General features: G+C 49.2%; 3 protein-coding genes across 4 annotated transcripts; 1 reads left to right on the forward strand and 2 right to left on the reverse strand.

The window, feature by feature from the left end:
• Positions 1 to 12,428: 12,428 nt before the first annotated feature.
• Positions 12,429 to 72,863, forward strand: CASTOR2 (cytosolic arginine sensor for mTORC1 subunit 2). Its single transcript, XM_031967907.1, has 9 exons — positions 12,429 to 12,557; positions 54,563 to 54,633; positions 66,733 to 66,926; positions 67,506 to 67,638; positions 67,803 to 67,926; positions 70,403 to 70,513; positions 71,070 to 71,152; positions 71,542 to 71,636; positions 71,721 to 72,863. The coding sequence occupies exons 1-9, from the start codon at positions 12,430 to 12,432 to the stop codon at positions 71,784 to 71,786; spliced, it is 1,005 nt and encodes a 334-aa protein (XP_031823767.1). The 5' UTR covers position 12,429; the 3' UTR covers positions 71,787 to 72,863.
• An 8,719-nt stretch (positions 72,864 to 81,582) lies between these two features.
• RCC1L (RCC1 like) lies at positions 81,583 to 97,750 on the reverse strand. Of its 2 annotated transcripts, XM_031967908.1 has the most exons (12): positions 96,319 to 97,750; positions 95,233 to 95,362; positions 94,132 to 94,260; positions 93,400 to 93,466; positions 92,905 to 92,956; positions 91,644 to 91,728; positions 90,754 to 90,935; positions 90,252 to 90,339; positions 89,415 to 89,588; positions 87,735 to 87,820; positions 84,355 to 84,476; positions 81,583 to 83,977 (listed from the first exon to the last, which is right to left on the reverse strand). In XM_031967908.1, exons 1-11 carry the CDS (start codon positions 96,682 to 96,684, stop codon positions 84,399 to 84,401), a joined length of 1,437 nt encoding a protein of 478 aa, XP_031823768.1. In that variant the 5' UTR covers positions 96,685 to 97,750; the 3' UTR covers positions 81,583 to 83,977; positions 84,355 to 84,398. The 2 variants fall into 2 exon arrangements, with proteins under 2 accessions (XP_031823768.1, XP_003770549.2); XM_003770501.4 differs by having other exon boundaries at positions 81,583 to 84,476.
• A 2,599-nt stretch (positions 97,751 to 100,349) lies between these two features.
• Positions 100,350 to 119,784, reverse strand: NCF1 (neutrophil cytosolic factor 1). Its single transcript, XM_012550185.3, has 11 exons — positions 119,626 to 119,784; positions 118,346 to 118,426; positions 115,981 to 116,056; positions 114,160 to 114,325; positions 111,570 to 111,625; positions 110,380 to 110,502; positions 108,873 to 108,980; positions 104,830 to 104,947; positions 103,856 to 103,963; positions 103,109 to 103,254; positions 100,350 to 102,086 (listed from the first exon to the last, which is right to left on the reverse strand). Exons 1-11 carry the CDS (start codon positions 119,695 to 119,697, stop codon positions 101,950 to 101,952), a joined length of 1,191 nt encoding a protein of 396 aa, XP_012405639.1. The 5' UTR covers positions 119,698 to 119,784; the 3' UTR covers positions 100,350 to 101,949.
• Between the last annotated feature and the right edge of the window lie 8,255 nt (positions 119,785 to 128,039).

A 128,039-nucleotide genomic window follows, 5' to 3' on the forward strand; every position in this document is an offset into this window, starting at 1 on the left:
ACTTGCCTAGGGTCATACAATTAGTAAGTGTCTGAGTCTGGATTTAAACTATCAGATAAATCCTGAATTCAGGCTTGGTGCTCTATCTACTGTTCCTGTAAATGGCTTTATTCATTCTTTATCATTTGTGATGGGACTTTTGTATAAATAGATAGTCTGGATAGAGTGTAAACTATCCCCCCCTTTAAGAATAACCAGAGAAGCAGGTTTGTTTGTTTGTTTGTTTGATTTGTTCCGATTTTTCTTTCACCACATGATCGATATGGAAATATGTTTAAAACAGTACATGTCTAACCTATATCAGACTGATTGCTGTTTTGGGGAGAGAGGAAGTAAGGAAAAGAAGGAGAAAAAATTTGAAACTTACAAAAATGAGTCTTGAAAATTATATTTACGTGTAATTGAAAAAATAAAATACTATTAAGAAAAAGAAGAACCAGAGAAGGAGCCTTCCTTCTGAACTCAAAGTTGTACCCTTAGATCAAAGATATTGAGGAAGCAGATAGATAGAAGAGCATGAATAAGAGAATATTCTGTAAGACGTATTTCCCCCATGGATTCAGTTACCCACACTGATGAGTTCATTAACACATTTAGAATTTTGTGGAGGATAAACTTCAAGCTCAGCAGCCCTCAGGTCGCATTTCTCATTTTACAGATGGGGAAACTGAGGATCAAAAATATTGAGTGAATTGCTCAAAGTCAGAGAGGGAATAAAGAAGCAGAGGTGACATTTGAATCCTGATCTTCAGATTCCAACTGTAAGAGAAAGACAGACTTTTGATTATAAACAAGACAAAAATGAAGTATCTTTAGAGATTTTTCCTATTTGCAATTACTCATATTTCTGTTCCCCATCAAAGTTGTGGCCAATCATGGTGAAGAGAGAAGATCACCTCCAGTTCTTTCTACAGCAGGGGCTAGAACTGGGCATTTTATAAGGCGATTCACAGAGGATCACTGAAGAACCAAAGCTATGGGAGTAACCATCGGCCATGGGACATAGACCACCTTGGCCACCCATCACTTGCATGTGTTCCTGAGTGAAATCCTAGTGACCAATGGAAATGAAGCTATTATCTAAGCTATTTGATTAACTGAACAAGGAAAAAGAAGAAAGAAGATGGGGAAATTGGACGGGCAGATCGACTGATGGAAGAAGAGAAAAGGAGACTCTGGATCCTCCCAACATCTGGATCCTCCCCAAACAGCCCAGATCTACCCGGACCTAAAAATGGGATTTGGAATCCAGATCAAGGCCTCCCCTTGCACAGGACCTAGGAGAATCCTGCCTGTATTCCATTTCCAAGCTTTCTTTCCATCTCAGCCGAGAAATGAATTTTTCCCTATCACCTTAACATATTTCCCTGCCATTTGCAGTGCTATTTGCCAAATCTATTACAACACTGAGTTACTCATCTCCGATTCCCTGAGAGCCTCTCTGAGAAATGGCTGCTCAGGAAAGGTTTGTACTCAACATGGAACAGAAGTGAAATGAACCCATTACGGACATGGATGGAGGGGATGGGGAAGGGAGGGGACCTGGATTCTGTCATAGTGGGGTTGAGATATGGAAGTTCACAGAGGAGAGAGAGAGAGAGAGAGAGAGAGAGCTCTCCCTGTATCATGTCTTTGAAGCTTATTTTTTATCTAAAAGGCATTGATTGCTTCAATCAGGAAATATTTTATTGAGCAGCTAGCTAGCATAGGCAAGCAGGTACATAAAAATTCCCTTTCCCCTAAATGGTCATAATTTAGACTGGGGTTCCCAATCTTGTATGTATTCTGGGCTCCTTTGACAATCTGGTGGAATACCTGTACCTTCTAAGAATAAGGTTTTGAGTGCATAAAGTAAGATACATAAGAACCCAAAGAAAAACAATAATATTGAAACCATTTCACGATAAAAAAAAAAAGGTAAAGAAGCACTAATCTAGAAGAAGAGAAAAAAAGGCATACATACCCGTAAGGAGATATAGTATGACCTGTGCTCTGAGAGAGGCACACAGCAGGTGTGTGCTTTGGTTACCTCAAAGGAAGCAAAGGTCATCTCCAGCTATGGAGCCCGGGGAGAGATCTGCCAAGGAGATGAAGTGGCTAGAGGGACATCTTGAAGAACAAGCAGGATTTGCAAGCAGGGAAGGCCAGGCACCATTTTTGTGCCCATCCCTTTGTGTACGCTGCTTCTGGTATCCAAAATGCCCTCCCTTATCATCTCTGGCTCATGTTACTCTCGATTCCCTTCAAAGACTCAATTCTAAAAAAAATAAAATAAAATAAAAATTTAAAAATTAAAAAAGACTCAATTTTAGCATCACTTTTTCCATCAAATCTTTCCCAATGTGCCCTCATTTACCAGATCTCTTCCCCACCAATCTGAAATAAATTTGCATTTACTTTATGTATATTTTTAATCTGTTTATTTTGTTCATGTTGTCATCCCCTCCTCCATAGTATGTGAGCTCCTTAAAGGACTCTTTTTTTTTTTTAAATTTATATCCCAACACCTAGCATAGTACCTGAAATTAATTGACTGAATTGACTGAGTTGAGCTAAATTGAGTTGAATAAACAGAAGACTACAAACAAAACCACAGAGGAATCAGTATAGAATGTGTCCAGCGAGCAGTGGACATTGGGGGGCAGAGTGGAAAGGAGTTGGGGTAGGGTAGAGGAAAGAACAGGAAAGGGAAGGTGGGACCAGATCAGGTAAGGCTAGAAGTAGGTACCATCCCCAACTTCCTGCTCCATGCAAAGCCCAGCTTAGTCCTGTGGATCTCTCTCCCAAGGAGCTCATGACTAAGCTGGGAAGAAAAGACTAGCACAGAGGAAACGTTCAGAGAAGACTACAGGACACGTATGAGCAAAATGAAGACTGCTTAATCTAGGGGCTTGCAGAAGTCAGGAGAAAGGAGCCCATTGGATACCAGAGGAATCAAGAAAGGCATCATAGTGAGCAGGCTGGTTTCAGAAAAGCCTGGAAAGATTTATAAGAACTAAAACTAAGTGAAATGAACAGAACCAAGAGAACACTGTACATAATAACAACAAGACTGTGTGATAATCAATCATGATGGAGTTAGCTCTTTTCAACAATGAGGTGATTCAGGCCAGGACCATCTCCATCCGGAGAGAGAACTATGGAGACTGACTATGCGATCAAAACTATGAGATCAAAGCATGTTGTTGTTGTTTGTTGGGTTTTTTTGTCCTTTCTCATTTTTCCCCCTTTTGATCTGATTTTTCTTGTGCAGCATGATGAATATGGAAATAGGTTTAGAAGAATTGCACATGTTTAACCTATAATGGATTGCCTGCTATCTTGGGAGGGTAGAAAGGGGAAAGAGGGGGAAAATTTTGGAATACAAGTTTTTGCAAAGTTGAGTGTTGAAAACTATCTTTGCATGCATTTAGAAAAATAAAATACTATTAAGAAAAAAAGAGAGAGAGAGAAAGAAAAGGAAGGAAGGAAGGAAGGAAGGAAGGAAGGAAGGAAGGAAGGAAGGAAGGAAGGAAGGAAGGAAGGAAGAGAAAAAGAAAGAAAGAGAAAAAGAAAGAAAGAAAAAAAGAAAGAAAGAAAGAAAGAAAGAAAGAAAGAAAGAAAGAAAGAAAGAATGAATGAATGCAGGCATCTTTCAAAGAGCTTTAACCAGGATTTTGGAAATAAAAGCAAGATTTGAATTAGTAGAGAGGAAGTCCAGTTCCAGCAATATATATTCCTGAGGGCATTGAGATCTGGAGGATCTTTTTTAAAACTAGTAAGCATTTAATTAGGCCAATGGATAGTATAGTGGTAAGAATGTAGGGTCTGGAGTCAGGAAAACCTGTATCCAGATTACTAGATGTATGACTCTGTTTGCCTCAGTTTCCCCATCTATAAAATGAAATGGAGAGGGAAATGACAAACTACTCCAGTATCTTTGCCAGGAAAACCCCAAATGGGATCATGAAGAGTCAAATACAACTGAATGTCATCATGAAGCATTTAAGTGCCTATTAAAATGCAAGGCACGGTCAGTCAATGAATGAACATTTATTAAGTGCCTATTATGTGCCAGGAATTCTGCTGGGAATAAAGAATGAAATCATTCCAGTTCTATAGATGCTTTCATTTCAATAGTAGAAATAATAAGCATGAACCTACATATGTATGGAAAAAAATAGCAAAAGAATAAATACAAATAAATGCCCGCTGCTCCTCCTGGTAATAGTCAGTGTTGCTAATAAATTCCAACCCATTCTCACCTACCATGTGTATTTCCATTGCCCTTTGTACCATCTGCTATTTGGATGCTCCCATGATCCACAGTATTCCCTGACTCACCACCATAAGATGTCACTGGGAAAATCCTGGTGTACAAAGAAATGGACCTTGGTAACAGGAACCTGCTTGTAGAAACCCAAAATGTAGTGTAACTTTTCCAATAGGATCCAACTCCCTCCACAGGATTCCAAGATTCCAGGCTTAGGTCATTGTCCACCCAGAGTATCTGTCTCAAATTTGTGAACTAATTAATTATAATTCAATGGACTTTCCACCCCCATGTTTGTCATAAGCTGGACAATGCGCATTCTTCATCAACTTGGTCTCTTTTTGCATGAGATACTAGACAGCCCTTTTTTTCTTTTAATTTGACTTATATGTAATGTTTGTTACCATGGTCTTCATCTCCACACTGTTCAGTCATTTTTCAGTTCTTTCTAATGCATTGTGACCCCATTTAAGGTTTTCTTGGTAAAGACACTGGAGTAGTCTGCCATTTCCTTCTCTTATTTCATTTTACAGATGAGGAAACTGAGGCAAACAAGGTGAAATAACTTGTCTAGACCCTCATACATATGTTTGTATGTTTAGCTCCTCCCTAATCACTGTAGGCTACTTTCTTTAGAGTGACCTCAAAGCTCACAGTATCTAGCATACAATAGGCACTTAATACAGGCTTATTCTGGTCCCTCCCCAAGAACTATTTATTAGTTCCCTGGGAGAAGGGAGGGAAGGCCAAGATAAAAATAAATAACAAGTTATATGTATATGGATTTAGATTCTTTGGATGCGATCAACCCCATTATCATTTACATAGCTGTAATCAAGCTGTGCATTGTGGTTCTGATTCCACTTTCCTTACCCTGCTAGATTTTTCACGTTTCTTTCCATTTTTCTTATCTGTCCTTTCTAATTCTGTAATATTTCATATTCTTATGCCAGCAGCTATGTAGCCCTTCCCCGATTGTTGCACACCTGGGTCGTTTCCAATTTTGCTTCCTTTTTTAGGTTTGTTTGCAATTACAAATAATGCTATCGATGGAGTACAGCTAAGCAAATTGCGGTCCATCAATCCAATGAACTGCCACTGAGCCACAAAAAACAATGAATATGAAAAATAAGACTGGTATGAACTGATGCAGAGTGAAGCAAGCAGGACCAGGAGAACAATACCCATAATAATGACAATAATGTCAAGGAAGGCTAAGTAATGATAGTGAGCATGTAATGCCAAAGTTCACTTTTAATGGGGTGACCAGTTCCTTCATTTGTCCTATTTCATAATTCTGCCTTAAGATTATGACCGTCCCCTCTTAATGGTTGAGATAAAGTTGTTATAGACATTCCTTAATGTCATTAGAATATCAGTAACCTCCAACTATGAGGTTATCCCCACCTAGGTCCTTCCATTATGTCATTGTTCTTGTTATTCCATAAAAGGCTTGCTATCCCCATACTTGGGGCTAGACTCTTTGAGATGATAAGTCTAGTCTAGCCCTGGGATCCATTGGTCCCAGTATTTCTCTCTATTTAATAAACTATTGAATTGGTCTCTAATCTCTGTCTTACTCAGTTTCTTTTGGCATTACAGACGGTAGTTTTTTAGGGGCAAAGGACTGGAAACTCAATCAAGTGTCCCTGAGCATTGTTGTTGTGCCATTTCAATCACATCTGACTCTTTGTGACCCCATTTGGGGTTTTCTTGGCAAAGATACTGCAGTGATTTGCCATGTCCTTCTCCAGCTCATTTTACAGATGAGGAAACTGAGGCCAAAGTGTCAGATTAGAACTGAAGTCTTCTTGACTCCACACCTGTGCTACTTAGCTGCCCCTTGAACAAGTTATGGTATATGAATATAATGGAATATTTGTATTACATTATGGAATACATAATGGAATATTTGTATTCCATTATACAGAATAATTGTGCTGTAAGCTAGGTAGCACAGTGGATAGAGTTCTTCATGAATAGGAATACAGCCTATAGACAGACACTTACTAGCTGTGTGATCCTAGGTAAGGTTCCCTCAGTTTTTTTTCCTCTAGAAAAGGAAATGGTAAACCATTCCAGTGTCTCTGACAAGAAAACAAGAAAATGGGATATCAAGAAGTCAGATTAAATGAAAAATAGCTGAATAACAACAAAAATGATGAAAATCAAAGTTTTGGAGAAACCTGGAAAGACATATATGAACAGATGGGATGAAGTGAACAGAATCAGGAGAACCATTTATTCAATATTCATAACAATACTGAAAGAAAAACAACTTTGAAAGACTTAAACAATCTGATCCATTTAATGACCAACCATGATCCTGAAGGGCTGGTGATCAAAAACACTACCCACCTCCAGACAAAGAGGGGATGGATTCTTGATCAAGAATGAAACATACAGCAATAAGAGAACTGTTTGGTTCTGTACACATATATTGTATCTAGGACATACTATAACATATTTAACATGTATAAGACTGCCTACCATCTGGGGAAGGGGTGGAGAGAGGGAAGGGAAAAATCGGAACAGAAATGAGTGCAAGGGATAATGTTGTAAAAAATTACCCAGGCATATGTACTGTCAATAAAAAGTTATAATTATGGAAAAAAAAAAAAAGAATGAAACATACGTTTTTGGAAAAGGTCAATATGTTTTACTTGATTATGCCCATCGTTATGAATGTTTTGTCCTTTTTTTAATTGGAGATGGGTAGAAGGGAAAGAAAACTAATGCTTATTCATTGAAAAATAAAATAGTTTTTAAACAAAGTAAAGGTTATCTAAAAAACAAAAGATTCAAACTTAATTATTTATTTTTAGTTTTCATTTCTTTTATTAACAATAATCCTCAGCCCCAAACTGTTTTCTTCATGCACACATATGTACTTATACATCCATATGTATATGGTGTTTTTTAAATTTTTTTAAATTTTAAAGCTTTTGATTTTCAAAACATATGCATGGATAATTTTTCAACATTGACCTTTGCAGAGCCTTGTGTTTCAGATTTACCCTTCCTTCTCTCCACCCTTTCCCATAGGAAAATTAAATAAATCCTAATCCTAATCACTGGGGCAGCTTTCCTATAGACGGCAAGCAATCCGATATGTGTTATACATGTTAAATCCAAAATGTGTACACATATTTATACAATTTTCTTGCTGCACAAGAAAAATCAGATCAAAAAGAAAAATAAATGAGTAAGAAAACAAAATGCAAGCAAACAAAAGAGTAAGAATATTATGTTGTGATCCACATTCAGTTCCCACAGTCCTCTCTCTGGGTGTAGATATCTGTCTTCATTACAAGATTATTGGAACTGGCCTCTCGTTGTTGAGATCATCTCATTGTTGAAAAGAGCCACATTCATCAGAATTGATCATGATGTAATCTTGCTATTGCCATGTACAATAATCTCCTGGTTCTGCTCATATTACTCAGTATCAGTTCATGTCAGTCTCTCAGGGCTCTCTAAAATCATCCTCCTGATCATTTCTTATAGAACAATAATATTCCATAATATTCATATACCATAACTTATTCAGCTATTTTCCAACTGATGGGCATTCACTCAGTTTCCACAAACTTAAGTAAAAAATAATAATGTTGCTAGGACCATAGGTATGCTTGTGTGTATATTATATTATATTTATTTATTTATTTTGCTGAGGCAATTGAGGTTAAGTGAGTTGCCCAGGGTCACACAGCCAAGAAGTGTTAAGTGTCTGAGGCTGGATTTGAACTCAGGTGCTCTTGACTTCAGAGCCCTGCTTTATCCACTGGGTCACCTAGCTGACCTTGTGCATATTATATTTAAATGTATGGCATATATCTACATACACACATATACAGAGGTCTTTTTCTCTGCCTTAGGGTATAGGTCTCATAGGAGATTGCTTGGTAATGAAGGAGGTCCTTGGTAATAATAGTTTTATGACACTCATTGTATGTCTCTATGCTGCTTTTCAAAGAAATTGTACTGTTTCATATAATAGCTAGTCTGTTTCTGCACGGTTCTGTCATCATTGCGTTTATCATTTATTATTATTGTTATTAAATTTTTTTTAATATATTAAATGTTATTATCGTAACATTTATCAAAGTGCCATTCCCACTTGTATAGATATTACATATGGTATTGAGGTTGTGGCATCGAAATATACTTTTTCCATGATTGATCATTTAATCAAAAAGCATGTATCAAGTATTTACTGTGAGCCAGGTACTGTTCTAGGTGTTAGACACACAGAGGCAAAAATGAAATAGCCTTTAGCCTCAAGAAACTTATATTTTATTGGAAAAGACAACATATACACATGGAAATTTAGAAAATAAATAAAATGTACTTTGGGAGTAAAGGCATTGGTACCTGAGGGGACTAGGAAATAATTAATGATGAGCCTCAGTCACCATAAGAACACTAGATACTATGTTCCATTTTACCTCTTCTTATTCTATTCCTTTCAGTTTCATCTTTAAATTCTCTTAAGATGACCTTGCTTTACTGGGTCTCTCAACAAGGTCTCTTCAGGCTGGTTTTCCCTACTATACTTTAACCTATTTTACAAGATGACACTGCTTACAATCCTCAGTAATTATAACCCATAATATTAGAATAGGGAAGATGTATACTGAAAATCTTATACTATAAAGGGGAGTTACAGAAGAGCCAAAGATATTGCCAGGAAAGATATTATGGGAAGTTGGAGAAAGGAAAGAGAATTTCTTTTTGGCCAGGAACCTAAGAGGTGTTTAATAAATCCTAATTTATTATAGAGTTTATTTATTTTATATATATAATAAATATATTATATAAAAATTTAGCTGGAAAAATTATGGAAAGCTGAGATGGATTCATGCATAAGGAAATAACTTCAAGAGATAGAGAGGGCGGTTCATTCTAAATAGGCATGATCCAAGGTATGGAAACAGGAGTGGTAAAGTAGAGAATGGAAGAATCATGGAATACTGAAGCAGCTAGCTAGTGATACAGTGGACAGGGTTCCAGGCCTGGGACAAGAAGACCCATCTTCCAGATTTCAAGTCAGCCTCAGTCACTTCCTATTTGTGTGACTCTGGGCAAGTCATTTAACCCTATTTATCTGTTTCTTCAACAGTAAAATGAGTTGGAGAAGGAAATGACAAACCACTCCAGCATTTGTGCCAAGAAGACCCCAAATGGGATCATGGCGAGTCAGACATGACTCAACAACTGAATAAAAAAAATTAGTGCTAAAAGGTACTTTAGAAGCACTCTAGTCCAATCTCCCATTTTACAGGTGAAGAAATTGAAACTCAGAAATTCACTGGCTTGCCCATTCACATAGCTAGCAAACTGTCTCCACAGATGGGCTAACCTGGGTGGAGTCAAACCCAAGGGTGAGTTAGAGGGATGTCTCCCCAAGAGCGTGAAGACTTCTTTGGCCATAACGGTTAGATGACAACAATTTGTTCCAGTGGCCATGAAAGCGGCTGAAGCAGATGTCAGAGGGCTCAGTCAGACATCAGATGCCAAAGTCGCCATTGCTTCCTGGGCCATCGCCAATTGACCTGACTTTTTTGTCTTTCCACTGGACTCAATGACTTTGAAATAGAGAGCTGATGACTTTGTGCAATTCTGCCCCACTGAAATTCAATTCACCCATTAGTCAAGATATCACCTTGATGCCACAGTCCTGTTCCAAAAAATGAAGGATAAAGAGCAATGTCTCACAAGTGTCTGAGGTTGGATTTGAACCCAGGGCTCCAGCTGCCACGGAGTAACATAGAACTATGTTACTCCTATGCTCAATGAGCTTCGGTGGCTCCCTATTACCCTGAGGATCAAGAATAAATTCCTTTGTTTGACCTTTAAAGCACTTCATAACTTTTCTTATACTTTATTCCTCTCCACACATTTGGGGGCCCATCCACACTGGCTTATTCCTAATTCCTCCTGTTGAACTTACACTGGCTCTGCCCTAGGACAGGAAAGCCCTCTCTCATCGCCACTTCCGCCTTCAGGTTTGTCTGACTTTTTTCAGGCCTCATCTCAACTTCAACATTCCCCTGTCTCTCATCAGCACCTGTCTTCCTCTCTGAGATCACTCGCCATCTGGTCTCTATGACCTTGCACGTACCTTTATCTGCTCCCCTTCGAAGGTAAAGTCCTAGTCAAGAGGGCCGTTTTCACCTTTTCCTCTTTCTTTTTTAGTTCCCATCCTTTAGCACAGTGTTTGGCACAAGGCAAATGTCTCGGCTGTTTTCAGGAGTTTAAATGTGAATTCACACACTTGACACTTACTAGTTGTGTGATCCTGGGCAAATCACTTAACCCTGATTTTCTGGAAAAAAAGAAAAAAGACTCAGAAGAGTTGAGTTCAAATCCTGCCTTTCTCCCTCTTCCTTAGTTTCCACTCTTATAAAGTTGTGAGGATTAAATGAAAGAATGATTCCTTATCCGTTTGCTCAACCCTTTAATTTTACAGTTGAAGAAACTGAGGTTCAGGGAGAGCTGGAAATAAGGACAGTTTCTTAACCTTCAGTCTAAATCTTTGCACTTAATCTACATCCTTATGGAAGACTTCATCTTCCACAAACAGGAAAGAGTTTTGAGGCAAAAGCTACAAACCCCAAATATGGCCAAAGGCAAAGCAAGAAAATGATTATTATTTTCATTTCTTTAGTGTGGATTTTAAGCGTACCCTGTGGTGCGAAAAACCAATACTATATGGTACTTGGCAAGCACTAAGCTTACTCCTGCCTTCCTCCTCCTGGATTGCCTTTTGTCTCAGCTGACATTTGTAGAGACTGGAGGTCACGGGATGAGACGGGAGGACCTAGATTCAAATCCGGTCTAAGACACAGACTCTCATTTTGGGCCTTCTGGGCAAGTCACTTACAAAGCTCTCTCCTTTTCTTCTGCAGGAATATGGAGGTAAGGATAGCCCTCCACCCCTGGGCTATTGTGACCATCGAATGGTCAAATGGTCAAATTACTACCTAATGCTACTGATCTTCTTATTGTCGCTATTATTATGATGTGGTGATTATAATCCAGCCTCCAGATTACAACAGTCGGGAAGAAAGTGAGAAAGAGGAGGGGTTTGAAAGGATGGAGAGGAGCCGGTAATGAGGAGGGGGAGAAGAGGAGGAGGGGGAGATGACAGGAGGAGGAGGGAGGAGGAGGGGAGATGACAGGAGGAGGAGGGGGGAGATGAGGAGGAGGGAGGGGAGGGGGAGATGAGAAGAGGAGGAGGGGGAGATGATAGGAGGAGGAGGGGGAGATGAGAAGAGGAGGAGGGGGAGATGATAGGAGGAGGAGGGAGGGGAGATGAGAAGAGGGAAGAGGGGGAGATGACAGGGAGGGAGGGGAGATGAGAAGAGGAGGAGGGGGAGATGATAGGAGGAGGAGGGGAGATGAGAAGAGGAGGAGGGGGAGATGATAGGAGGAGGAGGGAGGGGGAGATGAGAAGAGGAGGAGGGGGAGATGATAGGAGGAGGAGGGGGAGATGACAGGAGGAGGAGGGGGAGATGACAGAGGAGAGGGGAGAGAGGAGGAGGAGGAGAGAAGAAAGTGAGAAGGGAGGTGGTGAGCGGGAGAAGGAGGTGAGGAAGCAGAGGTAAGGAGGAGGAGGAAGGGGATAGGTGAGAAGGAGGTGAAGCGGGAAGGCGGAGGTGAAGAGGAGGCAGAAGAGGGGGAGGAGCGGCGGCGCAGCGGCCCGGCAGCTGCTGACATCACCTCGGTCTCCTTGTTTTCGAGGACACCAGGCAGGCCTGAGTCAATGGCTCTGCTTCCCCCGCCCCTCCCGCTCCTCTCCCGCCCCCGGCCCGGCGGGCGGCCGGACTACAAGTCCCAGCAGGCCGGCGCCGGCCGGCGCAGGCGCAGCGCGGCCCGAGTTTGAGTGGCAAGTGTTTGTTGGGACTGTCACCAGCGCTTCGTGCTCGGAGCTGCGCTGCTCCTCTGCCCGCGGCTCCTCTGCCCGCTGCTCCTCTGCCCGCGGCGGCTCCCGCGGCGGCTCCGAGCCCCGACGCGCTCCTTCTCCCGGCGGGCCCTGAGAGGCTGGGGGCGCGTCCGGGCTGCCCCTGCCTGCGGCCCCTCCGCGCCCCCAGCCCGGCAGGCGCGAGCCCTCCCTCCAGCCAGCCCTGCCGGCGGCCGGGGAAGGGGCCTGAGGGCAGGAGCTCCCGCCCCCCATGAGAAAGGGGAAAGATGGAGCTGCACATCCAGAGCACCGGCTGAGAGTGGCCAGCATAGCCAAGGAGAGCGTGCCTCTGTTTACCTACGGGCTCATCAAACTTGCCTTCTTGTCCTCCAAGACGAGAGTGCCTGGGGCCTGAACCGCGCCTCGGCGCCGACCGCGGGAGACAAAGGCTGCCGCTGAGCCCTTCCCTCACATTCCCCCTGGCAGCGAGCGGGGAGGGGGAGGGGGAGCAGGGGAGGGGGTGCGGGGAGCAGAGGGCTGGGAAAACAACTTGGTGCCTGTGGATCCCCCTCCTCCCCCGGCTGGTTCGGCCCTCCTCCTCTGAGCCTTCCTGGGGAGCTGGGGTGTTTCGGCAAAGCCGGCGCCCTCGGCTGGTCGAGTCTGCCACTTCTCTTCTCCTCCTTCCCTCTCCCCACCCTGGAGATCTGGAGAACCGGGGAGGAGGGAGGGGGAGGAGGAGGAGGAGGAGGAGGAGGAAGAGGAGGAGGAGGCTGCAGTCGCGAATGAATGAATGAATGAATGAAAAACAGGTGTGGGGAATGTGGAGGAAAAACAGTGAAAGTAAAAAAAGAGAAAGGAAAGATTCGGTTCGTTCCGGGGACAACAAAGAGCTGGGGGGGCGGAGAGCCGCGGAGGGAGGACCCTGGCCAGGGCAGTTATGGGGAGGAACTAAAAATCCGACTATGTGTTTACGTCAGGGTGTCTCTGGGAGAAATTCTGGGGGCCGGAGGGGTGGGGGAACCTCCCTGCAGCCCTCTGCCTTTTGGGGCTTTAAAAGCTCGTTATTAACCATCATTATTGTGCTTGGGAGAACAGTTTCCAAATCCGTGCGGAGGGTGGCAGTTACATCTCCAGTGTTTGGGAGGCGATGCTGCAAAGACATCCCGTCCCTCCCCCCGAGAATCTCCGAGGCCTCTGGAACTCGAGGGGCCAGAGGTGCCCGCGAGGGGCCGGCTGGGTGGGCGGGGGGCTGGATGTGTTTGTCAGGCCCCGGGCTGTGTGGATGGAGCTGGGCGAGTGTGTAAGTGTGTGAGCCAGTGTGTGTGAGGGCGAGATTCCGGCTGCAACTTAAGTGTTTTGTTTTTCCCAGTGCTTATGACTTCACTTTTCATGGGCTACCCTTTCCAATCCTGGCTTAAATGGGGAAGCTCCTGGGTAAATGGGAGTTATGGTGGCTGCTGTTTCAAAAAAAGAAAAATAAAGTTGCGGGTCAAGGTTAAAATAAAAATAACCATTTCTGCTTGACCGGTTGGAAATGGGGAGGGGGGAGCCAATCGGGAGGGTCATTGTGAAGGGGACTGGCTTAATTACTCCGGTTAACTTCTTACTTCTGTGGAAATCTCTGTATTTGTGCCTCGGTTCCCCCAGAAACCAACCCCATTGTTTGCTTAGGTCCTGTTTATTGAGTATCTTGTTGACTTTCTTAGCCTGGGCTTTTAAGATGGAAATCTCCACATGAATTTGGCTATGGCCTCCAATTTCCCAGGAATGGAGGCCAGAGGAGCCCGCCTCTATTTTTCGTTTTTTAAAAAAAAGGTGAATTATTAAACAGCAACCACTATTCTTCCCCTCAAAACTAGTCCCCCCCAAACAGAAGAGCTGGGTTTGTCATGGGATGGGGAAGGGGTCTCCGGGAGGCAGGACCTGTGGGTGCTGGTGTCCTAAAACATACCCATTCCTCCCCCCAGTAAAGGCTCTTCACACCTTTCTCTGGTCCGAATGCCCAGAATCTCCCTTAGTTCCCCACCTCAGGATTCCCAAGACAGATTAGGAAAGGTGGGGGGGGGGCAGGAATACTCAGTCACCTGTAATGGGATGGGAAAATGGAGCCCTAAGTCCTGACTGTAAAGGTCATCTCTAGCCTCTCTTTACAGAGGAAAACGACTTATCCAAAGTCCCGAGGATGGTAAAAGGCAGGTTAGAACCCACATCTTGGGACCTCAGATCCAGAATTTTCCCCCACTGCATCGAGCCAGCCTGGTTCTGCTATTTGTTTTCTTGGCCAAACCATTGAATCTTTTCAGGCCTCAGTTTCCTCCTGAGTAATATCAGGGGGTTGAGCGATGGCCTGCGAGTTCCTTTCCTACCCTATCGCTGTGATCTTCATCGACACCTTTTAGATAAAAAAAAAAATTAGTCTTGGCGATGGAAAGGTTCTGGAGGGTCTTAGGCTCTCCAGAAAATCCAGCCATATATAAGGCTTGTGGAAGGGAGAGAATGGGATTCCTTGAGGAAGTTTTCTTCTTGGATGCTTAAGAGAGGCTTGATGTTAGACCCAGCTGGTCCCGGACTGACCCGAGGGGTGGTTCCTGGGGCCTAGATCAAGATGGAGCACAAAGCCAGCCGCTATATTGGCTCTGCCACGCTCATCATCTGGGTGTTATGTGGTGCTTTGAGGTTCGCAAATACCCAGAAGCTGTTCTGTCCATTTTATGGGTGAGAAAATTGGGCCTCTTGAGTGGGTACACTCCACTTGCCCCTGAATTTGAACCTAAGTCCTTAAGCTATGTTTATTGCTTCTTCAGAAATTTAGGTCCTCCCTCTGGTAAAAAGGAAGAACCAATAGAAGAAGGGAGATGGTTAGATTTAGAATTTGTCCTTTGATTCTCTCCAGGTCTGGTCCCCTTTGCTCTAGTGTGGAGGCAGGATTCTCACCCATGACCAAAGGCAGCCTTCCCTTCAGAGTGAATAATAGGCTAGAAGTCCAATGGAGTGCCCTTGCTCCTGGTCTTGCCCTTTCTAACCTCTGGGACCCCTTGGACTGACCCTCAGTTCTCTCTGGGAGGATTCCTTCTTGGGTGGGATGAGTGGAAGAGTGGGTGCGTGGATGGATGGATGGATGGGTGAATAGATGGAAGAGTGGATAGAAATTAAGCCCTTACTTCCTTCTGAACTCCATGTGTAACAGAAACCCAACTGGTGTCTGCCCTCCAGGAGTTTACATTTGAAAGGGAGATATCTCCCGATAATGCAGGGAGTGGTGTTTGCTTTGGGAGGGATTTTTTTGTTTGGAAAGTTCATTCTTCTTGGAGCCTGAGGCTTGGGTTGACCCACCTTCTAAGGTTAAGATTTGGCTTTGCCTCTGGACCTGGGGGAGGGGAGGGTTATATGGCTGGGGTCAGCAGTGAAGGAGTCTGGGGGAACTTGGTCACCTTGAGGGCTGTGGGAGGTGGAGCGACCCTGTGTCCCTATCTGCCCCTCTCCTGGAGATGTGCCTTAAGCTTGGAACAGGGGACTCAACTGCACAGCTTCCTTAACCCAGCATTCAAGGCCTTGTACCATCTGGATCCAAGTCACCTCACCAGATTTACCCCCATGTGACTTCCTTAGCCCCTGCTTCTGAGACCAGGCTCCCTCCTCATCCTTTAGGTGCCGGTCAGATTATAGAAACATGGCTTCCAGTCTGGGTCCCGCTGTGGACTCCTTGAGTGACCTTCACTTTCTTGGCTTCCTCATTCTGTTGGATTCCCGACTCCTGCCTCCCTCCAGCCTTTCAGCCCCCCAGAAATCTGTGAATAATATTGGATTACTTTGCTCTTGCCCTCTCCCCAAGAGTTTTATTATTTCTCCTTTTACACAAGGCCCTTCCCCTCATCCCTCCAAAACTTCTTTCATCAAAACCTGCCCAAAATAATACACCCGGAGGCCTCCATTGTCTCTTTAAGAGAATTAGATGGCTTTTGTCCTTTTTCTCCTGGTCATGGCCTCCGTGGTGGTCCCCTGGCCCAGGGGCACAAGTGCGGCCCACCCCCTGAAGCATTTCCCACCTCCTGCCTTTGCTAGAGTTTGTTAACCTGAAGCACCGACTTCCTTTCTTGCCATCCTGGGGATCCTGTCCTTTGTGGAGCAGTTGATTTCCCAGAATGCCTCACTTTATCCATCCTTCAGGATCCACCTAAGAGCCTTTGCTGAGCATCAGAGAACCTGGATTCTAATCCTGGTTCTGCTGCTTAATCCCTGTGTGATCTTGGGCAGATGCCTCAGTTTCCTTATCTGCAACATGGAGGAATTGGACTAGATGGTCTCTGGAGGTCCCTTCCAGTACCAGATCAGTGTTCCTTTGGTCCTAAGGGGAAATCGCCTCACCCTTCTGTGCCTCAGTTTCCCCATCTGTAAAATAAAAAGGCTGGCCCTTCCAGCTCTCCCTAGTCATATGGTCAGAGGAAGCCACTGCAATTTCCCCATCTGTAAAATTGGGGAGGTTGGTTGGACTCCTGGTTCTCCAGCTGGGATGACCTTCCTGGAAGCTGTGGCCGACCCCTTCCCCATGGCCTGGATCCCTGGTCAGCAGCAGCCGCCCCGCTCTCATTTTTGTGGCCTGCCCCTCAGGGGTAAGACCGCCCAGGTCTCTGTGCTGCTTTCCTAAACGGATCCTTCCGGTGCCTCTGGGAGAGCAGGCGGGGTGGGTGTCGGGGGTCCCCCCTCATTCGACCACCTGGAACAGCCAGACCGGGGTGGAGAGATGTCTTAGCAACAAGAGCCCGAGACATTGAGATCGCTCTGGGTTGGAGGCTGAATAAGCGCCATGCTCCCCTGTACCTAGCTCCTCCACCCTGGGAACACCCCCAAACTCCTTATCTGGAACTCTCCTGAGCTCCGGGTTCAAACCATCCCTATTTCATCCTTTGTATTCTCTGGGCCTAAGCCCAGTATCTGACAAACAGTAGGTGCTGCATAAGTGCTTGCTGATGGACTTCCCCCCCCCCCCCCCCCCCCCCCCCCCCCCCCCCCCCCCCCCCCCCCCCCCCCCCCCCCCCCCCCCCAGATGTTCCAGCCACACTAACTGCCCGGCCTGCCCCTCACCCCACCTCCAAGTTCTTTTTCTGGCTAATGGATCACTATCTGTCTGGGAGCTGATTCTTAAAGGAGTGTAAATATGCCTGGAGATGTAGATAGGGAAGTGTGTTTGGATATAATCGGTTTCCTGGGTAATCCCAGGTATTGAGCAAGGGCCCAGATCTCCCTTGGGGCCCTCGGCCTACCTGGGCCCCTCCCTCTCGCCACCTGCCCGGGCCAATCCGGAGCCATCTTTCTCCCCACTGCCGCCATCTTGTTTCATGACTTGGGGGATGACTCCCTACCTGGGGCGTCTCCCCTCCTCCAGCCACAGAAAAAACCCCCATGTGCTGATTGGGGGACCAAGCACCTTGAGGGGGGTGGAGGCAGAGAACCCCCTTGGGGTTTGGGTAATGCTGGTAGTTCAGAGGCCCCTCTTTTGGGGAAGGCCCCTTTATTGCAGTCAGTCAGGATCTCCCTCTGGTTCCCCCGAATGCCCTCCTCAGGCCCATCTTGGGGCTCTTAACTCCAGATTACCCACCACTGCGGGTAATTCCTGACTCTAAGGGGTTGGTCCAGGCCCCATGGACCTGGGGCATGGGGAGGGGGGCATGGGGAGTTGAGCCTCAGTTTCCCTTTCTGTAAAGCGAGAGGCGGAGAGCAGGCAGATCTCTGAGGGCCCTTCTGGTCCCAGGATGCTGCATTTTCCAGACCCTACCCTCCCTCAGTGACAGCTGATAGTCCCGGGAACGGCAGGAAGGACAGGCTGAGGCTGTGAACTTTGGGGTTCCTGGGGCTCACCGGGGGGAAATTCCCCCATGTCCTGTCCATCCAGGCCCCGGGATCCTCCAACCTTTATCTGCTTGTTTATGTGAACCTGGGTCTGTAAAATGGGGAGAAGGGCTGTATGACCCCCAAGGTCCCTGCTGTGCCTGGACATGGCAGCTGGGAACCCCAACAAGGCACTGAATCAGGCCTATTTGAAATGTGTGTCGGGGTGGTTGTTTTGGGGGGGTTGGGGGACCTAGATCCCGCTAAAGCCCCTTTTGGTGTGTGTGCGTTCTTGTGTGCATTTTAAGCATTTGCGGTAGATACATATTTATATGTATTCATACGGCATATTTTCACGTGTATTGTGGAGGCGAAGGGAATATGCATTTATTAAGTTTCTACTGGATGCCAGACACCGTTAACTGTTTTTTACAGATGATATCTTATTTGATTCTCACTAAAACCTGCAAGGTAAGTGGGGGGTTGTTATTTTTAGTTTTTTAAATGGAGTTCTTCTCATTTGACAGATGGGGAAACCGAGGCACATGGGGTTAGGTGGCTTGCTCAGGGTCACGCAGCTGGGATTTGAACTCAGATCTTCCTAATTCTGATGCCTTGCTGTGTGTGCCGTGGCACCGACTCTGGGAGTTGAGGGTGTGTTTGTATGTATGTGTGTGTGTGTGTATGTGTACATATAAAACCTTATGTTTTATTATGGGGGAGTCTCACCCCCGTGAGGGAGGTGTCCTTGCCTATCTGTGTTAAGGAGGGGGTAATTTAAGCTTCACCTTGGAGCTGCATTTATTTTTTATGTTGCTGCCTCTGAGCAGAGAAAGGGAGTTCCTTTTGATCTCTGACCTTCCATCCCTAGCATTTAACAAATGGGGAAACTGAGGCTGGGGGAGGTCTCCCAGCCAGAAAGTATCCAAGATGGGGTTCTCTTGAGCCCCCTTCCTTCACATCTCTAATGAGAGGGAGGGCTCTGGAGGTTGTAGGCAGACTCCAGGATGGATTATCCCTGAAGACCCAGGCCCAGGAGTTGGGTGATTGCACCAGAATGGCTCTGAAGACCCCGGGCCCAGCGACTGGGGGATGCTGCATCTCAATTACGGACATCCTTCTGTCCTCTATATGGAAGACTGACCTCCTCATCCAGATGTAAGACATCTCAAGTTAGTGAGGTCCCCAGCGCTAGAGAATAAAAAGATGGAAATGGAAAAAAATGAAAAATAGATTCTGTATGCGAGATTTTGGATTGAAAGGGGATTTCAGAGATCTTCCACCTGGAGAATATTCAGCCCAGGAGACGATACCTGAAAACCTGTCCCCTTTCCCCGGAGAGAGCCCCCAGTCCCTCTGGGGACAAGACCTGGAAGCTCACGAAGACCTCAGAGAATGACAAGTCGCCGTCCAGAGTGGACACATATAAGGTCGCACATTTTGACCCGGAAGGAGCCTTACAGGAGGGCAGCCCTCCCCTCTTACTGGGGAGACCAAGACCCTTTGCCGGGTGCAGCCTTTTGTCCAAGTCTCACCACTGCTCTGACTCCGAATCTTTGATTGACGTCCATTTGAAAATGACAATGGGGGGAAGGGGGGTCCTGTATTCCCTGGGGAATTGAACTTCATTTTTAAATTTAAATTTTTCCCCCTGTATCCATCCCCCAGAAGCTAGCACCCACCCTGTAACAACTTGTCCAGAGCTTTATATTAAAAGCCCCCATAGCTTCATCCTTTGTTGGAAACAATATTTCTTGGCTACCTTTTGGTTCCGGTCGCTTCTCCTTTTGGAATATGACCCTCTTCCCTCCTGTCCCCCACACTTCCTTTGGTCCAGAGATTTGTAAAAAGCAATTTTAGACCAAGGAATACAAGTCTGCCCCCCGTAACCCCTCACCTCTGCAAGGAGGGGAGGAGGAGAGCCTTCTTCTCTCCTCTTAGGGAGCAAAATTAGGGAGTGTCTCTTTGGTCTTGATCTGAGACATTTCTAAAATGGTCTCCAATGACTGAGGCTCCTTTGCCAGGATGATCCACTGATCTCCCTCCTCCTTTGTTTGGAACAGTCTCTCCCTGCCCCGGCTTGGCGGTAGGACCCTGGGTAAGGCTGCAGTTCCCTGAATGCTTCTGTTTATCTATGATACGGGTATTCGTATTCCCATTAATGCCTTGATTTCTCATCAGCATCTCCCCTTCTTGGAACCAAGGGCCTGTAGGGAATCCCAAATCACTGAGCCCCAGAGAGGTGGGTTCTGATTGGCTCAGAGTCCCCACTGTAGACGATCAATAATCAGGCTGCTCCCCGATCCAGAAGCTTTACTTGGAGCCCCAGAGAAGTGGCTTCTGAGTCCTCGCTGTAGAAGGTCAGTAATCAGGCTGCTCCCTGATCCAGAAGCTTTCCTTGGGCCCCCCAGAGAAGTGGGTTCTGATTAGCCCAGAGTCCCCATTGTAGACGATCCAGAAACGTTCCTTGAATATTGTTTAGGGCGTACCTGAATTTTAAAGATTTATGCCTTTACAGACAAAAGAAAAATTCCCCTAAAGTGTATCTGTCTGTAACTTAATTTCAGAATAGGTTTCTCTTTTCTCCTCTTTGTCACAGTAAAAACCCTGGTTTTGGAACTGGGATGAGCCATGGGCCATTTTAATTCCAAATCCCCTATGGTTTTTGTCCATTAAACCCAATTTATCTCCTTTTTTCTTTCTTTTCTTTTCTTTTCTTTTCTTTTCTTTTCTTTTCTTTTCTTTTCTTTTCTCTCTTTTTTGAATGATGATTCAGATTTACATTGAACATACAGTCATAAAACCTTGTAGCTTAAAAGGTCTTCGGAAACTAATTGGTTCAAATAGCCCATTTTACAAATGGGCAGAGTGAGCCCGAGAGGCAATGATTTGTTCAGGGTGACTCGTGTCGGATCATACTCTATTTTTCTGAATCCTTCATATCTCCATCAGTGGGTGAGCTGCCTTCAGGACCAAGCTGCGGCCTTGGCAATGACTCTGTCCTGAAGCCCAACATCAGCAGAAAGCCGGGCTTTTGTCGTGTGGGCCTTTTGCTTTTCCTTATTGTAAGAGGAGGAGAGAAGGGTGGGCTTGGAACTAAAAGTGGTGGAAAAACAAGATACCAATAACAGCATTTTCTGAGAAGGAATTGTGTGTGAGGTAAAAGTTGGCCGTCCCAGAGCCATCCGAGGCGCTGGACTTTGGGACGGCTGTTTTTCCTTTTACTTCCTGCTGCTCACTCTGGACAGGCTGGGCCGCCCGGACACCGAGTTCCAGCTGGGTGACATGTTGGTCCTTCTCCAGGGACTTGGCCCGGGGCAGTCCGCAGGATGCCAGCCATGGGGGAATGGGGAAGTGTCCGCCCCAAGCTGGAAGGTGCTGGGCCCGCCCCAGGGTGCTCACTTGTCTGGCCAGAAAGGTTCACAAAGCTTCTCATGATCCTCCTGGAAGATCTGAAAGGCAGGGATTGTTGTCCCCATTTTACAGATGGGGAAACGGAGGCTTAGGAAGGGGGGGAGGATGGCTTTGGGCCTCTCGGCTCCTGGGTCCAGCATCCTTGACCCTGCTCGCCAGGACAAGCCGGGCCACAGTGGGAGGTGGGCTTAGCCTGCAGCCTGGGCAGGCAGAACATCCAGACTCTCTGCTTCCTTAGGGTCTGTGCTGCTGACCTGGATCCCCCTTCTCTGGGCGTTTCCATCCTTTCCCTTCTTGATGGTGGGGGGTCATTTTCCAGGGGCCGAGTTTGCCCCCCAAGTTCAGAAATCACTTGATGTCATTGCAGATAGTGAAATGGAGGGCAACTGGCACCATGTCTCTGCTGACAGCTCGGGATGGGGGAAGGGGAGCAATGGGCTCCAGAGGTGAGACTTGATTACGCAGGAGCTGGGAGAAGGAAGAAGGGAAGGAGCTCCCAGAACCTTGGACCCTGCCCTTGGGGCCCTGGGCTTTCTTCTCTGCCTCCTGGCCCCTGTCCGCCCCACTGGGGCCTTGGAGGGGAAGCCCCTTGGGGCAGGATCTGGCACAGGCCCCGAGGGAAGGCAAAGAGCGGGTTGTCCTGTGGTCAGAAGCCTTCAGGGCCTCCCCAATTGGACATTTGTATTTTATAACTGGGCAAGAGCTCCTTCTCTCCTGTCTCTTACCCAACCTTAATCAGCGACTGGGCGTTGCCTGTCAGACTGAGAGCTGTTAAAGACCTGAGCTTAAGAAGACCAAGGTCCCCACCGCCACCTTTACTCTCCTGATCTTCGCCCGGCCTCGGAGGACAGAGTGAGGCCGGTGACCTTACCCAGCCCTCGTTCCCTTGTCTGTCGGGCCATCAGCTCCCTGATATCACGGCCCTCTTAGGACAAAGGACACACAGCCATGCAATTAGCACCTGCCGCTGGTGTTGAGTCATTTCTCAGGCCCTTCGGACTCTGACCTTGTTTGGGGCTTTCTCCCTTCTCCAGATCATTTTACAGATGAGGAAACTGAGGCAGACAGGACAAGTGACCTGCTCAGGGTTCCCCTCTAGCAAGAATTCTGGAAGATGAGCCAGGTCCAGCACCCGACCCTCAGGCCCCCAGCTCCTAGGAGAGAAACCCGTGGGCATTTAATCAAGGCTGGAGCCATCTCTGTCTCTGTGTCTGGTCTAAGGAGCTTCACTGGGGAGAAGAAGGGCAGAGCATCGAGTGGCTTAGTGGGATCTAGAAGGCGGTTCCACTGTTCCAGTCCTCAGTGTTCTAGGATGAACATGTCGAGCCTGAAAAAGCATTCTGCTGCCCCTGCCCTCCGAGGGTCCCACCTGTCTGAGGAGGGGTCAGCCGGGAACATGGACATGTCCGGGGGAGGCTCGCCGCTGTGGAGAAGGCCCAGGAGGACAAGGCCTGGCTGGAACACAAGGATTTGAAGGGCAAACCTGTGAAACTAGGATTGGATTTGTTCTGCTCGGCCTCCAAGGATGGAACTTGGTACGGGGAGGCAGATTTTGGCTCCATATAGAGTGTTAAACTCATCCAGGAGAGCTGCCCCAAGGGGAAGGGGGGGGCTTTCTTCCCTGGGGATCCTCAAGAGGAGACCAGGCAACCACTTTTTGTAGAGGGGATGTTACTCATGGTAGAGGGTTTGACATTAATAGTCTCCTAGTTCTGCTAACTAGGTGATTATTAATAAGCTCTGAATTCGTTAAATTGAACAAGCAATTATTAAGCTCCATATTAATTGACTTGAACAAGGACTTAATAAGCATCATATTTATTAAGTTGAAAAAGCAATTAGTAAGCTCCAAATTAAAGTGAACAAGCACTTAGTAAGCTCCAAATTTGTTAAAGTGAATAAGCACTTAATAAGCACCTAATTAAATTGAACAAGCAATTATTAAGCTCCAAATTAGTCAACAAGCACTTGGTAAGCTCCAAATTTGTTAAATCGAATAAGCAATTGGTAAGCTCCAAATCACTTAAATAAGACAAGCAAATTATTAAGTTTTAAATTTCAGTGACCTCAGTAAGTCTACATAAGAGATTCTCCACTTTGAGGGGTTGGAGGTTGTTGCTCTGACTCTTAAAACTCATTAATGTGCTTCTTTTCCAAGTATATTCCATCCTTTGCCATCCAGGGAGCCCTTCTCAATAGCTTGCAAGCTCTTTGAGAGTTTTCTCTGTATCCCCAGCACTTAACAGAGTGCCTGTCACCTAGTAGGTGCTTAATGAGGACGAATTGACTATAACTGCTAATTTTAAAAATTTGATCAGTGAGAGGCTGCCATTGGGTGCACTATTCCATGCCATGGCCCCGTTCTCAGCAAGAGAGAAGGGAGCTGGACCTTCTTCAGGGACTGGGTTAAAGCAGAGCCGTTGTCTCAGAAAACTTCCTGAAAAAGTCTGGGAACTTTGGTTGTCTTGTCTTAAGATCTCGCCAGTGCTGGGAAGCCTATTGGCGAAAAGATTCTTAGCATGGAGATACTTAGGACATCTCCTTTGATAAACATTAGGGGACTAGAGTTGTTCCCCAGGTGGACACTCTTGAGAGGAACAGAGGGACTCTGGAAGGCTGAAGAGTGTTCTGAGCACAGTGAGGGCCGCCTGTCCCAGGGGTTCTTACCCTTGTAATTCTGCTCCCTTTTTCTCTCGATTCTGATTAAATCTTTTTAATTCAGCCATGTCAAGATCAAGACCTGGTTGAATAGACCCTATCTTTATTATTTGGGGGAAATTTCCCATCAACCCCACACTGGAAGGAGAAAAACCAGTAGAGTCCGACATGTCCCCCAGATGCCGGTGTTCCCAGGAAACATGGGCAGGATTTATACTCTCCAGGGAATGTCAGCCCAGCAGGGACGGAGATCCCAAGGATGAAATTCTGAAGCAATAAATGGAACCGTCTCCAACAAGTACAGGAGATGTCGGAGGAGAGCAATGTGGACGCACGGGGAACTCACCGATCCACACAGATTATAAAGAGAAAGTCGACAGAAGATGAGATCCAGATGGGATGAGAAATGGCATGGATCTGGCCCTCCAAGAATAGTCGGACGTGCTGGAGGTAAGCCGAGATGACCAAGGGAGCTTAGAGGGGTTTATCTGGAGGATATTCTTGAGGAAAAGAAGCTCCTGCTTGGGGCGAGTAAACAAAGAAAAGAAAATTGCTCAATTTCTCATTTTTATCTGCCAAGGAGAGTCTTGGGAATGAGCAAACAGGACAGAAATGATGAATAGGCAATTGGTCATGAATTCAAGTCTAGATAAAAACTAAGGGCTGACACTGCCCAAGCAAAGGGGTATTTGGGAGAATGTGGAGGTCAAGGGGCGCCGCAGGGCTAGGGAAAGGAATAGAAGGGAGGCCCCTTCAGAAATGGGATCAGAGGAAACTCGAGGTGAGGAAGTTTGAATCCTGGAAGAATTGTAGAAGGGTGGTCAGGGAGCCTCCAGAAAGGGAAGCAGCCCTCATCAGGGAGCCAACACGCCGGACTGACCCCACTTCCCTTTGGTTCACAGGGTTACTCCACATGTAGATCGGGGGGACGTCAAGTGGAGATCTCAGCGCAGTATTTGTTCAAGTGTTTTATGTTATTATAGGAAAGACTAAGAGGTCTGAGCTGGTTGGTGGATTTGGAATGGTTTGGAGAAGTTAGAAATGTCAATTATTATTAATATTAGTGACATTGATAACGTCACGAATGGAATGTCCTGAATCTAGGACCTGAGCTGGTTAATACTTTTATTAACGGCTCGGATACAAGCATGAGTGACACGCATAGTGAATCTACACGTGACCCACAACTGGAAAGGATAATTAACACATGGGATGATAGAGTGAGAATTTGGGAGTCTTGACAAGTGAGAATCTAAAAAGATGAAGTTTACTAAGTGTGAAAGGCCTTGCATTGGGGGTTAGAGAATCAGCTTTATAAGTGTAGTAGTGTTCCTGGGCAGAGAGGGAGTGTGCTATAGAGTGTAATGGTTAAAAAGCAGTTCCTATAGAAAAAGATCTGGGGGTTTCAGTAGACATCAAGCGCTTTTACCATATATGAATCAGCAGCTCTGAGATAACTGCCAAAAAAGGAAAGCTAACATGATTGGGGTTACATCAAGAGAAACTGAGCCACCAAGAATAAGGAGGTGTGCTTATCTCTGCCCTGGTCAGACCATATGGAGTTCTGGAAAGCAGTTTGCAAAATACATCAATCGATAAGCTGGACAGCGACTTGAGGACGTCCAGGTTGGCAAAGGAGTCTGGGACGAATGAAGGTCATTTGAAGGAGCTGGGAGTATTTAGGCTGGACTAGGAAAGATTCTGGAGAAACATGACGCAGGAAGAAGAAGGTTCGAGATGTTCTCTTTGACTCCAGATGGGAACAACAAAGGCAAGTTTAGATCTGACCCAAGGAAAAACTTGCTAATAATTGGAACTGTCTGGCAGTGGAACGGACTGCCTCTGGAACACGAGGCTCCCTGATGGGACTCTACCAGCTGAGGGATGGCAAGGACTCGTGTGGGGGCTGGAGTGGCGGGCCACTGACCAGGAGAGAAAAGGCGCTATATTCAAACACTTGGAGACCCACTGTCTCTCGGTTGTTTTATCTACCGTGGGGCTGCTGGGAGCAGTCAGGGCGGCAGGACTTCCTAGAAGCCCTCTAGTCCAAACTTTGTTTTGCTAAATTATATTTCTTCGGATTCTCCATCATCCCCCTGCCCAAGGAAACCATCCCTTTCCTATCTCCTCCCTTGCCACCATTATAGCTTAAAATGAGCTTTTTTTTTCTTGCAATTTGGTAGTTCCTCAGGATCGAATACTGGGCTTGGAGCGGGAGAACTGAAAACAAATCTGGACTCAACTTCTTGCCGGCGAAATGGCCCAGGGCAAGGTAATTAATTTTCAGCCTCAGTCTCCTCATCTGTAATGACATCAGTCTCCCAGGGTAGTTGTGAAGATCAAATAAGATATTTACAAAACACTTTGCATACTCTTAAGTATAATTTATAATTATTATTTATAATTATAGAATTTATAATTATTAGCTACCATTATTGTTATTCTATGTAATGATGCTTTATATTATTTATGTTTTAAAATCATGTTTATATGTTTTATAATATGTATAAACGATGTATTATGTTATATAATATTTTATATCATTAAGTGGACTGAGTGCTAGAGCTGGAATCAGTAAAGGTCTGATACTAGCTGTATGACCACAGGCTTAACCTCTCTCAGACTCAGTTTTCTCATCTTTAAAATGGGGAGATTACAGCAGCTAATTGGCACCAGCCCTGAAGTCAGGAAGACCCAAATTCAAATCCAGCCTCAGACACTTAACACTTCCTAGCTGTGTGATCCTGGGCAAGTCACTTAACTCCCAATTGCCTCAGCAAAAAATAAATGAATAAAATAAAACAGGGGGATTCCTCTCCAGAATGCCTGCTGCACAGGGCTGTCATGAGGTTCCACAGAGAGGAAGTCTTAAAAGACTTTGTCCATTACTCTTGGTAAAATCCTGTTTAAGAGTCACAGGATTTTTAGAGGAAGTCTTTCCAGGAACCCAAATTCTAGTGTTTTCTCCCAGTAAATGACCTTGTTTTTATTCATAATTTGTAGAGAATGATGTGTGTATTGGTGCCTTAGAATATCCCCAGCAATTAACCTAGTGTCTGGCACACAGTAGGTGCTTAATTCATGCTCATTAATCAGTGCTGTTATCATTGCGCTTTCACCATTTGGACATCTTTTTTTCTTGTGTATATTTAAAAAAAAAATTTAGCTGTTGAGTCTAATAGCTTTCCCTTTTCTCCTTCATTTGAATTATTGTGCTTCTATCCTCAGAAATGCATCGTTGAGGACGTGGGTTCTCTCTTGAACCGAATTGCCTGGAAAAACTAAAGACTACGGGATTTTTGTTGTGGGTTTTTTTCCCCCCCTTAATTCTTAAAATCCACTCTTGCAAAACCCAAGGTCTATGTCAAGCTTGAGCCAACTGTTCTGATTTCTCACGAACTCCTCATGAGATTGTTCCTCATTTCATTTCATAGCTCCTAACATTTCGATTTTGGCAACCGGTTCTTCCTCGGTGGTTGAAATTCGTCATAAAATAGCCCTTCTGTCATCTCCTACCTAAAGGAAGTGAAGGATTTCGCTATTCTTTCAGGTGGGGAGAGAGATATAAGGGGAACAGAAGGAAGATAAAAGAATGGGGAAGGGAAGAGGGAAGGGAGATAGATAGAGAGGAGGAGAAAGAAGAAAAAAAGAAGGAAGGAGGAAAGGGAGAGGAAGAACAGGAGAGGTGAAGGAAAAGAGTGAAAGAAGAGTCAGAAAAGAAGAAAAGGAAAAAAGAGAAAGGATGAAGGAAAAGAGAAAGAAGAGTCATAGAGAAAAGGCAAAAGGAAAAGAGACAAAGGAAAGGAAGGAAGAGACCAACAGGGAGAGGAAGAGAGACCCAATGAGAGAGGAGAGCTCCCATGGATGTTCACTGAAGTCTTCCGTCATGACCCTTTCAGTTCTTAAATTTAATCCACTTCCAGAACTCGGCATCCGTTGACTCCTTCTGATTTGGTGTCCATAGTTAGCTCCCACCATGACATCACCGCAGTTTTTCTAGTGGCCTTCCCACTCTGGTTCATGCATATCCTATTATATTTCTAGTCTTGCATTGAGGTCCTGGTTAATGGTTTCGGCCCCCACTTTCACCTCTCTGAAGCCCAATGTGTTATTTGGGCCCTTCTTCCCTCGGTGCTGTTTCCTGAGCATTCCCGGGCTTTTCTCTTTTCCTTTCCTGTTTTTGTCTCCCCGGATTTTCATTAACGGGCTCTTCCACAGCAGGCAAACTTCCCCTTCTCCCTGGTGTCACACCATGGCTTTATCTTAGCCCAGGGACACCTAAAGCCGCTCTCTGACTCTTAATCAGCTCTTTGCTTCCCAAATTTACCCAGTGGGAGAAAGGATTTTCCTCATCTAGGGCCCTCCCAGTGTGGGGGCTTGTTCTCCAGGAAGAGAAACCAGGAACTTGAGGGCAGAACGGGGAAGTGAGCCGAGGGAACGGCATGGGCCGTGGGGCCTTGGGTGTGCCCGCAGCTTTACCGGGGGTCTTTGGCCGCTTCCCTGCAGGGGCAGCCAGGTGGTCCTGGGGGATTCCGAGGAGGCCGGCTGGGGCACAGCTGCTTTCTTGTCTCCTTGGATTAATTCCTTTTTCTTTAGTTTACTTTAGGCCTCTACTTTATTTCAGGATTAGGTTTTAATTTAGGATCACAGGATTAGAAATCTAGAGTTGGGAGAGACCTCAGGAGTGTGATCTAGTGTGATTCTGACTCACCCATTTTATAGATGAGGAAACTTGAGAGACATTCCAGTTATTTGCCCAGGGTCTTCCTTCCTTACTTTGAAGGATAAAGAGAGGTTTGGCCTAAGGGAGATAAAAACAGAGACTAGTGAAGAAATGCAAAAATGGGTCAGCAAGCATGACCACCTACTGTGTGCTAGGCGCTATTTAGTGCTAGCAAAATACAAAAATGGGTCCACGCATGACTACCTACTGTGTGCCAGGCACTATTAAGTACTAGCAAAATACAAAAATGGGTCAGAGATGAATCCTGCCCTGGAGGAGCTTGCAGTCTAATTGAGATGATCAGCAAATACAGGTCAGAATGCCAGCCTGTGTAGTCAGTGGACACTCTCTGTATGACCCGGGGAGTTCGGTGATGGTCAGCATTGATCTTGGAGAACAGGCTCGGAAAGGGGGCAGCTTTCCTCGTTCTTAAGGATTGGAGTTAGGCGGACCATGGTTAAATCAGTCAAGCATTTATTGAGTGCTTACTGTGTGTGGGCACCATGGAAGAAAGGAGTGGGATTGGACTAAGGGGCCCCTGGGGCCCTTTGATCCTAAATAAGGGCACAAACAGACCCACTTGGGGTCCCTGGCAAAGACTGTAGGTGGCACTGGCTGTCGGGGACTTGACACTGGCCAATGAAGGCCACTCAAGTGGGATTCAGCCTTTGACCTCCTCGGCAGCAGCTTGCAGGGCCTGAGGATTTGGGAATCCAGAGGTTCAGAGTTCAAATTCTGACTCTCAGACGAGGGTATCAGATCCCCGGCAGGGGGCATCTCGGCCCAGGGCTGGGTCCCAGGGCAGACAAAGCGGGTTCTGTGTCGCCTCAATGGGCGGAAGCACCAAAGACCTCGAGCCAGCGGACGTGGGTTTAAATCCTGCTTCTGATCCCACTTGTATGGGCAAAGACGGCGTGTCCCCTCTTTGTGCCTCAGTTCCCTTTTTTGCAGAGTGGCTCCTAGGGTGGCCGCCATGGTCCCCCTCCAGCACTAGATCCATTGTTCTGTGAGTTGTGAGCCTGCAGTGGGTTCTTGTTCCCACTTGTGGCCTGCCTCCATTTACCCGACACCCGGGGTCCTTCTGCACCCAGTAGGTGTTTAATTATAACCTGCTGGATTGATACGAGGGCCCTGGGCCCCTTCCAAAGGATGCAGATGGGAATTAGTCAGAGCCTTCCTCTCCCTGAGGGCCCCGGAGCCTGGGGCTGCGCTCGGAGCTTCAGAAAGTCAGACATGGTGGCTGGGTTTCAGATGCCCTCAGGACTTGCACTCCATCCCCCAGCTCCTGGCAGGGACCCCCTCCCCAACATAAAGCACGTGGGTGTTTTCTCCCAGGGCCTGCAGTTTTGGCCGACCCACAGCATCCTCCCAGAGGATGTCCCTCCTGACATAGGGACTTTTCTTCTCCCTTTAGAAGCAGCCGGCACCACCAAGAGCCCCCAAAGTCAAGGGAGTTAATTATTGGGGGCCCTGGACTTTATACATAATATCTAAAAATATATTTAAAACATAACTGACATCAATGTTGGTGGAGAGGGAGGACGGGAAGGAGAAAAGGCCCAGCACCCACCACCTGCACGGGGCCAGTGATTCAGATCCGAGCCTCAGTGTTCTGATCTGCTCAATGGGACTAATCCACAGAGGAGGGGTAAGCCCCGGATCCGTTCTGCCTTTCCCGGCTTTGAGCCCCGGCACCCTGTCGGTTCTTCGGATGTTCTGATGCTTGGGTCATTTGAGGTGTTGGGCCCAACTCCGGACCTTCCAGCCCAGGCGTGTGTCCCGTGGGGCCCCTGGTCCTGTCCGGCGGGGGAGCAGCCCGGGAGCCTCTAGCAGGCAGCTTCTAGAACCATCCATTTCTCTTCCATCCTTGGGTATTACGCTTTCATTTTGTAAAACCCCGGCGTCCCTGACAGATAGGCTGCTCGGTGTTTTTCGCCTCTAACCCTAAATGGCCGATCCCGGAGTCAGTTCCCCGCCTCCTTTTTCTCATTTGCGACTTCTAATCGGGGAGAGGCAGAAGAAGCAGGTTTGTTAGAGTAAAGTAAGAGGGATTCGGCTCTGAGTGGGGGGAGAGGGGCGAGGTCCCCTTCCGGGTCCCTGAGACCAAAGCCCGCCGGAGCTTGATGCGGCGGCCCCTCCCCCCATGCCCAAGAGGAGCGGTCAGGTGACCAGTGCCTTCCTCCAGGCCGCCGGCCCGCCAGCACGCAATCCGCCCCCATCCCTGCCCCAGGGGCCAGGCAACCAGTCCTGCTGCTGCCCGCCGGCCGGGAGGCTCACTTTTGTCTCCCGCTGACATGGGTCCGCCTGGGCGGGAGGCCTTAAAGGCAGCCTGGGGCCTGGGGCCTTGGCGGGGATTTGGCCTGCTTTTAATCTGACTGTCACAACAGGAGAGGAAACAGACTTGGGGGCACCAGGTCTTAGGGATCATGTAACTCATTTCCTCGTTTTACAGACCCAGAATCGGACCCTGAGAAGGGATTTACCCAGCATTCCGCTGCTAGGCCAGGCCCAGGGCTAGAATCTGAACTCTGGACGAATGAATGTAGAAGCCCCTTGAGGGCAGCGACTGTCCCCTTTTTGCCTTGTGTAGCGTCGGACACACAGTAGGCACTTAATAAATGCTCTTCGGTAGATTCCGGTATAGTGTTTGCATTACTGCCTGGCTCAGGGCCCCCCAGTCTGGTCTCGCTCCTCCGCCTCCATTCCTACCTCTTACTCACTGGCAGTGTCCTAGGGTAGAAAGGAAAGCTCTGGGTTCGAATCCCCACCCAACCGCCACCTCCCCGGGCCTCAGTTTGCTCATCTGTGAAAGAGGAGGGTGACAAATGGCTTCCCCGGCTTTCCGGCGAGCCCCCGGTGCCGTGGGCCCTTTTCCCGAACCCCCGCGGCACCAGTCCCGCGAGTTCCCGGTCCGCCTCCCTCCGCCTGTGTTTCAGGGGCCGGAAGCTGTCGGGGATGAGGGAGCCTCGTCTGGGGAAAATGTCCTGGGACGGAAGATCCCCGGGTAGATCCGGGAGGATCCCGTCTGAACTAGCGTCCCGTTGGGATCCTGCGAGCTCAGGAAGAGCCCCTGCCTCTGTCACGCCCCCTCTCCCCACTGGCCTTCATTTCCTAATCTAGATTCTGGGGAATCTCCTTTTTTCTAAACCAAGGCGCCCTCCAGGCCCCCGGATGTACGCGGGAGTGTCCTTCCCCCGGCCCGGGGAGACGGGGGCAGGCTCGGCGGCTCTCCGGGATGCTGAGCTCGCCTGGCAACACTTTTCTGATTGGCCGCATGTCAACGGCACCGGGCCGGCTCTGACCAATCAGAGGGCAGCAGAGCCGGGCGCCCTCCGGGGATTGGCCGGGGAGGCAGCCAGGTGGGAATGAAACTGACGGGAGCCCTCGCCCCGGGGCTCAGTTTCCTGCTCTGCCCGCGGGGGCGGCGGGAGGAGCGCGGGCTACCGGGGCTCTGTGAGCGTGATGGTTTCCGGCCCTCAGGGAAGCAGAGGGAGCGTTTCAGGGGGCAGAGGCCTCGGGGATTCACGGGAACTCGGGCCCCTTCAGTTGTCCTTTGGCCCATTATCCACGGACGTTCCCGTTACACTTAGTGCACTTGGCGCACTTCCCGCCCCGCGCCATCCCACCCGGAGGGGTGCCTCGCGGCCCCGCCCACGAGCGGCTTGCCCTGTTCCCCCTAATGAAATGCATCTGTGCTGCAGCTCCCATTGAGCATCTTCCCAGTAACGGAATTATCGGGGGGCGCGTTTATTAGAGGGGTTTTTGAATTAAACCCGCAATCAAGACGCACGTTTATAAGGCGTGAAGTTTGAGAGGCGAACGGTACCTCCTTAACCACCCAGGGAGGTGAGCCCCACGCCTGCCACGGCCGACACGCACGTCTCCCTCAGGACTTGGAGGCTTAGGTTAACGTCCCCCCTCCGCGGCACAAACCCCCCTCGGTCTGGAGCCCAGCTCCTTTTGGAGCCCATCGGGAGGTTGCTTTTGGCGGCTCCGAGATCCCCCCTCCCGTCCTGCAGCACCGACCAGAGGTTTTGGCACATAGTAGGTGCTTTAACAAGTTTATATTGCTCCCTTCAAGGAGCAGGGCGTGAGTTTATTCCCAGTATTCAAACAGAAACTTTGTGGAAGATTTAAGCTCTCTGAGCCGCCCACTAAGCAACCGGGAGTCCTGTACAAGAGTAAGGAAGCAGATCCTCAGCCAGACAGGTGGCGGCCCGGGGCACAGGGAGCCATGTAGGCTTGGGCCCCTTGGAGAATGGTTCCCTTGGCTACGGGTGTTTGTTTTAAAATGGTTTGGGTTTCTGTCTGCCTTTTCCCATTCCGAACAAAAGTCAAATTGGGAAACTGGGAACTGTTTAAATCTGAAAAGCTCTTACTTCCCAATTATTCCCTGCTTCCCCAGGAAAGGAGAGAGAAGGAAGCCAAGGTGGCCATGCATTCACGTGGCCTCCGGGAGCCTCCATAGGTCACCACCTCTCAGTGCTTTCAGCAGCAGCTTGCTTGGATTTTCCTCGGAACCAGGTGGCTCTGAATCCTGCCGCCTGAAGCACGTCCTGGTTTTCACTGCCGCAGTCGCCGTACACATGTATAAAACTTCTCTCTGAGCTTCCCACTTACTTTCAGGGCGCAGTACGCTTCCGTTCTGTCACGTACCACCGTTTGTTCAGCTGTCCCCAGTTTTGTTTTGTTTGTGATTAAAAAATACTGCCCTGAATCCTTGGGGATTTATGGTTACACATACACACTTACACACATCTTTTTTTTTTTAAGGCAATTGGGGTTAAGTGACACAGCTAGGAAGTGTTAAGTGTCTGAGGCTGGTTTTGAACTCGGCCCGTCTGAATCCATGCCCCTTGTACGGATACATCCTATTCCCCCCTTTGACTCCCTTGGACCTTTCCTAGTGTCTTTACTGTTGGGTTCTATGCCGTGCAGCCCGGCGCTGGGTTTTCCTGGCAAAGAGAGTCCATCTGGCTTCCCAATTACTCCCTACTTTCCTTTGAGACGAGGAAATGTCTGAGAGGGAAAGGGTCCCCAAACAAGCCCCTTTGGGTGAGTGGGAGCGCAGCTGAAGCTCCTCAGGGAAGCTGGGTGTCCGGGTGAGGGGGTGTGGGCAGCGGGGGCCAAGGCCGGAGCTGGCAGGGGGAGGACCTCCACGGGGGCCAAGGCTGGAGCTGGCAGGGGGAGGACCTCCACGGAGACTGGGCGTCTGGCTGGAACACAGCAATCAGAAAGAGAGCCCAGAGGAGGCAGGAAGGCCCACAGGGCCTGGGCCAGGGAGAAGGAGCTTAACAAGCCCAGCAAACCAGAGGGTGTAAGTGGGGTCCGGGGAGTTCAGCCAGCAGGGGTTGGCTTGGGGGGAGCCCGGGCGAAGGCAGGCCCCCCTTCTGTGGAACAGAGGCCTAGCGAGTCGAGCCTTTTTTCAGCCCATGAAATAAGATACACAGGAATCCGGTTATATTGAAGTAGTTAACACTGCACTTGATCCCGAAGGAACAATTCATAAAGCCATGGTGACCCTGGAGAGGCGGGGCCTTGGCGGGCGGGGGGCATTCTGGCTGGGGGTCTGTGCTGGCTCTGGCTGTGGCCGAGGGTGGGAGGGCTCAGGGCTGGGCTTGGGGCGACCCTCTCAGCTTCTTGCCAGTGAGATTTTTACATATAGAGGGAGAGGGCGAGCCAGGGCCATGTAAATGATTAGTTGTCACTACTTTTTTCCTTGAACACCATTTGTCCCTGAATACCTCAAGACCTGATCTCTCCTCCTGGAGATCACCGGAGCCCGGGGTCTTATTCCTAAGGACCCCTGTGTCCCAGAACCCCCCGTAGGTTCATGCTGGGGTAAGAGAGCTGCCTCCTTTCTCTGCCGCCTTCCCTCCCCCGTTTCTTTACTCTTCTGGGTAGCAGCTCCGCCTTTGCAATGGCTCACAGGTTAGCCTAAGGATCAGGGCTGGCCAAGAGCCTTCCGTGGGGTTTCTGCAGCCTGGCCTGCCCAGGTCTCCGGCCAATGGGGAGTGGGCACCGTCCCTCGCAGCCTGTGCCCACTTTCCTTGGCTGCTCTGGGGGCTTTCCAGATGGCGAGGTTGGCACCAGCCGGGGCGGGCTGTTTGTGCCAGGACTCACTGTGAGCAGTTGCCAAGCACCAGCCGCCTTTGGGGTGGATTGGGGGCTCAGCCTGGGAAGCACAGGCGGCGGGGTAAATATTAACTGCCAGGGAGCCATTAGTGGCGATCAATGCATGGGTCCGGCAGCCTCTGTGCAAACGCCTCTCCATGGGGCCTCCCAGGAGCCCCCACCCCTGCCAGGTGGTCGGCTCTAGGCCTTGACACCAGTCTGTGTCGTCTGTATTACATGTGGGTCCTTCCCCTCCTCACTGGGGCCGCCCCCGGCAGCTGCCACCTCTGTCGAGGCATGAAAGGCACCAGAGGGTGGGACGAAATGCCCCTGAATCTGCTTTGTCAATGTGTGGGGATTGATTGGATCAAGATTGGGAGGTTCTGGATTCAGATTCTGCCTTCGCCACTTACCTGCATGAATTTCCTTTCCCTGAATTTTAGTTTCCTCTCCCATAAAAAGAACTGGACAAGGTGGGCCCAGGTCCCTCCCAGCCTCATTCTGTGATCCCAGATGCAGTAAATGCTGCAGCTCAGACTTTTCTTGGGCTCAGGAGGCCGGGTGCCTAAGAAGGGACTCCCTCCCCTCTGATTAAAGGTCCAGTTCAGCCCCTTCCTCTGCCAGAGTGGGAACTCGAGGCCCAGAGAGAGAAGCAGGTTCCCTCCTTTGGCCTAGGCCAAGGCGGGCCTGGGGAGAGTGCCACCCCCGTGGGTGCTGTCTACTGGTGCAATGAGAGGTCCTGCCTCCCTCTGGGTCTGGGAGCCTGTGAACCCCAAACCCAAACATGTGGGCTCGCCAGGCCTCTGGCCTTCAACCAAATCACAGAGCCCGTCCCCCTGACTTCAGGGCTGGAGCTTTATCCACTGCCCCACCGAACTGCCCAGGCAGGAAGGTCTTACTGCGTTCCTTCCATGCTCAGTGCTCTGTACTGTAGTAGTAGTAGTAGTAGTAGTAGTAGTACCACCACCACCACTCTGTTCCCTTTGTTGGGTGAGATAGTGACTGAGCTGGGTGTTAAACATCCCATCCCACTGTAATTTCTAACCTGGGGGGTGGGGGTGGGGGGAGGCAGGAAACTGTTCTTTAAAGTGAGCTAAGAGCCTGGAGAAGGGAAGGATGACCTAACTGGAATCATTTTTCCCAACCTTCCTTGGACTTCATTTTTATCTGTAAACCAGGGGGTAGGACCAGACCCTGGACCAAACCGAGGACATCCACTTTTTCCATTCGTGGACCCCTTAATGAGGATTCCAGATGAGCAGGACCGCATGAGTATCTTGGCGATGAGAAGTGATATGCTGCCCATTGGCAACCCCAAAACAGGAGTGTTTGACGATAAAAAACAAGTTGCCCCAAAATGACTCAAACAACTTATTCCCACAAAAGTGCCCAGTTAAAATCCAGAATGACTCATTATTGCCTATTGATCAGTGACTGAGGGATTCTGGGTATAACCAGGGCTGTGGGGCTCAGGGCAGTCTTGTTTTTCGATGGATGGCTGGGTCGGTGGTAGGTGGATGAATGATGAGATAAATGGATGGGTGAATGGAAAGAAAAATGAATGAACAGATGGATGAACGGTTAGATACATAGGTGAATGGATGGACAAATAAATGGATGGATGGATGATGGATGAATGGTTAGATAAATGGAGGGGCAATAAATGAATGGCTAGGTACATAGATGGATGGATGGATGGACGGATGACCAATGGTTAGAAAAGTGAATGGATGGATGGATGGATGAATAAATGGTTAGATAAATAGATAGATGAATGAATGGTTAGAAAGGTGGATGGCTGGTTAGACGCATAAATGGATGGATGGATGATTAGATAAATGGATAGATGAATGAATGGTTAGAAAGATGGATGGATGAATGGATAGGTAAATGGATGGATGGTTGGATGAATGAATGAATGGTTAGAAAGGTGAATGGATGGATGAATGGTTATATACATAGGTGGATGGATGGACAAATGAATGACAGGCTCATTGGGTGTTATCCTAGGATAGCCACCTGTATTTATGTCACATAACCCAGCTCCTTTGCCAGGGGAGCCAAGCCCCCCCCACTTGTCTCAGAGCAAGGTGAGTGAGAATTAGACAGTTCCTGATGAGGGCCCTGGCTGAGTCCCGCTGGTCTTTGGTTGTCAGCACTGCCCGGCCTGGGCCCTGTGGGGACAGTGGCAGCGGGGTTTCTGCCGCGCGCTGCCTCGGCTCCCAGACTCCTGTGACCCACTTGGACCTTTAGACTTAGCATTAGTGTGAGCTTGGGCGGCTGTTGAGCCTCGGGGTAGGAGGAGGGACCTGTGATTACTGAGCCCTTCCAGCCCCCGCCTCCTTCCCTCCCTCTACCTATTCTCCCCTTCAGTCCTACCACTTCCTTGAGACTCATGGTTGCCCCCATGGCCACCTTCCTCCCCCAGGGTGACCGTGCCTTCCTCCCTTTGAACCCTGCCAGCACTGGGGGCTTCATCTCTGACTGGCTCAGAGCAGGACTCCAACCCACCTGTGGTTTTTTTGACCTTTCCCACCTGTGTGCCCTCCCTGCCCTTTAGACTCTTCCTTTCCCCACTTGATTTGGTGCCTGAGGTCCCTTCTAGGGGACCTGGCCCCTGACAGTTTGTCCTGAATCTCTCCAGGATCAGAGATGGTGTCATTCTCACTTCCCTCCCCCTCCAGTGCCTAGCTAGGTGCTAACAAGAATCAGGTGTTTAATCATTGCTTTGAGGTGCTGCAGGGAATGGAGTGCTGGGCCTGAGCCAGGACGCAGCCTGCGCTCCTTCCTAGTGGTCACCTTTTTGCCTCAGTTTCCTCATCTGTAAAACAGGGATCACGGTAGTGCTGCTCACCAAGATGTGTGTACGTATATAAAAAATGTTCACGTCTGTGCGACTCTATCTCTGGAGACCATTTGGGGTTTCCTTGGCAGAAATATCCTTCTCCAGCTCATTTGACAGATAAGGAAACTGAGGCACAGGGTGAAATGACTCACCCACTGTCACCCAGCTGGGCTGGATTTGAACACAGGAACAAGAAACTTCTTACTCCCAGCCCGGCCCTCTGTCCCCCTCAGTCCCTGCCCTCAACTAGCTTACAGACTGACGGGAGAGACCACACAAAAGGGGGGACAGCGCCAGGGGGTCGGTCATCTTGCCCTGTGGATGCACAGCGGAGTCGCTTGTGGCCCTGATGTTGGGAGTTTGCGCCCTGCCCCCGGCCCAGTTGGGCGAAGTCCACGGAGGCTTTAGCTGAGATGAGAAGGGCTGAGCTGGCCCTGGGAGGGGCCCCTGGTCCTGGGCGGCAGACGCCAAGCGGAGTCATTACACAAACAGCCCAACAAGACAAGAAGCGGCTGGGCCGTGAAAGGCCGGATCATCCCCGCTCGGGCAGTCGGCCCGCTGGCCTCTTCCTGACCCAGGATGGGGTTTTCCTTGGCACGGATTTGACATTTCCTTCTCACGGATGAGAAAACAGGTAAAGTGACTTGCCCAGAGTCACCTGACAGGTAAGGAGTGTCTGGGGCTGGCCCTGAACTTGGGTCTTCCTGGCTCCGGCCCGGCAGCTGGAATCGGAGGCCCGAGTTCCAATCCATCCGTCCCCAGACACTGGCGGGGTGGCCCTGGGCTGATCATTTAACCTGCTAGTCCAGAAGGGAATGGCACAGCAGCGTCCCTGCCAGCCCCGGTCCTGTCTGCCGGCGTGGGAAGGCCCGTGGGAGCTTGGGGAAGATGCTCATTCACCGTCCTCCAAACAAGACCGAATCCCGATGGCGCCCGCCCCGGGGCGTTCTCTCTGCCGCCAACGCCCTCGCAATCCGCAGGATTCAGAGCTAGAGGGGGAGGGGCTTGGTGTAGGTCATAGGTCAAGAGCTACAAAGGCTCTCGGGCCCTGATTTTTCAGATGAGGAGGCCCAGGAAGGCCCGTTGGCGGAAAGGACTATGGGTGGGGGTGGGAGACATCTCAGAGCCTTCCGCGTGCCACATTTTACAGATGGGGAACCCAAGGCGAGCGGAGGGGAAAGTAACTGGCCCGTTTCCCGCCCAGGCCGGCGGGCTTGGCCCAGGAGGACCCGGCTCCCTTTGACACTGTTAGCGATGAGCCGTTTCCGCTTCCTGCCGGAGCGAGTCCAGCCGGGCTTCCTGCAGGAGACGGGATGAGCCTTGAGAGGGGGGCGCAGGGAGCTGGGGGGTTCCAAGAGCCCGAGATCATCCTCCCCCCCTCCCCCCACACACACACAGCGCTGGGCACGGAGGCTGCTCCTATGCTCCGTCCCGGCTCGCCCGGCGCCGCGTTTCAGAGCCAGGGCTCGGGTCCCCGGCTGGGAGAGTCACGGAGCCTTGTGCGGGGGAGGAGACGGAGGCTGCGGTCGCTTAATGTCACAAGGTGTGAGTAGCCGCATCTGGACTGGTTCACACAGGACCCAAAGGCGCATTTATTAAGCGGCCGCCGAGTCCGGGCCCTTTCCCTTCCCAGGCACCGACGGGAGGGGGAGGGGCCGGCGCCGCTCATTGGAGGAAGCCTTGCGGCTGCTGTGCCCTCATTGGCGCTTTCGAGTCATACTTTTCTCCCAGTCTGCTGCCATCTAGTGGCCAGGACTGGTTAGTGCTGTTTCTCTTGAAAAATAGGCTGCTTCGCTAGCTGTACTTCAGTGTGTAGTTGGCGCTTAATGAATGTTTGAGTGTAACTATTGAGTGCCTGCTGTGTGCTGCGGGGAAACAGAATTCTGAGTAACTGGGCGTGGGGGTGAATCCTGGTTCTTTCCTGCCTTCGTGACCTTTAACAAGCCCGCGGCCCCTTGTGGCCTTTTCTCTTCGGGGAGAGCCGGGGCAGGGAGGGAGGGAGAGAGAGCAGCAGTGATGGGAAGAGACAGGATGCGGGAGTGAAAGAAGGTGGAGCTGAGAAGGAGAGATGGGAGGCTGAGTGAATGAGAGCCAGTGTTCCACGTGTAATCCCAGCGCGGAGCACATAGTAGGCACCACGTAAATCCGCGCTTAGCAGGGACGACACATAGTAGGTGCTGTATCGATACCGGCCCCTAGTTTTTTCATTCACAGCACGTGGCGCGCAGTAGGCGCTTGATAAGTATGGACCATGGGCCTGTCCTTTTTCCCTCTGGCTCCAGATGACTCACTCACCTAGGACCAGAAAGTAGGCGCTGGACTCCATCCGTGTTGGGGACAGAAAAGAGATGGACTCTCCTGTGCTCCGGGATCCGTGAGATCCTTTTCAGGGATTCTATGAGGTCCAAACGAAGTCTTAACTTCTCTTGATTGATATGCTCCTCACCGGTGATTAGGACCTGGAACAAATAAGGTCTCACACACCCCTTTACCTTCTTAACAATTACTAAGGAACCCCAAGCGTCTTTGGTTATTTCCATCATATCTGTTATTTGCTGCGCTAGAATTTCAAAAAGTATTGATTCATTTTAAAATACTGATACACACAAGTGAATGTGACATTTTTATGAAAAACCCTATCTTTCAAAATCTAAAAAGAGTTTTTTTAAACTAGAAGAGCGTCATAACTTTATGTATTTTTGTAAATCTGATGTCTGCCTTGAGCACAGACAGCTGGGATCGCCGTGCCTGCCTCTGCATTCAGCATGTTGGGATACGTTTTCGCTGAAGTAGATGAAGAAAATCCAGCTTCACACGTGCAAAGCTGGAAAGAGAATTTAGGCAAAGAGCATCTCAGTGTTATGAAAATAGAAAGGGCCCGGGATTCCCAGGCACCTAAGAAGTGACCGTGCCTTGAAAATTGCTGGTTTTGGGTTGTTAAGATGCCCGGTTTTTTCTCCCACTCTGCCCTAAAATTTTCTAGGACACTTGACCAGGAGTTCTTTAGCTGTTTAGTACCACAGACTGACCCACTTTGACTGTCCAAATAAGTGCCCCGGTGAATAATGTTTTAAAATTATAAGATTCTAAAGCAGACCCTTTTGGGTCCATCTTGTGGACTCCCACTCAGAATAATGTTTTTAAATGCTAAAAATAAAATATGTAGGTTTACAAAGGATTAAATGCAATTTCCAGAATAGTTCTTAAAAACAAGCTCACAGATCCCAGGTTAAACCCTGGCCAGGAGTGGAAATGGACAGTCAGGTCAAGTTTCGTTTGTGCGTTTGTGCCTTCCAAGGAGCGAGCGGCCACGCCCGTGGATATTTCAGTGAGCCATTTCTGACTGGGGTGCCATTTTTCTTCCTAGTTTAGATCAGGGAGAAGATGGGTCACAACTGGTGTTCTCTGGGAAGGCAGGTCTCTTCAGAGCTAAGGATGGGGTTTGGAAAGGAAATTCCAAGGGTCAGTTGACTTTCCTGTTTACCTCTGCCCTGGTTGGCTCTTTCAAGCCAGCCTTAAGGTAGATTTCAGGGGAAGGGGTTCTTGAAGACTGGATTCCCAGTCACCCAATCCCCAATCTGGAAGGAACCTTGGAAGGCCATTAGTTGGACACATAGATCAGAGCTTCTTAAATTGTGGGTTAAAACCACCATATGCAGGGGTCACAAAATTCTTTGATTTGTGTGCCTATTTTACACACCTGTATACCCAGTGATAAATTTTTGGGCTAGAAGGGATCATGAGTGGAAAAAGTTTAAGAAGGCCTAAGGTGACTAAGAGTCACCTATCACATCCCCAGCCAATGATCAGCCAGTCTGTAACTTGGAAAAACTCCAGTGAAAGAGAATTTCCCAACTTGGGAGGCAGCCCCTCCCACCTCAGTGTTTTTAGGCTGTTGCTCCTATTATCCAGTTTAAAGTGATTTCTTCACAGCTTCCACCCATTGGTTTCAGTCCTGCCCAATAGGGCCAAGCAGAACGCTGCAGACCCCTCTTCCAAATGACTGCCTTTCAACTACCTGAAGATAGTTACTAAATCTTCTCCTCCCCCAAGGGCCCCAAAGTCTTCTGGAAAATCACTTCCAGCTAAATATTCCCAGCACCTTCAGCTGACTTCTGTCTGGGACCACCTAGATTGCTTTCCCAGACTCTTTCCAATGTATCTCAACTAACATATGGTATCTAGAACTAAAAAAGAGGCTCTTGGGGCATCAAGAGACCAGGTTCCTTCTAAGACACTGGTGCTTATTCACAAGGCTGCTTCAAATCCCATTAGTAGCTTTAACTCTCTAATCACTGAATGAATGAAGGAAGGAAGGAATGAATGAATGCATGAATGAAGGAATGAATGCATTTACTTATGGATCTTGTAGTCCCAATCAATCAATAAACATTGCTAAAGCAAAACACAATCCCTGCCCTCAAGGAGTTTACAATCTGTTGGGAGTAGGGCTTTCAAATAAGCTACATGCAGGATTAGGAGGAAATAATTTAATAGAGGGTTTGGGGAAGACTTTAGATAAAAGGTGGGATCTAGTTAGTACTTAGGGAGGTCTGTACTTAGAGCAGGAACATCCCAGGTATGGGGGCAGCCCAAGAAAATATCTATTACCAAGAGATACTTACACTTATTGAAGAGTGGATCAGAATGTGTGTAAGTGATAGGATTTGATATAAGCAAAAGCTTTCTCTGAATAATTACGATATCCCCATTCTGGGTAGTTAGGTTCTCCCCACGGGTGTGCTGGTAAACATTTAACAACCAGCTTTGGGGGAGGAGGTACGTTATACTTTTACAAGTAATTTACCATTTTTAAGTCTAGTCAGTACAGAAAATACATCAAGCCCTGATTTTTAGTGTTTGCCAGTTCCTAGGGTGAAAATGCTCACATTAAATATTTAATAATCGGCTCCCTCAAGTCAGTAAGCCTATCTCTAGCATACCTGAGTCCCCTAGTTAGATGCTTTCAAGCAGAGGCCGGACCACCACTTGTCTCGGGGGCAGCCGACGCCATGACCCCTTTCAGCTCAGAGACCGTTGCCACGCATTGGCTGGGTTGAACCTTACGCTCTCCTGGACAGATGGAAATATTCTGGATGAGAAATGGGGGACTGGTCCAAGGTCACAGGTGAGGTCTGTCCGGCGCCAACATGTGAAGGCTTTGCCCCGTTGGAGGCGTTGCAGGAGCCAGTAATTGGGGTCGGGAGAAGAAGGCCGCTGGCAGAGGGAAGGGTTCTAAGGCCAAGAACTTTTATTCGTTATTAGAGCCCGTCTGATGTTCCTTTGGAGAGAGCCTGGCAGCTGGGCACAAGCAGCGGGCAGAGCCCAGAGCCAGAGACTCGAGTTATTCTGATTCCCAGAAACCTTTTTAGAAAAGTTTCCTATTTTAAAAAGCTATCTGATCAATTGTAACCAAGCGTCAGCCAATCAGTGACAGGAATTCTTGGGGGAGACCTTAGGCTCCCAGGAGCACAGAAATCTCCCTCCCCCGGTCCTTTTCCTCAGGCTTGAGACTGAGGGTGTAAACTGGGCAACTCCGACCTTCAGTCCTGTTGGAGTTTACGGGGTGCAGGGATCCCCCAAATAGGTTGGATTCTTCAGGCAGAGTTTGAAAATGAGCCCCTCCTCTGTATTATGTCTTTGCAGACACCTCAGTTTCTCATAAAACAAATAGCCTGAGCCTTGGAGAGGGAACTCTTTGTCTTTAAAAATAGAGGGGCATCGTAGCAGCCCTTTTTGTAAAGGCAAGAACTGGAAACTGAGGGGAAGCTGGAGAATGGCTGAATAAGATCTGGTATGTGAATGTTATGGAATATGATTGTTCTGTAAGAAACAACCAGCAGGATGAATACAGAGAGGCCTGGAGAGACTGACAGGAATTGATGCTGAGTGAAGTGAGCAGAACCAGGAGAACATTATTCAGGGCAACAACCTGATTACAAAATGGCCAATTGTGATGGACGTGGCTCTTCTCAACAGTGTAGTGATTCAAGGCAATTCCAATAGATTTGGGATGGAAAATACCAATCACATTGACTGAATGTGAAATGAAACCGAATATTTTCACCTTTTTGTTTGCTTTTGTTCCCCTTATATATTTTTTTCTTTTGGTCTGATTTTTCTTGCACAACATGAGAAATATAGAAATATGTTTAAAAAGATAGCACATATTTAACCTCTGGCAAATTGATTTCTGTCTTGGGGAGGGGGAGGTAAGAGGGAGAAAGAAAAATTTAGAACACAAAGTTTTACAAAAATGAATGTTGAAAATTATCTTTTCAAGTATTTGGGAAAACAAAACATTATTTTAAAAAATAGATGAGCATTTTAAAATGTGCTGTTGAATCTCCCCTCCTTTCTGTACCTGAGGGTTAATTGTTCCTGGATTTTCCCTCAATTAATTATTTTATTTTTAAGTTATTTGGGGAGATGAGCTCAGTCCATAGATAAATGAAGATTATCAGACCTAATAGACCAATTTTAAAGATATTAAAATAATATTTTTATTATTTTTATCACTTATTTTGTGTATAGTTATTTCAAGTTGGTTCACAAAAATGCCTGGAAGAGCTTTTTGAGGAAGCTGTTTTAAATATTAACTAAATCCATTGCATCTCCAGACCCTGCATGTTACAAGTTATGGGGGGAGTGCTTCTGGAAGACTTGTTTTGATGTCAAGTAGGTTAAACATTACCTCAGTGATCATACTTGTACGCCTCATTGGTGGGGGAAAAAGCCGTATCGCAGGTCAGAAAGGCCAGGCCTGCGCAAAAATCAGGCTGATGAGGTTGTTTGGAAAGTGCTGGCCTGGACATTCCGCGTCCCAGCTCAGTGCGTCCTCCACGGCGTTACCTCACAGAATCCCAGGATCCTGCATCCCCCCGCTGCTCTACAAGTTGGGCTTCTTTGAGGCTGTAGTTTATTGTCGTTCTTTCTAACAGAATTTTGATAGGAAGTATCTAACCATTTCTGTTGGAAGGGGCCTGTGAAGTCTTACCCATACTCCAAAAACCAGAATACCGACCAGATGACAGGATGATCGTGCATCTGCTTTATGACCTCCAGAGATGGGGAACTCACTACCTTTCTCCACCTTGGATTGTTCCCCTTGTTCACTAGAACAAATCTTAACTCTCTCCCTCTTCTGTTTCTCGACGTATTAATGTCTGGTCCGGGAGCAAACAACACAGTGCTAGCTGAAGACAACTGTTCTTGTTTCTAGCTTAAAAATTCCAATTCCTTCACGTAATTCCCACGTGGGATTAGTCATGAAAGCCATCCTGGTTCCCCATCTCTGGATATATACCCCATGTTATCAGCATCCTCCAGTAAATGTTCCTTTTACAGAACAGCATCTGACCAGGGAGAGGGACCCAGCGGACAAGTAACCTCCCTTATTTCTAGAGGCCACGTCTTACAGAGTGAGTTTGAGTGAATGAGTGAGTTTGGCTTTTGGCTTTCCCAGTTTGGACAGAACCAATTAACTATCAGGCTGTGAGCCACTCAGAGATTTCTTTGAAGAGGGTCAGGGATACTTCACTGGACAGGGACCCATTTTCTGCAGTTTTCTTTTTTTTTTTTTTTTTTTTACAGGTTATATGCATGGGTAACTTTACAGCATTAACAATTGCCAAACCTCTTGTCCCAATTTTTCACCTCTTACCCCCCACCCCCTCCCCTAGATGGCAGGATGACCAGTAGATGTTAAATACATTAAAATATAAATTATGCAGTTTTCTTAAGTTGTCCTTTAGGTACAAGGGTGGTCCTTATAATTTTGCAGCATTCGTTTTCAGTTGTTTTGTGGATAATCTTCATTTACATTGTTATAGTCATTGTGCAGATTATTTTTTAGTTTGTATCAGTTCATGTAAGTCTTTTCATCCATCTCCGAATTCATGATGTGTTGTTTTTTTTAACAATTATATTTTTTAAAAAAAGTTATTAAAGCTTTTTATTTTTCAAAACATATGCATTTTTGAAAACATCAGCATTAACCCTTGCAAAACCTTAACACCATCATATTAACAAATAACACAGTTGGTTTAGCCAGCCTCCAATCAATGAGATATCTACAGTGAACTGCCACCAGAGAAGAAATATCCACCTGGTTTTCATTTTGTTGTTGTTTCTACAAATGAGAATGATCTTTAAACTGGGGGGACAGACCAAAAAGTGACCAACAGGGAATTGTTACCCGAGATCAGTCAATCAAAATATGGCTCGATCTGTATTGTTCCCGTGCTGTACCATGCTACGTGCTCGCCATTCAGGGTGAATAGTGGCCTAGGGAAAGGCCCAGCTTCCATTCAGCTTTCTTTGACCTCCAGCTGGAACCTTGGGATGGGGGAGACAGACACTCGGGGGAGCTCTTTGTCCCTAAACAGATTATTTGAAGTTTCCCAGAGCAGCTCCTGGGACAGAGATTGCCCTGGATCCTTGAAAAGAGCGCTTTGGAAGCAGTGACATTTCGGCACTTTAGCTACAAGCCACAAGGTCTAGCTCAGATTCTTAGACCCCACAAAGGCGCTTTCTGGACTCGCTGCCAAATCAACAGCTGGTCGCACAAAAGGGGGAAGGGGAGAAGTTGATTCATTTGGCTGCAAAACATCTTAACGGCTAAGCAGAGCTCATTATTTGATTCCAGCCTCTGAATCCAGTCAAAACTAGTTAGATTTAAAGTTTGGTGGTTTTGGGTTTTTTTTTCTTTTTTTTGGACAATCCTAAGGGAGCTTTCCTACCCAGAATCCTTTGGGATTAGCTGTCACTGGGTCAGGTCCAAACCTGCTGCCTTGGCCTTTACTCAGCACTATGCAATATGGCATCTGCTTTTTGGATCATGCTATAAAAAGTATTTTTAATAGACCTAGAGATGCAAGACCTATTTGGAATCCTGGCTTTGCCACTTATTTAACTGTGACCATAAATGGAAGGGACCCCTCACAGTCCATCTAGTACTTAATTTATTTAGCAGCAGTAAAGGCAAATCAGCAAGCATTTATTAAGCACTTCTTAGTGTTGTTCAGTCATGTGTATGTTTGGGGTTTTCTTAGCAAAGATCCCGCAGTGTTTGCCTTTTCCTTTTCCAGTTCATTTTATAGATGAGGAAACTGAGGCAGACAGGGTACTGAGTAAAAACCATTTTTAGCATTGATATATCTCTCTTAAATTTTGAGTTTCACTTCTCATCCCATGTTCTTCCCTCTTATTGAGAAAATAAACACTTTGATAAAGGTCATACATACATGTGTAAGCAGCTAGGTGGTAAAATGGATAAATCTCCGGGCTTGGAGTCCAGCTCCAACACTTCCCAGCTGTGTGACCTTTAACTCTGTTTACCTTGAGCTGGGGTAGGAAATGGCAAACTACTCTAGGATCTTTGCTGAGAAAACCCCAAATGAGTCAAAAAAAAAAAAAATTTGGACACGACTAAAATTACTGAACAAGCAGCACACACGTGCAATCATTCATGCAAAACATTTCTCCTTGTTAGTCATGTTGTGAAGGAAAATACAAGATTCCCCCTCTCCAAAAAAGAAAAAGAAATATAAAGCAAAAAGGAAAGCATTCAAGCTCCATCAATTATTTCTCTGGAAGTGGATAGCATTTTTCATCATAAGCCCTCCGAAACTACTCTGGATCATTGTATTGCTGAGAATAGCTAAAATTTCCACAGCTGTTCATTTCAGTATTTCTGTTATTATGTATAAGGTTCTCCTGGTTCTACTTACTTCACTTTGCATTTGTCTTCCAAAATTTTTCTGAAAGCATCCTACTTGTCATTTCTCATAGGACAATAGTATAATAGGATTCTCTCACAGTTATATACCACAAGTTGTTCAAACATTTTTCAACTGTGGGGCTCCCCTTAATTTTCAATTATTTGCCACCACAAAAAGTGCCGCTATAAATATTTTTGTACAATCAATTCCAAAAAGTTTTTCTAAAAATCTCTTTGAAAACAGACCTAGTAATGGTTTATGCTGGATCAAAGGACAACACATAGTTTTATAGCTTTTGGCAGAGCAATACTATATAGAGTTAGATAAAATAATAACAAAATTCACTAGGGGGAAAAAAAAAGCTCTAGACTATCAAGGGAAATAATGAAAATAGTTACAAATTGCATCTGTAGGCTTCAAATCAATGCTTGATTATACAGCGGATATCAACAAAACCACTTGATAATAGTTTTAAACATTGGTTTTTTAAAAAAGGCTACAATAGGGAGAATTCTTTTGAATTCAGCTCCTCCATGTTTGATAAACCTGCAATCAATTAAATAGAAAAAAACTTTTTAATAAGAACTTCTAGAAACATTGGGGAACTATTTGGCAGAAATTGGACTTAGACTAGCATCTTGCACCAAATGCATATGTGACCTGAATATCAAAGCTCATACTGTTCAAAAAAAAAAAAAAATTAGAAAGTAGATCACGTGTATTTCATAAATGTTTAGTTAAACAACAGAGATGATTGCAAAAGGTAAAATAGATCAGTTTTTTTTTAATTTCATTAAATTACAAAACTTCAGCATGAACAAAATTTATTATTTATGTATATTAATAAAAGTTATAAATACCCAAATGATATAAGCTAATTATTTCTTAAAGAAGAATTACAGACTATTAACTTTATGAAAGTATTCTCCAAATCACTAATAAGAGAAATCCAAACCAAATCAAGCCTAAGGTTTTACCTCTCATCCAACAAATTGCAGCAGTTGACAAAAGACAGGGAATTTTCTCTATCTGAAGAGCTTTGGAAATAGAGACATATAATATATAATAATACATTGTTGTTAGAGCTAGGAATTGCATGGCCATTCTGGAAAGCAATTTGGAATCTTGGAAATAAAATGATTAAACTGTTCATGGTTTTTGACTTGAAGATTCCACTGACCCCAAGGAAGGATATTGACAAAAAGTAATGTTCCATATAGACCAGAATATTTCCGGCGGCACTTCTTGTAATAGCAAAGAATTGGGAATGAAGTAGATGTCCCTTAATTGGGGGTGGCCAAACTAGCATGTAAATGTAATAGAATAATTTAGTGCTATTAGAAATTAAATGTGATGATGATTGTGGAAATATATATGGAAGGATTGCACATGTTTAACATATATTGGATTACTTGCTCATCTAAGGGACGGGGTGGGAGGAACAGAGGGAAAAAACATTTGGAACACAAGGTTTTGCAAGAATGAATATTGAGAATGATCTATTTTTTTGAAACTAAAAAGCTTTAATAAAGAAATATAGGGGAAAAAGAAACTATAACTGTGATGAATTCAAAGAAGGTTGGAAAGACTTATGAGCTGATGCAAAGTGGAGTAAACAGAACTAAGAAAATGGTTCATGACAATGGAAAAGGGGAAAAGCAATTAAAATTAAAAGTTGTAAAATTAGAACAAGAACTAACCTGCTCCCAAAGTAAGGAAATAAGTAAGGAAAGACTCATCTCCCACCTCTTTCCACAGTCAGGTCCCACAGGTGTTGATTATTATATAGAATATTTCAAAAGTCTGTTGATTTTGCTGGATTTTTTTTCCCTCAATTTTGTTTTTAAATTCTTTTTTTCTACAAAGATGTCAGCCTAGGCAGATAAGAGAAAGGACAAAATCTCTCTATGAAAATCTACTTTAATTTTTTTGGAAAGAAGAAAAAATTGATAGGGAAGAGGAGGACATTTGGAGACAGGAGTTATCATTTTCCAAAAAAAAAAAAAAAAAAAAATGGTATCCACTAAAATCCCCAGTTCCCTTTGGGGAGAGAATTGGACTGAAAAAGCCCTGATGTTTCTTAGAGCAGGATGGTTGATTGCTGTGGTACTGGGGTTGCCAACAGCATTTATTGTTGATGTGTGTTTATAATCATTCCTTCGACCCGCAGTGGTTCAGACTTCACTGGGGGCACTCACTGGACTGATTGAGCCCCCAGATGAAAAGTGAAAGCGAAGCTTTAATTCACAGGCTGCCAGCAACAAACAACATCTTCTTTTCTCAGGGCGGTAAATCCAACCCTGAAGAGACACTGAAGGGAAACGAGGCTCCCTCCCTGGGTAGTTTCCAAATCATGATGGATAGCCTGTATGTTCTCCATCTGGAGCTTGGGAGGTGCCAGTGGCCCATACCAGGGAGAATGGGACCTCTGTGATTTCAGGGAGCGGTTCTCATTTATTCAGAGCTTGCTCTGGAGGATCAGAATGGGGGCTGACCCAGGTGAAAATGGAAGGAGGCATGAACAAAAGTCATCAGTACAGGTTGATGTTCTTGATCCAGGAAAGAGGGGGAAATGCAGACCTTCAGGACACGTTAGCCAGGCTCTGGGATACAGAGACTCTGCCACCCACATTCTATTCCTGCACATGCATACATCCTAGGTCTCTCTCCCTCTCTTCCCTCCCCCTTTCCCTCCTTTTACAATAATCCAATCAATCTTGTCTTTTCTACTGGAAAGAGTTTGTCAACCAAAATACTACTGGCCACCATTTCCCTACTAATATTTTCATTCCTATCAGACTGTAAGCTCCTTGAGGGCAGGAACTATCCTTTTAGTGTTTGTATCATGGTCCCATTGTAGGCCCTGAAATGCTTTTTCTTTCATTTTAATGTTAAGAGGAAAGTTAAAACTTGCATGTTTCCATGAAATGTCAAATACCCAGAGGAAGGCTAGTGAGAGAGGCTAATGGCACGGGAAGACGGGACATTGGAGCAGGAAAATCTAGGTATGGATCTTGTCTTGATCCGGATTTGAGGCAAGTCACTTAATTTCTCTATACCTCAGTTTTCTCACCTGAAAATGAAGGGACTGGAATATCTGGTCTCTGGAGCCGCCTTTTTGCTCTGGATCCCAGATTCTCCTACATCCTGTGCTCCTAGATTCTCTATATTTAGGAGTAATAACAGTGGGTGAGGAGTCCATTTGTTAATGAGGTCATAGAATCATTGAAACCTATGCAAGTGGCCTAGCATGTTGTTGATGTCAGGGAAATGATGGAAGGGAGGGAGGTTGGGCCAGTCACCGGCCTCATGTTCTCCTCCAGAGCCATCGGGTCCAGTGGCCAGGTGCAGGTCAGGACATCTGGAGATGGATTGGATGTAGGGGAGGCCGTGGTCTTTTTAAGTGAAGGTCTTTCCCAGTGATGCCCTTGCCAACTCTCTGCAAGACTCGTTGGGAAACTGCTGTGGGATAAATGAGGAAGTCTAGTCTTTTGTACGATTTCCCCAGAAAAATGAAATCTTAAGGTCTGGACCAGAAAGGGAATTGCAGGGGCACTGAATGGGGCATCGGCTGCTATGACGCGTCCGTGTGTGTGTGTGTATGTGTTCTTGTTGTCTGCTCCATGTTTGGGAGCCAGCTCTCTTTCCGGTTACAGTCCATACGTGTTCCTGGATAACCACAGCCTCTGGCCATCTTTTCTCCCCGTGGTGGCTGTGGCCAGAGTTGGAGGAATGGGGTATGAATCTAGGGTGTTTGTTTACTTCAGAGCTTGCAGGATTTGCTCTGAATTCTTGGTCATTCCGCTCTTCTTCTGAATCATGTAGACAGCTCCCAAATTAGCACTTAATAAGGTGATAATTTGCTATTGGCCCCAAAGCAATTATAAATTTCATTTGTCTGCGTAATGGTTGCAAATTGGTTATGGAATAAACACGGAGGGTGAGATAATGAGAAGACAAAATGTCTGATGGGAAGCTGACGTGTTGGGGCTGGTAGTTGGGATACAGCATCTACGCAGAGGATCTGGGCCATTCTGAAGCTTTACCATCTTCTGGCAGACAGAAGCGTGGGCGTGACTCACTGGCTATTGGAAGGAAGAGCTGGGCTTATTGTGATTGCTGGGGCCTGGGGGTTTGCAGGGCCAGATTGTGGAAGGTTGACCCAAGTCCCTCTGAGCTTCCTTCCAGGAGCTGATGGCGTGGCCCATTATTGCCTCTGTTTCCTCAGCTGTAAAATAAGGGGAAAGGGGATGATTCCCGAGGTCTCGTCCTATGGAGTCAGAGGCCTGAGTCCTCCCCGTGTGATGTCGTTCATTTGTTTCTCGGTCATGGCCAATATTTTGTGATCCCGTTTGGAATTTTCTGGGCGGAGACTCTGGAGCGGTTGGCCATTTCCTTCTCCAGTAAATTTGACAAGTGAGCAAACCGAGGCAAGCAAGGTGAAGTGACTTGTCCAGAGTCACCCAAGTAGGAAGTGTCTGAGGTCAGATTTGAACTTGGGTCCTCCCCCCTCCAAGCCTGGCACTTCCTCCACTGCACTTGTAGCTGCCTGGCTGTCACTTGGATGTCCAAGGCTCAGATTATTCCTCCCAAATGAAGGATCTGTTTTGATGTCACTGGAAGTCCTTTCCGGCAGCCCTAGGACTGGCATCCCTCATCTCTGCATCCTTTGGACTCAGTCTGCTCATTTGTAAAATGGTGGCGCTGGACTCCCTTCCAGGTGTAGATCTCAAGCCTGGGAGGTCTGAGTGTGGTGACTTTTGTGCCCAGGGAGCTGACCGCTCACCAGCTGCACACGCTGGGCCAGAAGGTTCATTCATTTTTCATCTTTTGAGAAGGAAAGCTCGTCCTTTACTTTTTCTTGTTCACGGGAGTTTCTCCCTCAAGGGCTTCCAGTGATGGATGTATGAAGATACAGTCGGGGTTGGGAGAAGGGCAAGCTCTGATAAATGGCCTTGTTCCCAGTGTCCCCCCCACAGCCATCACTGAACCTCTCCACCCACCCCCGCCCATCCATAAGCAGGCCCACCCAGCCCTGCTCTCCCCAGCCACGGTGCTCAGACATAGGGGCAGGGGGGAGAGAGCCTCCCGGGGGCTGCTGCGGCCCGGCTGTGCTGGCTCCCAGAGGGTCTGGGCCAAAGGAAGAAAAAGACTGAGGCCTCTGCTGAGACGCACAGCTGGTTCCCTGGGGAGCCAGGCCCACTTCAGCCAATGCCGGCTCGAGCGTCTCCCTCTCCCAGCCTGATTTTCTCCATCTCTGGTGTGGCAATAACGTTTTTGCTTTCTGTTCCCTGTAGACGTGAGTTTGTGTGGGGGTTTTGAGTGGAATTCTATCGGGCAGCAGTTGGCAAGTATTTAAGTGCCTACCAGGCAGTGCAGTGGTCAGAGCTCTGGGTCTGGCTGCAGGCCTGTGGGAAAGGGTTGTTTAATAGAGTCTTGGGTTCAAATCTTGCTTCATCTGTAAAACACTGGTGTTCACTTCATGTCATTGAGCATCATTTTTTTTCCTCTGTAAAATGGGACCAATAATACCCATATCTGACAGGACCGTCATGCTATTCAATTGAAATAATGCTTGGGAAGTGCTGTGTGCAAAAGCTATTATTATTATCATTACTTAGCTTGGTCTCATTGAAGATAGTAAGAGCTCATTTTGTGTTTTTCCTATTTGGCCCTCAAAGAATTAAAAAGGGGTGCTCCTGGACAGCAGGTGGGGGAGGACCTTCCCTTCCTGGCTTTATGGGGGGGTAATCCAGCACAAGGTTGGTCTGGGTCTCCTAGACTAAGAATATGTATAACGATACTTACAATCAATTCAAATTTTACGATTTTTTTCCATAATTAATAACATCAAACATTTAGTCATTTTCTGTGAAAATTGAACTGCATTTAAATTTTGCAATTATGCTAAGAAATTACCGTATGCTTTGATCCTGCTGATAGCTGCTGATGCAGTAGAGAGAGTGCTAGATTTTATCAGAAAAACTAGAATTTAAATTCAGCCTCAGACACTGGTTATGAGTTCACCTCCATCTGCCTCCATTTCCTGAGAATCTGGGAGCAGGATTCAGGAGAGCAGCCCTTGATGTGCTCAGGTAGCACCATCTCTGACCATTTAGGCAAGGACAGCATTTGATGGAAGCCTGAAATCCCCATTGATCTCCCCCAAACTGAAGGAACTGGGGATTGCTAAGCTGGAAAGCGTAGTACACACGTGTGTATGTGCGAGCACAGGCCTAAGGGTTAGAATGGAGAGAGAGCATTTTAACCGTGTCAAGATCAAGCATCAATCCAAGGAAATTCGGTCCAACCCCTTCAAGGCCCAGCTCCAGTCCTCCAAGCTGTCCTCTCTGATTCCCCACTTGCTAATATCTCTTCCCCCTCTCCTCTCTTGTATTTTTTTTTTTAATTTTTGTTGGGGGGGTGTAGAGGAGAATATATCTTATATTTATGGCTAATAGAGAAATAGGTTTTGCATAATTTCACCGGCACAATGGATACCACTTTTTTGCCTTCTCACTGGGTAGGAGAGAGAAAATTCAGAACTTGAGACATTTAGAATCTTGCAAAATCATTTCATATATATTATATGTATATACTTATTTATCTGTATTTTTCTGAAAACATGTTAAAATCCTGGTAGTCCAGAGAATTTGATTTTGGATGGGAACTTTGGCCCGGGTTCATCCACAAAGCCAATATGAGGGCATTTTTTTTTTTCTTTTTTTGCTGAGGCAATTGCTGGATTAAGTGACTTGCCGCCCAGGACCACACAGCTAGGAAGTGTTAAGTGTCTGAGGTCAAATTTGAACTCAGGTCCTCCTGAATTCTTGCATACGTACAGTCCAAGCTCTGAAATCTCTGTGATTCTGTATGAGTTGGGGACAATAAGAAATAAATCAATTTGTAAACTCGAAAGTACAATAGAAAAGTGGGTGTTTGTAATTTCCATGTGACCCTAAAATTCGTGCCTTCTCACTCCTACATTCGTGCGTCCGTCTGTTTCTTTATGCTTGTCCTGTATGTCTGAGTGGAAGGTTGGTCCCCCAGAGGGAGCTGCAATTGTGCCCATGACTAAGGGCTTCCTTCTCTTCCCTGCCAGGTGCAAGTTCTTCAGCCTGACCGAAACCCCAGAGGATTACACCATCATTGTGGACGAAGAGGGCTTCCTGGGTAAGTGAATTGATTGTGCCAGCAATGTCCATGCTCCCTGAGACAAGGGCCACGTGTCTGAGTCACTCGGCAGTCCCAGAAAGGCCTGATGATCTCCGTGATGCTCCCTGGTGTTAATGACCTTCGCTGCTAGAAGCATCCTGAGGGTGCGTAAGAAGCAGCTCGAGCAGGTCTAGTCTTCCATGGGGGCTCTTTGGACAGGATTTATCCACAAAGCCTCCGAGGAAGGATCTTGCCCTTTGAATCATAGACTTTCAGGCCTGGAAGGTCATTTGTTACAAAGAAGGGCTCGATGGGCCCCAGTGCTGGGGAATTAAACACCGCTCTGGTTGGAAAACGAACAACTTTTTGAACTCTGTGAGCCGAAGGGCCTCCGGTTGAGAACCTTGTTTCTCTGTGTTCCTAGCCCTGGGTTAACCTCAGGGGACATGGAAGGGAACTCATCAGTCTTCCTCATCCCTCACAAACATCCACTCTGACCTTAGAGCAAAGCCTCGGTGCTGTGCCAGTGTGCCGGGCAAGCTCAGCAGGCCTGGATTTCAGGCCTGCTTTTGCCATTAACTCAGTGGCCAGACAGCCTCCACTCTGTTATTTATTTGCACATTTAGATGACTGTATATTCAATATGGGCACTCTAAATAGATCTGTAATTATATGCAGAATAAATGCTTAAATATATAATCAATATGAAATATTAATACAGTTATAATATATAATATATTATAATATATTACACACGTGTTATTATTTCCATGTAATATATCATGTATAATATAATTATATACATCTTATTATATATTCATATTTATGTATATATGTACAATTAGGCATATTATATATACACATATATAATACATATATATAATACATATATATGTACAATTAGGGATATTGTATGTATATAACACATATATATTTTTATATATAAATATGTACAAATATATGTATATATACATTATTACATATCATGATTAATGTATGAAGTATAATATGATTAGAAAAAAGGAAGGAAGGAGACAGAAAAGATGGAAAAGAGGGAGAAAAAAGGAACAAAGGAGACAAAAAGGGAGGATTAGTGAATGAAGGTTTGGAAGCCCTTGCTCTCCCAGCTATTCTGCTAAGAAATTTAAAAGGAAAAACCTGTCCCTACATTCTTTCTTCCTTGTATAGGAGTAGGGGAAGATAGCCTGTTTCCTAGAGGAATGGTGTCCTGGGAGCAATGACTTGGTTTGGGATGGAGGCTTGGAGGTGAAGGGATAGATGCTCACTTTCCAGTCGACAAGGGGACCTTGATTTTGTTCTTTTATGTGAGAGAGGGCATGCTTGGGCAGTGAGGTAAGCCTGTGTTTTCCCTAGTTTTCTGCATCCCAGGGACTCCCAGACTCCTTAGTAGCAGCTCCTGTTGGCAGGGGGGAGTTTTGGGAGGCCACTGCCAGATGCTGTTTTGCTGGCAGAGGCACGAGTCTTCCACTAGAAAGCAGGGACAGCAAACAGCCACATCACACATTCTTCTGGGTCATTTGTCCCGGCTGGGAAAATCCATTAGGAGGGGAAGTTGACTGCCTTCGGGCTGTGTACCTGTCGCACCTGAGTGCCCAGGACACAGGGAAACTGTCTCCGGCAAGATGAAAACAGGTCTGCAGGGGAGTGTGGGAGGGTGTGGGAGACCCACCGGTCCAGCTAGAAAACCTGGATTTTCTGCTCTTTTGCCCATGACGGTCCCTGTACATGCTGTACCTCAGTTCATCCAATTGTACAATAAATGAGTTGGACAAACTTAATGCAAGCCAGTTACTGGTTATGTGAAGTCTTTGTTCTTCAAACATCAAAACATGATAGCTCCCTTCTCTCCTTTCCATCCCACCCACCTCAGCTCTAGGGTTTCCCTTTATCCTTCGGACAGAAAGTGGAGGGTGCACAGGAGAAAACAGAGCCCAAGAGGCAGGCTGTCATGGTGACCACTTCGGCCCCGAGTCAGCAAAACCCAAGTTCGAATACAGTCTCAGACGTGTACCAGCTGTGAGACCTCTGGCAAGTCACTTAACCACATTCTGCCTCGGTTTCCTTATCTGTAAGATGAGAATGATAAGCACTTACTTCCTAGAGTTATGAAAATCAGATACATCTAAAGCACTTAGCCCTAGAACTAGTTTAGCTAACTCACTGAACTTAGAACTCCTACTCTTAAACCATCCACCAGCCTCACCTGGACCTCCCCATCCCAGGGATTACATGTGTGAACCCTGTGCTTGGTCTCAGTCTCCTTAAGCTCCCCTCTGCTTCTTTGATATATCAGACACCCAGGTGTTAGTCTCAAAGTACTAGCTTCATTGTCACTATTATATATGATTATATTATATTATACATTATATTATTATTATTACATATTATATTCTAAAATATAATATAGAAAACCAAGAAGGAAAAGCCAGTCAGCTAGCATCGATCAGCATCTGTGTTCAACATTGTGGGAAGCTCTGAGAATACAAAGAAACAGAACTCCTGCCCTCAGGGAGCACACAGTCTTAACAGGAAAACAGCTTGCAAACAAATATACACAAAACAAACTATCTAAATGGGAAATAATTAACGGGGGGAGGGGGAGAGAGGGGAGACTGCTCTGGAACTTATACTATCTCAATAACAACAACAGTAGTAGTAGTAATAATAGCTGACTAGCTTTGTGCTTGTTTTCTCATTTTATCTTCCCGGCAATCCTGGGAGGTATGTGCACACATCCCAGCATTCTTGATGTCTTACAGGCAATTGTATGTCAATAAAGAGGTGGGCTGCTCTAGAAAATCATTGGTGAAAGCTTTTTTTCCCACTTTATTTCCACCAGTGAGCTTTATCTAGAGCTTTCTCATAAAGGTTTCATGACGATGAGAAAGTAAGTATGTGGATTGGTAATTGTTCTCTCTTGGTCTTTTTTTTTTTTTTTTTTGGGGGGGGGAGGTAGTAAAACCATCCAATAATTATGATATAGATGATATATGATATCAATATCATCCTCTTTCCCAACTATATCAAAAACTGATGTCTTATTGCTATAGAATTTTTACCTCTGTGTGATTCATGCCTTTTCTACTTCCTCATATTACACTTCAGGGTCTAGGATATTGAGCCTAGATGTTAATGGTCCCATTGCCATCAGTAATGAAAATAGTTTGTCTTGGAAATGGTGATCTGTTTCCATTTTCATCTGCTTTTTGTCCTCTTCCCAGTTTCTTCTCTTCATGGGTCACGAGTCAAGCCATCTTATTCCACTGTATAGTTCTTCACAGTTTTGTGATGCACATTCTACCCATAACATTAATTTCTATTCTACATCTCTTTTGTTCTTGACTGCCATCTTTTGTCAATTGAAATTGAGCATTTACTGACTGAAAAGGTTTTATGTGTTTCCATTGACATCTCTTTTCTATCAGATTTCTGTAGGGATTAGTAACAGTCCACACCAGGTCTTTCCCTTGATCCATTATCCATTTTTTTCCCAGCAGGATATGAACAGGTCAAGTTGGGCCTAATATAATTACATATGCTGTTTTCTTCTTTCTTTCCTCCATTTTTATATTTTGACATTAATTAATATTAATTTTTATATCTCTGAAATAATAAACTGATATTTACCTTTGCTTTTACTAGTTGATTACATATTTTCAGCTGTTTCTGAAATCACTTCCATATGGGAACCATTCATCTCCTATGTATCAAGATATCATCCATCCTACTTTTTTTTGGTTATATGTTTGCCATTTTTGCCAAGTTTATTGCCTTCCTATTCCTAAAGAAAAGGTCTTTCAAGACTGCTTTTATCTCTTCAACCTGAGCTTATTTTCCAACATGTTGTTTCATCATCCCTCTCTTTGCCTGCCTTAGGTTTATTATTATTATATTAGCCTTAGGTTTAATGCCGCCAACTCTTCACTCTATGTTTATTTAGTTTACAGGAATTTGTCAAGTTCTCCATAGGATTTCTTTATCTTTTTGGCAAATAAGCTCCAAGTAGCTTTATGTTCTTCCTGCTTTTACCCATCATGAGCCCCGCACCAACCAAAATACTGGCGCATTAACTCGTTTCATTAACATCTGTGACGGGCTGTGAATGTCTCCATTTGGAGACCACAGTACTCTTCCCCTAATCCACTAGATGGTCTTCACAGTGTTCTTCCCTTAATCCATCGGAGGTTCTTCTCAATCAATTCCCCCATTCCTCTCTGACTTGTGGCCATGGTTTTTGCCTCTTCTTCCTCCCCTATTCTGCTTCCTTCCATCCTATCATCCACCACTCAGTTCCATTCTCTCTTCAGTCTAAGTGACAGTAAACTTTTTATGCTAATGAGCAAACAGTGAGGCCTTGTCAGAGTCTTTCCCACTAGGCCATGCTGAGTCTCCAATTCCTGCTTTAAGAGATTACTGTGAGGTGTAACTGGGCATGGATGGCCCTGGGGCCTTCAGACTCCAAGATCCTGTTACATGACCTTGCTGGCTTTATCTGCAGGCCAGTGACCCATCCCACAGCTCTCAAACATGAGTCAGCCTTCACTAACTATTCTGTCTAACGTGAACAGCTTGCTCTGCACATTGTCAGAGGAACCGGTACCGCTACCTCCTGGTCTTGATTGACACTGCCCATGTGGGCCCGAGACTGCCAACCATTTAGAGGCCGGGCTTCTGCCGCGTGCCACTTGGGACCTTTGGTGGGAAGCATCCAGTCCCAGGAGTGAGGGAGAGAGAAAGCTGTCAGCAGGGAAATTAAGCACTGTATGTTCTATGGCTGGAAGCATGGGCCTGGGGCAGCCCCGAGGTAGGAGAATGGTAAACATGCAACTATTTAGAGAAGGAAGCTTCATTTGTTAAGTGAATGGCTAATTGTAGTTAGGAAATTTTCTTTATTAACACTTGCTCTGACTAGGGACACCTTGTAAAAAGTATCAGTGGTGAGTTTGTTTACTCTTACATAAATAAACATCCATTTTTAGCCTAAGTGGCTATTTTGTGTCATGCGGCCACACCGATGGTATTCTTTAGCCATAGTAGGTCCAGTTATTGAACCTGTGTTCATTGTCCAATATGTAAGCAAATATACTCCACGCTTTGTTCCTAGAGCTTCCTTTAGAACAGGTTCCTAAGAGGGACCAACTTCTTCCTCTCCCCCCACTCCAGAACTCACTCCTAACCTTCCCACCAATGCTTCTTCCCTTTTTTCCTCCTGGACCCCATCCCCATCTCTGCCAGAGGGAACCTAGAATCTCCTCTCCTCCAACTCATAATCCCACCAGCCCCTTCTCATTAATAGGATGTACCCATCATCCCATGTTGCTGCATCCTGAGGATGCTTGGGGGTCTCCTCTTTGCCATTTGGGCCCACTATCTCTCCTTGAGCTGGAACCTGCTTATTTTTCTATCCTATCCTTAGTACTCAGGAAAAAAGTAATAATGAATGCTTTTAATTCATTAATTCATGTCTTCCCTGGAAGTAATTTGCAAAAAATCTTTTTCCCTAAAAAATAAAGGAAAAATTTAAAGGCACAGGTTCTCTGTCGCTGGTCCCACTTATTTAAAAAGACACTCATGGTGTCACGGGGTGAAAGAGCTGGAAGAAATCTTAAAAATCCAACATTTTCAGACTGTTCCATGTGTTCTGTACTCCATAAATAGGGATTATACTCTCCCCCAAAATCAACTATCACTATCTTCTTTTCAAATAATAAATAAGACGAGTGCATCAGATGGATGGATGGATGGATGGGTCAGTGGATAAATAGATATCACATATATTTAAGTGTACTGATTTTTGTATATTATAAAATGTTTCAGAATATTTTTTTGGCTTGTGCGACAATTTCCCTGGCTGGCCTTTTGTTGAGGGAGGGGTATTCCAATCTCCCATTCCCTCCTCCAAGTCCCCAACATACATACCATTTAATATATACACTCACTTATTCTGAGCCTTTGTTCTTGGTAGGAACCAAGAAGATCTGGGTTCAAGGACCACCTCGGGCACCTCTTGGCTCGGTGACCCAATCTCAATGCCCTGGGTAGCTGAAGTAGTTGGGATCTCCATTGGTGGGCGTTTCCCCAACATGACTTAGGTCAGGAAATCTTGTCTCTCACAGCCCTTCATTCCACCCTCAGTCAATTTGGGAGAGAATATATCTGGTGACTTCAAATTAGCAAAAGATCGGATTAATTTTTTTTATTTAAATTATAGTTTTTTACTTTACTTTTTTATTTAATACTTTACTTTTTACTTACTTACTTTACAAAATTCACACAAAGATAGTTTTCAACATTCACCCTGGCAAAACCTTGTGTTCCAGATTTCTCCCTCCCTTCCCCCACGTCCTTCCCTAGACCTCAAGTAATCCAATATATGTTAAGCATGTGCAGTTCTTCTATAGATATTTCCACAATTAAGATCAGATTAACTTAATCAAGATTTAAAACATTCTTGTCCCTTGCTCTCACATAATTACTAGTGCTGTCCAATGGACCTCTTAGAGAATGAATAGATAAGATTTGTTTAAGGATGAGAGTTTAGTGGTATTTCTAAAAGAGCTTGCTAATCCTGTTGGGGCCCCTCTCCCTCCCTTCCCCCCATAAAACTAAAATAATCCCTTTCATGGGACCCTTACTTAAACAGATTAATTTCTTGAGCCAAAAGTACATAAGCTTTTCTTCAGGTTAATGAGATTTGACTCCACTGCACAAAAGGTTTTTTCTTTCACGCATATGTGGACCTTCATCTAAGAAGATCCAGGGAGTTTTCTATTTTGGGGCGGCTGGCCAGAAATCATTGCTTAGAATCCCAGTATCTTCAGGTGGAAGGTCGTGCGTTTTACCCTAACCCAGCTAAAATCAGTGGCCAAGAACTTAATTGGGCCTTCACTCACGCTGATGCCATGATGAGCCGAGAACATCCTACGGGCAGAATTCGTGCTCTTTGGGCACTGAGAAGGGCGGGCTTGACTTAGAAGGATGGAGTCCGGTCCTTACTGATGGAGCTAGATCTCTCCCGTTCCCACCTTGGGACATTTGAAGAAGTAAGCAAAGCTGGAGGGGAAAGGGAGCTCTCAGAGATGGGGGGGTAATCTGTGTATTGGGGGAATGACTCAGGAGAAATGTTTCCCTGCCGTGCTCTCCCCCCACCAAAGACCACTTGTAATGGGAACCCCGCCCCCTGCCCACTCAAGGAGTTCAGAAACTCCTGACCCGGAGAAAATGGTGGCTGGCTCCTGGCCCCCATGCTTATAAATGCCGGAGAGAAATCATGTGGAACATTCAGTGACCTGAGAAATAGCCAACTCAGGTGATTCTCTCTACGCGGTTTTAATTGCATCTTCAGCATCCATCATCCCCACAAGCAGATTGCTGGGATCACCTGGAGCTGCTTTTTTGTTGAGAGTAAAGACTCTAAAGGCACGAAACCTGACCCCTGATCCAGTCTGGATCTAGACTTCTGGCCCAGCTGATTTTATAGAAACAGACCCAGACAGAGGGAAGTGAGTTGCTTAATAAGGAGAGGAGTCAGGATTTGAATTTGGGTGCATCCTCGGGGTCATGATGTGGTCCAGATTCCACATAGATTCATCAGAATTTATTAGTCTCTTGGGGCTATTTTGCCTTTAATAATGGCAATAACTAGCATTTTGGTAAATTAACTCACTCTATCTTCAAGCAGCCCTGTGAGGAGATGCTATTATTATAAATATTCCTCAGTTGAGGAAACTGAGGCAAACAGCACTTTAATGACTTGGGTCATACAGCTAGTTAGTGTCCCTGGTGGGATTTGAATTCTGTTCTTCTGGTTCTGAGTCCAACGCTGTAGCCGCTGCACCCCAGTGGCTTCCACATTTTCAGTGATGTTAATTATCCTCCTGGTTCTACGTCTGTTCAAACAAAACTTCCCAAATTTTTCTGTAGTTTTCATAATCGTTTTTATGGCACCATCATATCCCAGTACATCGGTGTTCCCTCGCAAATGTATTTGTTAGGTGGTTGTTAGTTGGTTTTTTTTTTCCCAATACATCAATAATTCTCTCAATAGAATAGGCTCCCTTTACAATCTGTATATTTCATTTTGTGGCCTTGGGGGTCACCAGGCTGCCAAGGAGATAGGGCTCCGTGACCCCCAAAACATAACAAACTCTTGCCTCAGACAGCTGGTAGCCACAGAAATTTAGTGTTTAGCCCGGACAAGCTAAGTGGCTTCTCTCTGCCTCAGTCTCCCCATTTGTAAAAGGAGCAAATCAGATTAAGTGATTGTTAAAATCCAGAGTATTTCGGCTCGAAGGGACTGCGGCTTCTGGGAGCAGAGTTGTCCCATAGGAAACGATGGGGTAGCTCCAGAATTTCATTTTCCTCCCATTAGCATGGCTGGTCCCTGTTGTTCGAGCATTTGCCTTTTGACAGACAGACTGCAGATTGGATAAATCTTAAATCTCTTCATGGGGATCACGGTGTCTGCCCTTGTCCAGAATAAGGCAGGACCCGGAGAGCAGGTTCTGTCCCCCCTGTTTCCCCATCCCCCCATTCCCCTAGCCTGCCTTAGTTGTGGCCCCTAACAAAGACTGCGGGTCTCTTGAAGTTTCCCAGGCTTGTTTTTAGGTTTCTGCTGACCCTTTAATGGTCTGACATCCCTGATTGTAATAGGAGAGGGGGTGGCCGGCTTTGGAGAAGAGAAGTCTGAACAGAAAAGCTACTGTGGAGGGCCAAGGGGAGACTGACAGACGGAAACAGTATTAAATAAGTGGGGGAACGGAGAAAAGACTTAAGGACTGAGGTGGAAAACGAGGCCAGGCTTCCTAGAGGAGAGGTTCCCTCGGAGCTGCGTCGGAGCACCCCGATGAATGGGAGTAGTTGGGACCCTGCCATCCTACTCACAGGCCGGCCCCAGCAGCTGGGGACGGGATGTGATAAAAAATAAGCCCTTTCAGCCTTGGAAGAGGTTAGATTTTCCCCTCCACAAAGCACGTGCTTGGGCCCTGCTCCCTTTGACCGTCCTTGGCAGGGAATGGGCAGGAATCACCTGACTTGGCGGGAGAGAGCCTCGGCGGCCCATCTAAGGAGACCCAAAATAGCTGAGAATCAGAAGATTCCCTTCTCCCTGGCTCCCGGACTCCAGGACAGAGCGGGCCCGGGGCACTGCCAGCAGGCTGAATGGGACCAAGCATGTCCTGTGGTCCCTTTCTCTGGGCCTCAGTTTCCCTGTCTGTAAAAGGAGGACCCCAACGGTCCAGCTCTGTTGGCCCCACCTCTGGGCTTTGTCCCAAAGACTGACCTGCGCACTGGTGGGACAGGGATCCTGCTGAATCACTAGGACTCAGTTTCCTCATTTGTAAAATGAGATCATTGCCCTTCCACCTTTATGACCCTATGAAACAGTGCTTTTTTCTTTTTAAATCTATGAAAATATTTAAAACAGACACATCCCTTCTGGCTCTGACAGGCTTTAGTTCTTACTGGGCCTCCTTTCTAATGCCTGCCCAGACCCCAGAGCCACCGTGGGCCCTTCTCCCTCCCAATGAACTTGTATTGATTTTGTGAGGGGGGCACTTGGCTAGCACTGAAAGTTAAAGAAAAGGGGCTGAAACTCCCCAGATCCGTGTGGTATCGTCTTCCCTGGCAGAACCTAAGCTCGCCGAGGGCAAGAAAGGCTCCGGCGTTTGTTCTTGGCTGCCTTCCCTAGCTTTGGGTTGGGGGCCTAGGGGATGCTGAATAATGCAACTGGACTTCCCTGGCAGGGGGGGTACTACACAATGGGGGCTCTGCACACTGGGGGGGGTTCCTCTCTCTACCATCTTAGCTCCCCTTTAACGCTGCAATAAATACAGAATGAGTTTCTATTTTGGGTCCCACAAATTCTCCCCAAGGCCAGAGTTCAGCTCCACTTGACTCGTCTGTCTGTCCCACGGGCCCATCTTATTGATTTGATTCCCTGCTCAGAGTAAAATCGGGCCTGGGCTCCCCCTCCAGCCCCCTCCCCTCCTCCCCGCAATGCACCTGCTTTCTGCCCGGCAAGGCAGGCTGGCAATTCCTTTGCTCAGCTGAACCCGAGGGGAGAAAAGCCTGGGCCCGTCACCCACTTATGTAAGGGCAGCCTAAAAATACACACACTAGATGTCTCCTCCTGGCTCCAGAGTTAACTCCTGGCTTCCTGACCTCCATGTCCTGGAGGAGCCAGCCAGGGAGGGGAAAGAGGCTGCTCCAGGGCCAGAAAGACAAGGATGGGAGTCGGGGCCTGCCTCGAGGGGCTTACGGTCTCGCACAAATCAGGAGAAGGCACTGGCTGGTGCAGCGGGCAGAGCGTGGGGCCTAGAAGTGGGGAGACCCCAAATCCAGCCTCAGATCCTTAGGTACTTCAACTGCCTCAGCTTCCTGGTGTGTAAAAGTGGGGACAATAATGGCACCCACCTGCAAGGTGGCTGGGAAGGTCGGGTGGGGCTTTGTAAAGTGCTTTGTGGAGCTGCTGGGGGTTAGTAGTAAGTAGGGTTAGTAGTCATGGGTGGGGGGCACTGGGAGGAACAAGAGGGAACTAACAGGGAACATGGGGCAGGGGACCTGTCAAAGACTTTCAGGAGGGGAGGTACTTTCTGGAAAGCCTTAAACCTTTTCATTGTTTAAAATTTGGGGAAACTATTTCTTTCTTTTTTTTTTAAAGCTTTTATTTACAAAGCATATTCATGGGTAATTTTCCCAACATGGATAGGAACTATATTTCAACATGATTACTTTCTTTAAAGTATTTTATACATTTGGGAAACTATTCTGGTTGCTACAAGCGACAAAGCACTAGGCCCGAGTTCAAATCCAGCTTCGGACACATACTGTTTCACCCTGGGCAAGTCACTTCATCCCAGTTGGCCTTGGAGTCGAGAAGGAGCCGAGTTCAAATCCAGCCTCCCACACCAATTAGCTATGTGACTCTGAACAAGTCACTTAACACCTGATTGCCCCCGAAACCAAAAATTTTCCTCTGAGAAGGCTCCGTAGGCTTCCCTGCGTTACTGCCGTAGATTGCCAGGATTCCCAAAAAAGGGAAAGAGCCCCCATTCTTGGCACTCATTTCCAAGTGTCTCATCCCCCATGACTTCAATCAGAAGCTGACTAACCTCCTCAGTGTAGCAGAGATGGGGGACTGGTCCCCAGGTCCAGGTTCTACGTACTATGATCGCCAAAGGTCTCTGTCAGCTCTGAGTCAAAAGCAACCCCCTTAAACACCCACAGGAACCTTGGGGTGTCACCTCATTGAGGGCTCCCCTTCTTGATTCTCCCCTCCCGCTAGAATATTTATATTCACGGGGCCTAGCACATAGTAGGAGCTTAACAAATATTGATAGAATGTAAGTTCCTTAAGCTCAGGAAGTGATTTTGTTTGTCAAAGGGCCTGGCACATAGTAGGAACCTATAAATATTGGTTGATGGAAAGCATCTGAGTGGTCACACATGAGGAAGAGGGGGAACGAAGGCTTCCAGTCAAGTCCTTTTTTTTTTTTTTTTTTTTTTTTTTAAGTACAAGGAGAGAATAAAGGACAGGAGGGGATACCAAGGGAGGCTTGAGGAGAAGGTCTGGAATAGCCGTAGGGGAGAGTGGGTAAATAACTCAGGGGAAGAGACAGCTGCTGGGAGTTTGAATCTCTTGATAATAGACTTTCTCCAGTCCACAACGTGCGTGTAGAGTACAGGGTGCGAATGGTGGCAGTCTGTCCCCGGCAGGGTTTGTGATGGGCATGGGACAAGGGAGTCTAAGATGGCAGAGAGCGGAGCATCCACTTGAACTATTGCACTAAAAAGTCAAGGAGTTAGGCAAGGGAAATAGCCAATGATGGGAGATAGTCTGGGAGGGAAGAAATGGGGGCCAAGGGGAGGAGGAAGCGACCTGGACTGACAACAGACTCACCTGTGGTGAATGTGGAAGGCTCAGAACCCACGGGCGATAGCACAGTCAAGGAGGGGAACGACCATCTTGGTGACCAAGGTGGAATGGAGGAGTAGGTCATGGGAGGAACGAGATCGTAGGAGACCGGCCTTGGGACGGGGTCTTGTCTCCCAGGACCAGCCCCGGACTCTTACGGTTCAATCTTCTCTTCCTTACAGAGCTGCCCTCCTCGGAACAACTTAGCGTGGCCGACGCCACATGGCTGGCCTTGAACGTGGTGTCCGGCGGGGGGAGCTTCTCCAGCTCCCAGCCCATCGGGGTGACCAAGATTGCCAAGTCCGTCATCGCCCCGCTGGCCGACCAGAACATCTCGGTCTTCATGCTTTCTACCTATCAGACTGACTTCATCTTGGTGAGACGCACATTCAGGACGTTGCAAGCCCGTCTACACTGGGCTAGGATTTGGTGATTTTTAAAAAACTGATTCCAGCTCCTTTGAGATCATTTTCCAACCTTTCTCCCCCCTGTAGACAATCCCTTCTTTTTCTGGGCCTTTTTCTGCCACCTAAAAACAATTCTCGTTTTCTGCTCCCCCTCCCTCTTTAGAGCAAAGCCAGAGCCTGGGTTGCCATTTTATTTGCGGGCTTGTTTGCAGAACAGAATCTGGATAGAAACGATACAAAGTCTGTGGAAGGCCGATTTAAGCTGGTTTCACCGCCTGCCTTCCCCCTGCCCACAGCCTGGCATTTAGGGCACAGGAGAATCCTCCGGCTTCTTCCTTCTGGACTCTCCTTGCCGGGCGCAGGGGGCTTTGGGAAGAAGCCCAGGGAGGGAGGAGCCGAGCCCTTCCCACTCTTTACTGTCTGAAATCACAAACAAGATTGTGGGGAGCAGGCGGGAAGCTGAGGGAGTGTTACACGGAGAGGGTGCTGAGTCCCCTTCCGCCGGTCCCCTGACTGTCCCCCAATCCTCCCCCCTCCATCCCCCACAGGTGCGCGAGCGGGACCTGCCCTTCGTCACACACACCTTGGCGGCCGAGTTCACCATACTTCGGGTGGTCAACGGGGAGACGGTGGCCGCCGACAACCTGGGCGTCACCAATGGCTTCGTGAAACCCAAGATGGGTAAGAGCGGGCATTGGGGGAGCAGGGGCCAGCCTTGGCCCGGTTCCGTCTCGTGCTTAGTGGGGGTCTCCCCTGCCAGGCCCTAGAGTCCTTCATGGGGGGACAAGGGGGGAGGGCTTTAATGTCCAGTTTCTCAACCTTGATATCTTTTCTGTCTGTCACAGTTCAGAGGCCAGTCATTCACCCTCTCTCCAGCCCCAGTAACATGTTCTGTGTCACCAGCCTGGACCCCGACACGCTCCCCACCGTGGCCACCCTCCTGATGGACGTCATGTTTTACTCCAATGGGTATGTTCTGTCCCTGGAGGGAGAAGGAAGGCAGCTCCTGGCTGGGGACTCTGGGAAGGGAGAATCCCACCCTCAGGGAGCCCCTCCTCTGATATGGAGATGGCCTAAGTGGTGCCGCTAGGGGGCGCCAAAGTGCACTTTGGCACTCCAGGAGGAGCCATCTTCATGAGTTCAAACCCAGCCTCAGACACTTAGCAATGGGGTGACCCTGGGCAGGCCCTCCCCCAAAGTCAGCTGGAGAGGGAAATGGCAAGAGCGCAGGGCCTCTGCCAAGAGACTCCCAAAGGGCTCCCGGAGAAACAATTCAGCTTAATAAGTTTAGATGGTACGAATCATTCTGCCGGTGGATAAAAATGCTAGCGCATAGTAGGTGCTCCTTGAGCCAAACGTAAATTTTGCGAGATTTTGCTTGTCACATTGACTTTCTTTTTGTTGTTTTATTTTAATAATTTTAGTATTGTTTTAGTATAGTTTTATGGTAGTTTTATAAATATGGTGTATATATAATATAGCATAGTGTGTGTGTATGTGTGTGTGTGTATATATATATATATATATATATAGTATATACTATAGTATGTAGTATAATTTTAATAGTATATTCATTTCCCAATTACATGTAAAGATGTTTTTCAACATTCATTTTTGTAAGATTTTGAGTTTCCATTTTTTCTCCCTCCCCTTAGTAGCAAGAAAATGGATACCATTATACGTATACATCCATTTTTAACTTTTTCACATGGGTAAAAAAAAATCAGAACAAAAGGGGTAAAAAACACAAGAAAAGAAAAAAAAAGTTGAAAAATAGTCTGCTTGGATCCAAATCCAGTCTCCATAGTTTTCTCTTTGAAATGGATGCTATTTTCCATCCAAAATTTATTGGCTTACTGAATGGCTGAGACTGGAAACTGAATGTGGATCACCGTATAATATATTTTTTTAATGTTGTTTGTTTACTTCTTTTTTTTTTCTTTCTCAATTTTTTCCCCTTTTCATCTGATTTTTCTTGCACAACATGACAAATATGGAAATATGCTTAAAAGGATGGTACATATTTAATCTATATCATTGCTTGCTGCTTGGGAGAACAGAGAGAGAAGAAAGGTTGGGAAAAAAAATTGGGAACCCAAAGTTTTGCATAAATGAATGTTGGAAACTATCTTTACATGTATTTAGAAAAATAAAATACTATTTAGAAAAAAAGATAATGGTTTGGGGACTTGTTTGGTTCTGTGGATTTGATTTTTGGTCCCAAACTGATTTCAGGATCTCCCAAGTGAGGAAATTCCCTTCACTGGGATAGCTCGGCATCTGACTTAATACTCACAGTCTTAGACAGGGATGTCAGGCCTCCATTGCACTCCAACGAGTGCCCCAAACCAAATTAAAATGTAACTGGGAAGTATTTAACAAAATAAAAAAGAACGAGACATCATGTTCTTATGTGGTTTCCCAAGTCGAAATGCAGTTCTCAAGCATCCTTTAATGGAGTCTTGTAGCGGCCCCCATTTTTACGGGGCTGAGAGTATCCTGGGAAGATTAAGTGATTTGCATGGAGTCATAGACCCATTTATGTGTCAATCCAGAATTGAAGTCAGGCAGGTTTTCCTGCTTCAGAAACTGGCTCTATCTACGGGCAAATGAAGATGATTTCCTCCTAATGAAGATGATAATTAGGATTATTATTATGAAAATATAAAAAGCTCTCAAAAGAAAAGTATCTAGCAGAGGGAAAAAAATCCAAATCAGGTGGGACTACGATGGCGGTCACCCCATTAATCCTTTCATACTGGAGTTGGTCCAAAAATTATTTCCCAGAGCCTAGAGCGGAGTGCCTTATACCAACACAGTTACAAAAATCCGTGACAAATTGATCATTAAATATACATCACATTTATATGTAATATATAATTAACATATGCACAATTGTATTAAATATTAATGTTTATGTGTTCTTATTATATGGTTATGTAGCATGATATATTATACGTTACACAATATTTTTAGATTTTATTTTCATTCCTCTGTGGTTGTCCACAGAATATTAAATCTAAGAAAATAAAAGCTAGTTTCTTGGGAGGAAGCCGTTGAGTGAAAAGAGAGTTGGTCTCAGGGCCCCAAGGGCCTGGAAGAGCCAGATTCAGGTCTTACCACTGGCTCCGTGCACCTCACACCCAGTACTTGGAACAACTTTCCAAGCTCGTGGGATGGAGAGCAGGGGCCGGCCATCAGAATTCTATCAAAATGTTGCCTGGGCATGATGATTCGCACAGATGAGGCATGTGGATAGTGTCCCCGTTTTATAGATAAGCAAATCAAGTCTAGGAGATGGGAAGTGCAGGATCTGGACCGGGGATCCAAATGCTCAGCCGGGTCTCGTTTCCTCCCTGTCACTTTTACGCTTTTGCCTTTTTATCTTGGGGAGGGTCTTTGGTGTCTGCCCCCGTCGCTCAGCCTCTCTCCGCTGTGTCCGCAGAGTGAAGGAGGCTGTGGTCAGCAGCGAGGACTGCGGCCACATCCGCTTCTTCTCCTTCTCCTTGATCGAGGGCTACATCTCCTTGGTGATGGATGTGCAGACCCAGCAGAGGTGAGGGCTCGCGCGCATCCTTATTCCTTGGGCCCGGGAGCTTCCTGGGCTGGGAGAGAGCAGGGAAACCCAGGCTGGAGCCTCAGGGCTTGGTCGGCCCGAGGGGCCTGGTTGGGCAGGAAGCAGGCCGGCCCCTTGTCCCGGGCCCTGGAGGGAAGCAGGCCAGCCAGTGTCTCTGGCAGCGCCCGGGGCCTTGCCTCTGTGCTCGGAGATCTCGCCTCCAGTCTCCTGACTGTACAGAGTAGGAACCCGAGTCCGAGAGGCCGGGGGACCCGGTCCCTGCGTCTCCTTCCACTGTGGGGCTTGGCGGGGTAGGACACAAGCCCCGACCTTCCCCCTTTTCTGTCTGGAGTTTGAATGACATCAAAGGCCGATTTGAAGCACTGAGGTCATTGAGGAAAGCAGAGATGGATGCCGGCTGTATACGGTCATGGTCCACTCTCCTTTGGGCCAAAGCCGGCGGTCTGGGGGTCAGGCAGAGGGGGGCTGGGGGAGAAGTCCCAGCCGTACGGGAGGCCATCGTGGCTAACAGAGGCCTTGCATGTCCCTTCCTAAGGTTCCCAAATAATCTGTTGTTCACGAGCGCGTCCGGAGAACTCTGGAAGATGGTGAGAATTGGAGGACAGCCCCTCGGCTTTGGTGAGCAGCTCCAAGCCTCTGTCGGGCTTCCCAAGGGCCGGTTCAGCCTAGTGTTCTCATCTGTAAAATGGGTATCATGGACAGAGGACATACTATCAGAGCTGGACCTTGAGGAGAGAGGGTTCTGGAAGGCAGGGGTGCCTTCCCAGGACAGAGGGACGGCTTAGCGGCTCTGGGACCTCTTAGACCTCGGTGTTCTTCCTCATCTCTGGATGATGCTGGTGATGCTAATCTAGCTTTTAGACAGTACTTTCCGGCCCCGAGCCTGAGCCGTGACCCCCCTGGCCAGCACACAGAGGGGGCCTGTTCGGGGGGCACTGGGCTGCCTGGCCAGGCAGGAGTGGGGGAAGGGGAGCCTGGGAGGCTCAGACGGGCTTGTGTGTTCTCAGATGAATGTGGGATCGTGGCGCAGATCTCGGAGCCCTTGGCGGCCGCCGACATCCCTGCCTACTACATCAGTACTTTTAAGTTTGACCACGCATTGGTGAGTCCCGGCGGGCGCGGAGGCCGGCAGGGCGCGGGGACGGGCGGGGCCCCAAGGCGCTCACCGGCTCCCCTGCCCCCACAGGTACCGGAAGAAAACATCAAGGGCGTCATCAATGCCTTGCAAGTCAGTCAGGCCGAGAAGCATTAGAAGCTCCCCTGCTTCCTTCCCCCTTCTCCCTCCCAGCCTCCCTGTGCACCCCTTCCCCGCCTTCCCCCCTGCCCTCCACCCCCAGCATTCTTCTGACAGTATTTCTTAAGCCAGAAAATGGTCCGGCCGCCGCCGCGGACAGAGCCGCCGAGGAGGGCCGTGAGCCGGCCTGAAGAGGAGGCTTCCGGGGTGTCTGGGGGACGCCCGCGGCCTCCGGGCCTCTGGAACTCGGGCGGGGCGGGTCCCCCTCTCCTCAGCGGAGGCCGCAGTCGCCTTCTGTGAGAGGCCGCGCTTGGCCGGGGACTAGGGGGAGGGGGGTCATTGGCTCCTGAGGCTGCTCTCGCCCAGCCCCGCTCTCGGCTTTGGGGGTCTCGGGCCGGCTCGGATCTTCTGGTCTCCTCCTCCTCTCGCCCCACCCCCATTCCTTGGACCCCTCAGGTCACTCCCAAGGCGGTCCAGCTGGCACTGGGGGGAGGGGCGCCCCATCGGCCTCCCCTGGCCTTTGGAAGGAGCCGGAGCCCCGGGGCCAGAAGGAAGCAGAGTTCTGTCTGCGCTGCAGCTTTGCCTGGGTTCTAACCCCGGAGCTTCCTTCTGAGCTCCCGGGCCGGAGTGGGGGGCGCTCAGCAAGGACCCTCCATGGGTGGGTTTAATTTTCCCCTCCCTTTCCCTTTGGCCTAAATGCGCGCTGCTGCTGCTGGGTCACGTGGGCTGAGGGTCTTCCCCGAGACCCTCCGAGAAATCCCTCCCCCCCCCCGTGTCCTGCCCCACCGCCAAAGGTACTTGGGAGTACGGGCCCAGCAGCCTCGGTCCTCCCGGAGCCATCTGTAGCCTCTCGCCAGACGGGCCTTTCTTCACGTTCAGTAGCACGGAGGCTGACCCGGGCCACGCCCCGAGGGTGTCCCCCCCCACTCCCGACCTTGGCCGGCCCCTGACAGAGGCTTTGCCTGCTTGGGAGGGGCAGAGCCCGTGGGTCCGTCGCCCGCCCTCGGCCTGCTCCCAGAAGTTCCCATATTGGACCCGGTGGCCCACCCCTCCCTTCCCTGAAGCCCCTCCCCCTTCCCCCACAGCCCCTCCCTCTCCCCCACAGCCCCTCCCCCTTCCTCCACAGCCCCTCCCTCTTCCCCCACAGCCCCTCCCCTTCTCCAGAGCACCCAAAGGACCTTCGCCTCCTGGGTACCCCTTGAGCGGCTTCCCCCTGTAAGACAGTGGCACCCCGGGTGCTGGAGGCCCGGCGGCTCTCGGGCTCTCCCCCCTCCCCCCAGAAAAGCGCTTGTCCACCTTGGGGGGTGCAAGGCAACGGCCAGCAAGTCTCCCCGGGCCTCCCGGCCCCTGGGCCTCCCACCTCGTGCCGGCCCCGGCCCGACTCCGCGCAGCCATCCAGCAGCTACTTGAACTCCGAGGCCACTCCCGCGAGCCTTAATGGAAGAGAAAAGGAGCGCTTGGTCTAGTTTCTCATTTAAGGTGTTGTTGCGCTCAGGCCGTTTCCGGGGGTGCGGCAGAGGGGCCCTTTGCAGGCTGGGGCCGGGAGGACCCGTCTCTGCCTCCGCCTTCCGGCCCCCTCGGACTCGCGCCTCCCAGTGTCCTGAGCCACGGAGGGCGGGGGCGGCTGCCGCGGGCTCCGGGACACCAAAGAGAGGCCGGGGAAGGTGGGGGGCGGGTTTCGCCGACTCGGGGCCCCCAAGCCCCCTCCTCTCGGGCGTATCCCCACGTCGGGGACGCGGACTTTGTGCTCCGGTTCCCATCCCCTGTGCCCTTGTTGCCAGGTCGGCCCAGCTCCTCGGGAACCTGGCGAGACCCGTTTCCCCTGAGTGTCCCCCGGGGGGCTTGAGGACAGAGAGGGGCCCTGAGCCGCCCCCCCCCCATTCTCTTCTGAACCTGCTGCTGTTGGCAAGGGCTGGAGAGGAGAAGGGGGGCCGGGGGAGGGGGACGCGGGCCCATGTCGGTTTGTCTTCTCTCGGAAGCCTCCCCGCCCCCTCCCAAAATTAGCGTCTCTGATTTTGCACAAAACTCTGAAATAACCAAAAGTTGTCGAGTCCTTGCTGGTCCCCCGATGCCCGGCGGCCCCCGCGCTCCCCTTGCCTCTCCCTTTGACTTTCCCCGTTTCTCCCTCGCTCCCCCCGCGTGCCCCGTCCGGCCCTCAGAACGCGTCGTGCTCCCGACGGACACGCATATAAATACCTGTGTTTTATGTCGATAGAGATATATAAATATATATATATATATGCTGTAAATAGCGTACATACCTGAGCAATATATATATATGTTAATATATACCGTGAGTGTGTGAGTGCGCACGCGCCGGGTCCCGGGGGCGGGGCCTCCGGGGGCGGGGCCTCCGGGGGCGGGGCGTCCGGCCCCGCCCCGACACCGCCTCCTGGGCCGCGCCCGCACGTGCGGCGGAACTTCGCACCCGCACAGTCACCTTCTATTTTTAATTCAGATATATGGGCAATACAACTATTTAGCTAAAGCCGTTCGGATTTTTCAAACCTGATGTCCAACAACCAGCAGCCACAGTTCGCCTGGGTCAGCGGCGGCCCGGACGCGCGCTCGGCCGCTCTGACCTTGTCTATTTTGTCTCGTAGCCCCTGGGCTCGCCGCCCCGCCCCCTCCCTCCCGGGGGTCTCCCGGTGGGTTTGTGGGGGGGCACTCGCGGGGGGTTGTAGTGACGTAGCCGCCCCCTCCCTCCCGGCCCCTGACCCCGGTGGGCCTGTGGGGGGGGGGCACTCGCAGGGGGGGGTTGTAGTGACGTAGCCGCCCCACTCCCCCCGCTGGGTTGGGGGCCCGCTTCGGCCTCCGGGAGTGTCCCCCTAGCTCTGGCGTGGAATTGGATTCTCCCTTGCGTCTGGGAAAGGGCGGGCTTTGCTTCCTTCCCCCCAAGAATCGCTCTCGGTAACGGACCTAGGGACAGCTTTTCCCCCCTTTCCTTCTTCATCTCCTTCTCGGTGTTAGACTAGCGCTTGTGGGGAGGGGCGCCCGCGGTGGCCGAGCCGGGGTCGGTGGGCGGCCTCCTGGGGTCGGGCAGGCGCTGTCCGGCCGCGGGCGCTGTCCCGCGTCCCCCCCCCCCTCGGGGGCCCAGGAGACAGCGGCGGGGGGCATGCTGCCGGCTGGGAAAAGGGGCTGTGGTTTGGGGTTGTTTTGGGGGGAGGGGGGTCGTGAGTGCGTATGAACCGTAGCTTCTAAGTAGGTTGGCCTTCTTTGGTTCTTTCAGACGAGACGCGGGTCAGTGCCCCCGCCGGCTGCCTCCTCCCCGGGGTCCCCGAGCCCAGATCCTGCAGCGCGGCGGTGACCCGAGGGGCCCGTTTCTGCTCAGTGGTCTCTCCCCTCCCCCTCCTGGCCGCCCCCCCTCCCCCCCCAGGGGACTCACTCCCCCGTGACCGGGGCAGATGCAGAGCCGGCCCAGGGAGAGGAGGGTGGGCCCGGACCGCGAGGAGAAAGCCCCCTGCGGCTCCTGCCCGGCCCAGACCGGAAGAGGGTGGGGGACGTGGACAAGGGCCTTCTTCCCCTTGCCCTCCCCACGGTCAGGGCCGGGGTCTGCCCGGCCGCCCCCATCGGCTCCGGGTGTGCGGAAGACGGGGAGACCAGGCCTGGAGGGACTGGCGGGGGGCAGCGTCCCTTGTGACGGCGGGTGGAGTCTCGCCCCCTCCCTCTGCCCCTTCCCACTCCCCCAAGCATCCCACCCCCAAAATAGCGGTCCCTTTTAGGGCCGCACACATTTCTACCTCCTCAGCTTCTCCCGTCACTGCTCCGCGGCAGCCGGTGCCCATCGGGCCGTTGTCTCTCACCAAGCCCTGCCGGGAGCCGACTTCTGGCCTCCCACAGGCGTTGGTCCCATCATTCCCCTTCCTCATCTCAGCGGGCGGAGGGGAGCGGCCCAGGCCCCAGCCCAGGCCCGGGGGCAGGATGGGAAAGGCTCCGAGCTGTGGGACCCAGGACCAGGACGGGCTGGGCTGCTGCCTCGTGCTAAGGGGACTCCTCTGGGGCCCCGAACGGTTGGCGGCTTCCTCCTGGAGCCCTGTCCTGGGGTCCCCCAAGAAGTGGATGGAACAGTCTTTAAGGGCCCCAAGGGGGGGAGGGCAGTGCCTTTCTCTCTGGGAGCTGGCAGAAGAAAAACGTCCCGGGTTAGAGGCCGAGCCAGGGCCTGGGCCCTGTTCTGGCCCTGCAGGCTCCGTCACAGCAGGTTCTGGAGAGTGGGCTAGTGCTCAGCTAGAAGAGGCTCTTGGGCCCCCAGCGGTACCCTGACCTGGCACCTTCAATTGGCTCCACCATCAAAGGTTTGTGTAGGAGGCCGGAAGGGACCGGGAGGCTGGCACAAGGCAGACCCCCCAGGAGGAAGAAGGTGACAGCCCCTGTTGTGAGACCTTAAGCTGTCTTCAAGGTCCCTCTTGCTTTTATCGAGTCTTTTATTCTCCCCTCAGTAAGTTGCCGATCCGTGTCCCTTTCCACGCAGGCCTCCTGTCACTGGGCTCCTCGGCCAGTTCTCTGAGGGCCGGACCTGAAGCCCCCGTGCACAGAGCGAGCGCCCGGGGCCTTGGGGACCCGGTGACCCTTGTCTCCCTCTCATTCTCTCCCACCTACTTTCTTTGAGGAAGGGAGAAGGTTAAAGGCCAGCTTGTGAGCGGGGCCTCCCCTCACCACCCACTTCTGTAGCTCCAGACATTTGGGCTGCCCAGGGGAGGGGAGGGGGCGGGGGCTGGGCTCAGCAAGGCCCCCAAGGCAAGGAGGTGGTGCAGCAGGTGCCCTTGTTGACCCCTTTTGTGGCCTGTTTGAGACTTAGTGCCTGGGAAAGGGCCGGCTTTACCTCGAGGTTGGAACCATTCACGGTGGGCCCCTCACAGTGTTTCTGAGTGGCCGATGGTAACCCAAAGGGGACGGGGTTGGCCGGTCAGCACCTGGTGCTTCCTGGGAGGGGATCTTCTCCGAGCTCCATGGAATTGCTGCAAGATACTAAGGCTACAAGTATTACCATTTTCAGAAAGTGTTTGGGCGCCGGCTGGGGAGCAGAAAAGAGATGGGGCTTGGGGAAGGTCCAGGATCGCCGCCCGATGGGTTTGCTTTCTGAGACGGCCGCCGTGTTGAATTGGAAGCCATCTTGCTCCAGCCCAGGATCTAGTTTGAAAGCCATTTTGAAATGTAGACCCCCCCCTTCCTCCCTCCTTCCCTCCCTCCCTCCCCCCTTCCCCGACACTGGACAGAATGGCTTCTGCGACGGGCGTTGTTTCCAAGGGAAAGAGTGATGTCTCGTGCTGTGGTTTGTGTGTGGCCGTGAGCGTTTGTCTGTGTCGTGGCGGGCTGGGCCTGCCTCTTTCCCTGCTCGACCTCAGGTCCTTCTCACGCGGAAGCGAGTCCGGATCGTCCCCGTCTCCTCCTAGTGATCCTTAAGTTAATAACAACAGACAAACTGAATGTCTCTCTCCTTCCATCTTCCCAGGGAACGTTTCTGAGGGCAGCCGTTGCCGTGGCCTTCGACCCTTTTCCTATTTATAGATATATATATATATTTGATGCAAGGCCGCAGCACGTTCTGTTGGTGCCCCCAGAATGATGTGGGGAAGGCTCTGTGAGGCCGGAGCGGGGGCTAGAAGTGTGTGTGTGTTTGGGGTGCCCTTCTCAGACATGGAGGACGGGCCCTCCGGGTCCTCTGGAGTCAGGAAGTACGGGGCAGGTGGGCTCCAGGACGAGGGTCTCCCTCTAGCCAAGTGTCCATAGTCAGAGCATGAGGTGTGATGGATGGAAAGTCCGGGGGAAAGGGGGAGGGAGGAGCGCACAGTAAACGGCAGCTTAACCCCGGCTAGGACCCCTGGGCTTCCCCACTTCCAGGAGCTGGTTTCTGGCTTCTGGGATGTTTGCCATCAGGCCGGAAGCAGTGGAAGGGGGAAGAGCTCACACCTGAGGGCCTGTACCTGGGTTCTAGGTCGAGGGTGGGGGCCAGAAACAGTGGGAGGGGGAAGAGCTCACTCTCAGGTGGGAGAACTTGGGTCCTAGGTTAAGATGGGGGGGTGGTGCTAGGGTTCCACAGGAGGGGGGTAACTCAGAAGGGTCCAGTGCTTCGTCCTCATGGGCTACCAGGAAATCCCTTGGTTGGCACATGGACTGAGAACTCCCTGGTTGAGGGCAGGAAAACCTCTTGGAAAAGGAAGAGCCAAGATTGCACCTGTTGGAGGTGGTCTCTGAGTCTTGGGCAGTTGGACAAGGGCCTCCTGTATACTTTTGCCTTGTGGGAGGGGCCAGAATGCTGATTTACTCCCGGAGGGGTGGGGGTGGGGGAAGGTACCACCTCCGTTTGGGGTCCAGAGTGAGTGGCCAGTGATGTCCCCGAGCCCTTGCCCACCCGCTGCCCCGGGATGCTCTGCACACTGTGGGTGGGTGTGTGCACCCCTTCTACCTCTGTGAAGGATGCACTTGGTTTTGTTTTTTTCCAAATAAGTACTGTAGCGGGGCCAGAAAGTCCACGTCCAAGATGGGAGAAAGGGCTGGCTGTATGTCCCTTCATCAGCCACGTTGCTCGTGTTACCTCATCCCTCTTTCAGAGGCCCCCCCACTTTTTTAAAGACTTGGGGCTGTAGTTGCTTTGAGCCCTTGGAGAAGGGGCGCTCTGTCCCCTCCTCCAGCTATGGTGCCTGTCCATCCACTTGGCCCATCCCTCCCACCCCCAGGTGGAGACCGTGACCTCTCCCATCTTCCATCCCCTTCCCCACCCCCAAACCTCCACTCCTGAGAGCTCAGTCCAACCAGGTGTTTTCCTTTTCCATCCTGTCCCTTCTCCCACCGTCCGGGTAAGAGGGCAGAGGACCAGGGGAGGACCTAATGGAGCTTCTGGTCTGGGGAAGAGGGGACGCCCTTTGTGATGTCAGTTGGATGAAGGCCGGATCGAGGGACCCGGTCGGCCTCCTTGCCTCACCTCGGACCCCCTCCCCACGACCAGGCACAATTGCTTCCATCCCTCCCTATGGAAAGCTCCAGAGCCACGCTCTGGGTATAGACCTGGCACAGGGACACAGCTGTGTCCCCAAAACAAGCCCGGCTAGGAATTGGTGTCTGAGGGGTTCCCACGCTCGCTGCCCCCAAAACGCTTTAGGGCCCTGAAGTGACAGGAGGCAGCTCCCCGTTCCCTGGCTGCTGTCCCGTCTGTCCCCTGTTCTCTTGTGTTCTGCCCCTTCCGTCCTGAAGACCTGCCAGCCCAGAGCCCTTGGCTAGGACCATCCCCAAGTCGCCCAATGGCTCTACCACCAGCATCAGCCACTCTGGAGCATCTTGGCCTTGCGGTTGGGATGGACGGGAAGGTTGGCGGGTGGACGGGTGGGGGTAGTCAGGGCTCCCCCTCCTCCTGCGTCCTCCCGTTTCTTTGGGGGTCTTGGGTAGAAAGAAACAAAAATCCTGGAGATTCACGTACTGTACAACGGAGAGAGAAAGAGGAAAAAAATACCTAATGTCCCCAAACAAATGACAGTATATTTTGTACTTTGTAAAGTGTTAATTAAAACGGAGAAAAAAAAAATTAACCAAACACTGTCTGCTTTTGTACTGATCAAACCGATGAAAATAAAGCAAAGCGTGGCAGTGTCTTTCCAAGATGCCCCGTTGCCTCTTTTCCCCCCGCCTGCTCTTGGAGCCCCCCAGATGAGGAAATGAATCCGTGGGTGCCCTGGGGGGTCTAGGAGAAGGGACTTCAGAGCCCTCAGGAAGCAGAAACTATTAGCAGCCATCAGGACCCATATCACCCCTGACCCAGCCCCCCTTCTGCCCCAATCTTGGAAGTCCCTGAGCTGTCCCTGCCCCACGTCTCATCCCACTCTTCCCTTTGGGGTTCTAGAACTAGAGAAACTTTATTAGTCAACGGATCCAACCTTCCACAAATGGGGAAACTGAGGTCCTGAATGGTTCGTCTTGAGGTCATTCAAGGATGTGGCAAAATCAGAATCTGGATTCGGGTCCTCTCAACTCTAAATAATGGCCGACTGCTTTCAACCTATGTCATTTCTGGGCGGAAGTTCAAGTTTACTTCCTAACAGGAATGGTGACATGGTGCCAGGACAGAATTAACACAGAGTCTGCAACGTGGGGCCAAGTTATTTGTCCAAGGTCACCCCGGCCGATGCGGTCGTTTATATCCTTCCAGGATGCAGGACGACCGGCCATAGACCTCGCAGCAAACCCGGAGAGTCAGCGTCCCAAATAGTATCATACATAAATGTATTTAAATATAATAAAACTTTAGGCTTAACTGTACTTCATCCAAGGCCTATTTGTATAGATAAGAAGCCGGGCTCAGGGAGCTTGTGACCAGCTCCTGGGTGCAAATTAAGCCTGGCTTTTCCCGGATCCCAAACCTGCAGCATCCCCCACAAGGGGGCCAAATTTTCCCATCCACAAGCACTGAAGTAGGTACAGGGCAGTAGTTGGGGCCGGATTTTTAAAGGCTGCGGCCGAGGAGTCCGGTCTCGGGGCAGGGGCGAGCCCTTCCTCGGGAAGGGAAGTAACATTTAAAGAACCCCCAAGGGCAGGATGGAGTAGGGAGGGAGGCCCCTGAGAATCCTGCTGATCCGGATCAGAGCAAGTGCTAATGGGAAGGTGGAAGAATCTCAACGAGCAGCCTTTGGTTGGGTCTCGACCAGTCAAGAAATCCGAGAGGGAAGGACCTGCAAAGGAGGCAGCTCTCCAAGCGATGATCTCAAAAGCTGGGTGCCTTCCTCATCCTTTCTCTTGTCCTTGTCTCTGCAGTGGCTACCCCTGAGTCAGGAGGCTCTCAGGGAGAGGCAGGATGAGGTTAAAGTGGAATGGGAGTCACCGGGAAATATTTTACAAAACACACAACAGGCCGTAGATAATGTTCGTGTGTGCTTTTCTAAGCCAGCATTCAGTCCATAGGCTTCCTTGTTCAACTGTTTAGGAAAAGGAAGGCAGAAGTGGGAGGACATGTGTGATGATTTCCGATTCTGAATCAGGGTCTTTCCCACAATACTATGCTCTTTCCCACCTCCTAAGGCCCCTGGGCAGTTGGGCCCTCGCTATTACCATTTGCAGGATTTTAAGGCGATCGAACTCCAGATCGTTAGCTCATTTGCCCCAATGGGTGCACTTTCCTGTCGCGATCAGCCATAGATTTACCCTAATGTCGTTGCAGTAATTATCACTCATTCTCACTGTCACTGGTGGGAGTGCCCTCCATGAACACACCCAGAGCCAGGTAGGACTGAGGCACCTGTTTAGGAAACACGAATCGGGACAAATTTTCCTGTCCTCAGGATTCCTTTTCCTGCGATAGTGTGTGGGTACAATCACAAAATAATCACGCCCTGGTTTATACTCTACGGTATAAATGTTAACACTCGAATTTAGCAACAGGCTGGACACATACATGCCCCTGTGTGCAGAACACGGCCCTGCCTTTGTGGGATTTTTTAAGCTAGTTACCTTCACAGTTGATGAAGAGGGAGGGATGGATTTCATACACACACAGACCAGACGAGACCCAGCCCCTTAAGGGCCTTTGCGATTTTCCAGCGACCAGATGAAATGTGTCTTGGATGTTGCCAACGTGTTAATAATAACCCTGTGACTGAATCAAACAAACGGGAGGATTTAACAGTCAACGGCAGCAGACTCCCACTAGTAGAGTCTGGCACACCATAAGTGCTTCATAAATGCTCTCTCTAGCCACAGTTGTACCACAGAATATTGAAGGTGACAGCCATAAGACACACTACCAGAAGCCAGCAAGTCTAACCCATTATTTTTTCTAAATTTTTTGACTTTATGATGGTTATTAATGGTACATTAATTTTGATACTCAGAAATCATGAGAATTCAATATAACATTAATTAACCATTATTTGTTAAAGGGGCACAGTATGGACCCTAGTTCCTCAAACTGGGTCGTGACCTAATATGGGGGGTCTCAACTGAATGTGGGGGTCACAAAATTATTTGATCAGTAAATGTTTGCTTTGTATAGCTATATTTATGCCTAAAAATCACGTCCTGGCCTAGGCAATGGGATGGCAGGTTGTGGTATTCTATACTTTTTAGATGGGGGGACAGCACCATTTAGGGGTTCCCAACCTTTGAGGGGGGTCATAGACCCCCTTTAGCTATCCAGTGAAACCAAAATGCCTCCTCAAAACGGTTTTATGTGCACAAAACAAAAGCTATTATATATAACATGTTTTTATAATTATTATATTAAGAAAAACAGTTATGGTGAGATGCGGTTGTTCCCAAGTTCCAAGCTTTCAGAATCCCTGCTAAGTGGAGGCGAAGGCTGCCGGCTCCCATGTCCTGTCCCTCCCTAAGCAGGTTCTGGGGAGGCTTCTCCAGGGGCCGGGGCCGAGGTTGCCGACTGCTCTGGGTGGTTCAGTCTCTCTTGTGAATGCACAACAGGTCATCCGAGGAGCCAGAGGGCGCTGATCAGGGCTGCATGTTATAACTGGCACGGGTGGAAACGTCCACATGATCTGAGGTATTCTGCACGTTTCATTCGGACCCTGCTCATCTCAACAGTGGGATAATCTTGTCACTTAGGGGCACACGGCTGGCTGGGGCTGCATCCCAAAAATCAACGTGGGTCAAGGTCGGCTTGCACGGAAGCAATAATGAAAAAACATCTAAGACATCTTGAAGTTGCACTTTCCAAATCAAAAAAAGGTGTTTTCTATAGTGTGATGCACCTGAGAGTCAAAGACCACAGTCAGAGCCATCAGTAAGCATTTATTAAGCACCTACTATGTGCCAGGCACCGTGCTCCATGCCGAGGATAAAGACACAAAGAGAAACAATCATAGTTCCTGCCCCCAAGAAGTTCACAATCTAATGAAAGCTAACACACAAAAGGAAACGGAAAGGGGGAGAGGTCCCAGGAAGCCCCGAGGCGAGGTGGCCGGTGGTAAATGGGGAGACTGTGGAGCCCCTGGCCCTGCCCTGCCGTCAGAATTGGAGGAAACGCCCGGGGCAAGGCTGGGCACAGGCCTGGCCTCCTCCTCTGTAAGACCAGGTACCCTCGAGGTCCCTTCTCCAAATCCTGTGATCCTGCCCAAAGGAGGCAACCCCCGAATGTCCGAGCTGCTTGGAGGGTTTAAGACACCTCTCATAAAGAACCTGATTTAAGTTCACGGGTGTCTGGAAGAGATCAGATTTCTTTACATCTCCGGTGCCCCGCACAGAGTAGGTGCTTAATAAATGCTTATGTCCTTGAGGTCAAAGGCAGTTCCCTTTTCGCCTTGCTCTACCCACTGCTCAGCATGCCTGGTACACAGTAGACACTGAATAAATGCTTGGTGATTGACAGAATAATTCCCGAGGGCAGGGACAGCAGGGCCTGGCACTCAATTACTAAAGGCTGCTGGTTAGAGCCCCGTCCCACTGGCAGTGGCTCGGAGCCTCCTGGAATCTGCTTCTATCCCTCACGGAACAAGGGGGCGGGAGGCAGTTCTCAGTGTTCCCTGGGCCAGGCCCGGCTTTGCGGTGGGACGGGGCGATGGTGGGAGACACATGGGTCAAACCAAGACGAGCAGAGCCCAGGGCCCGATGGGAGCCCCCTCCTCAGCACTATTTGCTCCCTTTCCAAAGGAGGCAGCACAGCCAGTGTGCCAGCGGGCATTTCTTCGTTTTCTGCAAGCCTCTGACAAAAGACACAGTTTGATTTATTCCAAAAGCAGGTTTTTTTTAAAGAAAGAGCCTCTCTCCAGGCGCATTCACCGAAATGCTTTGCAGAAAGTCACTTCTGGGTCGATTTTTCTTCTCCAGAGCGGGGCTGACCACACCTGAAACCCCCGGCCCAAGGGGGCTTAGCATGGGCTCCGGTCCCTGCTGCCAGCCTGGGACTGTTGTGCTGCTGCGGGCAGGAGCTCCCGGACAGCAGCTAAGTGCAGATGAAGGCCCGGCTTCCCCTGCAGGGCCCAGGCCTTTCAGTGTCCCAGGGTCACTCCCCAGAGCCAGATCCAGGCTGCCCGTACCCAGCTAGGCCAGGCTGGCCCCGGGGATGCTGGGTCAGACACAAATTAAGTCATAGGCAAGAATGGCGCGGCTCCAGCCGCCCCAAGGCTCACCGGGGGCCATGGAAACCCCAAGTCAACCATGAATCCTGCTGGGTCATCGCTGACTGATCAAACACACTCAGAAGGCTCAAAGGCGTCTCTTCCCCCATCCCTGCTCAGGTGGCCGGCGTGACGCAAAGTGCCCGGAGGAAGCTGTGGCTTTATTTGATAAGAGGTAAAAATAGGAAAGGGGTGACCGGGTGCCAGCGGGTCCGTCTCCCCCTGAATCACTGCAGGGCCGGTGCCCCACCCCAGGGAGGGCACCCAGACCCGGGCCTCTGGACCATCCACCCTCAGCAAAGGGGCTTGTGTGAATGCTCCCCTGAGAGAAAGAAAGCAGGGACTGGGGTCTTCCCCCCAACACATCCCCCTTTCCCCCGCCCCTCCCCCCCCGATCCCAGCAGCGGGGACTCCTCAGGAGGCTGGGATGGCCCTCTGTCCCCTGGTGAGGCTTCCAGTCACTGGCTGCCAACACAAATGTTCCAGGCCCCAAACCCACCGCCGAGGGTGTAGAACCGGGCCAGAGAGGGCAGAACCTGGGGCAGAACGGGGCGGACTGGTCGTCTGCAGGGCCGGGGGATTAGATGAATGACTTCGCCAGCGAAACCATGTGGTCCACACCACAGGCCACCTGCACGGGCTGTCCCGACATTGTCACCTAAACAACAAGACTCAAAGTGAGGGCGAGGCAGCCGGGAAAGCAGAGGACCCACCTACAGGCCCCCAGGGCCCCTTGCCCACTTGCCCCACCCATTTACCCAGGAAATGTCCCAAGAAGCAATTTGTCCATGAGCTCAGCCAGGTGTCTGAGCCAAAATTTGAACCCAGCTCCTCCAAGCCCACATCCAGGAGCACAGGTCCTCCTCACCTCACACCCCGGGACAGGACTGGGCCGGACAGGACCAGGCTCCAGGCCAGAAACCACATCTGCTGCCCACCCCAAAGCATGGGCTCCCCCGGCACCCAGGGTCAGTGGGGTCCCTCTCAGCCACCTCCCCACCACCACTAGAAGCCACTAGTTTCCTTCTCACAGGGAAGCCTTTGCTAAATGGGCCTGTGGGCCCGCTGCACTGACACTCGGACCGCTTCAGCCCCAAATCCAGAGTCCTGGTCCCCAGGCAGGGCCTTCACCCCTTGACCTGTGGCCACACTGCCCCCTACTTTCCCGCCCCCGGCCCCAGAAAGAAGCATCTGGAAGATGGCGCAAGCTGGGGCCTCAGGGCCACTTATCAACAGGGCGATCAGCAAGATCCCAAGATCTGGCTTGTGGAACACCTAGAAAAGGAGCGGGGAGGGTTTGGAGGAAGGAAAACCAGAGGATCTCTGCATTTGCCTCCAAAACTCAAGTGCCCAAATTTTAACTCAGTGGAGAGGTTCGTCCTGAAATCTCAGAGTCATCAGAAACACCGAAGTTTAAGAAAACAAGTCTCCTGGAGAGACTTACATGAACTATGCTGAGGGAAATGAGCAGGACCAGGAGATCATTATATACTTCAGCAACAATACTATATAATGACCAATTCTGATGGTCCTGGCCATCCTCAGCAACGAGATCAACCAAATCAGTTCCATTTGTTCAATAATGAAGAGAACCAGCTACACCCAGGGAAAGAACTCTGGGAGATGACTAAGAACCATTACATAGAATTCCCAATCCCTCTATTTTTGTCCGCCTGCACTTTGGATTTTCTTCACAGGCTAATTGTACACTATTTCAAAGTCCGATTCTTTTTGCACAGCAAAATAACGGTTTGGACATGTATACTTGTATTTAATTTATACTTTAACATATTTAACATGTATTGGTCAACCTGCCATCTAGGGGAGGGGGTAGGGAGGAGGGGAAAAATTGGAACAAAAGGTCTGGCAATTGTCAGTGCTGTAAAATTACCCATGCATATATCTTGTAAATAAAAAGTTAAAAAAAAAAAAAAACTTAAAAAGAAAGAAAAAAGAAAAAAAAGAAAAAGAAAACAGGCCTCGATATTTTTAGGCCAGATCTTCAAAGGCCTTCACTTTTCTCCCCAGAGTTCCAAGAGCATGAACTCAACGTGGATTTTGGATCAGATTTCAGTTTTTGAGAATATAATCCCATTTCACAGTTCCAAAGGGCACGGCCAACAGCTGTCTTAGGGAGAACCCGTTCCCTGATTTAATTAGTCAGTACTGCTGGATTTCAAAGCTTACGCCCAAGAAAATGAGTGAGGGGAGCTCCAAATGTCACCGTGTCGATGTGGGGGAGCCCCAAGCCTTCTGACTCCAATCCCAATTCCTTTCCCATCCTTCGTAATTAGCGAGACTTCTCTACCCATCAAGTGGGGGCAGTCCTGGCCCACCTGCCATTTCATTTCCAGCAGCATGAAGACTCAGGAAATTAAGCTACCAAGCAGTCACCAAGCCCTCTGAAAAGGTAAAAGGGGTGTGTGTGGCGGGGGGTGGGAGGGGGGAGAGATGAGGGTCTCCACCTGTCTATGTGTCTGTCCCTCCTATCTCCCTGCCTATCCACCCATCTCCCTATCTGTGTGCCTTCTTTTTTTTTTTTTTAAAGTTTACCCAATTCCTTTTTTTTTTTTTTTAATTTAATAGCCTTTTATTTACAGGACATATGCATGGGTAACTTTACAGCATTAACAATTGCCAAACCTCTTGTTCCAATTTTTCACCTCTTACCCCCTCACCCCCTCCCCTAGATGGCAGGATGACCAGTAGATGCTAAATATATTAAAATATAAATTAGATACACAATAAGTATACATGACCAAACCGTTATTTTGCTGTACAAAAAGAATCAGACTCTGATATTGTACAATTAGCTTGTGAAGGAAATCAAAAATGCAGGTGGGCATAAATATAGGGATTGGGAATTCAATGTAATGGTTTTTAGTCATCTCCCAGAGTTCTGTGTGCCTTCTATGTGCCTGCCCACTGTCTGCCTGTTTGTGTTCCTGTCCGCCTGTCCATCTATTTCCCTGCTTGTCTGTCTGCCTGTCCCCCTGTCTGTCTGCCCACCTATCTCTCTGTCTGCTTGTCTGTCCATCTGTCTGTCCACCTGCCCACCTGTCTGTCTGCCCATCTATCTCTGTGTTTATCTGTCTGTCTGCCTGTCTGCCTGTCCACCTGTCCATCTGTCTGTGTGTCTGCCTGCCTATCTTCCTATCCACCTGTCTGTCTGTCCGCCAGCCTGGCTGTCTGTCTTTAAAAGAAAAGAACCAAACCCCCAGCTTTTTTTGTTCTTTCACACTGGGAACTCCCAGAGCTTCTGACAAACGGGTCGGGCCCTGCTGGTTCCCCAGGAGGAGGAGGCTGAACACCATCCTCTTGGTCCTCCCTGGGCCTCCAGAGCTCCCTTCCTCCTCTACCTTTGCAAGTTCATTTTTGACACCCTACAAATTCGCTTTTTCCCAAGCAGTCCGGCCTCCTGGGGCAGAGGAGCCCTTCTCCCGAGCTGAAGGGAGGCCAGCCTCTGCTCCCACCCAACATGGCGGTCTCCTTGAATAACCTCACAGAGCTCCCTTCCCTCACGCCTGCCAGGCTCTGGGGCCACCCCTGTTTTCCCCCTTGAAGCTAAAGCCTTCTTTTGTTCCCTTCCAAGCTTTCTCCAGCCAGACTTTGCCCGGGCTTTGTTTGCCCTGCTCCTGGAGGAGGGACTGGGAGAATGGGACGCCTGGGTCAGGGCCATTCCTTCCCCCGAGCGCCGAGAGATCGGCCAATAAGCTGCAGGAACGAAGGACAATGGGACGGGCTGCGGTCCCAAGGCAGGAGTGGACAGCAGCAGGATCAGGCCTTGTGACCCTTCTCTCCAGCTCTGTCCCAGCTTGCCCAGGGACTCGCCCAGGACTGGACAGCCTGGAGTGACAGGCCCGGGGCTCTCGCCGTCCTCCCCCCAGCCTGCCCCCATCCCCAGGACTGGACTTACCCTCCATGGGAAGTACTGATCTTCCAGGCGGCCAATTCCCAGGCACCCTCGGATGTTCTTGCCCCACACGAACAGCTCTCCTTTGTCTGCAGGAGGAGGAAAGCGTTTGGCTCGGGCGGGCCCAGGGCTGGGGGCAGGAGGCTTTCCAGAAGCCCAGTCCAGGCCGGCTCAAGGTTCCTCGGGACAGAAGGCCCCTGAAAAGCTGGCTCTGACAGGGTGCCCATTGTTTCCTCCCACAAGGGCCTCCTTTAATGGAAAAGCCTCAGAATGCTCCTTCACACTGAGAGACCACAAAGACAAAAGCCTCTTCACGACCAGGGTTTCCATCGAGGGCCAGCAGGCGCGGGCCAGCCAAGGACCAGGTTACTTGTGTGGCCTGGGGCTGCTCGGGCCGGAGCCACGGCGGCCACCGAAATCTCCAGTGACCCCCATCCCCCAACCACTCAGGGCTCCTTGAACCCGGGAGAACCGGACTCCGCGAGGGCCGGAGGGAAGCCCACTGCTTTTTCTGGCACTCTGAGGCCCCTCTGCTGAGGGCGGGCGGGCTGCCATATTTCAGCCCTCTCTCATCCAGACCAGACTCTGTAAGAGCTGCTGGAGAAGATAGGACCTGGACCTGACCGAGAGGTCCTCCAGCCACATTCTAAGGGCTGAGACTGAGGCCATCGGTGGGAGGCAGAGGCTGCTCACGGGACCCCCGATGCCGCAGCTCTGTCTGGCCAAAACCTCACCTTGCAGCCCGGCCCAGCCAGAGGCAGGGGCTCAGGAAGGCCAGCAGCTCCCACAGGAGGAGAAACCCAGGGGCTTGACCTCGGGCCCAGCAGCCCCCTGTATTGTGCCCGGCCTGAGAGGACCCTCAGGGGCCAGCCAATCTACACTGGGCAGGACGGGACACTGAGGCCGAGTCACAACTCAAACCCCAACTTCCTAACTCCAACGGCAGCATTTCACCTTCCCTCCCAAGGAGAAGCTGCGACCCCCAAGGACCGATGCCGTCAGCTGCGCCAAGAGAAGGCCTTTGGCCGCGCTGTGTCCTGGGCCACAGGGTTTCTCCACACCCTCTCCCCCACCGAACTCCCTGACCAGCCACAGACCGAGGGGTGGTGGGCCTCGGTTTACTCGTCTGTAAAAGAGGGGCTAATAGTCATGGCTGATCTCTGGGGCTGCAGCCAGTGCTGACCCCCAGAAGCTCCGAGATCCAAGGGCTCTGTTTAAGTCTCATACACAAATGAGGATAAAGCCTTGAATTTCCAGCCTTGGCTTCTGGCCCAATACTTCTACGTGAAGGTGACAGTCCGCCTCACTGGGCCCAAAGGGCACGAGTGAACGGACGCTTTTCTTTGGGGGAATGGTCGGCCTGACTGAATCACTTCCCTACTACCCCCGTGGGGTCAGGGAACCCGCATCTGTGGGGGGCCGCGGGCCTGCGTGCAGGAGGCTCCCCACACTGGGACGCACCTAAGACGCACAAAGCCGTTTCTGCTTGAGCCCCCAACTAACGAACGACTTTTATACAGAAAAACATGTTCCAACCCAAAGCTCAGGGGCCATGATTCCCGGGGACGCCCCTGGTCAGACTTCCCACTTACTAAGGGGTCACAAGGCTGGGAGGGGGCTCTCCGGCTACATGGGATCCCAAGAAGGGCCCCCAGCCTCGTTCCACTCTGCTCCGTCACTTACTGGTAAGGGCGGCAAACTGGCTGAGTCCGCAGCAAATGTGGGAGACCCTGACGTCCGGGTTGAAGTCCGACAGGCCAAAGAGGGTGGGCGGGATCATTTCTGGGAGGGCCGTCTCCATGAGGTTTGGCCCTTTCCCAAGAATGCCGTATCCCCAGACAAAAACATTTCCTTCGTCTACATCACAATAAAAACAAGAGGGGTTAAGGTCTGCTGGGCCCTCCCTTAAGAAAATGCAGACCGTTTCACAGAAGTAGCGTGTCCACTTGGCGGGGGCACAGGGGGTTTGCCCCCTGACGCTGCCCCGCTCTCCGGCCAAGGACCAAGCTTGGGAGCATCACCCAGCTCAGGCCAGTCTGCCAAACAGCCCCCGGGCCTCAGGGAACAGCCGGAGGCTCCGGACAGAAGGAGGCTCTGGACAGTCGTCACCGCGCTCAACTACACGCCGCTCGGACAAGGCCAAAGATAGGAATGCTTACAAACGCTAGTCCTGCTCTTAAAAGATTGTTTGCTTTTAATAAAGCTGGTTCTAGAGCCCTAGCGCTGGACTCCTGATCGGGGCCGGATCCCAGCCTGCTGCCGTCCCTGCCCATCGCACTTCCTGGCACTTTGTCCCTAAGAGGGAATCAGAGCCAGAAGGGAGGGAGGGGCTCATCCTTCCCCGGAGGGATCGCCAGAGTATCAGGTCTTCCTGCCGTCACCCAGGAATCACTGGCCAGGACCCTGAGGGATCTGACAATCCCAGCTCCATCTGGACTCAGCCAGACCGGCTGCTGAGAAAGTCCAAACGGCAAGGCCTTGCCCTGGATGGACAGCGCCCGAGGCCCCCCTGACTCTCACCGTTTAACACGGCACCGCTAGTGCCGCCACAGGCCGCCTGCTTGACCTTGCCAATCCCGGAGAAGGGCAGGTGTGTGGGGATATTCACCTGTGGACGAGACAACCGGGGAAACGGCTAAAGAAGTCTGGGGAGCCTTCTGGCTTGGGTTATGGGTAACTGGGCTTTTCAGGAGAAATGGTCCATGGGTCTTTGGGCCGGAACCACTTAAGTGGCCAAGGGGCTGCTTGGGTTGGGGGTAGGGGCCTTTTCCCTGATTACATAAAGAGCAGGGGACTGAGCCAGCAGAGCTTTCTCTCCAGTGAGATCCATCTTCCCGACCACCAAGCAAGAGCTACCCTGGCCCAGAAGGGGAAATGGTGGGGTCTGCTTCCACATTTGCTCCTGGTCCCCTGGAGTGGCTGCCTCATGGCAGGCCGCGTTTTGGTAGTCACCAGGAAGCACCTCGGGGGCCCCCAGCCCCCCAAGCACACCTGCCCGTGCTTGCGGCTCCTCCCCCCGTACCTGGGTGGCCTCGGTGATGGACGCCAGCTGCAGGTACTCTGAGTTGCCCCAGCCAAAGAGGTCTCCGTCAGCAGACACGGCCAGACAGAAGTCTCCGTAGGTGGCCACCTGTACTATCCTCACCCCGCCGATGGCTCCCCCCACCTTGGTGGGTGTACTGGTGATGTTGTAGTGACCCAGACCTGCCTCAGGGCAAAGCGGGGCGTCAAAAAATCTCCAGCCCCCCCGCAGGCCCTCGGGACACTCCTGGGAGGAGGAGGTCACTGCCACAGGAACCTTCGGGGGGCCCTTCCTCTGTCTGGGGGTCCGGATCATTAAACATTTCCTGAGAAGCAGTGTTCTGTGAGCCGGCCGGTGAAGCCACAGAGTTTTGGTCCAAGGCACTAAAACATGCTTTTTTCATTAAATTCACCATGAAAAACTTTTGCAAATAAGTGGGGACCAGCACAGGCTGGGCTTGAAGGCCCTTTGGACATGGAACCAAAAAGGGGGCCTGGCAAATGAGCCGCTCACTTGCCTCTCCCATTTACCCCCTGGCTTCCATATAGACAGAATAATAACCATCTCCCTTGAGGAATTATGGGCTTTTTGGGGGAAAAAATCCAGCTCTGGCTCGATGTGCTGGAACTCCCACTTGTGGTGGGGCTCTCTATCCCAAGGTGGGGGCTGGGGAGTGGGCTAGCTCAAGCTCCAGTGAATAGCTGGTTTGGGGGCGGAAGGGGACACCAGGACCTAAGCCAGGGGTCTGGCAGGAAGGGACTATGAAGGGCCCTGGAGGTGGGGCCTAAAGGACGGGCTGCAGACTCCTTCACGTACAGACTGCTCGCCCCCCGCTGCAGGGCCCAGGTCGTCCCATCCCCACCCAACAGAAACAGCCGAAGGTAGACCACCTGTCTGTCCATCCGCTCCCCATCCACACGAGTAGACCTCGCCTTTATCCGTCAGGAACAGGCTGTGGTCTTGACCACAGACAATCTGCAGGGAGGGCAGAAGCAGGGGATCAAAATGCTGGCAGGGGCTGAAGACGCTCCGGGACCCCCAAAGGGCCCAAACTATTGATCATGGGATCTCTGGGGCCATCAGGTCCAGCCTCTGCCAGGTCTAGAACCCCCAGCACCACATCCCCAGCACACAGCTGATTATCCAGCTCGGCTCAATCCACTCCCCACCACCCCAATCCAGGCAGCACTTCTGGCAGTAAGGAGCGGGGCGAGAGCACGGGGGTCCCGAGGCAAAAGGGGAACCCCACCACGCTTAACAGAGCCCACGACAGGCTGGGGAAGCAGCACGCACGTGGGTGACCCATACAGAGTCACCTCAGAGAGGGAGGGCAGGAACGTTCAACGTCCAGGGAATCGGGAAAGACCCAGACCCGAGCCTGGGAGCTCAGGAGAGGAAGAGGAAGGCCCGGAGGCGAAGGCAGGAGGCCCAGGCAGGAGGCCCAGTAACTGCACTGGGAGCAGGGAGCGGCCGGTTTGGCCAGAACATGGGATGGGTGATGGGTGCCAGGGGAAATCAATCCTCCGGGCCCCCAACAGAGGAGTCCCTTTGATGTGGAGACCACGGGGAACCTCAAAGCTTCCTGGTCTGGAGGCTGAGGGGATGCAGGGAGCTCTGGGCAGGCCGCCCTCAGCCCCCCTGGCTGGCTGGCCACGTCTGTTTCTCCCCTCCCCCAAAGTCCAGACAAACCACTCCTCCCACCCAATCACAAAGCCGCTCTCTGTTATCGTCTCCTTCCTCTTCCATCCTTTGCAAACTTGTCCGGGCTCAAATCCTTCCCAATTCTTACCCCTGTACTAGGGGGTGTCCACACCCCATCTTCCTCACTCCCAGGTCCTCAACCAAACACGTGGTTCAAACCCCCCGAGGGCCCTCCCTCTTCCAGGTACCACCAAGCCTGGCCACGCTAAGCTTCTGTTTGCCCAGGTCACCACAGGCAGTGACCCTGGAAGACGGTCCCCCGGCCCCTCAGCCTCCTGGATCACCAGGGCCCTGCTCCCTTCTGTGGGAGCCTCTGTCAGGAAGGGTCGTCAGGACAAAGGACTCTGTATGAACGTGCTGGGGCCCTCCCCACATCTGGCTTCTCCTTCCCCAAAGCCCAGCGTGGCCATGCACAAAGGGGGCCTCTGGTTCTGGGGCTCCCGGTCCTACCTGCACCACGCGGCCGTCGAAGTCCCGCATCCGGTGAACTTGGTGACTCTCGCTGTAGGCCAGAGCAAAGGGGAGAGACTGTTGGGGAGCGCCCCCCCCCCCCACGGGCGCCCCCCTGCCCTCCCTGCATATGTCACCCCCGCCCCCCCAACCTGTGATACAGCCGTGGCCCAGCCCGGACCTGGCACCTCAGGGGAGGGAGTTCCCAGGGAAGCAAGAGGGCTGCCAGGCCAGGGAGGTCACTCGCCCGGGGCCACAGAGGGTGTCTCGGAGGTGGGGCAGTGCCCCCATGCTGCTGTACACACAGGGGACCAGACAAGGAAGAACCCTCGACCCAGACCACGGAGGGATTCCCCGTTCCCCCTTGAATCTGGTCTGAAGGAGCGGCCCCGCAGCCTGGAGCTCAGTCACTTGCTGACGCCATCCCCGCTAAGGCAGGGCCCGGGCTGCTCGTCTCTGCCTCAGCGGCGCCCAGGCCGCGTCCCGGGGACTCACCTGTAAATCTCGTTGGCGACCACGGCTCTCCCACACTGCCCGTAGGAGTTGTTCCCCATGCTGAGGACTAGAAAATGCACATCGCCCGTCAGGGAGAGCTCTTACAGCGCACACAGTAAGTGCCACATAAAGGCTTCCTGTTATTTCCTGGAATTCAGCACCCTGAGGCCTGGGGGAGGGGACTGCGCCCGGTGGTGGCGGCGGCTCGTGCCCCCAATGGGAGCCCGACCAGCCAGAGAGGAAACCCTCGTTCTGATGGATGCGCCCCCTCGGGGTGGGGAAGAGAACGGAGCCCCCTGAGGGCCTCTTTTCAAGGATCTCACAACAACCAGGGGAGGGAGTTGCTATTATTCTCCCATTTTACAGTGGAGGAAATTGAGGCAGGCACACAGCTAGTAACCACGGCCACCCCTGATCTCGGGCCTTCCCGACTCCAGGCCTGTGGCACCACCCCTGCAGAAGCTGGACAGAGCCTGGGCCCGCGGGCCACCTGGAGGAAAGCAGGCTCCCAGTCTGACCCGGATGCCCCCCGGCCCGGCCGGGTCAGCCACAGACTGGCTCACAGAAGGGCCCTGAGCCCCAGTGCCTGTGCCCACATGGCACAGGGTCGAGTGGGATCTGCCCCTCCCCCTGCCACATCTGACACTGATTTAACTTGTCAAAGGCAGGACAGCGGGTCCGGAGGCTCCTCGGGCACTGCCCACAGCCACAGCTCCCCCACAACAAGCTCACCTCCTTCCCTGTCCGTCAGGATGAGAGAATGGGCTCTCCCACAGGCCACCTGCAGAACCCGGGTCTCCTGCGGTCTGTCCAGGGGCAGCGGCACCGGCGACGGCTCCAAGACGTACTCGTACCCCCGGCCTGAAACACCGAGCCGGCAAAGGCTTGGGCCTGCTCCCGAGCCGGGCGACAGCCCCCCTCCTCCCCACGACTCCCCCTCCCCATCTCCAGATCAACGTTCGTGCTGGGAGGAGATCGGACAATCCCCTTGTTTCATGTGGGGGGGAAACCCAGCGCCCTCCATTCACTTTCTCTCAGCTTCCCCATCTGTAAAAATGAGAGGGCTGCACTGGACGGCCCCAAGGTCCCTTCCAGCTCCACAATCCTAAATAATGATAAAAAAAATCCACGAAGCTGCTCATGTGCGTCACGTGCGTCTCATGCATCAGGACCGAGGAAAGTTCCGTCCTGCCAGCTCGAGAGATCTGAAGCACCAACCCCGGGGAGGGGCCGCCGTCTACCCGGCGCTTCAAGATTCACAAAGCAGCTGCAGTCGGTGGGAGTCTCATGGGAGCCGCACGGGTGCTCCAAGCGCAGCCCCATTTTACAGACGGGCAGCAGCCTCAGAAAAGCCTCTACTGGGGTTCGAACTCAGGTTTCTCCCGACCCCAAGTCCAGAGAAACTATTAAGTACCTACTGCGTGCCAGGCCCTGAGCTAAGTGCTGAGGACACAAAGAGAGGCAAAAACCAGCCCTTGTTCCCAAGGAGCTTCCAGCCTAACGCGAGGGACGCACAGGTAAGCCAGAGAGAGACAGTGGAGAGAGGGCCCTGCGCCGGCGGGGATGGGAGGGCAGGGGGCACGGCACCCGCCCAGAGCAGGGAAGAGGTCCCCCCAGGGCGTCCACATTGCAGGAAAGAGTGGGGGCCCGCTGCTCACCGGCGAGCATCACCCCGGGCCTCCTACCTCCACGGCCACGACAGCGTGGATTACGCATGGCCGGGGTGGATCAAGTCCCCACGGACGCGGCTCGGGAACGGCGCCGCAGGCAGGGCGGCCCTGCTCGTCTACACTGGCCACGTGGGGATGCTCTGGCGGGGGCGCAGCCACTTACTCTTGTCCTTCCGGCTCCTGTGGAAGCCGAGCTGGGAATCCTTATTGAGCCCCATGCCCCAGACTTTGGTGATGTCCTGGGTCTGGGACGACAGCAGCGTGAAGCCGTAGCCGCAGGCCACGGAGGAGATCTGAAAGGCAAGCGCCATCACGAGTCACAGTCACTTATACCCTCTAGGCTTCAACAAAGCGAAGGAGGTTACAAGTCGGGCATCTGAGCTGGGCTGAAGGATGGGCAAGACTTAGGTTCGGGGGTATATGAGAAGCTTGGGGCAGAAACGCGTTAGATGGGGGTCGTTGTGGGGGCGCCGCGCGCCCGGAACCAGGATTCACACCGTCTGGTCAGAGCATAAAGAAGGTAAGGGACCGTGGGCTGGAAAAGCAGGGGCGCCAAGGGCCTCGAATGCAACTAAGTAGCAGGGACTTCGCTGAAACAGTATCAGCGGACGTGACGTCCAAGTCCGGTTCCTCTTGTTGCAGTGAAACGGCCGCCGGATGTTGGATCTAACGCACGCTTTCGCGTACTTAGCGCGTATTGGTCCCCCTGCCGTCTGGGGGAGGGAGGTTTTGGAACATTACCCAGGCACGTCTTGTAAATAAAAGATATATATTATTAAATATAGGAGGGGCTGAGGGCCTGGGGGCGGCCGTGCCGGACTCTTCCTGACCCCCCGGGGGTTTTCCCCGCAAAGAGGCGCAGAGCGCGCCCATTTCCCTCTCCAGCTCGTGTTACAGGCGGGGAAACTGAGGCAAGCGGAGTAGCGTGAGCGGCCCAAAGTCGCCCCGCTGGATTCGAGCTCAGGTGAAGGAGTATTCCCAAGCTCAAAATAAAGGCCTCCTTTAATTGGCCTTGCCTAACAGTGCCCTCGTGTATTTGTCTCTCATTGGTCCCGCCTGCTCCCGTTCCCGCCCCCCCACTGGACACGACCATCCATTTCCCCCTTCCCCGGTCCCGCCCCTCATGGTCACGCCCATCAATGCCGCCTCTCATTGGTCCTTGCCTGTTCTTGGTCCTGCTCATTGGCCCCCTCCCGCCTTCTCTACCCTCATTGGTCCTGCCCCTACCTGCCCCGCCCCCTCTCCTCACCCGGGCATCCATCTCCAGGCGGTAGGGTACCGGTTGGATGGCGCGGGGCTTGCGGCCGGCCGCGGGGCCGTCGGCGCTGGGCTGCACGAAACTAGGTATGCCCAGCGCGCCCGTGTACGAGAAGCCCCACGTGAAGATGCGGTCCGCGCGCCGCGCTCGCTCGCTCACGTACTGGTACACGGGAGCGTCGGCCTCGGCCTCAGCGGCCTCCCGTCGGCTCCGAGACTTCCCGGCCGCCGTCCAGCGCATCCTTAGCAACGCGACGGCGCTCCCTGGCAACAAGGACCTCTGTTGCCCCGGCAACAGCGGCCTCGCGCGCCGCACACCCGCGCACACGCCTCTCCATGTAGTCCCCGCCATCGCCATTCTCGGAGGCCTACCGGCTAGGACGCCGCCATCTTGGGAAGCTTTTGACCTTCTTTCCGTGGAGCTCGCCCCTTCCGTTTCCGGGGCGGAAAGTCCTGGCGGCCATGCTGGATGTGGCCGCAAGCTAGAGTGACGTCACTCTAGGCCTTCCACGCGATTACCCTATCTTCTGCTCCGACCAATCAGAGCAGACCAGCGTTGTCCTTCGCCTGCCCTGCGCAGGGCAAATAACAGAACGACTTTGAGAAAGCGCGGCTACGCCCCTTCCTTGGCGCATGCGCAGAGTCGATAATGTTAAAGGGGAGGCTGAGGGAGGTTCCGGGACTAGAGTTCGAAACCCGCCTCCGCCGCTTTGTGATGACGTAATTCATCCTCCCACCTTTGGCCCCCCCTAGTCTGGATTAGAATGCAAGATCCTCCAGGGCAGGGACTCTTCCACTTTCATCTAATCCCGGCATCGTAGGCGCTTAATAAATGTTTCTTTACTTAATGAGGGCAATAGCAAAGTGGTCAAGAGACGAGTTTGAGATCCCGGCGGGACCTGGAAGAGCTAGGGAGGAGGAATGGGGGTCAGAGTTCCGGGGAGGCGTCTCCTCTGGGAAAGGAGCGCACTAGGCCCGATCAACAGCGCTCGGTCCCTTTCCCCTCCGACGCTACAAGCGGGGCTCCATCCCTCGGGCCTGCGCTCCTCCTAACGTAGGATGAGACCGCATCAAACGGCTTGGGCAGCGCCCCCTCCCCTCCCCCCAGGGACAAGGCTGGGAGTCCCAGCCAGGGCTGCCGCGTCTCGCGCAGGGCCCTCCCCGGAGCTGGGGCAGAACCGCGCCGCTCGTGCAGCCGGTCTGACTGGAGGCGCCCTCGCGGGTCTCCTCTCTGCCCTCTCCAGAGCCGTCCGGGTGCGGGGGGCAGGTACAGATGAAGAGGATGGGGGTGGCCCCGGACGAAGTGGGGGACCTTGGCCCTCGTCAGCTCGGGTCCTTGACAGGCTCAGTGTGAAGGAGGCAGCAGCCGTTGGGAGAGCATTCGGGGTAAAGAACCCGGCGGGAGGAGCTTCTCTGCCCTGCGGGGTCCGAGGGAGGCGGGTGGGGCCGTCATTTCTCAGAGAGAAAAGCTGGCAGATGACGCTCCAGCTTAGCCGAGGCCCCGCTCTCCGAGAGGGCTCGCCTTGCCTATTTGGAGCTTGGCCATGAGGTGTCAGCAGCGAGGCAGGAGGAGGGAGGGATGCGCGTGGCCTTCTTGGTGGGGCAGGCAATGGCCCGGGTCTCCTCTGACAGAGCTTAGGGTGAGAAGGCGCAACAGGAAGCCACGTGCCCACCCCACCTCCTCTGCTTGCAGAATCACCCATCGGCTCCGGCCCGCCACTGCATCCAAGCTGTGCTTCCGCGAGGACTGGGCCGTCTCTTGCCTCTAACTCCCGGGCTTGGCATGATGCCTGGCACATAGTAAATGTTCTCTCTCTCCCTCTTTCTATCTTTCTGTCTGTCTGTCTTTCCACCAAAGAATCTTTCCGTTGTTCTATCAGTTCATATTTACACATATATGAATGTGTGTGTATCTTGTGGCCTATTTTCTATTCATTTTTAATCACTCTGCCCATCTATATTTCTATATCCCTCGATGGATCTTCCTATATCTCTATTTCTTCATTTATATCAATCAGTCTATCTCTTATCTTATAGAAGGCTACTTCAAAAGAGAAATATAGCAATATTTCTCTTTTAAAGAGGCTTCTATCTATATCTTCTATTAAAGTACTTTTCCATCTATCAGGCTTTTGATCCTTCTGTTGATCTATTCTGTTGATTAATCTGTCTGCCCCTCTAGCGATCCCCTGCAGTGGCTTACTTAATAATAATAACAATAAAGGCCTTTGACACAAAATTGTGGGGATGAGGTGGAAAATCCAGCCAGCTTGAGCAATATCCTTCTACCTAGCTGCTGGTAGCGGGGGAAGAGCCGGATGCTCCAGGCTAAAGTAGCAGGGCTTTTCTGAAGGTCGATTGTTGTAGAGGGACGACGCCGACAACGAGGCCGTAGCCTAAACAAGTGGCCCCAGTGAGCTGAGGAGGCTCCAGGCGGTGGCACTTGGAAGTCCGTCCCTCACTCCTAGGGAATACAGGAAGTCAGAGCACCAGCTCTGAGAGTGTGGGTGCAAGTCGCCAGTTTTAATATCAACCTATTGCCAGGAAGACTGAAGAAAGGGTTGAGCAAGTGGGAATAGAAAAGAGAAGAGAATGAGCATTTATTTAGCACCCACTGTGTACCAGGCACTGTACTAAGCACTTTCATAAATTTCCTCATTTGATCCTCACATCAATCCCGGAGTTGGATAGCTCCAATTCCAATGGATCTCCTATATCCAATAATCTCCATTTGACAGTTGGGGAAACCGAAGCAGGCACACATTAAGTGAGTTACCCACAGGCACATACTTTGTCCATGTCTCAGGCTGGATTTGAACTCTCTGCACCAATGCTCCTGGACTCTCAGCCCCCCTAGCTCTAATGCTGTGACTCAAGGATGAATCCTTGATCCATCAGAACTCAGCTCAGTCCCTGGCAAACTGAGGGAAATGGACTATGTGACCATTAAGGGGCCTACTAGCTCTAAAGGTTTGTCTTCTAACCCTGAGGCAAAACCCGGCCAGATTGTGCACCCCTTTGTCCAGAAAAGCTTCGCTCCTTAGGGAGACATTGGAGCTTTGGGTCCTCCTCTGCCCATTAGTGTGCATGCTCTTCAGGACCCGGAAGCAGTTCCAGCCAGACCTGGGGGGCTCTTTTATTGCTGAGCACTCGTTAATGCAGACTCTCTCCGAGCTCCTGGCTCTTCCCGGCGATAAATGACCTCTCATTGAGTGGTACTGCTCTCCAAAGGAGGCTCTCTCCCTCGGAAGTGACCCTGAGAAGGGGGTCCTGGGAGAGCCTCTCACTCGTGTGTCTGCCTGTGCCCCATAAAAAGTCCTGCCTGCTGTTTGCAGACTTGAGGAGAGAAAAATGGGGGAGACATACACTGGGGGTAAGAAGAAAAAGCCCCCAAAAACCAGCAGCTGGTGGGGGCTTTTAACATCAAGGAGTCCAACAAGCCCCGAGCACAGATGCCAAGTGTGTGCCCTGTGAGCTCTCAGGAGCGGAAAGTGTCTCGGTGCTAGTCCCGGCTCTGATTAAGTCCTTGCGTGACCAGGCGTGCAGGTCCCTGCTCCACCTCCCACCCCCGACCCCGGGGATTCACTTTCTCAGCCTGTAAAAGCAGGGGATTGGATTAGGTTTGAGCTCTCACAGTGCAGACTAATGGATGGGTGCAATCTTATTTCGACAAGCTCTGAGGGCGGCTCCTGGGAAGCTTTGTCTGGTTTCCTTCCGTTCTGAACAGCTTCTCCCCCTCCTCCTGTTTCATAGACTCCTAGAGCCAGGGCTGGTAGGGACCTTGGGGCCCATGCAATCCAGCTCCCTCATTTTAGGGAAACTGAGGCTCAGAGGGGTTATATGGCTTGCCTAGGGTCACACCTAATTTTAATAATAACAATGATAAATAATATTTTATATGGCATTTGCAGTGTGACCGGCACTGTGATAAATGCTTTACAATGATCTCATTTAGTCTTCGTGACCCTGGAATGCTATTATTACCCCCTGTTTTACATTTGAAGAAACTGAGCCAGACAAAGATTAATTATAATAAAAACAACATTTATAAACACTTACAATGGGTAGACACTGTGCTAAGGGCTTTATAATTATCTTATTTGATGTTTGCTACAATCCTGGGAGCATTGGTGCTCTAATTATTACTCCCATCTGACAGATGTGGAAACTGAGGCAAACAGAGGTCAAATGCTTTATCCAGAGTCCATAGCTAGGCCGACTTCAGGTCATCCTGCCGCCATTTAGGGCACTCTAACTACTGCCCCACCCAGCTGCCCATGTAATATGGCAAAGGAAGAAATCAGCTCTGTCACAGGGCCTTGGGAACTGGAAGAGTCTCTGAGGCAGGGGGGCACAGGCTGCTCGGTTTGTAGATGAGACAGGGAGGTCTCCCCGGAGTAGCAGGAACCCCCAATAATCGTGTCGGGGTCGGGAGGGTTCGGTGGTGGAGGAGGAAGCTAACTGCGGGTGGGCTTATCTTGGGGGAAGGAAAGGTCCTTGTGGGGATTACTCAGACAGGCCAGCTTCCTTCCGGGGAGCAGATCAGCCAGTCCCACTGAGTGCCCCGGACACACCCTTACCCAGAGCAAGCAAGGGACTGGGCTGAGGGACTGGGGGCCCCCAGAGGGCCTTCAGTGAGTTGTGGAAGGGGGAGGCTGAGCAGATTTGGGCAACACCAGGTGGGACACCTGCCCCTCCCACTGCCGTCAGCTCCAGGACCTCAGAGACCATCCCGGCCCCCGTGAGGCCGAGGGGACCGGCCCAAGTGAGAGAGCAACAGAGCTGGGATTTGAACTCAGGTCCGCAGCTCTCCCAGTGGGCACTTGCCACACTCGGGGACAGACATGTCCCCCTTCGTGCTCCGAATGTTTGGCCCATCGGTCGAACACTCAACGTTTGCACCCAGCAGGTCTCACACGAGCAGCCGGATGTGCTCTGGGAGCGTCACCAGGAGACCCGGAGCTGGACCCAGAGCGTCCAGGGCCAGAAGGGACCCCGGTGGCCGCCTGGCCTGGTCCCGGGCTTTATGGCTCAGGGGTGGGAGGGGGTGGGAGACTCCAAAGAAGGCTCTTGAGGTCAGAGTCCCGGCCTCTCTGCCTCCTCCTGGGCTTTGGAGGGAGGACGAAGACCTGCAGAAGCCGCTGGGAAGGGGAGCGAAGGGGGGAAGGCTGCCCAGACGCGGAGTCTCTGGCTAGCGCAGCTCCAGGAGGAAGGGCCCCCCTGCAGCCGGGCCCTTCCAAGCCGAGGCCTGACAAGGCTGGACACAAGTGCCCCCGCGGGCCGTGGAGGCGGGACACCGGGAGTGGCGGGCGGCCCTCGGGCCTCTTCAGCCCGGGCTTACTGAGGGCCAGCACCCAGAGACGGACCGTGCAGGGCGGGGGGCCCCCTCCGAGCAATTCCCAGGGTCTCACACGCGAGTGCGGGGCGGCACAGCGGGGCAGCGAGCTGCGGGCCCGCCAGAGGCTGGGAGGGCTTCCTGGGGCGGGGGGAGCCCAAGTGGGACCAGGACGGAGGCAGGCATGAGGTCCCGGGGGGGGGGCAGCCCGGGGCAGGGCGCGGGGAGAACAGGGCTCCGGGGACCGTGCGCCCACAGAGTCCTCCCCATCCCGGGCTGGCACGGAGCTCACGCTGAGGTCAGGAGCTTCCTCTTGGTGCTTTCACTGCAGCGGTTCAGGATGAGGTCCTGGCTGGGCCGTGGGGGCACGGCGGGCTGCGGCTTCATGGGCGACTTCAGGGACGCCTCCGGGGACTCCTCCCGGACTGAGCGTTCCAGACCCGGACACCCACGGACAGAGACAGAGAGACACCGGAAAACACAGAGACAGAGACAGAGACAGAGACAGAGACAAGAGACACAGAGACAGACAGAGACAAGAGAGACAGAGACCAGAGACAGAAACAAACACAGACAAGAAGACACAGAGATAAAGAGGCAGAGACAAACACAGAGAGAGACAGAGACAGAGAGACAGACGGGGAGATGCATCAAATGTGCTGTTGGCCTTTGTGAGCCTTTGCACAACCTTTTCTGGGTTTTCTCCCTCCCCTCCCCCCATCAGGAGGCCCAATGAGCCAAGCCCGGTTAACAGAGACATGGCGTCTCTTGGTCCTTTCTTTTCCCTTCCCTCTCCCATACTCACGACCCTCTCCCTGGGGGAGCCTCAGGCCACACGGGCTTGTTTGTTGCCAGCAGAGCCGGCCCTGCCGTCGCCCACCCAGCCCACCCCACCCAGACCTCCTTCTGCCTCCTAGTCTCTTGTCCCAGAGAACAGACTTTTTTTTTTGGCCCGGAAGAACTGCCGATCCTCGGCACATGCAGTAGGTGCTTAATAAATGCTCGTTGATTGGCTGATCACTGTTGAGGACTGGATGTGGAAGGGCTTAAAATGAGTCCCAGGAGTGACGCCATACGGCGTTGGGAAGGTCTTTGAGAACCTTCCCCTGTTCGGGCCAATGTCACCAGCCGGGCAGCCCCCCACGGGGCCACAGGGTGAGCCTGCGCCTGGCAGCAAACGTTCCCCACGCCCACAGGGAAGCAGAAGAGGGATGGGGGCAGGGGTCCCAAAAGGCAAGGGAGGAGGAAGGAGCACGGATTAGAAGGGGAAGGATGAGGAAGGGGCTGGAAATGGGGAGAAGGGGTGGCCTTTCCCACCCCTCCTCTGGGGGCTCCTGGGCCCGGGAGAGGATTTGGGCCCTCGGGGACACCCTGCCTCTGACCTCCGAGCCGTCTCCTGGCAGCAAGGGCCCCCTTCTGTGGCAGGCAGAGCCGCGGGGACACTCACCGGGCTGGCTGTCCCCTTTCTGGGCGTTGAGCTGCCTCATCTTCCTCCGCTGCTGAATGAATTTCACGCTGTTTCTCCGGTAGGAATCTTGGCTGATGCGCTTTCGGGAGGCCTTGTGCATGCTCTGAGCGTTGCGGATGGAGGACCTGGGGAGAGGGGAGAGCGCTGGGGTCAAGTCCACCTCCCCCAGGAAGCCCTCTCGGATTCAGCCCCAGCCCCTGGGGCCCTGGATTCCCTACCTTCCTCAGGGCAGGCCCCTCTTTCTTACCCCAGCGGCAGGTTCATAGCACAGGGGCACAGCGGGAAATCGTCCAGCCCCTTCACTTTACAAAAGGGGAGCCTGTCTGTCCCTGGCTTGGCCCTTGGGGCAAACCCTTCTGGGGCCCAAAGGAGCCTGGAGGTGGAGGTGGGAGCACCTCAGAGGCCATTTACTCCTCATTCAACAGATAAGGAAACTGAGGCCCATAGAAATGAGGAGGCTTTGCCCAAGGTCACACGGGAATGAAGTGGCAAGTATTTGAACCCAGGATTTCGGACTCAATGGCTCAGTGACATCTGAAAAGTTAAATCCGTGCTCCCTGGGGCCCTGAGGTATGAGGCAGTTTTGTAGGCAGTGACAGTGAGTCAGACTGAGCTCCTGTCTGCCCCCCAGGCGGGCACCGTGCCCAGGGCAGATGCCCGATTTCCTGAAAGCTCCTCAGCCTCCCACCCCGTCCCCCAAACAAAGGGGCCCCCGAGGAGTCTCACCTGCGGGGTGGAGCTCCCCGCTTCTTGATGAGGTTCTTGGCTTGTGTGTTGTCCTGCCCAGCCTTCTGCAGGTACATGGATGGGTAGTAGCCGGTGGCGTCACCTTTCCTACAGAAATACGGGCTCGGTGAGATGCCCCTGGGATGGGCAGCATCTCTAGGGAATGGAAGGTCCTCCCTTTAAATGGAGGCAGGGTCTGATTCTGCTTTTTTAATGGCTAAGAAAGCTGAGGTTCAGAGAGAGATGGAGAATTTGCCCAAAGTCACCACCATTTAGGGACAGAGCCATAGAATGGGGGAGCTGGAGGCAATCCTACCCCTAGAATTTAAGGGGCCTCAGAGGACATCTGGGCCAACCCCCTCACTCCATAAGGAAATGAATGGACTCTCCCAGGGACATACAGAGGAGAGATTCGAACTCAGGTCTTCTGAATCCAGAGCATCTATTCAATTGCTCCCTTATAGAAAGAAAGTGACTTGCTTGAGATCTCACAAGGAATTATTGGTGGAAATCAGAACCAAGGTCTCCTGACACCAAATCGGGTCCAGGTCTCTTAAATCCTCAGTGACTCGTACTGTGCCCGACACATAGTAGGCACTTTAAATAAATGCAAAATGATTGCTTCAAAGGATCCTAGATTTAGAGCTAGAAGAGGCCATTGAGTCCAGCTCCCTCATGTTAGAGAGAAGAGACTAAGTACAATGGCTTTCCCAGGATCAAACAGCCCGTGAGTAGAGGAAACAGAATTTGAACTAAGCCCTGTCTCCAAGCCAGCACTCGACCAGCTTCCTAGCCAGCTGACTGATTAATTGGTTGGCTGAGTCCGTGTTGTGCTGTTGCCTCAGTTGGTGACTCAATCTTGAGTCTTTCTCAGGCAAATAACAGCAGTCCGAGTCCCTACCAGTCTTCCCCAAAACGTGGCCCGTTCCCGGCCTCCCTCCCCATTGCTCCCCAGACTGAACCTCTTCTCTTACCTGATGACCCACCAGCCATCCAGAAGTTTGTGGATAACCTCGATGGCTTCCCCTTCCTCCAGTGTCATCTCATCCTCCTCCACAGCAGTGTAAGCTTTGATGGTGACATAAGGTTCTCCTGGGAGAGTCACATGGGAGAAAGATTCTGAGACCCATCCCTCCCTTCTGTTCCAAGAACTTCCCCCTCCCTTCCCCTGTCCCCAGGCTGACCTGGGTCTGGATGATCTGAGTGGTCTCCCTTCTTGGGAGTCCTCACTGGGTCCCCAATGACATGCTCTCCTTGTCACCTCCTTTCCCCTTTGGGAAGACTTTGTTCTAAGCCCTCTTTTCTTTCTTCCCTCCCTCTCTTAGTGAACTTAGTCAATCCCATGGCTTTATGAGAGAGACATTGCTGCTCAGTGATAGGTTACTCAACATGGAGTTGAGAAGATGGCTTCCAACCTCTGTCCAAAATGATCACTCGGGTTCTGAACAAGATGACTGCCCAGTTTTTGGTCCAAGATGGCTCCCATCTAGCAAAGCTCTATAATTCAAACCCATTCAAATTCTAAAGTTCAAAATGATCAAAAAATCCAATGAATGACTACTACCAGAATCGCCCAAAAGATCAAGTAGAAGCAATAATCACCAGGGTCACCAGTAAAGTCAGGGATCATACAGGATAGATTCCCAGTGAGGACGGAGATAACCTGAATGGATTAAAGGTATCAAGAGCTGGGAAGACCTTGAGAAAGCTCTAGGATGGGAACATTGGAAAGTCCAAAGAATTATAGCGGTTCTCTGTTGTTAAGCTCAGGTGAACATAGCCAGAGCACAGGTCTCCAAGGTCTCTGGTGCTTTTAAGATTCTAGAGATAGCCCTCAACATCCAGTGACTGAGCTTTAGAAATCCAGGAGGGTGTGCCTAGCCCCCAAATATGGGAGAAAGTAAAAGACCCAAGGGAAAGATCAGTAGGAATCAGCAGATTCCCAACTTAATTCCTAAAATCGGAGATGAATAAATCAAAGAAAATACCATTCTATGGAAAAATTATTGCAAATATAAAGACTTTCCTCAGCATGAATAACCCTATAATAACTGTGAATTCAAACTCAAAAGAAAAAATAGATTTCCCACAAGGATTACATAGATACCTTGAAGAAGTGAAGGAATAGAATTTTTTTTAAATGAATTGAAAGCTTTTGATGAAAGAATTGGAAAGTGAATTAGGTTAGAAGAGAAAGTAATAAACTGTATCCAGGAAATGCAATCTCTAAAAACCAGAAGAGACAAAATAGAAATCAGAGAAATCATGAGATAGCAAAGAAATATTAGAACAATATCATAAAATTAAAAAATAAAATAGAGATATCTAATGTCAAAATTGACCTGGAAAATAGGTCGAGAAGGGAAATATTGAGAATCATTACAATCTCTGAAAACTATAATTTAAAAAAAAAAGCCTGAACACCATATTTCAATAAATTATTTTAAAGAATCACAATTCTTTATTAGAATCGTAATGTAAGGAAATAAAGAATCTATCTCATTTCCTAAAAGGAACCCAAAAAAGAAAAGTCCCAGGAATATTATAACCAACATCCAGAATTCCCATGCAAGCATAACAAAACAAAACCTTAAAAAAAAAACAGAAAAAAAATTCTGTTCAAGTGCCAAAGAACCAGAGTCAGGATCACACAAGTCCTGACAGCTTCTACCATGAAAGAGAAGAGATCTTGTAATACAATGTTTCAAAAGATGAAAGAAAGAAGTTTATAATCACAAATAATTTATCCTGCTAAGATAAATATCATCCCATAGAGGAAGGGGGGAAATGAATCTTAATGAAATAGAGATCTTTCAAGTATTTCTGATCAAAAGACTAGAGCTTAGAAACTTTGAAATACAAACACAAGAATCTGGAGACAGCTAGAAAAGTAAGTTTGTTTGAGGAATTGAAAAATATATGACGCTAGAGTGCTAACAGTCTAATAGGAGAAAAAAAAAAGTGTCCCTTCAGAACTTTCTTCAAGAGTATTAAGGGAGTTAATTAAGAAAAAACAGAAATCCTGGAGGGAGGGAGGGAGATTAATTTTGTCCCAAGAGTTTTAAAGGGTAAAATTAGAAGGGAAAAAAAGAGAACTACTCTGATGTAGAAAGGTGGGGAGCAGAACTTAGTTATTTCTCATAATTAGGGCACAAGAGAAGATTATACAAACTGAGGGAGGAGTTGGAAGAGATGGTATCCCACTCTTATCCAAAGGAGACAAAAGTAGTTTGAATGCATACAACAGTTTGATACATATACCAAACTCAACAGGGGGAACTATAGAAATAGAGAGGGAGGGAATGGTTAGGAGAAAAAATAATACTGGGCAGAGAATAGTGACATGAAATGAATGTGTTGATCCCCCCCAAAAAAGATTAAAATGGGAGGGGGAGAAAAGGACTAAAAATCCAAGAGTGCCTTAGACAATTGGAGAATACTTGAACAAATTGTCATGTATGAATATAGCGTAATATTATATCACATTGGAAGAACTGACAAAAGCGATAATTTCAGAGAACCAGTTACTTTGAAGTGATGCAGAGTGAAGTGAGAACATAGAAAACAGTTCATTTAAAATTAGAAACACTGCAAAAATAACACTATCTTTTGAAAGACTTAAGAATGCTGATCAATTCAATGACCAACCACATCTTCAAGAGAACAGTGACATAACATGGTACCCGTTTCCTGACAAAGTGACAGAGACAAGATGCATAAAAACACATTTTTGAACTTTGCCTCTGGATGGATTTGTTTTGCTGGACTAGGCTTATTTGTCACAAGAGTTTTTTTTTTCCCTTTCTCTCTCTTGGTTCTTAATTGGAAGAGCTAGGATTAGGGGAAAGGCAAGTTAGTAATAATGATGCCTTCAAAGAGACATTGTAACGTTTTTTAAAATGTAGAGAAGCGAATAAAAGGAATTCAGAAGGAAGTTTTAAAAAAGATATAGAATGTATTAAAAAGTTAAAAAGTAGGAAATATGAAATGGAGATTCATGGTTTCATATAGATCTTTGTTCTGCTATGTATTGGGAAATATTCTAAATTTTGTTGATGATTAAGTTCAGATTTTTTTTAATTCACAGAGGGAAGGCAAAGGGAAACAGACAAGTAGGATAGCTTTGAAAGTTACATGTTATATTCTTAGGGAGAAAAACCAGCTAAATGTGATGCGAATCTTTGTTTTCATGGATAATCTCTTTCTGGTCTGTTCTGTACAGGGAAATTCTCCCTTTTTTTTCATCATTGTTGACTTTAGAATTTAATTTTTTTAAACCGAGGTTCAAATTTTTATCTCCTCTTACGTAAGCAACATTGAGGGCAGGAACCATCTTTGTCTCTTGCCCCATAGATGTCAATACTGTGGAGTTAGAAGGAACCTAAGTAATCATCTATAGATGTGGCAAGTGAGACCCAGAGAAGGGAAGTCACTTGCTCAAGATCACCCAGCTAACAAGTAGCAGAACCAGAGTAGACCATGGCTCCTGCAAGTCCAGATATAGTGTTCTTGTCACTATGACACATTGCCTCATTTCAGTTGGAACAGAATTCTAGCTAAGGGCTCAGTGATATTATTGAATGATTGGATAAATTTATGAATAGATGAATGGATGGATGGATAAGTAAATGAGTAAATGGATGGGTGGATAGATGGATGGATGAGTAAATGAGTGGATGGATGGATGGAGGGACAGAGGGATTTATGGGTAAATGAGCAGATGGATGAGTAAATGAGCGGATGGATGGATGGATAGTTTGATGGATGGATGAGTAAATGAGTGGATGGATAAATGAGTAAATGAGTAGATGGATGGGTAAATGATTGGATGGATGGACGGATGGATGGATGAATGATCCAGTCCCTCTGGAGAAAAATGACGGATTAGGAAGAAATTATTCTCCTCTCTTGAGCCTGCTGTATCCTATCTTGTTTGAACTGAGGTGGACCTTGACACAGTAGATTCTTCTTCCAAAGCAGGGGCAGGGATGAGTTTGTGAAGGGGAAGGGGAGATACCTTCATAATTGGGCTCCTGTTCTTCAGACTCATCTGGACTGTCTATGGGCTCCAGGAAAGAAGCTGGTAACCAGCCACGTTTCTCCTTGGTTTGACAAAACCACCAACCTGTGCCACAAATGCAACGTGAGGGCCATGAGTCTCCCTGGGCACCCACAGGGACATCCAAACAGACAACATGCCCCTGGAGACAGTCATTCAATTATCCAGCACGTGTTAATTGAGGGTTTCCAACAAGAGCCCGTGCTAGACACTAAGCCATAGGTCCACCATTCATTCACAAATGTATGCAGAAACACAGGAGCACAGAGACACATACGGACCCCTGAGGCACACTCGCTTCCAAGACTTTTTCTCAAAAGCACAATCCCTAAACAACTGCAAACCCGAACTCGCCCCTCCCAACATGTATGGATTGAGAGGTTATCATGGAATTGATCTTGCTGTATCAATGTAATGTAAATACATAAATATAATAAATAGAGACATGGAAAGTAAACCAATAAATAGAACAACTAGCATTTATATAGCAATTTCTAGTTTGCAAAAAGCTTTACAAATTATTTTATCCCCACCACAATCCTGGTTTGGCCTGGGAGGCAAATGCTATTATTATTCCTATTTTTCAGATGAGGAAAACTGAGGCACAGAAAGGCTAAGTGACTTGCACAGTATCACACAGCTTGTAAGCATCTAACCACTGTACCACATGGCTGCCAAATATATCATCTTCATTATCAAATAACTCATGCTTCACATATAATCTTGTGAGATAAGTTGTGCAATTCCTCATATTCCCATTTCACAGATATGGAAAGTGAAGCTAAGAAATCAAATGCCTTCATCACACAGCGAATAAGTGTCAACATAATTTGAACCCAGATCCCACTCCAGTCCAGAGTTTTGTTGGGTTTTTTACTGCCACATTTCTCTGTGTTCCTCTAAAATGGGAATCATAACAGCCACCTACCTCAAAGGGTTGTTGTGAGAATCAAATGAGATCATATTTATAAAGCTCTTACCATAATCCCTAGAACATAGTAGGTGCTTAATAAAGGCTTGTTGCTTTCTTCTCCCTTCCCTCCCAGAGACACATGGATAGACATACACGCACGTGTGTCATAGCCACAGATAGACATACACAAACATTAAGATCATCCAAGCTCTTGTTCTGCCCTCCTCCTCCTTCACCCTCAACCCCCAAAGCCTCCCAGACCAGGCCCCCATACTTCCTCAATTTGGGGGGAAACAAATAAAAGCTCATTCCTATATATCCCCATCCCAATCCCCACCATCCTTGGACCCACAACTCCAAACAAAAAATAAAAGCATTTAATGATCGATCAGATCCTTTGACGAGTCACCAAAGGACCTTGGAGAAACCAGGAAAAAGGGGGAGCTCAGATTGGTTGTCCCAGGCCGGGCTGGGGGGATGGGGAGGAGAGAGGGGGAAGGAATGAGGAAGGAAGAAGAAAGCAGAAGGAAGGAGGGGGGAGAGGGGACTGACCACTTTGCCCTTTCTCCACCACATCCACCAGCTCCCCCGACTTCAGCATCATTTCCGTATTGGAGTTCTTCTCATAATCGGCAATGGCCCTGTAGGTCTGCAAGATGATGGGGCCGGTGATGTCTGCAGGCAGTAGAGAGGAGAGCTGAGTAGGGGAAGTGAGAGGGGGGCTCTCCTGTGGTCCCTGCCTCCTTACAGCTCTCCCTCCTCTCACAGAATCAGAAAGAGGAACAGTGCAGGCAGATCTCCATGGTCCCCTTGCTCCCCCAACACATCCTCCTGCTTCTGCTGCCCGGCCCCCCTTCCTCCTTCTGTTTGGGGGGATAAGGAGGGTCTGCTCTCATGCCTTTTGCTCCCCAGATAGGGCTAGAGGCCTTTGGAGATCATCTGGGCCAGTCACTGAGCAAGCTGAGGCGCTGACACAGCTAAGATCACTGACCCCGCAGGAAGGCCCCATCAGCTCACCTAGCAGGCTTTCTTAACCTGGGGCCCCTGATCTAGTTGGGGGTTTTGTTTTTAATATTTTGGTGACTCTATTTGGTTTCCTTGGGAATCCTGGATTCTGCAAACATTATTCTGAGACGGGGGTCCGGCCACACCAAAAAGGTGAGGGGCTCGGGAGTTCTGGGCCAGCTCCCTAATTTTACTGAGGAAGAAATAGAGGTTCAGAGAGCTTTCAGAGAAGCAAATGGCAGAGGCAGGATTTGACTCCATAGTCTCTCTCTCCAGTGGTCCTTCCAGAAATGCTCCAAAGCCTTCCAGAAACTCAGACTCAACTTCAGACAAGACCTTCCGGTGGCTCAATTGCTTTCCATTTCATCCTCCATAAAACGGCAGAGGACGGAAGTGAAGGGGGGGAGGAAGGGGGTAAACTAAACACTTTCTATGGCCCCTTCCAGTCTGACATAACCACAACTCTATAATCCTCCTGAAACCTCAATTTCCTCTTGGGCAACACAAGGACAGAGGCAGGGACCTCTCTCCCTCAGAATGGATGCTCCTAAAAAGCTCTGCAGTTCATTCAGCGCATCCTTTGGGAGCTAGAACTGCATGGAACCCCAAGCCAAAGGCCCATTCCCAACAGGAGGCTCTCCCCAGCTGGAGTCCTGATGGCTTCCTCAGGGATGGGGCTTCTGAGATCCCTCCCTCTGACATTCCCAGGTCCCCCCGGAGCCGCTGGCATCTCTCACCGGAAGCATTGTTCCTGGGATCTTTGGGCATCAGGAAGGTCTCTGGCTTCTTCGCCCTGCAAGGAAGAGAAACAGTGTCCTGTCTCGTGCCCTCTTCACATGCCTACCTCCCCACATCCACCACGGCCAGAGGGAGAGCTTCCAGCTGCCCAGAGCTACTAGGACTGGAACAAGAACGTTATGGCTCTTGTGTCAGCTGAAGCCCATGGGACCCTTCTCAGAATCAAGTTTTTAAATGTGTCCAGGAAAATGCATCAGGACAGCTACATGGCCCAGTGGTTAGAGCTCTAGAGTCAGGAGGATGTGAATTCAAATACAGCTTCAGACACTTACTAGCTGTGGGATTGTGGGCAAGTCACTTAACTGATTGTAAGAATGAAAGAAAGAAAGAGAGAGAGAGAGAGAAAAGAAAGAAAAAAGAAAGAAAGAAAGAAAGAAAGAAAGAAAGAAAGAAAGAAAGAAAGAAAGAAAAAGAAAGAAAGAAAGAAAAAAGAAAGAAAGAAAGAAAGAAAGGAAGAAAGAAAGGAAGAAAGAAAGGAGAGAAAAAAGAGAGAGAGAAAGGAAGGAAGGAAAGAAAGAAGGAAGGACATGTAATTGTCATTATTCATAATTGACATTATGAAAACATGTAAAAAACAAATTCACAGATCTCAAATTAAGAACCCCATCTCTAGATTTGCTTATTGCTCCTTATGAGATATTTTTAAAATAAATGTTTATGAGAAGCTTTTGGTTTTATATCACCTATGTTTTCATGACCCCATTTGGATTTTTCCTGGCAAAGATAATGCTGTAGTTTGCCATTTCCTTTTCCAGCTCATTTTATAGATGAGAAAATGGAGGCAAACAGGATTAAATGACACATCCAGGTCACAGCTGGTAAGTATCTAAAGCTAGATTTGAATTCAGGTCTTCCAGACTCCAGGCCCATGGTGCCACTTAGCTGCCCAAAATTTCCACAGTGCTTACTATTTGCCAGACACTGTTTATCTTACTGAAAAATGAGATCTATATCCAGAGAGAGAACTGATCAACTCTAAGTTCAGACTGAAATATAATGTGTTCATTTTCTTGATTTTATCTTACTTTTTTGCAGCATGGCTAATATAAAAACATTTCTGTATGATTCCACATGTATAATTGATATCATATCATATCTTCTCAATGGGGGTGGAATCACTTGGAGGGAGGGGGAGAACTTGGAGTTCAGTTTTAAAATACGCTAACAAGTATAACTTATCAGATTATTTGCCATCTTGAGGAGCAACGAGGGCAGGAAGGGTGACAAATTTGGAACTCAAAACCACAAAAAAGGAACCTCAAAAATTATCTTTACCCGTAATTGGAAAAGACAAAATACTAGTAAAAGTTTTAAAAGAATGCTAAAAATAAATAAGTAAAAATCTTGTTTCTAAAAAAAAAAGCATTATCTCATTTGATCCTCACAATGGCCCTGGGAGGCAGGTGTTATTATAATAACCCATTTTACAGATGAGGAAACAGAGACAAAAAGAAGTTATGTGACTTGCAGTTTTGTCAGTTACTTGTCCAGAATCACATATCTTGTATGTAGAAGAGGCAGATGTTTTATCTGGTTCCCAGATCAGTTCTTTAGCCACTAAAATATACTGCTTTTCAATATAACAAGGAATTTTCCTTTATTTTGGGGAGAAGTGACTTGCCCAGGGTCACACAGCTAGTAACCATCTGAGACAGGATTTGAACTTGGGTCCTCTGACTCCAGAATCAGTGATCTATCCTTTGCACCACCTAATTGCCCTTAGCCCTGGTTTTTTCTTGTTTGTTTTTTTCTTAATAATATTTTATTTTTCCCAATTATAGGCAAATATAGTTTTCAAGATTTTTGTGAGATTTTGAATTCCAAATTTTTCTCTCTCCCTTCTTTACTCCTCCCTCCTAAGACAGTGAGCAATCTGATATAGGTTATACACATATAATCATATTAAACCTATTTCCACACTAGTCGTATTTTGAAAGAAGAATCAGAACAAAAGAGAAAAACCACGAGAAAGAAAAAACAAAAATGTGAAGATTCTATTCCACACTCGGTCCCTGCAGTCTCTCTGTGGGTGCAGATGGCTCTCTCATCCCAAAGCTATTGGGATTGCCTTGGATCACTGTAGTGCTGAGAAGAGCCATGTCCATCATATCGTATAATCTCGTTCTCTTGGTCCACTCACTTCCCTTAGCATCAGTTCATATAAGTCTCTTGGCTCAGCCTGCTCAGCCTTTCTTAGAGAACAATAATATTCCATTCTCTTCAGCCATCCCCAATTAACGGGCACCCCCTCAGTTTCCAATATTTTCCTACCACAAAGAGAGCATCTACAAACTTTTGTGTGCACAAAAGAAAAGAAAAGGCAGAGGTTCTTCAAATCTTATAAATCTTTATCTCCCAGACTCCTGGGATTCACTTCCTTCCCCCTCGTTTCTGATCTCTCTGGGACCTAACACCGGCTTTTTCATCACCAGCGGGCTTGTTGTCTTGTTTGGTGCCCCAGAATCCCACCCGGGGCTTTCATCCCTCCCCTATGGGATGCAGAAGGGATGGCGGGAGGCGGTCACTCACTGGTTGTCCGAGGGGAGCTTCAGGTCGTCGGGCCTTACTTTGAAGAACTCAAGGACGTGGGAGCAGCGGGAGATCTTGGTGGGCAGGTTCATCAGGGTGTTACAGTATTCCGTCAGAGTGCCCTGGCGGTTCTCTGTGGTCCGCTGCCCGTCGAACCATCGAGGCGCTGGGTGGCCACCAAGAACAGCAAGCAGAGAGGTCAGTGAGGGAAGATTTGAACATGAAAAGAGCCTGGGGACGGAGGACCCGGGTGCAAATCCAACCTCAGCCGATCACTGCCTGGGTGACCTTGGCTGAGGATTGTATTTTTCTGGGTGTCTGTTTGCTCATTCATAAAGTGAGAGGGTTAAATTAGATGGATTCTGGAGTGCCTTCCAGTCCTGGATTTATAAAGGGAAGGGAATGAGCATTTATATAGCGCCTACTGTGTGCCAGACACTATGCTAAGCAATTTACAAATATAACCCCATTTAATCCTCACAACAACCCTGGGAGGTAGATTCTTATTTTTTTTTTCCATTTTACAGATGAGGAAACTGGACAAAGAGAGGTCAGTGGCTTGCTGTGTGGACAGCAGCATTTGAACTTAGGACTTGCTGATTCTAGGCCCGGTGCTCTATCTAACTGCTGTGAACCTGTGCTGCTGGTGCTCCTGGGACAAGCCAGGACAGGTGGCATGAGGAAGCCCCAGGAGCCCTTGCCCTGACTTTGCTGCAAACTCAGCTAATGTCCTTCCCGCCTCAATCCTGGGCCAACAGGCGGAGAAAGTGCTTGCCAGGTTTCCTGCCCCGTGAATGCCCAACTCCCCATGGGTTTTGAGCAGCTTCTGATGCACTTTCCTCTTCCTCTTTTTGATCCTCACCCAGCCAAGCTGCCAGCTCCAGCCTGAGTGCCACAAATAACAGGTGAGACCCAAGCAGACGGAGAGACAGAGCTGTGATGGGCGATGTTGGGGGGTTGTGAGGGGTGCTATAGGAGGCCGACCAAGGAAGAACACGTATACCTAGAGCACCTACTGTGTGCCAGGCACTGTGTTAGGCCCAAAAGCCAAAGACACAAGCCGTCAAGCCCCTTCCTCTTTCCAATCATCATTGCTGCCCGGTACTGAGCTCCCTGGTTCTCTGTGCTTCTGAATTTGGTGGGAATTGAGACCTTAGGCAGCAAAGGACTGCTGGGGAAGCCCTTCTCTTCCAGCCTCCTAAGGCAGCTAGCTTCTTCCAAGGAACCCTTGCACATGTCCAAGAACGTGGCTGAAGCCCCACCAGGGGCAAAGGTTCCCAAATAGAGCAGGACACCAAAGATCAGTACCAGGAGTCCCCCAGCCCCCCTACCTACTCTACCTCCCTGTCCAAGGGCATGGACACAGCTTGCAATTGCCTCTTCCTTTTCAGGTGACTGCATGTATATCCCATGTCTTTATAATAACAGGATCATGGATTTAGAACCGAGAAGGGCTCCAAAGGGCAAGTCCAAGGCCTTCACGCTCATTTTAGCTTTGCCCAAGACCACACAATGAGTAAGAGCCTGACTCTAGATCCAGCTCCCCAACCTGCACCTGGCCAGTCCCTGCAGAATGCTGCGCGTTGTATACAACCATATCCACACACAGGATCCCATTTCATACTTACTGCAATTCAACCGCACAGACAGGACAGATAGTATTCACCCATTTTACAGAACAAGAAAGTCAGAGTTAAAGAAATGATGCTCAGGAGGCAGATACTCTCCCTCCAATAAAGAGCCTCTCAAGTTCAGCAAGGGGAGGTGAGAGAAATGCAAAGATTTGACTTCTTTCTATCCCTCGCCCCCAGTTGAGCCCACCTGGGAGATGGGGGATGATTCTGTTCTCCGAGCTGATCTGTCCAGATTCGATGGGGAACATTTCTTTTAGCAGTTTCTAAAATGAGAGAAAATAGGAAAAGTCAAGTCATTTCTCTGTTCCCCACAGGATGGAGAGAAGTCCAGCAGCTGTTTGCAGCCAGCCCTCATCCTTCTCCCATCCATCCTCACCACCTCACATCATCCTCACTCATGCTCCATCTCCCTACAAAAATCATCCCCACATGATCCTCACATGATCATCCATCAGGTGCCAAATTTGGACATTTCTCCATTTTTAGTGTCCCCCACACGCCACGTCTTCTTTCTACTCCAGAGCTCCCATGGGATTTGTAAGAAATAGTATATTTTGTAGTATTGTAGTATGCTTGATATGTAGTAAAGACGTTATAATTATTTGTCACTTGACTGTTAGGTACTTAATGAGTATTTGTCGATGGGTTGATAAATGTAAGCTCCTCGAGGGCAGGAGGGTTGTTGTTGTTGTTGTTGTTGTTGTTTTTGCTGAGGCAATTGGGGCTAAGTGACTTGCCCAAGGTCACACAGCTAGGAAGAGTTTGTTTCCTTTTTATCATTATTATCTCAGGGCCCAATCAGGTACCTGGGAACCTAGTGGGTGCTTAATAAATGCTTGTTGATTGATCATATTCCTTAGATTCCAAAAATATTTATTAAGCACCTATTATCTACAAAATATTATTCTAGAATCTGGGAGATAAAGATTTATAAGATTTGGAGAACCTCTGCCTCAAGGAGTTTATAGAGATAAGATACTTGAACAAATAACTATAATAGAAAAAAAAGAAGAAAAAAAGGAGATACAAGAGCAAAATAGATGAGCAAGATGCTCGGAGAGAATATAGGAGGAAAAAAAATCACTTTTGCTTCAGTGAGAAGTCTCCATAGAGGAGTTATAGATCAATCAATTGCATTTTGATGGAGAGAAAGGATGGGGAGGGCATTCTGGACTTAAGGAGATAAGGAAATGTACAGACGGGAAAATGGCCAGGTAGATGATGTAACTAGATGGTGCACCCAGAGTCAGAAGGATCTGAATTCAAATCCAGCCTCAAATATTTATTAGCTGTATAACCCTGGGCAACTCACGTAATCCTGTTTGCCTCATGAGAAGGAGATGACCAACCACGGCTGTATCTTTGCCAAGAAAACCCCAAATCAGGTTATGGAGAGTTGGACACAACTCAATACACACACACACACACACACACACACACACACATATATATAAATTAAAGCTTTTTATTTACAAAACATATATGCATGGGTAATTTTTTTCTTAGCATTGACCTTTGCAAAACCTTCTGTTCCAAATTTTCCCCTCCTTCCCCCCATGGGGGAAGATGGCAGGTAGTCCCATCTATGCTAAATATGTTAAAATACATCAACATATATATTGAATCATCCTTTGTCATGTTCTCAGCTCTGCTTTTAAAAGATCTTGACTTTGTCTACCCAAAAAGCAAAAAGTAAATAAATCAAATAAACACTGCTGCATAAATAAACCTTCATGAGGATAGCATCCATCCATTTAATGGCATTTATATGGCACCATAGCTACTACATGATGCTGGGCAAATAGACCTTCCTCATCTCTCTGAAGAGAAGGGAGGTACCACAGCCCTATGTCTGGTCTGCAACAGCCATAACTGGACCAGTTTTCTCCATTCCCCAGAATGCTTCTTAGATGGCTCTCCCCTGCAGTGATTCTACACATGAAAACTTGCTTTTTTTTTTTTTTTTTTTTCCGGTTTCAAGCCAAAGACCCTAATAATAGCTGACATTTACATAGGGCCTTGAGATTTGCAAGGCACTTTACGGGTACTATGTGATTTTACCATCACAACTGTTCTGGGAGGCAGGTGCGGTTACTGTCTCCATTTTACTGATGTGAAAACAAAGTTTACTCAGAAAGAGCCTGAGAATGGCTTGGAATTCGGGTTTCCTGGAATAAACTCCAAGACACTGTCCACTGGACCACCCAGGAAGGTCAGTCTGCTGACCCTCCAAAATCCACTCTGGGATTTATTTGAAAATTGCCATTATCCTGTGTTCGAGAATAATCTCCTACTATAGATTATCTGCACCAAGTTAGCACAGCGTATTTTAGGCTTTTAACAAATGTTTAACATTTGCTCATTTTTTACTCATTTATTCATGTAGAGGTGGGAACAGCCCTTGGCTGACTGGGAGCTGGCTCTGTAATGAATCCTCTCAGGCCTGTTCTTTCAGTCAGTGGTCAGACAGGGATGAAGCCTCTTAGGGTCTTTCCTCCTCCTCCTCCCTCTTTGCCCTCGCTTCCCACTGACACCCCGGGGCTCACACTCACATGGAACTCGTAGATCTCGGTGAACCGGCGGTAGATCACCTTCTCTGAGAGGTCCTGCCATTTCACCAAGAACATGTAGACCTGGAGAAGGGAGAAAGGCGCATCTCATCTTAGGGTCCGTGGGGGCCGGCCAGTCGCCAATGGAACAAAGGGTCCGCAGGCAAGTTCACGGCAGGAAGTGGGGGGAGTGGAGGGTGCCATCCAGCCCTTCCCTGTAGCTTTCTAGCTCCTTTCTGACAGGGGGACCCCAACCATAAATAGTAGGATCTGAATGTAAGGGGAGGGAGAGGGGGAAAGGAGCCAAGATCACTTTATGGGGCCTCTGGCTGCAGGGTGCTCCAGTGGGCAGAAAGATGGGGGGGAAAGAACATTTTATGCTCTCTGGGGGCATAGGAGGGGAAACAAGACTGACAGGAAGGAAAAAATAAGGAAGAAGTGGGGACCCCATTCAGGGAGGCAGAAGGGGGGATGCTGTCCAGGGAGGCAGAGGTGGGGATGCCATCCAGGGGGGCAGAGGTAGGGACGCCATCCAGGGGGACAAAGGAGGGATGCTGTTCAGGGAGACATAAGTGGGGTGTCCAGGTTTCTTTTCTCAGCGGCACCCCCCTGTCCCCTTTCTCTGTCCTCCAGACATATAACCCTACCAAGAGCCAGTGAGCTCTTGTCATTGAAGCTTCTTCTCTCACAAAGGTTGTAGATTCGTAGGATTCAAAGGTGAAGGAACCTTAAAGTCTAGTGTAGTTTTAACCCGCATTAGAAAAGGAAACTGAGGCTCAGGGATGTGAAATGTCTTCTCTTAGGTCACACAGTTAGTGATAGAGATGCATGACTGGGAATGATTAAACTATTGGCTCTCTTAGGGATTCAATATCTCAATGATTTTGCCCAATTCACTTAAAATCAAGAAATATTCATTTTAAATAATAATTTTAAAATAAAAATAATGAAGTACCTGCTGAAGGGAAATGGGAAATCTAAAGAAGCAAAGGTAGATGCAGGAGAGTGTGAGTCTGGGGCAGGGGAGCGGGATTCAAATTCAGCCTCTGATAATGATTCCTGCTGTAGGGTTGTAGAAAAGTCACCTCAAATCTCTGGGAAATGGTTAGGTCAGTGGTCCTGGGGATCCTCCCAGCGTTGGAGGGTCTGACGACCCCAGAAGGCACCAGAGGTCCTTACACTCAGGCTTCAGAGGTGAAACTTCAGCTTTGAGTGGGACGGATGATTGCGGGTCCCCCCTCACCAGACCCCGGGGCCCTCTGGGAGCCCTGGATTGTACTCACGTAATGCTGACTTGGAGAAAAACGCTTCTCAAAGCCCAGGAGGACGATGTGTCTGATGAAGGGGTCCCCCATGACAGCGGTCCCCTCCCCAGGCCGGTCGGGACTCCCTGAGGGGTGCTGGTGGCTGAGCAGTGACTGGACAGGCTCGGGGCACCCCCACAGCCTTTTATATGCTGGAAAAAGAGGAAGCCACAGGCAGAAGTGTCAGTGCTGAACCAGAGGGAAGGGGCCTGGCCCGCAGGGAGGGGCAGGTGTTGGGACGCCTGGGTTCGTTTCACTTTCTCATCATGTCTTCTAGCTCGATTGTCTCGGTTTCTCCTCGTTCTAAGAATTCTGTATACGTGCACACACACGTGTGTGTGTGTGTGAGGGAAAAAGAGAAGCGAGATGGAGAGAAAGAGAGTGAAAGAGAAAGGAGAGAGTGAACAAGAGAGAGAAGGAGGGAGAGATGGAAAGAGAGGGGGGGAAGGAGAAATGGAGAGAGAGAGACAGAGAGATAGGAAGAAAAGGGGACAGGGAAGGAGAGATAAACAAGGACTTAGAGAGAGAAAGGAAAGGAAAAATGAGGAAAGAGAAAGTGAGACAAAGAAATAGCAAGAGGTAGGTAGAGACAGAGAGACAGAAAAATAGAGAAACAGAGAGAGGGAGAAACAGAGACAGAGACACACACAGAGAGAGAGAAATCAAGAAAGAAGGAAAAATTAGGGAAAAATAGACAAAGAGAAAAAAGAGGGAAGGGAGGAAAAATAGAGAAAAGAAAAAGAGTGAGAGAAAGAGAAGGGGAAGAGAGAGGTAGAGAGGAAAAGAGAGAGAGATATAGGGAGAGACAAAAATATTGGAAAAGAGAGACAAGCATACAGAGACAGAAAGACAGAGAGAAGGTGAGAAGGGAGAGGTGGAGAAAAAGACAGAAGGAGGGAGAAATGAAAAGAGGAAAAAAGAAACAGAGGGAGGAGCAGAGAGAAAGAGGGACAGAGGAGTGATCTTCAATGTCTTTTGATGTCCCTGTGTGGCACATGGGATGGAAAGTGGCCCCTTCCTCTTCTCTATTTTTTCATTGCTCCCCACCTTGGGCTGTGAGAACATTGGTGGGCCAGAAAGCCAAGGCTGGAAGGGACCCCAGGGCGGTCTCCTGGATGAGGACCCGAGCCCTGAAGGGTGATGGGCCCAAAATCACACTGAAGGGACATTTGGACCTTGTGTGGGGCCCTCGCCAAGGGTCCTTCATAACCGGCAGATGCTGTGCGAGGGGCACTTGGATGCCGCCTTTTGGCTCCAGAGGAGTGGGAGTTTGGGAGGGGAGCCAAAGCCATTCAGAGCCCCCCCCCCTCCAGCCTCCCAAGCTCTTGGCTCCCCGGGTGGGAGTGGGGAGCTCTTGGCCTCTGAGCTCCAGCCCCACAGCGACAAAGAAGCAGGGGGCTGGAGGAGGGGGCTTGGGGCACCAGGCCGAGGGGTCCAGCTCCAGAGCCCAAGCTCCTGCCAGCCCAAGGCCCAGAGCTGCGGCCACAAGGGCCTTGATTGTACTTGGCTCAGCTTGTGAGACCTTCTTTGCCCTCAGCCCAGGCTGGCTTCCTTCTGGGACCCAAAGCTAGATGTTCACAGCCCCCAGGGAAGCAGCCGGGCTTGTGGTGAAGACACTGGGGCAATGGGGAAGCCCGCTGGGCCAGCTGGAGCCCCTGACTCTGGCCTTGCTCCATTAGCCAACCCCAAGGGGATTTCCTCATCTTACATAAGCCTCCTCCTCCCTTCCTTCCTGCTCTGCTCCATCTCTAGGCCTTCGTTAGCATATGAGCCAGATGAGGAGACCCGGCTATAACTTCAACCTCTCTTTTTAAGCCCAAGGGGTCCTGCTGGGGTCCCCCAGAGCTGCCCCTCAAAGACTGGAGGCTCTTTCCAAAAGCTTTTCTATCCTCCAACCGTGGAGCCATCTGTAAGTGTCTCAGAGAAGAGCGATCCAGCCATCCAGCCATGAAATAAGGGCAAAGCTCCTTGACAAGATCAGGCTCATTTCTTACATTGGGGTGTACGTGAAAGCTCCGGGAACTAGGTTCTCTCATGTCCCGGGTGTGTGTATGAGTCCTAGGGAGCAGCCCGGGCTTGGGCCCCACGATCCCAGCTGGCCTCAGGGGTCGCCACAGACACATGTCAGGGCACGGCGTCCCTTCCAACGGCCCCCGTGCACGCCAACCGCAGTCGGACAAATAGTCTGTCAGGCCCTTGTCATGCTGTTACCCACACGGGGATGCACAAGACACAAATTCGCTGAAAAGCATCACAGGGGGTTAGGGCCTCAATCAGTGGGTACCAGTAGGATCGCCGCCCTTGTGTTGTAGAGAGAAAAAGGCTTTGCACAATCTTTTCTATCTCAAAAATGATTGGGACGTGGGGGGTTAGAAGGAGAGACCGGTGTCTAATTATCAGACAAAGTTTCTGTAGCCGATATTTTTGCTTAATTGCTTTTTGTTATCACCAGGTAGGATTTGGCCTGAGAAATGAATTGAAGAAAAAAAGGCAGCAATAAAGTCAATTTTTAAAAAGATAAAAGGATCCTCAATATCTTCTCCCATCATTTTGGAAAACATGGTTCTAAAACATTCTAGGGTATTCTTGAATTTTTCTAAAACATCCTAAGATGAAAGGAGAGTTAGGGAAGGGGGTCAGGATGAGCCATCCTGTGGGACGGCTGAATGGCTATAACTTGTGGACTTTAACTGCTACCTTGCACACCCTGTATTCCACTCTGTCCTCCTTTGTGGTCTGGGGCTCATGGTAGGTCCTTGGCTGGTTTGGATAAGGGAGGGAGGAGGGAGGAGGACTTCCTTCTGCCAATGCAGTTTACAATCTTAGGGAAACTGAGTCTGTAAGTGATAGAGCAGAGTCCTACAGCCAGTATGTATCAGAGGTAGGACTTGAATCCAGATCTGGCTGGCCTTTCCTAAACATCCTGATAATTAAGTGTAAAGCGGGGGGCAGAGGAGCCCTGCTTCCCTCCCAGCCACTTTTGGCCAACTCCCGTTGCTTGTCACTTAAATGAAAAGGCAATGACTGAAACTTGGATTCTGAGATTCAGATTAATGAAGAATGGTGGCTTTTCTCCCTGGCACGGTGGAACCGGTGGAGAAGGACTTTCAGAATAGAAATAGATTAGTCCCCTGCTTTCTAGATGATCATATCATAGATCTAGAACTGGGAGGATCACTGCTCTAGAACTGGAATGAAGCATCTAGTTCCACACAGCATTTTACAGATAAGGAAACTGAGCTCAAGTTAGCTGTCCTTGGTCACTCAGGTGATAAGTGGAAGGGGGGGATTCCACCTGAGATTCTGGAATCTTAGGGTCAGATATCCCCTCCTTTTAAATATCTGCCCTCTCTCCTAAACCCTTCTTGCTCACCACGGCCAAAGAAACTTCTTCCAGCATGCCTGCACTGGTCTGGTGTAGCCTGCCTTATGGGAGATTGGGTTTCAAATTCTCATGACTGACAAGCCACCAGGAAATTCCCCAGGGCCAGGCAGGTGACTGTGAGGGGAGGGAGATTGTCAGCCACTTCTGAGAGCCTGAGGTCCACTTGGGGAACAGGCTTGTGAACAGGGTGGGAGAGCGGTGAGGACCCAGGGAACAGCCAAATCAGCCTTGCTTACTGTGGGAGAGGTGGGCTTAGCCTGGGCTGCCACAGAGTCCTATAGTCCCAGACCTGAGGAGCTCTCTATGGAATTAATAATGCCTCCAAGCCCTCTGCAAAGCCTTCTACCTTCCCTCTCTAAGCCTTTTCTGAATGACCCATTTGGCTAGACACGCATTTCTCTCCTACCCAGCTCCCACTACTTTTCTCTCTTTCTTTGTTTCTTTATCTCTCTCTCTTTCTTTCTCTCTCTCTCTTTCTTTCTTTCTCTCTTTCTTTCTCTTTCTCTTTCTCTCTTTCTTTTTCTTTCTTTCTCTCTTTCTTTCTTCTTTCTTCTTTCTCTTTCTTTCTCTTTCCTTATTTTTTAATTTTTAAAAATTTTGATAATAGCTTTTTGTTTTCAAAATTCATGCAAAGATAGTTTTCAACGTCCACCCTTGCAAAACCTTGTGTTTTAAATTTTTCTTCCTCCCTCCCTTCCCCCTCCATTAGATAGCAAGTAATCCAATATAGGTTAAACATGTGCAATTCTTCTAAACATATTTCCACATTTCTCATTCTGCACAGCTACTTCCTTCTTTTATTTGCCTTCTTTACATGATGCTTCAGTAGCTGCAGGGAGATGGATAAACAACATGATCCAAGCTTGCAGAGCAGGAGGAAAATGCAGCAGAGCATAGAGTTGGGGTGAATTGATATGTCCAATCAACAAGAATTTATTTATTTATTTTTATTTTATTTAATAGCCTTTTATTTACAGGTTTTATGTATGGGTAACGTTACAGCATTAACAATTGCCAAACCTCTTGTTCCAATTTTTCACCTCTTACCCCCCACCCCCTCCCCTAGATGGCAGGATGACCAGTAGATGTTAAATATATTAAAATATAAATTAGATACACAAGTATACATGACCAAACCGTTATTTTGCTGTACAAAAAGAATCAGACTCTGAAATATTGTACAATTAGCCTGTGAAGGAAATCAAAAATGCAGGTGGGCATAAATATGGGGATTGGGAATTCTATGTAGTGGTCCATAGTCATCTCCCAGAGTTCTTTCTCTGGGCGTAGCTGGTTCAGTTCATTACTGCTCCATTGGAAATTATTTGGTTGATCTCATTGCTGAGGATGGCCAGGTCCATTAGAATTGGTCATCATATAGTATTGTTGAATCAACAAGCATTTCTGAAGCACCTAACATATGCCAGACACCTCACCAGGTTTTAGAAGATTCAGAGACAAAAATGAAAAAACCCTCAGGGAGTTTGCATTCTGCCCGTGAATAGAGATGGGCATCTGGGTGGAGCAGTGGATAGAATGATGGGCTCAGCTTTGTGAGTTCAGATCTGGTCTCCGACACTTACTAGAAGCCAGGGAAGTCACTTTATTCTGTCTGCCTCAGTTTCTCCTCTGTAAAATGAGCTGGAGAAGGAGATGGCAAAATGCTCCAGTGTCTGTGCCAAGAAAACCCCAAATGGGTCAGGAAGAGTCAGACATGACTGAAAGGACTAAATAACAGCATGAATATAGATGTGAATATGGGGAGATGAGAAGATGGGGGACAAAGAGAAATGGGAGCAAGAAGGCCTTTGGGCTTAGGGCTTAAGCATAGAGGAGATAAGAAATGGGGAATTAATCCAAAGGCCACAGAGGAAGGGGCTAAGCAGATAAAGAGGGTCAAATGCTGGAAGGAGGCTCAAATCTCTCTTCAGAATGTTGGTGTCCTGGAGTCTACCCCAAGGTAAAGGCTTCTCTGCTTGACTTCCTGGGGTGGCTGGGGAAGGAAGGAAGACCCCATGGGTCTGTTGGGCATGGGTCTGTTGGATATATGGCCAACCACTCAAAGCCGCCATAAGGAAAGTGTCGCCATCTTGTTTCCATAAGTGTATTCTTATCTGCAGCCAGCCCAGGGGATGTGTGTATGCACTCGGGAGGGAGGCGGTGCTGAATAATCACCCCCACAACCCTTCTCCCCTCTTCCCCTAGTAAAATCCTTTTGGCGAGCTTCCCCAAGGGGCAAACGCTCAAGCTCTAAACCTCTGACCAAGAGAAACTCTTCATTTATCAGTTACCCGAAGGTCCTCAATAATCTTCCAAAGAGAAGCACTGGCCGGCCTCCTGCGGCCTCTCCAATTGGCCAACTCCTTTATTATTTTTACGGCATCTTCTGCTCTTACATCACTATTATTGCTCAATACCTCTCTCCCCAAGGAATCATTCCTTGTAACAAAGGACAAAAACCAAGCGAATCTTAGCAAGATGAAGTTAACATGTCTGTTGAATCTGACACTACATGCACTATCCCACACCCACAGTCCCCCGCCTCTGCAGAGATCACAGGGAAGTACATTATTTCTTTGTTTTTCAAGAATTTGCATAAGAACCCTGCAGATCATGAGTTTAGAGGCAGAAGGGATCTCAGAGGTCATTTTGTCCTTAATTTTTCTTTTGAGGAAACCATCTACAATCTTGACTTTTTTTAATCTCCAGAGCTCAGCATACATAGAGCCTGGAACACAGTAAGTACTTTATAAAAGTTTCCACCCACTCTCTCCCGTCATTTATTCTTCTTATGTTATACTAGCAACCTAATTGTAATGAGTGGTCTTAACAGAACTAAGTGGACGGTTTTTCTCTCCTTTTTCAAATTAAAGACCCTTTAGGGACACACTAGATAGACCTGGAGTCAGTTTTTTTTTTTGTCTCTGACAAGAGTTCAAGTTCAAGTTTTGTCTCTGACACTCTTAGTTGAGTGACCCTGGACAAAAGTCACTTAACCTCTGCCTCAGTTTCCTCAAATGGAAAAATGAAGACAATAAGAATACCTACTTCCTAGAGTTAAAATGAGGGTCAAATGAGAAAAAGGTGCTTTGTAAACACAAATCTTGAAGGGATATATGAATGCTGGCTATTATTATTATATATAAGTGTTACTGCAAATGTGAAGGGTGTGAATACGGCAAAGTGCTCATCCTGCCTTTATTTTAGGGCAAATCTTGGTCTTGGATGCCGTCTTCTTGATTCTTCATTTCCCTTTCTCTTCTGAATTCCTTAATGTCAGTCATCAGAGTAACGAAAATAATCACTGCTCCCCAAACTACTTCCTCTGCCTCCCATCTCCCTCAATCTTACAAATCTTAACAACGCTCCCAAGCTTCCTTCTGGTGGGAGCCTTTGTTCCAGCATGAATCACCAGATTTGTGGGTAGCGGTCAGGAGGGGCGATGCTCCTGTCTTTTCATGTCGGAAGGCCAGCAGACCGCTCTGTTTATATTGGGTCAGCCAATGGCTGCTCAGCAGTGAATCACAAACTCCCACTGTCCTGCTCATCTTCCTTCAATCATAATTTAGAAAATAGATGGCTCATTCCTAGCGGCTGTGTAGTATTGTTTATATGCTTGTGGGTATGTATGTATATATGTGTATATGTAGACATGATTTAGATTATCATTGATACATTGTGTTCTGCAGCAACTCTGTTTTTAAAAAAAATCTCTTTCCCCCTTCTTCCCTTTCCTCCCCAGGGAATCATCTCTTAGAATAATTTTAAAAAGAGAAGAGAGGCAATTCAGCAAACAGACAAGTCTGAGAATATACTTACTGCTTTTCATCCAGAGTCTCCCACTTCTGCAAAAAAAAAGAAAAGAAAAGAAATAGGTTTCTCCTTTTCGGTTAGGCCAGATGTGGTCATTTTAATTATGGAATGATCACTTTAGTTTTTTTTTTCCTCCTTACCCCTCATCCATACTGAACACAGGAAGCTAATTCCTCTAGAAATGGTCCAATTTCCTCCTCTATGGAAAAAAGACTCGTGCCTTCACTCCAAAAATGTTCATTCAGTAACCTTTCTCTTCCATGAGATCAGCAATTCATGCAGATTTTATCCAAGATGGGAATAAGATCCATAGATCTCTCTCTATCATGTATGTCTATGTCTGTATAGCTACATTTACATCTATATCCATATCTATACCCATATCCATGTCTATATCTATATCACATCTATATATATAAATCAACGTCTGTGTCTATGTGGCCAAGTTGATATCTCTACCTATAGCCATGTTGATTTCTACAGCCACATCTATAAGTAGAAGTATGAATTATAAAACAAAGTCAACTAGAAATCATAACGTAAGAAAACAAATTTGATATTAGTGAGAGTTGGCAGGATGGGACCCTGGAATGGAATATAGTTCTAACAGAGAACGTCTCATTTGAAAAGGAGAGAATAAATAAAAGAAATGGTAGATTAGCATTGTATAATAGGAAAAAAATGCATTCATGTGAGCCAAGAAAGGAAATGGGATAGGCAGGATTTATTTGAACATCAAGGAGGCAAAAAAAAAAAAAAAAAAAAAAAAAAAAAGAGGAGGAAGATCGTTGCGGAGGTATTGTTTGTGTTATTATGGCATTATATCATGCCCATTGTTCTGTTTACTAGGCATAAGTTCTATACCTCTTCCCATATTTCTCTTAATTTTCCATTCATCTCTTCCACAGCCTTACTAACTGCTCTGAGGCTTTAACTTTCCTCCCCTTTTCTCTACTCTAGTTCCAGAACCATAAACTATGATCAACTCAATTCTGTCACTGTTCCTGGACTGGGTGTGTCAATCTACTTCCCTATGGCCCAATTTACCATTCTTTAATTTTCCAAAATAAAATACCTTTCCCTAGTCAGTTGTACACATCTTATCTTCTCATATTTCTCTTAATTTTCCATTCATCTCTTTCACAGCCTTACTAACTGTGCTGTGGCTACAGCCTTCCTCCTCCTTTCCCTACTT

Source organism: Sarcophilus harrisii, chromosome 4, assembly GCF_902635505.1.
Source record: "Sarcophilus harrisii chromosome 4, mSarHar1.11, whole genome shotgun sequence".
NCBI lineage: Eukaryota > Metazoa > Chordata > Mammalia > Dasyuromorphia > Dasyuridae > Sarcophilus > Sarcophilus harrisii.

Bases quoted from the DNA above. Each gene is read 5' to 3' on its own strand.
- CASTOR2 (XM_031967907.1), top strand. From the start codon at position 12,430: ATGAGAAAGGGGAAAGATGGAGCTGCACATCCAGAGCACCGGCTGAGA. The intron at 54,634-66,732 runs GTAAGTGAATTG...TCTTCCTTACAG, and splicing joins GGACGAAGAGGGCTTCCTGG to AGCTGCCCTCCTCGGAACAA. The intron at 71,153-71,541 runs GTGAGCAGCTCC...GTGTGTTCTCAG, and splicing joins AGGACAGCCCCTCGGCTTTG to ATGAATGTGGGATCGTGGCG.
- RCC1L (XM_031967908.1), bottom strand. From the start codon at position 96,684: ATGGCGATGGCGGGGACTACATGGAGAGGCGTGTGCGCGGGTGTGCGG. The intron at 90,936-91,643 runs GTGGTCTACCTT...GCCCTGAGGCAG, and splicing joins GGGAGCGGATGGACAGACAG to GTCTGGGTCACTACAACATC. The intron at 89,589-90,251 runs GTGAGAGTCAGG...ATTGTGATGTAG, and splicing joins TAGCGGTGCCGTGTTAAACG to ACGAAGGAAATGTTTTTGTC.
- NCF1 (XM_012550185.3), bottom strand. From the start codon at position 119,697: ATGGGGGACCCCTTCATCAGACACATCGTCCTCCTGGGCTTTGAGAAG. The intron at 118,427-119,625 runs GTGAGTACAATC...TCCCTTCTCCAG, and splicing joins TTTCTCCAAGTCAGCATTAC to GTCTACATGTTCTTGGTGAA. The intron at 108,981-110,379 runs GTCAGTCCCCTC...TTTGTGGCACAG, and splicing joins GGTGGAGAAAGGGCAAAGTG to GTTGGTGGTTTTGTCAAACC.